At 35.9% G+C, this 144,179-nt stretch overlaps 2 protein-coding genes across 8 annotated transcripts; one reads left to right on the plus strand and one right to left on the minus strand.

Annotated features, from left to right (window-relative positions):
- Positions 1-15,041: 15,041 nt before the first annotated feature.
- On the plus strand, positions 15,042-21,629 carry LOC131048767 (protein neprosin). The gene is made up of 9 exons (XM_057982841.2): positions 15,042-15,361; positions 15,764-15,944; positions 16,571-16,823; positions 16,930-17,016; positions 17,686-17,886; positions 20,346-20,507; positions 20,591-20,644; positions 20,731-20,877; positions 21,076-21,629. The coding sequence occupies exons 2-9, from the start codon at positions 15,925-15,927 to the stop codon at positions 21,439-21,441; spliced, it is 1,290 nt and encodes a 429-aa protein (XP_057838824.2). The 5' UTR covers positions 15,042-15,361; positions 15,764-15,924; the 3' UTR covers positions 21,442-21,629.
- Positions 21,630-33,220: 11,591 nt separating this feature from the next.
- On the minus strand, positions 33,221-117,745 carry LOC131048765 (uncharacterized). Of its 7 annotated transcripts, none has more exons than XM_057982838.2 (10): positions 117,429-117,745; positions 117,097-117,159; positions 104,898-105,054; positions 104,709-104,800; positions 103,515-103,586; positions 88,340-88,446; positions 88,069-88,124; positions 49,122-49,275; positions 34,630-34,953; positions 33,221-34,536 (listed from the first exon to the last, which is right to left on the minus strand). In XM_057982838.2, exons 3-10 carry the CDS (start codon positions 105,036-105,038, stop codon positions 33,335-33,337), a joined length of 2,148 nt encoding a protein of 715 aa, XP_057838821.2. In that variant the 5' UTR covers positions 105,039-105,054; positions 117,097-117,159; positions 117,429-117,745; the 3' UTR covers positions 33,221-33,334. The 7 variants fall into 7 exon arrangements, with proteins under 7 accessions (XP_057838821.2, XP_057838820.2, XP_057838819.2 ...); XM_057982837.2 differs by having other exon boundaries at positions 117,097-117,234; XM_057982836.2 differs by having other exon boundaries at positions 117,097-117,238.
- Between the last annotated feature and the right edge of the window lie 26,434 nt (positions 117,746-144,179).

The following is a 144,179-nucleotide window of genomic DNA, read 5'->3' on the forward strand; positions in this document are numbered from 1 at the left end:
GCTTTCTTTAGTCTATCCGTGCACAATCCACAATAAAGAAGCATCTGCATCACAGATCCGCAACAAAGTTTCAACTTCTCCGCAATAAAGTATCAGTTTCATGGATTCAGTCGGTTTCAAATGAGACACAGCAGCAACAATGGGCTTCAACAAATCAAATCTTTCAACAGACTCAGACAACATTATGGTTCAATGCTATCTATCCTTTTTGTGAAAGTAAACATTGTGACCACAATCAAATAAGACTTATACAAGTGACAAGAGACACTAAACTTGAGGACTACAGTGGATGTTGGTGTCGAGTCTTGGTTTTCTTTTGATTTCATCTTTCTTTTGGTGACATGTCTTTTAGCTTTTCCAGGATGTCTCTGATTAGAGATTCTATCTCCAGGATGTCTTTGACTAGAAAGGCGAGGATGGGGTATCGTCACCTATTGGTATTTGTAGTCTGTGGATTGTCTCTTAGTAATGCTATGACTTGTCCAAGGATATGAGGACACTGAGAGTCTAGTATGAACTGGGGCATTCCTTGTTTGTGACTGTCTTATCTCCATTCAAATAGGTACAATGACTTTCTGGGTCGAATATATGCCTCAATTGTCAGAACCTATTTTGCCATAATAAAGCTCAATGAGGATAACGCACAAGAAGCTCTTTTCACTTCCATATCTTCTGTCTTCCATCCCCCTTTCTTGATTGACTTCCATCATCCTTCTCGAGTCCGCGTAGCCTACTATCACATGACTGAGTATAATGACACACCAAAAACATTTGCATTTCATGTAGTTGCACCTGCATTACCACATATAAGCATTTCATACATACATATAGATATCACAACTGCATCACATCCTGCACACAACACCTGTTAGCACAATTTACATTTGCATTGTCATATTCATCCACATTTCATACATTCACATTTGCATCATGCATACACATATAAAACATAAAAGAACAAAAAAAAATATATTGCATTGCATCATATACATATTTGCATCCATATCATAAGCATCACATAAGAACATCTCATCACATAGGTACACATGCATATAGCTGCCGCAAAGATGAATCATCTCATATATAATCATAAAGTGTCATGATACAATGATGTCAAAATCATATGGCTACAAAAGCACCTGCAGGTGTCTACAATACAAAAATGGTACAAAACTGATACATAGGGAGCCCTCTAAGGCTATGATGAACTCCCTCCCTTGGAGCTGCCTGGCCTCGATGGAATCTGAGCCCCTGAAGGACCTGCCCTAGGATCATCCCTCTTGTCTCGTCTATCTAGTGGTGGTGGAGGACCCATAACCCCACCACTCGATGCCTGTCTCCTCCGGCTCCCTCCCATAGCTGTCGCTGTACGCGATGGTCTCAGTCCCATCTCCTCAATAGCAGCTCGCTCCTCGGCTATCAACTCAGGTCGCAACCTCTGAGCTGATGGGAATCTCTCCCGTGACTCCAGCATAGGCAAATACTCCTGCAGTCAAACAAATCACTCATGTCAGTCATAGTGGCATTCACTGTTCATCACAAAATGCTACTTTTTATCCAAATGCATATGGCATTCTACCCTAGTGACACTCACTGTTCATCACAAAGTGTTGCTATTTATCCTAGTGGTACTCCCTGTTCATCACAAAGTACTACGTGTGTGACACTCCCTGTTCACCACAAAGTGTTACTCACATTTGCACTCCCTGTTCATCACAAAGTGTTGCTCATATTTTAGTACTCCTTGTTCATCACAAAGTACTCTATCTTGATACTCACTATTCATCACAAAGTGCCTTGATTTATCCTAGTCTTCCCTAGAGGACCTACTTGAGTGTATCCTCTCAGTAGCTTATCCAATCGACAGCGTATGTTCATCACAGAACTGCCGATTTGACCTAGAAGACGCAACTTCACACTTTTTAAACACAAACGCGCTCACCTGACATAAACGCGCTTTCAGACTGCACAGACGCGCCTGAAAAACACAGACGCGCCTGATCAACACAGATGTGCCTATGCTCTGCACAGACGCGCCTGGGCGACACAGACGTGCCTTCTTGGCACAGACGCAACTGACCATCACAGACGTGGCCGCATTTGGCACAGATGCGATTTTAAACGCAAACGCACCTGGCACAAACACAGACATGCCTGGCACCAACGCAAACGCGCCTGGACATTTTTGGACACTTTTTGGACCCTAGTCTAAGTGCATTTATTACCCTATCTATCATGCATTAATGACAAAATTAAATGCATCAAAGTACAAGGAGGTTTAGTGGTACTTACCGGCTCTCCTGCCTCTGCTGGCCTCTGAAATTGGCGAACGCGGTCGAATCTGTGAATGAAGGCCATCGCTGCTGACTGTTGTTGCTCTTTTCTCTCTCTGCAATCTGCTCTCGTGGATGTGTAGATGACAATGAGGATGTATTATCCCCCGTGGTCTATCTTATAGACTACCCCTAGCCCTCGTTTCCCGAGTCAGTCTTCATTATCCCGTGACTCTGTCACTTTATCCGGTTAGTCCATTCTAGCCTCTCTTTCTTATCGAGAGATTGTCTGCAATCTTTTCAGACATTTTCATCCAATCTCTCGAGGGGGCATATCATTCCCATCTTGGGGCAACTCTGTATCAGTTCATCTTATCTTCTTTGAAACAACGCAACAAGCCGCATTGTCTCAAAGAGGGGCAAAATGTAGACACCCAAAATTGTCATGTCTAATTAAATAAATATTTTATTTATTTAATTATCTAAGCTTAATTCTTCTATTAATTAAATAAATCTTTATCTATTTAATTAATTCATTTATCCTCTTCTAGCCTTATCTCTCATTTAAATAAATACATTTATATATTTAAATTATCCTTTTTCCTAAATTAAATAAATATCTTATTTATTTAATTGATCCCACTTCTTCTATTAATTAAATAAATCTTTATTTAATTAATTAATTAATTAACCTTTTCTACCCATGACACATGTCATTCATCTCTTAATTCATACACTACCTACCCCTTTCATTATTTTATTATTTCTTCTACCTACCCTCTAATCATAGCCGACCTCCTTTTACACCTCTCAATCTTATCCCTCCATTTCATATTGTGTCTTCTATATAAGGAGATGCTTCCTTCATTATCAAACCCTAATGATGCATCCAAATGACCTAAGTACTTGATCACTTGACTACACTACGATCCTACTTGCAACCACATTCCGTTCTTTGTTGAGCTCTTGTGCACATAAAATAGCAAGATCAATGGAGATAGGAAGAATGGAGATCCAAACCCTATTGGACATGTGATGGTATAATCTTTGTGATTTCATTTGATTTGTATTGTCTTAGGTAATTTTCATATGTTATGGTGGATCTTTGTTGATTGTTAGGCTAGGGTTTTGTGGTTGGATTCATTTAGCCTTTCAATATTGTTATTATTGTTATCCATTTTCACCATATACACTACCCACTTCCCTCCCCGAAAAACCCATTGAGGAACATGATCACCCTGTAATCCATAAGGATCTGAAGGAGGAAGGGGATCATCAAGGGCATCCTCGCCCCATGAATATTTTCGCAAGCGATCTGTATTCTACGAAAAATTGCCCATCGTGTTTTTTTCTTTTTAATAAAGTATTTTTGTCAAAGAAAATTTTAAAATTTGTATTTTTCTTTATTATTTGTTTCAATAAAGTTGTTTTTCATGGTTTTTAATAATTGTTTTTATTTAAACTTTTAATTAAGTTTTTTAAAAACAAATTTTCATTAAATAAGCAAAATTGGGAACACAACTTTTTATGTCCACCTACATACCTATCTTGCAGCATTCTCCAAATGACAACCAAGGGGGGGTCAGTTTGCTCCCACATTTTTCTTAGCGACATACCAATTGGAGGCATCTTCATTTGCAGTCTTCAACATGGCATCTTTTTGGTGGCATCATCTTCATGTTTCCATATTTGCATCATCATTTTGTATTCTCTTTCATGAGTTATGTTGTAATGCACTAATATAAAGTGTTACACCTCTTTGTACTTTCTCATTGGTGACATATTTGATGTAATCCTCTTGTACTCCATAGTTTACGAAATATTTTGTGAGACTTGGTGCATGGCTCCAACTGAGATAGATTGTACAAATTTATGCATGGCTCTAGTGAGACCTAGATTGTACCAATCTACCATTGATGAGTATCTAGTCAATGCTCAAGCATATTTCTCAATGCTTGATCTCTATCATGTTGCAATGAGTGATTCATCATGTATTCTTCACTGACAGCGATACCTGGTTTTATCACACTATGACATTCTTGGTGCAATATTGGCTCTATATCTTCCTAATGGGGAGGAATTTTGTTCAACATCTTGGATCATCCTTGTAGGAGATTCTACATTGAGGGGGGGATCTATGGTCTCTCTTCTTTTCTCTTATGGAGGGGGGGTGGGGGGTTTTTTTCTCACATGAGGTCTTTTTTTTCTCATTCATCATTGAGAGAATTGTGTGTGTTCATCTCTCTTTTGGGGGGGAGCTTTTTCCCATTGGGTTTTTCTCTCTTTCTATGTTTGTGGGATCTTTCATTGAATTTGTACATGGCTACCTAACATGACCTCATAGCCGAGACCCATCTTGCATTGTTATCTTGAGTCTTCATTCCCCTAAGTTGCACTTAAGGGGGGGTGTTGGTCTAATTTATGTCTCATGTAATTACACTTTACTTAACTTTACTTAGGATAATGTATCATTGTAGTTTACACATAAGACACTTAGGGAGTTGTGCATCTAGGGAAGATGGTTGTAGGAGAAATTCCACCTTTTGTGGTGTTATCTTGTTATCATATTCTACCTTTGGTGGGTGATCCATCTTTAGTGGAGTTATCTCTTGTTTCTCCTACCTACCTCTACCTATCCTTGTATCTCATTCGGCCACATGTCATGATTGTGTTCTCTCATTTCTCATAGCCTTGCCTTTATAAAAAAACTTGTTTACATTATATGTAATCCAATTGACAGTCCAATTGGGTATTTTGCATCTTGATGACAATACAGTTTGTTCTTGTCTATTTTGTTCTCTCTTTCTTTTGTGTTATTCATTGGCCTCCAGATCTTGGGTTGCTATAAGCAAATTCTTATAAAAGAAAAAGTGATAGTGGTGTGTATATTCTCAGTAAGTTCAATGGGCATAATTGTTTTTCCATACAAATAGAAGAGAGATGTATATGGAACATAATATTGGGACATATCAATTTCAATGATCTTGTGAGAATTGGTTCAAAGGGAATGGTAAAAGATATGTCAAAGATCAAGAAGCGCCCATCTACCAGTTGCAAGCCATGTCATGAGGGAAATCAAACAAAGACTAGATTTCCTATGAATGAGTATTTTACTACAAAACCTTTGTATTTTATTCATATATTTGTGTAGATCGATGAGGAGGAAGATATTACAAGGTGAAACTTATTTAATGATTCTTATTGATGATTATTCTAGAATGACTTGGATTACTTTTCTAAAAGAGAAATTGTACGCTTTTGATAAGTTTAATGCTTTTAAGGCAATGGTGGAGAGTGAAACGGCTAGAACAATCAAATTCTTAAGGTCCAATAGAGGTGGGGAGTTTACATCTGATAGGTAATCAAGATTTTTGTGGGCATGGGATTCAAAGATAATATTCTAATCCTAAAACTCCCTAGCAGAATGGAGTTTCAAAAGGAAAGAACCAAACTATTTAGGAGATGGCAAGAATAATGTTAAATCAAGCACAATTATCGTATATAAATTGGAGAGAAGTTGTTCAGACAACACTATATATTTTGAGCAGAGCTTAGATAAAGCCAAGGACTACTAAGACTCCATATGAATTATAGAAAGGAATAGCAACATCAGCTACACATCTCAAAATTTTCAGAAGTAAGTTCTATATCAAAAGGGATGAAGAACATTTGGGTAAGTTTGACTCTGGATTTGATGAAGCTATCTTTCTTTGTTATTATATGAAAAGAAAAGAATATAGACATTATAACAAAAGATTGAGAAGAAGAATAATGGAAAGTGTCAATGTGAGTGTTGATGAACCAATACAATCAACATCTTGGATGAATATGACAATGATGAAGCTTTCTGGAGTTCAAGATGAAGGAATGGAAATTGAATCGAAAATTACAAGTGCTAAGACTTTGGCTAAGTATGTGCAAAAGAATCACTCTGATGATAAAATTATAAGAGAAAGTTCAGACCTTGAAAATAATAAAGAAGAAAAATGAACAAGTTCACTTTGCCCTATTGTCAAATCATGACAAACGAAATCAATTCTAGCCTACCCTGCAACTTTGACAACTTTGACAACAACTTTGACAACATCTTTCAAATTTCTTAGCGTAAATTAAGGTCGGAAGAAAAGAGAAGAGACTTACTATTTCTTCAGAAGTGGATAAGCTAAATTTAAAATTGGTATTACGTCTGAGGAGAACAAAAGAAAAATCTTTCGCCATTTTCATCTCCATGTTTTTTGAATTTGCAAACAAGAAAGTAATGTTCAGCTTCTCACTTTCACAAATGAGTAAATTTTACATCTTTTATCCAAATGACCCCAAAGTTTCACAAATGACTTCAAATGACCATTAATGGTCCCAAATCACCTTATTTAGATAAAACAATGTAGAATAATACGAAAACCAAAATTTGACCATTGCGAGCATGAGGGTGCTATCGCACCACTCACATTGACAAATATAAATGGAAGGAATCAAAAGCATCTTGTGATCATTGCCATGGATCAAATATGACCATTGCCATTGAATTTCATTTTCATTGAGACGCGAAGTTTTGCAGGGTTAATTCAATATTTTAGAAAGTTTATCAAATCATATTCCACGATTGCAATGCTTTATATCATAGATTTTTGTTGTTTATATTCATATTTTTTATTGCATACGCAAATATTCATTTAACTTTATAAAAGGACAGCCACCAAATACAACGATCAACAATAATCTTTTAACCGCATCAATAATTATTTAATCATATATATATAATGCACAATAATCAACACAATGAACAAATTCTGTATGTATCAAAAATGCCTATCAATATCAATGGATTGCACAATAATGAACACAATACACATTTATTGGATCAAATATCAACATTTATATATATCAAAAAAGGCATGTATGCCAAATCAATACAAGTTTTACAAAAATGTGGCATATGCCATGTCCAAATCGATATACAATAAAAATGTAGAATATATCTACATGTATTGGTCATTTAGTAACCATAGCTAACACTATATGATCCTATACAGTTTGTGGTGGATCATCAAAATCGAGCCTCTTCGATGCACTACACGGCTCTGTAGATGGCTGAAAAACAACAATTCAAAAGCTAAGTTAGAATCCTTTTGTAGAAAATAGTTCACAATTATCAACATAACTATGCATTTAACTATAATTTCTTTGCAATAGAAATGTAGATTACCTAATCTGTTGATCTAGGATCTATTGTCTTCTCGGTCTTGTCCTTGTCAGCCTTAGGAGTTCTCTTGAATACCTTCTTCAAAAGCTCCAAGTTATGGCCGAACTACGAAGGGGGCTATCGTCGATTAAATACAATTAATACAATGTACTAACATATATACATCAAAAACACTAAAATTCTATGATATAGAGAACAAAACTATACCAAAGCCTAAGATACTTCTCCAATAGACTGAGGAGGGCTCACCATCCATGGAGCAGTTGTCGCTATTACCTGTACGAAAAAATGATCAAGATTAAATACAATTAATATAATGATAAGTATTATAGGTTAAAATCAATTAATGTAATATATAAAACAAAAGTGTACTGGAGCCTGAGATGCTTCTCCAGTACATGGAGGAGGGCTCGCCATTGATGAAATAGCTATGAATATTTCTTGTATGAAAAATGATAAGATTATAATTCATCACAAGTTCACATGTACACATGCATACAATCATCAAATCAAGAAAATAAAATAGAGATACATACGTCTTCCCTCTCTCGATCCTCGGACGTATTAGGTGCATTCAACATAACTACAAAGCTCAATGGCCGTTGTATATAAAATAGAGAAAAAACACTAATCAATCTACAAATTCCAACTACGACAATTTCAACCTTTTCAAACAATTGTACAATTAAAAATGTGTTCAATTACCTTCTTCCCACGTTTAGGCATCCTTGAGGATTTCTTTCGTTGAGGACTAGGCCTAGACATGGAGGGGGTACCCTAAAAAAAAAAATTAACACAAGATATATTAGTATAGATAATATTAAACATAATTTAACAAATCTAAAATTAAATGACTTGCATAAATTCCATCAAAAGAATACATAAAAGAAGGTGTACAAAATATGATACCACATAGCAATGTAGGCCAAAATCAATCATTGAGAGCGTGACATCATCAATCTAGTACATTTGGTCCCTTGACAATGCCTACAAAACAAAAAATTGTCAAGAATTAAAGAGAGTTAGTATATCTTATATTTTGTTTGAATTCAAAGTGTACTATTCTATTTTAACATGTTACAAAATTTATACCTCAGGCGTCAAAGTTGTGACTGCAATAACAGTGGGAAGAATATCAAATGTCATTGCTACCTACTGAAATTTATATTATTTGGATCAAATTAAATCGATCTATAAATGAAAATTCATTTACAATTACAAATTTTAAGTGACTGATAAATGAAATGTTATGAATTCAAATCAACACACCTATGTCTGTGGCTGACTATCAAACAACATAACCATTTCATCTGTCAGTGCCACATCCTCAGTCATGTTGGTTTGACATCTACTCCTGCAAATCGTGCATGAATGGGCTGTGTAGCCATCTGCAGTGGCCTCATCATCCATCCATGTGCATATGCCTGAGCAAGTGGGAGACACATGCTGAATGGGCTGACCAACCCCAACTGCCCCAGCTAATGGATCATCGTTCGATACAAGAGGGTGTTCTAACTATGTGCCATGTTGGATGATCGCATCAGTCAATGTTGTGGCCACCTGAAGAGTTTGTAGCTCCATCGACTCTTTCAGGGCTATTGGGACAGTCACATGCACCTTGGGTTTGGATGCTAGGGGGCAATGACTCTGCGGGTCTACTACCCTACGAGCTTCAAGTCTATCTTGGGCAGAGCCGCCACCTCTACCATGGAACCCTCTCATGTCAAAATAATTAGGGTTCTCATTAAGAACAAACTCACAATATACTTTCCTCAAAAAATACATTGGCACCTCATAATTATTACAAGGTGGTTTGTCAAAGACCTTCCACCACCTATTCCAAAACAGATTCCTCATCTGCACATTGGTACACCAATGTATGGGAAACCTCTTTGCATTAAGAGGTAAGGATTCACCAATTCTAGGATCAACAAAAAGAGCACATATTTGTGCTTTACTTATGTTTTTATTTTTCACTCCCTCATATGATAATCCATTCTCATAAAATGCAGGACACCTATCCCTATAGTTTCCTCATTTTGTAATTTGAGTGGAAACCGCAGTGGCACCACTAGCTAATGTTTCTAGGCTAGTGGCAAGGGATAAATGATGCTCAAGGTTAGATGTTTTCAATTTATTAATCAGTCTACTTATTTTAGCAGTGTTTTGCCCTAATTGATTAAGCAATTGCTCCTGTGTGGCTGGTGTACAGTCTAAAGGAGGAGTTGGAGGTGTATTTTGTGGGTTTTGTTGTGCATTTTCATCTTGTTGTGGATCTGGATTTTGAGAATCTGATATATTTATAACAAAACAAAAAAAAACCTACCTCTTTTCATGGCGTTGGGAAGTGGAAATTGGGAGTCTGTGCACGGTTTCGTAAGAAAATGTCCCTCCAAACTGCTTTTGGCCGTGGGTTGAAAATGAAACCCAGTCGACGTAAAAAAAATATATTGACAAGCAGCACGTACACGGTCTTAAGACAATAAGACCACGCACGGGGTCCTAATCTCTAAGGGACCGCATATGCGGTCTTATTTTTAAGGACCGTGTATGTGGTCCCTTCCCTTTAGGCTCAACATAAACGAACCAAAGCACATACGAGGTTATTCAAAATTCAAAAACCACGTACATGCTATCTATGTTTTCAACTTTTTTTTGGTGTGTCTCCACTTTTTTGGCACCATCTTGGTGCACACACCCTGATCACGATTTTGACACTATATACATGAGTCTATAGTTACCATAACTCGTATGGGTTACTGACACTATAGACAAAGTGAGGGGGAGTGTTGCAATGTTTGTAGTGCCAGTAACCCCATCACAGTTTTGACACTATAGACACGAGTCTATAGTGACCAAAACTCGTATGAGGTATTGACACTATAGACAAAGGGAGAGCATTGCAACATAAAGATAGAAAGGGAGTCTATAGTGACCAAAACCCAATTGAGGTTTTCATAGTAGAGAGAGAGAGAGAGAGAGAGAGGGAAGGGAGAGAGAAAGGGAGAGAGAGAGAAGGATAGAGAGGGGGGAGAGAGAGAGATTATAAAGAAATAAAAATTAAACAATTTACTTTTGCTCTATTCTTCTAAGAAACTTAGCCAACATCTTATATCTTTATTAACCTAGAACCTACCATGGTGGTACAACTTTAAAGACAGATTAGAATTGCAAGCTCTTTGAAACAAATTATGAAGATTGTCATAACCAAGCTCCTGAGAACATGCTTCACATATAAATCTAAAAACATTATGATAGTATTTTCATGAATTTAATATAGATTTTTTTAAATGAAAAAATATATATTTCATTAAAGCTATATTTAAACATCAAGCTATATATCTCATAGAAATTATCAAAAAGACCCAACATTATATGGTGTCGAAGTTACCCGATCAACCTAGAAGTTTTTCTGAGGTGGTTGCTTTGGAACCACAGGTTCCTGAGGCATCCCCTCTGGTTGTCTCTCTTAGTGGGCCAGTTGAAACTATGCATGTGTCTCTTGATATCTCCCATGTGAAGGAGACTCATGAGGCTTCTTCTAGTGATAATGATTTGAAGTACTCCTGTTTTTACCAAATCTGTTGACTTGCCTGCTGATGTTGGGGTTTTGTCGTTTGCTAGTTTTGGTGAGGTTGTGTCTGTCGGTCTGCGACAAACTGGTGGTGTCAGGGTTTTTCCTTTGTTGTCTATTGGTTCTGGTGAGGCTGAGACAACAACTATTGACTCTCTCTCTCAGGATTTTGGTGTGCTGGATTGGCATGTTAAGACAACACATGTGGAAGGATGGATTTCTGTTAAAAGCAAAAAAGCTAAGTCATTTAAGCCTTCTTTCGATATGACTCTCTGATCCCGTAAGAGCAATTCTAAATGTGAACCATGTTGTTCTTTCTGCAACTTTGATTGTTTTTTATTATGGGTGTCCTTTTTACCCATGGTTGTCTTGTGCTTTCTTGTTCCTTTTATTCAAACAACTTTCTAGTTGAGGATTCCAGATCCTATGTTTTTCTGGTTGTAAAGGGTTTTGAGTCCCTTCAAAACCTATTTTTCGCTTAATCAAAAACAAATAAATCATATTATGAGAGCATGTAATTATTAATAAATCATATTATGAATATTCTATTAGAATGATCCCTCACTTTATGGTGATAGCAACCCTAGAGTTTTTACTTATTGGACAGTTGATATTATTTTCTATTTAGCTAACATTTTTTCATGATTTGGAGTGTGAAGACACTTGGATAATATCATTGTTCAAGTATGTCTCTTTTGTTTCTTTTCTCTTTTTATTTAAGATGATTATCTTATTTTGGAAGGCCTATTTAACTCCTTTTATAGATCTATTCATTCTTTTCTTGTGGATCTTAGTAGAACCCATAAGCTCATTCAGTCACTACAACAAGATCAAATTGGGAGGAAGACGTCTTAGAATTTTTTTATTAGTTTTTTTTTTTTCATAAAATTTGATCTAGCTAACCAAAATCAACACACACGTAAAGAACTCCTACATAAGTTTGAAATCTCTTATGACTGTTTTCAAAATTTCTTATAAGCATCCAAAGTTTGATTATTTTTACTTCATTTTTTTCATAATATGCATTTTGTACAAATCCTAAGGTTTTCTTGATTTTGTAGTTGGAACTATTTTTTTTTATTGGTAATAATATATATACTTTATTAATATTCAACACAAAATCACAGTCATCATTGTTTCATCTATCAACCCATAAAAAGAAAAACCAAAATTGCTCCATTAATGAAGTCCATTGTCAAGTGTTCTACAACCTGAAACGCAACCTACAACTATCTAGTAAATACAACCCTTCACCACTACATAAATAGAAAATCAGTCTAAAACATAAATCAAACTACTTTTCCTTTAGACAAAATGCAGATTTTGAATAAAATCTACAAAATTCTATCTTTTATCATTTTTCCTCACTACTTTTATCAACCCATTCCACCCAGTGGTCATTCAACTTGAACCCTATCTTTGGTACATTCGTCGACTCCACCTTCCTTTTACCCTTTGCCTATTCTCGTTCTTTCGCCCATAAAAAATGCTTCAATGAATCCCACACAATGTATGCCTTGGTCCACCGCTCATCTTTGTATGTCTCTTTTGCCCACCACATGAATGATATCGATTGTTCTGGATTCTCCTTATGTGCATCCTTCGCCACCTCCGTGGGCATAAACCCTACACCTAAAATTGCTTGCTCCAGTATTGAATGTAGACCATACAACCATTCATTGTTTTTTTTTTGGTAACCCAGAGGTATCCCCGCGTCTCATCCCAGCGACCAGCCCCGCCTTACCTTGGACTTATGGGAGCCAAGTTGGGGTCAGAGGAGAGGCGAGACGAGGCGAGACTAGTCCTCTGGAGGCAGATGAGTCCGCCCGCAATCCCCAGCTGCCGGGATAACCTGGCAGGGAATCGAACCCGAGACCAATGGGGAGCAAACCCATGGTCCAAGCCAATTCATTGTTAATGCACCCCTTCAAGACCCACTCAATCTCTTCTTTTTGGCCAACTTCTAGACTCCATGCCACTACCATAGATACAGTGTCAATGTTGGTCCTATATCTGTGTTTTGTCAACAAATGATCCTCACCGAATAGTATCTCCATTATTTGTAGAAAGATATCTTCATCAAACTTGAAGAGATTTTTAATTCTCTTCTCATAAATTTTGGCCATAAATGCAAGTTGTTGCTTTGTTGTTAGCAATGTAAAGGTGGCCTCCATGTGTTTTTGCTATCACCATCCATCTTCCTCAATGACTTCTAAATGCTATCTCTGCATGCTTTATTTCCACTCCTTGATAACCCTTGTCAAATCACTTTGTGAAGCTCATTCTCTCATTAATACTATTGGTAATGATGGTGTACGTGCACTATCTCAAGGATAGAGCACAAGATCTCAAAAACTTCCATCGTACCATTAGACGACCCGCCATTTAATGTTAATGCCCATTTGGACAACTTGTCAACCACAGTGTTCCTTGACCCTAGCACATGCGAGATTTCAAATTCATCAAATGTTGCTAATAATTGCTTCACAATAGTAACATACTTGTTTAAATTCCATGCATGAATTTCACCTTTTTTTTATAGCATTTATTATTATCAAAGAGTCGCCTTCAAGCTGTATCTTTGAAAGGCCTATATTTTTGGCCATTTTTAAAGCTTGAATTGTGCCTATGCCTCCACTTCATTATTTGTTCCATCCGATAATATTGAGGCCCTAGTTGTTAAAAATAATGCCCTCCCAATCTCTTGCCACATATTCAGCACCCAAAAGGCTTGGGTTGCCCTTTCACGCTCCATCAAAATTGATTTTATACCATCTTTCTCTCAGTTAAAGACTTTAAACCACTCCACCAACTTCTCCTTGTAGGACTTTGAATCAATGCGAACAGACCCGTTGACACATCAGTAATTGGTTGTAGACACCTAAAATTGTCCCGTCTAATTATATAAATATTTATATTTATATTTATTTAATTATTTAAGCCTAATTTTTCTATTAATTATATAAATATTTATTTATTTAATTTATTTATTTATCCTCTTCTAGCCTTATTTCTCATTTAAATAAATTTATTTATTTAAATTATCATTTTCCTAGATTAAATAAATACCTTTATTTATTTAATTGATCCCATTTCTTTTATTAATCAAATAAATATTTATTTAATTAATTCATTCATTAACTTTTTCTACCCATGACACATGTCATTCATCTCTTAATTTCTACACTATTTAAGACTAATTCTTCTATTAATTATATAAATCTTTATTTATTTTATTTATTTATTTATCCTCTTCTAACCTTATTTCTCATTTAAATACATTTATTTATTTAAATTATCATTTTCCTAGATTAAATAAATACCTTTATTTATTTAATTGATCTCATTTCTTTTATTAATTAAATAAATGTTTATTTATTTAATTAATTCATTAACTTTTTCTACCCATGACACATATCATTCATCTTTTAATTCCTACACTACTCACCCTTTCATTATTTTATTATTTCCTCTACCTACCCTCTAATCCTAGCCGACCATTTATCTTTTACACCTCTCAATATTATCTCTTTATGTCTTCTATATAAGGAGATGCTTCTTTCATTATCAATCCTCTTACGCATTCTAAACCCTATTAGACATGTGATGGTATAATCTTAGGTAATCTTCATATATTATGGTAGATCTTTATTGTTGTTACGCTAGGGTTTTGTGGTTGAATTCATTTAGTCTTTCAATATTGTTGTTTCCATTTTTACCATAAACAGGAACTATTTGAAAAATAATTGATTGAAGTTGTTGAATAATCTTTTTTTCTATTTTTTCTTTAATAGTTCTCTTTATCTCTTAGTTAAGGTTGTTAGCTTGAGCATCTACAGGATCTATTTAACTATTTTCTATTTAACTCCCGCAAATCTTTTGACATAAATGGCAGACGAAACGCCTCTTAATTGGGATAAGGAAGTTAAATATTTGCAATAAAAGTGAAATGGCAGATGAAACGCCGCCTGGGAATGAAACGCCGCGTGGGAAGCCATGTGAAGGTAAAAAAGAAACAAAAGAGAGCTTAGCGTAGAAGTTGGAGAGACAAGAAACTTGCTGTGTTAGGAAAAAAGGCATAAAAACATGGTATAGAAAAAGAGCATGGCTGAGGAGCAAAGCCACAATGCGTGGAAAGTGAGAGGAGTTAAGTGAGGGAAGGAAATGAGACGGAATCAGATAAGGGAAGAATACGTTCTGAAAGAGGAAAATGATGATAGCTAAGAAGTTTTAGAATAGATCGAAGGGAAATAAGTTTGGAAATGCAAGCACACGGGAGTTGAGAATATGATGCAAGACTAAAATAATGAGGTAGCTATTGTGAACAGGGGTTGTTGATAGAAGATACTGGTTTCTTTTGTAAAAGAGTAGGATCTCTGTTATTAAGAATGCCATTTTATTTGTTGTAAAATGAATTTGGTTTTTATATTATTTTTATTTTGTTCATAAAGAGAGTTTGTTGTGAGATTTTATGATTGGTTCTTTAGTTGAATATTTATTGCTGCATGATTGGGCCTATTCCCAATTTGGACTTCATCACTCATCTTTCCAGGGAGCTGTAAACTTATTTTGATATTTTACCTATATACAATCTATACGATTATATTTCAATCTGTAGATGAGGGATCTATATCTAATTTTAGTGTATGATTTTATTACAAAATCTAGATGAGGGATTTTCTTATAAATGTAACTGTATACATGATTTGACAGGTAAGAGGATTTGATGCGTGAGAAACAATCTTATCTTCGACAAAAACTGCGTTCGCCATGTCTATTGCAGTATTGCGGCACATATATTATAGACGTCAAGGGATCGAATCTGCACAAGTGTCTTTGGGGTTTCTCATATGCTATTCTGAACTGTTGAGGAGATGAAACTATCCGCTACAAGGTATTTATAAATTTTAGAATTATGTTTCTATAAACAAATTTTATTAAAAAGATTTTTGGAGGGATGATTTTATATTATCTACAAATTTATTTTACTATCTGATACAGAAACATTGACGAAATAAATTTTAATTTAATTTTTTTTTTTAATTTTTAATATTTACAATATTTTATATTTAGAAGAATATTAAATATTAATAATTTATATTCATTTAGTTAGATTTAATTTTTGTTTATTATTGATTCTGATTAGAAGAAAAAACCAGGTTTTGAAGAGGTCTCAAAATCTTTTACAATAAGCTATTCAGTAAGATAAATTTGAGAGTGAAAAGAGAAATCTTTTATTCAAAGTTGATAAAAAAGATAAACAAGAGAGTGACAAGAGAGTTGATCATACTAAATATGTAAAAATTTGTAACAATTTTTAGATGAAAAAAAATATTATAAAATTTGTACTAAAGATTTTAATACATAATATTTATGTGCATTATAGAACATTTACATATTTGTTATAGAATTAGAATTAGTAACAATGTTAAAGAAAATCCTTCTTTCTGTGGCATATGAATGTAAACAAATGATGATCACCAAGTATTGTATGTAATTTTTTTATTTCTTGATATATAGGACAATGTTCCACCATCACACTATGGAGACAAACCTCGGAAGAGCATCTTCAAAGAGGATGTCATGGATGTGGAATGATTTAATTCTAGTTCTAGTATTTGTCACAGTGTTTGGTGTTGAAGCAAATTTAGTGGTAGAATCCTCTCAATTTGATGATAGATCTTCTAACATAGGAAACAATAATTCCACCAAAATGCTCAAAGTTTTGAAGCATTTAAGAAAAATTAACAAGCCTTCTATCAAAAGCATACAGGTGATGTGAGCTCAAGTTTTAGTTATAAATTTGATTTTTTTTCACAAAATGATAAAAGTTATTTTGTGTCGTCTAGTAATACAAGATTTTAATTTATTTCGTGCAGAGTTCAAATGGAGATATTATAGATTGCATTGATCGACACAAACAAATTGCATTTGATCACCCATTTCTTAAGAACCATAAAATCCAAGTACGTATCATGTAACACAATTTTGTTATGATTTCATTTCATCTATATAATGAAAGTAAACTACCTTTATAGGATTAACAAAATTGATTTGAACTCTTTTTTCTTAACTAATTTTATAAATTTATTGCATCAAAGCTATTAGATTTCCAAAATCCATTCTAATATTGTTTGTAGTTTCTAAATTTGATTGTGTGAGTAGTTTTTAACCATCAACGTTTTGGATTAGACTTCCATAACCAAGATGCAAAAGAGTTCAAGGAGAAGTAAGATCTCAATGATGGATCACAATGTGTGATCCGAAACGTTGATAGTTAAAAACTACTCACACAATCAATCCAGATGGATTATTCTAGGTGCTTCTTCACAATTAACATGAGCACCCACATGCGCGTAAAGAAGAATGACTATTCAAACTCATTAAAGAAGAGTTATAATAAACCATGATTTATGAAATACATGGGTTATGTTAATTGAGTGGTTAGATGTTTTTCAATAGTTTCATTAAACTTTTATAGTTCTTGGCTATAATATTTTTTAAATCTTTAGTTTACTTGTTTAATGAAACATATTTTGCAATAACATTTTTATTTCATCATATCTTATGTCTAATTTTTCTTATAATTTTTTTAAATGAGATATAGATTTTGTTGTTCCCTCAACTTTATGCAGGACCCTCCAAAGATGCCTTCAATACATATTGCAAGAGTGAATACAACAAATTTTACTATTGATAATGCTCAATCATGGCATGTCAATGGAGATTGTCCAGAAGGTACAATTCCTGTTAGGAGAACTTCTATAGAAGATTTAATGAGAGAAAAATCGCATCAACATTATGGAAAAAAAATTGCACTTCTTCCTCCGAATGAGGTAATTGTACTATAATTTTTTTTGTAGTCACACGCTATTAATGCATGTAGATCCTATTCCACAATTGAGACTAAACATTTTGAAGTAGCATATGAAATATATTATACCATGGAAAGAATACAACATCCAATTTCAAAAACAGGGACCTTTTAAGTATATATGTTTTATTGTATTTTTCAAATCATATTTATATCTTTTATTAGTTGTCTTCCTACAAATTGAAGATTGTATTGTGTGCATCTTATTATAGTGACATATACTTTAGCCTGAGTGCACTTATTTTAAAAGAAATTCTTAGAAGATGATAAATTAAAATTGACATAATGCACCCTTTCTTTGACCTACCTAGATGTGTGTGTGTGTCCCTTTATAACCTAAATCTTTAAAAAAAAAAAATGAAAGGCCTTTTTCTTAATTATTCTTCCTAATTTTTGATTTGGTACAATCAATCTCTTTAATATTGAAAAAGAGAAATTATTATTCATAAAATTTTCATAATAAACTAAATTAAGATTATTAAAATAAGAAAATTAACCAATTGACTTTTCTCTATTCCTCTAAAAAACTCGCACTTTTCTATTTTATAATTGTAACATCTTAAACATCCTTATTAACCTAGATTCATTGTACTTGGTCACATAGTGTTTATAATATTTAGAATTGCAAGCTCTTTAAAATAAATCAACATTTTACAGATTTACAATTTTCATCTAATTTAGAGAATGTCAAATAAATTATGAAGATTGTCATGATCAAGCTCATGAGAACATGCTTCACATATAAATCTATAATGTATAATAGTATTTTGATAAGTTTAATAAATCTTTAAATAAAATGAAAAAATATATATTTCATTAAAGATATATTTAAACAACAAGATTTCAACACATCTCAAAGTGACCAGTTCTTTCATTAATCACAATCAATCTATTTAAAACCCAAATCCTCACAAAAGTTCTTGAAAAAACTGTTTCGTGGACATCAAGGATATGAACAAATAATCTTTGCATATTTGTATATTCAGATGTTTAATTAATAGGATTTTTAAGGTGGGGAACACCCCACCAAAATGCCAGTAATATTTAGGCCGCATTAAGATTCCCTCCTTTCCAATTTTATGTCATACCCTGGCTCCTGCAAATCCTTTCAATTATCACCCTTAGTAATTACAATCATATGCATGCAACTAATAATAGATGAAACTAATAATAGATGAAAGGCCAGGTTTTTTAAATGCCATAAATAAAGATAAGTGATCAGGTTTTTAAATGCCTCCATAAATAAAGATAAGTGATCAGGTTTTTTAATGCCAAGTTATTCCTGTAAATTTACTATTGATTTGACTGTTGTTGTTTAATATCCGTGGAAAGGGCTGATGGAGGCAGAATCAAATATATATGCAAATGGTTTGGAAGAATCAGATGTATATGCAAATGGTTTGTCTCTCCTGGTTTGTCTTTCCTGTGTAGTTTTCAGGTAGGCCATTCAAATATTACATCTAATAGGCATGAGACGGGACATTAAACTCTTGAATGATTTACAAGCTCAACATTATATGCACTATAGCATTGCTTCTATTAATGGTAACCTTCAATGTGACTTAAATTTATCGTTAGATTTAATCATGTGGTGGTTGTCAAATTTGGTGGCTCTAATTTTTTTATAATATAAATATGTAGTTTTGGCATATTCTGTTATAAACATAAAAATAGATAAAAATATATATAGGTTATATAGATCGTCGATATTTCTTATAGATTAATTATTGTTTCAAAATATAGTCAATTTGATTAGATATGCCAATAAATTTATATCAAAAGAAGCATAGTTATGATTACAAATTGATGTAACAATTGTAGGTATTATAGACTTCATTGAAGGTTTAACTCTTCACCTTCCTACAATCTTGTATCACAAACTGGCATGAAATAATACAAACTACATATGCTAAGCTCAGTGTTTCTCTTTTTTATTTGAGATATTCAGAATCTTAAATTACAAATATGTAAAATTTTACCTTTAAACAGTTTTAGAGGCCTTTTCAAAATGGATGATCATATTTTTTAACGTGTCAGAAATTTTGTCCATCAACAACATCTTGAAATGAAAAACCCAAACATATTTGAGGATGATTAAGTCTACAAATTATTGAAGTCTATACTACAAAATATTGTATATTTTTCTAATTGTGACAATTATAAAGATAAAGGTTTGCATTTTAAAATAATTTTTCCATATAACTTAGTGTAATTATTCAAATAGATTGTAGCCTCCATTATATTATTCTTATATTTTACTATAGACATAACCTTCAAACCTCTAATATTAGTACATATAAGTTCTCTTTCAATTTATAACTATTATATTTTTTATACTCTTTTAACCGTTTCTTTTAATATCCCATTAAAAGTACACTGGTAAGTATTTCGCCTGTTCTATAAACATTCCTCATGTGGCAGTATGCAGTAGCATCTGTGGATGGAAATTACTATGGGGCAGAGGCTACAATAAATATATGGGCACCAAAGGTTGAAAATAATGAATTCAGCTCATCCCAGATTTGGGTTGTGTCTGGATCGTTCCAAAATCCAGGTCTCAACGCCATTGAAGCTGGCTGGCTAGTATGTCCCCTCCTCTACTACTTGTATTCATCTTACGAGAATATGTACTTCTTAATAACTCATATTATGATTGTTCTCATCAGGTTGATCCCTCACTATATGGTGATAGCAACCCTAGACTGTTTACTTATTGGACGGTTGGTATATTTTTCTATTAGTTAAACATTTTTTTCATGATTTGGAATGTAAAGACGATTGGACATCATTCTTCAAATTGTTGCAGGCTGACTCATATAAGAAAACTGGCTGCTACAATCTTCTGTGCTCTGGTTTTGTGCAATACAGCAAAAAGATAGCAGTTGGTGCTGCCATACGGCCAATTTCTCAGTACTCTGGGAAACAATTTGAGATCACCATTACCCTCTGGAAGGTGAGACTCCAGACACATATTTCTGTTTGATCAAGATAAAGCTGAAAAGGCTTACCATCTAAAATTGGAGTCCCACCAATTCGTCCTGATTAGGGTATCATCCCTTATTGTAGGATAAGATCTAATGTCTTGTTCAAACATTTAATTTGTATTCCAAGTTTTGTTCCATATTCTAACTTGGAACTAATCTGGTTGCAGGATCAACAATCGAAAAACTGGTGGATGGCATTTCAAGATGAATATGTGGGCTATTGGCCATCTCAAATTTTCACCAATCTTGATCATGCAACGCATATGGAATGGGGAGGGCAGATTTTAAATTCGAAGCCAAATGGGCAGCACACTACTACTGAAATGGGAAGTGGACATTTTGCGAAAGAAGGATCTCGGAAATCTAGTTACTTTCGCGCTCTAAGGACAGTGGATGATAAAAATGCTTATAGAGATGCTATCAACTTCACTACTTTTACATCTAATACTAACTGCTACAGCATAGAAAGGTCCAGAAACTCCAATAACTTTTTTTACTACGGTGGACCTGGCAGGAGCCCAAACTGTCGTTAGTATACAAATATGTTAGTCAATTTATTACAGGACATATTAATATACCATGCTGATCGAATGGGTTGCTAATAAACCATGTTGAATAAAAGGAGAGAGAAATTATCTCTTCATTTAATCAATAAAACATATTGTTACTGCATTTAAATATCAAATTATATAAATAGTATTAAAACAATCAATAAAATATTACATGCTCTATTAGTTTTCAATTTGTTGTAGAAGAGTTTTATTATGTGTGCAAGAAGGAATCTAATAGCAGCCATTAGTGTGTCCATTTTTTAATTCTCTTATTTCTGAATGAGTGGATTCTATTGAAAAGGTTGAATGGTGAAAGCAAAAATAATTGGGTCAATGTATTATTACATTTATTAAATTTGTTTTTCAAAATTATTATTATCATTGGTTTGGTTTGGTTTAGACATGAGGATTGTTGATGTTTTGAGAAGACTAAGATGCTAAATGTATATTGTGAGTACAAAATATTTTTAATAAACAGAACAAAATTTTATAGATTTTGAGGTTGATATTGATTAATAGGTAAGTGCAAAAAGATGGGGATCAAAAAGGGATTTTAAGATGTCGCTTTTTTTTAAGGGATTTTAAGATGTCACTTTTTTTTTTCTTTTGAAATCAGCAAAGCCTCAACAAGAAAATGAACATAGTTACACTCAAAATATGAAGATGTAGTAGGAACAAGAGTTGTAGTGCTTCAAGTCTACTTTCTAAACTACTAAGGGAGAGCACACAAAGTGGTGCTATTTTTTGTCAACTTTTTTTTGAAATTTTTAAAATTACTCTGGTGAGAAATTAGCTAACACCATGTAGTTTATGCTAGATTTTTCGGCTAATTTTTTAATGAATATATAATTTTTTACTAATTTTCGAAGTGGACACATCCTAAAAATAGAAATTTGAGTGTGCTCCCCCTAAATATTTGTGAAAACTAATCAAATAATATTTATTTTTTTAAATTATGTAGAATGGAGTCTAATTTCTAAAAAGAAGTTTTATTTCAAAATTCGATAAAAGAGTAAAAATCTATGGCCGAAATATTACATGTTGTTTTTTGACAAAAAACAAACACACTAACAAAAGAAATTATGGAGGAAGACCTTAACATTATCAAAACAAGAAAATAATTATATGGTTGGATTGCTAAGAGAGAGCTTGACGATTGTATGATGTTTTTTTTATTGCATTCAAACATGTGCAAACCTGACGGAGAGCACAAACAAAAAAGTAAGAAAATTTTCAATATTTTTTGGAAAACACATCTCAGGCCTAAAAAGGGTGTCCAAGCCTTTGGGTTAGATGCCCAAGGCAAATCCAAGCCTTTAGGTTGGATACCCAAGGCAAATCCAAGTCTTTGGCTTGGTGTTTTCCAAGGCAACACCTTTTGCACACGCCAAATGAAAAAAAAATCAAAAATCCATTTGGTGCATGCCTTATTTGGTGTGCGCCATATTTGGCACACACCAAATGTATTTCATAGCAATTTTTCATCTTAGAAAGCACAAAGTGTTCTCTCTTGGAATATATACATAAAATATAACATTTAAGTATAAGTCACATTTTTACCTCTCTCTCTCTTAGGTCTCTCCCTCTCTACTTCCTTCCCTCTCCCAAGTATCTCTCCCTCTCTTTCCCTCTTTCACTTGGGCTCTCTCTTTCTCTCCCTCTCTCAAGTATCTTTATCTATCACTCTCTCCCCCTCTCTTAGGTTTCTCTCTCTCCCATTCTCCCCCTCTATGACTGACCATGTTCCTTGGTAAGAAACCTCAACAAGTTTCCGAATGACCTATTGACAACCTCAATTTGCCCATTTGTTTGTAGATGATAGGCAAAACTAAATTTCAAATTGGTTCCCAACTTATTCCATAAGGTCCTCCAAAAATGACCTATGAATTTGGAATCTCTATTAGATACAATAGTCAAAGGAAGTCCATGAATCCTTACAATCTCTTTGAAAAAAAAGCCATCTATGTGAGATGCATCATTTGTAGTTCTACAAGGAATTAAATGTGTCATCTTACTAAATCTTTCAACAACATACATATTGTCATACCCTCTTTATGTCTTGGGCAGACCCAAAACAAAATCCATGCTGATTGACTCCCGTGGGCAGTTAGGTACTGGAAAAGGTTGATAAAGACTTGCATTAGAACTTGATCATTTGGCTCTTTGACACACTCCACAACTCTCCACAAACTTCTTCACATCAACATTCGTCATTGGCTAATGATAGAATCTCTTGACCTGCTCCTAGGTCTTATCATATCCAAAATGTCCACCTAGACTCCCACAATGTTTCTCTTTGATTAGATTTGCTCTCATAAAGAATTTTGGCACACACAACTAAGAACCCTTGAATAACAAACCATTTTGCAACACAAAATCAGAATACTCACTATGAAAATCACCTTGTTACTAATTGCAAACAACAAAAGCATCTCTAAAGTCATCATTATCTTGATACATAGATTTGAATGCATCCACCCTACACTTTGGAGTTGTATCTCTTGTACTAACATGGTTCTCCTACTCAAAGCATCAACAACCTTGTTTGCTTGACCCTTCTTATGCTTGATGGTGAAGGTATATGCCTGCAAATATTCCACTCATTTCATGTGTCTATGATTCAACTTTTCTTGACTGTTCAAGAAACTCAATGCATGATTATCAGAGAAGACAACAAACTCTTTGGGCGGGAGATAATGTTTCCATTTATTGAGGGTCTACATCATTATATAGAGCTCTAAATCATATGAGGAATACCTTCTTTTAGCTTCATTAAGCTTCTCACTTAAGAATGCTACCGATCTCCCTTCTTGACTCAAACCTGCTTGCATCACATTCAATGGTGAACATCTTATTGAAATCAGGCAAGGTAAGAATGGGTTGTTGGGCTACTTTGGTCTTCAAGATTTCAAAGATCTTCTCTGCCTCATTAGTCTGTTGAAACCTACTCCTTTTATCCCCTTTTATAGTATCAACAATAGGAGCACAAATATGACTGAAATTCTTTATAATCTTTGTATAAAGTCTAGCCAAACCATGGAAGCTTCTTACCTCTCCGACTTAGGAGTTGGCCAACTGAGTATGGCTTCTACCACTGTGGGATACATCTTCAAATTGCCCTTAGAGACCACAAAACCAAGGAAGACTAGTTCCTCTTTCATGAACTCACACTTCTTGAGGTTTATCATCAATTTCTCCTCATGCAACCTCCTCAAGACCATATCAAGGTGTTGCAAGTTTTCCTCCTTTTTTTTGCTAAATACAATGATATCATCTAGATACACCACTGCAAATTTTCCTATGAAAGGTTTCAACACTTCATTCATAAGCCTCATGAAGGTTCTTGGGGCATTTAATAACACAAAAGGCATCACCTTCCATTCATATAAGCCCTCATTGGTTTTAAAAATTGTTTTCCATTCATCTCCCTCTCTGATCCTAATCTGATGGTACCCACTTTTGAGGTCTCTTTTTGAAAAATAGCATGCCCCTCCAAGACAATCCATCAAGTCTTTAATTCTAGGCATAGGTAACGGGTAACTTATGGTGATTTTGTTGATTTCTCTTGAATCAATGCACATTCTCCATCCTCTATCATTTTTAGGTGCTAAGACAGTGGGGACAACACATGGAATCAAAATTTACCTTACGAGGCCCTTGTCCAACAATTCTTGGATCTGCTTACTGATTTCTTCATTTTGTTTCGGTGTCATCTTGTATGCGGCCTTATTGGGAAAAGTTGCACCAGGTATAAGATCTATGCGGTGGCTTACACTCCTTATAGGTGGTAGAGCATTGGAAATCTCATCAACCACTATGTCTTGATACTTATCCAACAAACATTGCACTTCCTTAGGCACATCATCAATGTATGCTATTGTTAGGACTGGTTGTGGTCTGATTAGGATGGCATATCCTTGTCCTCCTTCTTCCTTCATTGTCTTCAAGAACTCCTCCCCAACCACCATGACACTAGACCCAATTTGTTTGTCCATGCTTTCCTCTTGAAGTGGAGTCAATGTGAATGAAATTCCATCTTTCTCTATCATGTAGATGTTCTTGTGCCCATCATGTTTGGCCTTCATGTCATATTGCCAAGGTTTGCCTAGGAGTAGGTGACATACGTCCATAGGGATGATGTCACATAATATTTTGTCTTTGTACCCTCCCACACTTGTTCATTCACCAAAACTTGTTGTCCTTTATTCAACCATGACACCTTGTAGGGAGAGGGGTGAGGAATCTTTTTCAAATTTAGTTTCTCTACCATTTCTAAAGACACTAAATTATCAATGGAACCTGAATCAATAACCACTTTACATACCTTCTCGAGTGATTTGCAAGTAGTCCTAAACAATTGTTTTCTTTGTGGAGGCTCTTGGGCTGTTGGCACTTTGATCAACATTCTTATTAACATCAAAGACTCACCTACCTCAGGGGCAACATGCTGAGAAGGTGAATTAACACTTTCATTATCTTCTTCTTGTACAATTTGAGTTCTTCTTTCACCACCTTGGGAACTTGACCCTTGTTTTTCTAGGCACTTCCATGCATGTTGTCCAAACTGATTGCAATTGAAGCATCTGCCTGAGAAGGTGTTTGACCTTGTCTCTTGACCTCCAAACCTTCATCTACCATTAGGCCTCCTTCCTTTAGAGTTGCCTCTTCCACTTGATTCACCTTGTGACTTGGAGGGTTGTCCTCTTCTCCCAAAAAAGCCTCTAATTCTGAATTTTTTTCTTTTACCTCTATTTTGCTTGTCTTGCTTCTTTTTCAACTTGTCTTTAACCTTGATTTCTAGCTTGAAGCACTCCTCCACCGTCCTTGGTGTAGTAAGGCTTCTATGTTCATCTTGAATGTTATACCTCAAGCCATTGAGATATCTTGCCACCATTTCCTCTTCATCCTCTTCATGCCTTGTCCTTATACTCAGCTTATATAACTCCTATGTGTAGGTTTGCACATCCAACTCTTTTTTCTTGAGGTTTTGCAGCTTCTTAAACAACTGAATGTTGTAATCACTAGGGAGGAACTTCCCTTTCAGCTTTGCTACCATTTTGTCCCAAGAAGTTATCTTAGGCTTCCCTTTCTTTCTCTTCTCAACTTGTACAAAGTCCCACCAAAGTAAGGCATGCCCTTTCAATCTTGATTTTGTTACCTTCACTTTTTTATCCTCTTGCACATCTTTACAATAAAAATGATTGTCCATGGCCCCTATCCAATCTAGGAGCTCTTCTCCATCTAACTTACCTCCATACATGGGTAAATCTACCTTGGTCTTATGACCATCACTCTTGACTGCTTTCAAAATTTTGGCCATCCTCTCTTCTTCGAGGTCCATTTGCTCCACGTACCCTCCTTGGGGTTCTTCATCTTCCCCTCGGTCACTCACATCTCTTGTGACATCATCTCTTCTTTGGTTGGCTTATAAGGCTTCAATTCTTGCAGCCATCCTTTCTTCCAATTCTCTCATCTCCCTGACATGATTTTTCTTTAGTTCACTAACCTCTCTTGCAATAGCAATCTTTGGAGGCATCTTGTCCTTGTCTACAATAACCAACTTTTTCTTCAACCAACTTATTGTTCCCTATCAAAACTTGTTGCTCTGATACCACTTTGATGCAGCATAGGAGGAGTAAGGTTCAAAACAATCACAATCACCACTTTGTAGTGTCACCTCTTCATTGTCAAGGGAGATCTTTCTCCCAACTCACCTATTCAACCTTGGAACTAGATTAGACAATTATGAGTGCTTAAGGACTCATACTTCTCTCACCTCTCAAACAATCATGACACTTCCAATCTACCTTAAGGTCTGATCCTTTGTATGAGCAGCATCAACGGTGAATGAGTAACTATGCCTTCCAAGGGCACCTTCTGCCAAATGAACTTTCCATTGTTCCACAACTTTGTCAAAGGCCTAAACCTTATGAATATGGTGTATACAACCTGATTTTTCCACCCAAGAAGTTTGAAGACACCTCCTAAGGTCTAACCCCTATCTTGCTCCTAGGGGCCTAATAGTCCTTCAATTTAGGACTGGTGAAAAGAACATTTTTATCAAGCCTTTTCTTCACAAACTGAGGCCAGATTCAAATACCCTTTTGGGAGTTCTAAATAATATCTCAAAATGACTATGTGGTGTTTTGGAGCATGTCCAACAAAGATGAGGTTTTCTCGTTGCACTAGGACTCAATTAGCCCACTTTTACAAAGCAAGTATCAACAAATCAATTCCCAAGCTTAGGGTTGAACAAAGCCCCTCCTAACTCCATCCTCTACTGCAAATTCAAACAAAAACATGAAAAAAAAAACCAAAATCTTCCATTCCACTAAGTTTTTCCTAATTCTTGTATGGTGGAATGGAGTATTGTTTACATTTTGGCTACAAACCCTTGTCACCAAGGGTTTACAGGTGGTCTGCAAAGAAAATGATAGAACTTGTTTAATTCTTTATGGAATCAAACCAAATTTGTTGTAAACTAAAGAAGACTCAGAGCCCTTTTATTTACATTGGTCTCACCACACTATCTGCATGTACGGATCGTACAACACAATAAAGTACAAAATACTGTTAATTTTGCAGAAAAAACAGTGTATACTTTATTGCTTATTCCTCTAGAAGTATTCAACAACCATGCCTCAACCATCTTGAGGCTATTTAAAAACATTTTGGCCTAAATTCAATGGCTACAACTTATTTTTTAATAAAATGACCATTCACCTTCCAAAAGTTGTCAAGTTGCTAAGCAACTTTGACAATTTTAACAACATTAGCATTTTTGCACTAAATGATCGTACATGCACAAATGGTCTTAATATGACCTTATTACATCAAATGAACAATAACCATGATCCTAGACTCCTATATGCATACTTTGAGAAACTTTGACTTGGGTGCTCCTGCACCGCTCACCATTCCTCCCTCCACCTCTTAGGTATCTCTCTCTCTCTCTCTCTCTCTCTCTCTCTCTCTCTCTCTCTCCATTCTCTTCATTCTCTCCCTCTCCATCTCCCCATCATATGGTCCTAACGGATCATATGGTGTTCTAAGGGGTCATGTGGTGTCTTCAGGGCCCACACATGTATTAGAACACCATATGACCCCTTAGGACACCATTGTCCCCTTAGGACACCATATGACACCTTAGAACATCATATTGTCCTAATGGGTCACATGGTGTCATAAGGGGTGATATGGTGTCTTGAGGGGTCACATATTATCATTAGGGGCCATATGGAGTCCTAAGGGGCCACGCATGTGTTAGAACACCATATGAGCCCTTAAGACACCATATGGTCCTAAGGTGTCATATGGTGTCCTAAAGGGTTATATGGTGTACAAAGGGATCATATGGGGTTCTAAGGGCCGACACATGTGTTAGAACATCATATGACCCCTTCAAACACCATATGACCCATTAGGACATCATATTGTCCGAAGGGGTCATATGGTGTCCTAAGGGGTCACATGGTGTCATTAGGGGTCATATGGGGTCCTAAGGGGCCACACACATGTTAGAACATAGGTTGAATATGAAGGTTGTTTAATGACTTCACTCTAGATATGGTTGTGAATGTTAGCCCTTGCCTTTCCATTTTACCAAATTCAATTATAATTTTTTGTACAGTTGTCCATTAGGATTTGTGTATGATTATAGCCCATACCATTGTGAGAGGTATATGCCTTTGGTTTCCTAGAGATATAAGAATTATCAATATACATTTAGGGTCATCTTGATTCCATCGTGATCCACTGTAATCATCAATCCTTTCTATAACACACATTGGAACATCAAATGGTTTGGAACCAAGAATATAAATAATTTCAATTACTTTGCCAAGAGCTCCATTTACAAGGTTTGCTTGAGTCCATATGTTGGTTATGAGCATGATGTGTTGACCTCTACAAAGTACTACAATGTAATAATTAATTCTTATTATTTTTATTTTTTTAATACATAACCTCTAATACGTATAACTCAAATTCCTTTGCTTGAAAGAATATTGATTTCCATTTTACTTAAATGTGGAAGGCCAAGAAGACACAAAACAATCTAATACCTTGCTTGCAAAATAATTAAAATAAAAAATTAACAATAAAGTCATTTTTCAATAGAAATTATAAAAATAGTTCTTTTGCCCTATACAAAAGTCAAAGGAAGAAACAAGGCATGAACATATGATTGAGTCACGGGCTTTTTAGAAGTGACTTTGTTATCTGTTGATTGACAACATTTAACTGGATTATATGAATAAATGAATTAAGATGGTTTGTACTGAACTTTATAAAGACGGCCAATTCATATTCATATTTTAAAAGTTTGTGACAAATTATGAATCAAAGTGCTGTGAGTGTGGTGTATGGATGACTAAATATGTAAGCAGTTGTATTAGACGGAAGAAGGCTCAAATAATACGATGGATAAGGTTAAGCCAAAAATGACGGTTCATTCAAGGGATGATCGTTGAGTTCAGTATCATCAATCTTTTTTTGAATTGTTCCATTTTTACAAAATAAATAGTTATAAATACATTTAAAAAAGATTTTTTGAGCTTATCAGGTGTTAAAATATCAGATTGCGTCAGAACCAGTTCAAATAATAAAGAAATAATAAAAAGGTAATGAGATATTGATGAAATCTCATCTTTCAAAGAATTTTTGAAGCCTATCTGCTACAGCTCTATTAAATTGCTTAAAAAAAAATCCAGAAGTCATGTTACCGGAAAAATGATAGTATGCGCCAGCAACCAAAATGCCAAAAAAAAAGTATGCATTGGGCAAGCGATCAAAATACCAAAAATTAAAAATTAATTGCACATAAAATAAATTAACAATATTAAAGGTCAAAAACTCCCAGTGCGATAAACTCCATGAACCGTACAGAACTCTTTTAGCTGCTTCATCTATCAAGAAGGATTGCATTTTTCAGAGCCATTTAAGGTTTCTAACTTTGTTGATCATTATTTTTCCTTTCATATATTAGTATGAACATAATGGTTTTGTACTTCAATCACCTACAGTGTGCAGCTTACATATTATTTAACACCTAATAAGATTCGAACAAGAAGGGAAAAATCCTAACTCGAATGTATTTTTCTTCTAAAATGTTCCATGCAAAAATTCACGAAATATGTTTTGTACCTGTAACTCGATTGTATTTTTTTCCTTTCATATATTAGTAAGAACATAATGGTGTTGTACTTCAATCACCTACAGTGTGCAGCTTGCATATTATTTAACACCTAATAAGATTCGAACAAGAAGGGAAAAACCCTAACTCGATTGTAATTTTCTTCTAAAATGTTCCATACAATAATTCACGAAATATGTATTGTACCTGTACGACCAGGATTGTATAGTTCTTCAAGAACATCATTCATTTGTTTTCTTTTGCATTTTTAGCTCGTTTCACACTGTCAATGCTTATTAATACAATATTAACGTTGTTTTCCAGTCTCTAGAGTATATTGAATGTTTCAGGAAACTTATTAGAATCCACCCAAAACTCCTACAAAATCTTGGCTATATTTTGCTGTGAAAAATAAATGAATGTAAATGTGAACTTGGACAGTAAGCACACGTACATTACAGTGGACAATGTAAGTGAAGCAACAAAAAGCACAAAGATGATGTATGTATGAATATGTGGAATTTACAGTGACAAATGAATATATACAATATGCATTTATTACAAAATTGGAACTCATTTGCAGTAGAAAACCATACCTGATTAAAACTGCAGCTTCAAACCTGGTCAGCAATGAGTTTAATAGGTGTTTGAGGCAGTGTATGTGGAATTCTGGCCGCTGCATTAAATTTAACCGACTAAAGACAGATAATGTATGATTAAAAAACATTTAAGCGAGATTTAGCTTTCAAATCGAGGTTAGACACATTTAAATTTTTTTCAGGATTGTCCATTTCAAACAGTGCCCTAAAATTGTGCTTAATGCAGGTAAACATCAAATCCGTCCATATCTATAAATGTCGTAACTTACAAGAATCCAACTTTGATGGTTCATACAAGTAAAAAAATCATTCAAAGGGCAAAAAAGCATGTACAGATCGATTGTCTGACTGTAGACTATCTTAAACACGCATAATAATCAATTCGGTCATTCAATGTATAAAACTTACAACTTTATCATTGTTGGCACTGGTTCTCTACAAGGCGACCAAGGAATTGCCAAGATTTTCCCTGAATAGCCCTCAAATGTCACATGATTGAATGAAAAGCTACAAAACCCTTGAAAGAAAGCCAAATCATACAAAATTCTTCTGCAACAAAATGTTACAAAACCCTAAAGAAAAAGCCCATTCGTACAAAATTCATTATGCTACAAAATCAGATGCAACGCCAAAAGAGAATCGGCACTAAATTTCTACAAATTAAATGTACTAAACTCAAGGGTTAATTTCGCGGGCGCTGCAGGCACGTCCATTATATGAGCTGGAAAGTACTTGTAAGATGTGCTTTCATATATGTCAGCAATTCATCGAAAACCAAGTGACACATTTTTGGCTTAGTGCAGTGAAATTTGGGAATTTTTGTGACCACGTAACCAGAAAATTAGCCGAGATGGAAACAAACAGCATGAGACTTGATGTTTCCAGTGGAATTCTGAGGAAGAAAGCCTATCGGCTAATTAAAATGGGCCCTAGTATCTCATGTCAAGACCTAGTCTCTTTTTCTTGCGAGGAGAATGAATAGAAATCAACATAGGCCACATATCAATAAGTCCAGTGATAATAAAGATTGAATGACTTCACTACATTAGGGGGACACAGCATCGAATTATATCTCTTGGATGTTCTCGCATAGCAGTAAAATTGTAAGAAATTAGCAACGAATCAAGAAACTCTGTGACAGCATTCCATTAATCTCCAGGAAGCTTAATCTTGTTCCCCGCTCTTTTCAAAGCCCAACTTGACAAAAACAATATAGAACGAAACCATTTGATAACTATCTCAGTTAAATAACTGACATCTTAGTGAAATAAGATTTTTAACTAAACTATATTTTGGCCTCTATGTACTTAGTTTAGATCGGCATGGTAGAATTAAATTACCTTCTGGTTAGTTCTTCAGTTTAAACAAGAGAAACACCGTGAACCTTTAAGTTCTTATGCTGTTAACTACCTTGTGGGTTGCATCAAATCAAGGTTGGCATGCCATGCTGTGACTACCACCAGTTTGGCATGTTGATCTGGTCATCTCTGTTATTGTCTCTCCTTTCAGGCTCAGTTATATCTAGTTTATAACCTTACAAAAATTAAAACGTTTCAGGTGTAAAAATTACAAAATATTAAGCATATATCAAAGTTCTTGCTTACCGAAGATGTGTACAATTTAAGTTTTCAGCATTTTTAATGTGAACGGTTCTTTGTTTAAATTTATGGATTTTTTAACTATTTATGGGCTTCTGGATATCTGTGGCTTATTGTTCAGCCATTTATTTGGTGGGCATCGGCCCTTAGCATCCATAAAATTAGAAATGGCTGTTTCCCTGCATAGAACAATTGTAATTGCTAAATGCAATATACTTTTTGTATTGTTTCATGAACCATCTAATAACTTCTTTGGATGTTTCCGGATAAAAAGCTATTATATGTAGACTTAATATTGCTGTTTGCAACCAAAATGGACCCAAAAAATGAAGCTCAAGGCTTTTTCCTAACATGTAATTATTATAAAGATAATAAATAAATTTATTGGTTAAACTGCAAAGACAATAAATGAAATTAATCAAGATTGACCAGAAAGTAAAGTAAATACAATTTTTAAATCAAGCTATTAACGATGTTTCACCATCATCAAAATTGATACATGCATTGTGCCCCCATTTATAGGGGAAGAAGACCTTTCATTGCGGTTAATGCCGAAAGCTTTCAAAAATGTGCACAGCAGATTGGATGGTTTTAAGTTCCTCAAACCCAAAGTGCTTGAATGATCCATCAGCAAATAATTGCCCAAGAATTGCTGAATGTGGCTGGGATCTCACAAAATGAGAGGCATTTGGTGAATTACTTTCATCTGCAATTTCTTTTGGGTGTTCCTTTTTTAGTTTCTTTACATTCTGCTGGTTGGACACATCATAATAATTGTCTGCAATATCTTTATATTCACCTTGTCTGACATCAAACGCACGCTTATCATCACCTCTCACAAGCTTATCAGGAAATGTTACTTGGTCGGAGTGTTTACTATAATTCCTCAATTCATTTTCCTCCATCTTAGCATCAGGGCACATTGTTGGAGACATACATTTTGTTGCTTCATAACTTTGGTTGCATCTTTCATCATTTACATGTACTTCGCTGCCTTCCAGCTTAGTCCGGGTGCACTCAAGAACAGGCAAAACTCCTCTCAAATTTGAGAGAGATGGCAGCATACCAATGGCACAGGGCTTCCAATTTTCAACAATGCTCCAAGGTCCTTCCAGGAGAGAAGGTTCCTCATCCAACTTTCTTTCATGAATATTACTCTCAGAAATTGTTTTATCAATACATTTTGCCTGAAGCATTTTTAGAGACTCAAATTGCTGCTTTGCTTTCTCAAGGAAAACAGTCTGCCTTGCAAATGTAGCTTGAGTATCTGTTTCAACTAGAGAACTGTTACAGCCCCTAATTTCAACAATGTCTTTGTTATGAATCAACTCATGCACCACAATATTGTGTGTATTACCCTGGTCTAGAGAGTCTGAAGCACAATATTGTCTTTCCTGGTCAAACTTCTGGAGGTATACTAGATATTGTATTTTACACGTAAGAGACTTGCTACCAAGCAATTCAGTAATAATCAGTACCACTTCTGAAAGAGCACTGCTGTAAGCTAAGCTCTTTAAACACTCAAAAAGTAGCTCTTGCAAAAATCCCTTGCATACAGGTCCATACCAGAGAGAAATATGTGCATCTGTTGAATTACATTTCTTAGACTCCGCTTTCCAGAAAATTTCCAGATCCTTCAGAAGCCAGGTCACCCAAAAAACGAGTTCTTGAGTGTAGGGATGATTGATAGCAATTAAGTTTCTTGGTTCTAATGGTTCACCTAGATTGTTTGACAAGTCCAAATTTCCTGTAAACAAGAATAAGACACCATCAAGCTGCTTAGCATTTTTTATGATAAACAAAATCCATAAAAATGAAACAACCAACAGTATTCTAGTACCTTTTTTTTGCTCAAATGCATTGGCTTCAATAGCAGTAATTATTTCTACGGCAGCCTTAATTAGCATAGTTCGTATCTCCGGTTTCCTAAGGCATATTGCATCTATAACTGACTTCCAATTCTCCCTGCTAAGTTGGGATGAATTTGAATTATCTAAAAATACATCTTCCTGCATAGCATTTGAGAACACGGGCATAAACATGTTTCCTAGATCAACTTCCTTCAACAGACACTCTTCTAGCAGTACAGACACCACTTCTTCTGGATATGCTGTACAAAACTTCACAAGTCTCCTCAAATTTGCGTTGGCCTGTTTTGTAACACCTGAAGGTAGATATCAGTACCATTTTAAAAACAGGGCCAGTCTTAAAAATTGGAACTCTTAAAAAGTAAAACTCGCATAATGGAAGAATTCAAGAATCAATACAATTTTCTTTTGTAGAAGGTATAATATTTATATTATAAACAGAGTTGGCATAGAGATGTTAGCCATGAGGTAAATAAAACTGACAGAGCATTCTCAGAAGAGGTACAAATTTACAGAAAGAGCAGCAGGCATAAACATGATTCAAAAGAAGCAATTGCAAGTCACCATGGACCACAAACCACCGATTTTCTTGAACCATAGAATTGAGTGATCAAACCTAGGATTCACCTAGTCAAACACGGGAATTATTTCAGAAAATTCATGAGATCTGTTTTCTAACGCATGCAATAAAAAATGCAAATTTCTTCCAAAAAGCATGGTGATTTTCCACCTATAAAAGGCTTCCAAAAGAAATTATGATTAGCACTAGAAACTTTGATGGTATTTAAAAATGAAATGTTTTGAGCTTTTTGATCAATTTGATGACATTTTGTAGTTGGTATAATTTTGACATTTGAATACATGTCACGTTTATTTTCACATCTACCCACCATATTTAGCATGAATTATCAAAATAAATTCTTGAATTTTTTCAATTAAAAAAATATCTTGTATTTTTATGATTACAATGTGGTTTCTCTCATTTATTGTTTGTTGGTCATGTTTTTCTAGTTTGACCCATAAACATGTGAAAAAGGGTAGATAATTAAGAACATGGAGATGATCAAGGAGGGTCTTGAACTTCAATATCATAGTGATACTCCAAATCATGTCTTTTCCATTAGTTTCAATATCATCCCAAGCACATGTGGTCGAACCTAATTCAACATACTAGATACCATACAGCTTAACCTTGTTCAAAATAACTACACAATAGCATCTGCACAAACTAATGAACAATTGCATTTGATATAACTTGCGAGCAGTCTCTTTGTCTGCTTCTCTAAAATACACTTTTAGATTATTTAGTGAGGGTTGCTAACAGGGGGCTCCACAGCTTACATTTTGCAGTGACATTACCATCAAATGCTCTCCCAGTAGCAATATAAATCAGAGTTTTAAGCAAAATATATACTCAATGAATGAAATGCACTTGATTGTACTAGATGATGGGTACAAAGACCCAAACATCATAACAAATTATATTGAACAACATCATGGGAAAGCTAAATTATACCAGACTGAAAACAAACGATTAACATAAACAAACAATAACAAACCAAAAACAAACAAGATACGAATGATGGAATATTCCAACATTCCCCTGTTATTACATCATCATTTTATACTACTAATAAGAGAATCCTGAAAAGTTTCAAACTCCACGTCCAGGAGGCTTTGGTGAATATATTAGCACATTGTTCCCAAGTAGAGTAGAATTGGAGCTGAATATTGCTTTGTTGAACATTTCTCGTATGAAGTGGAAATCAACTTCAATATTCTTAGTTAGATCATGAAACACTATATTACAAACAAGCTTGAGAACACTCCAATTGTAACAATAGAGGATTTGTGGATTGATTTTGAGGTACCCCCAATCTTTCTGGTATGCAATGTAGCCAAACTGTTGCACTTGCTGTGCGATATTCTGCTTATGTTGAAGAACAAGCAATTGTGGCTTGCTTCTCACTTCCACAAGAAATAGGACTTGATCCTAAGAAGTAAACAAATCCTTATGTGGATTTCCTATCATCAACAAAACCTACATGATCTGCATTTGTATATCCTATCAAGAAGAATTGATTATTTGATTATTTTTTTTACCATGTATATAACTCAAGACTCATTTTGTTGCTTTCCATGACATATTTTTCATTCTTAATGTTTGTGTAAATTATGCCTCATAATTACACTTTACTTAAGTTGACTTAGGGTAATGCATTTCATAGTAGTTTGGATATGAGACACTTTGGGAAGTGTGCACATAGAGAAATTGCTTATTGGAGAAATTCCACCTTTTGTGGTCTTATCTTGTTGTTGCATTCCACCTTCGGTGGTTGACTCACCTCTTGTGGAATACTTTATTATTTCTCCTACCTACCTCACCTACCCTTGTTTCTTATTGAACCATATGTCATGATTGTGTGCTCACATATCCATATGGCCTTGCCATTATAAGCAAGCTCATCTTCATTGTATGTAATTTTGATAATCTAGTTGATGATATTTTGCATCTTGATTAGAATACATTTTATTCTTATCAATATTTTGTCTCTCTTATTGTGCTATTCGTAGATGAAAAACTTTGCGTGTCATAGCAAAACTCGCGAGTAATCGTGAGCCCTAATGGCGTGCTAGTGACTCGCTCCTAAACCCGGCTCCGAGTTTTCGTATTAACTGCCACGATTTTTGGGCATAAAAATCGCTAAAACTCGCCAAAACCCGGCGTGAAACACAAAAATAAATGACTTGAAAGGTGGAAAAACCTAAAAATTTCATTACATTGCGCGACCATGGGAGGTAAAAATAAGACGCAACGCGATTTTGCACACGCGGCTAGAGTATCGCGACTAGGATTTGAATCATTTGATCAGCAAAAAAAATGCACCTTTCAGATTTCCATTCGAATTTTGAACAGTGCTAAGTTTTTTAAATTATTTTTCCTTAACAAATGTCAAATATATTGGATAGTCATCTGTCATAGAATCATATTTGTTTAAATTTTTAATATCAATTTTTAGTATTGATTTCTTCCTTATTACTGTATATGAGGTAATGAGGTAACCGTAATATGTTACCTCATTACCTCTTACACAGTAATATATTATTATATATACATTATTGATTATACATATTAAGATTATTGTATTACAGACTACAGTCATATAATAAAAAAATCTTACTCTGTAATAATCAATAAAATATCAATAATCTTACTGTGTAATAATCTTATTGGATTACAGATTACAGTCATATAATTAATATATATATGATTGTAATACAATAATCTTACTATCAGATAATTGTATTAACTATTACAGTCATATTAACATATGACTGTAGTACAATAATCTTGATTCTTACTTTCATTAAAATATGACTGTATTATGAACTTAGGACTAATAACAAAAAAAAATGCAAAATATTCTTCAAAATATTAATATTAATATTTTGTAGAATATTTTGCATTTTATTACTAATAGATGACTGTATTTTATTATTAATATATGACTGTCATAATAAATTAATAATGACCGTAATATATGACAGTGACTGTAAATAGATAGATATCTTATTTTATTTAAATTTTAGATAGTCATCTATTAATAAATGACTGTAAATAAAGTACAGTAATACAGTCATCTATTATTAACTGTTATTTTAATTGTTTTTAACTTATTAACAGTATCACTGTTATTCACTGTAAATTGTAATTAATAATTACTATGATATAGATAGAATTAGGAATGTAATAAGTTAATAACGGTGTTATTGTTTTCTAAATGTCATCTCTCTCTTTTGCTAGGTTCTCTTCGAATTTTTTTGAAAGGAAATGGCTTTTAGTTCTACAGGTAAAGGTGGTGGCAGAAAGAGAGACCTTTGTTGGAAACATGGGACACTGGGTCCAAAATGAGGAGACGTCCTTTGTAACCATTGCACCAAGATTATAAAAGGTGGCATTAATAGGTTCAAATATCACCTTGCAAAGATTGAATGCCAAGATACCAAAAAATGTTTGTTATGTCCTGAAGAGGCTACGAGGGATATGCAATAGCAACGCTTGAAGCATATAATCAAAGGAAGGCAACAAAAAAGAGAATAGCAGAGGCAATGGCAGCCCCAAGGGCAGATTTGAGTTCTTTAGGGTCACATGCAGATGTGGGGGCATCTAGTTCTTCCCTTGGGCCACGGATACGAGGAACGAGAAGTTTGGGCAGCCATATGGTAAGCTACTTTGTTCCACGTAACACTCCTAGTGCACAACCTAGATTGCAAGGCACTGCATGGAATAAAGAGGCTCGCCAACAAGCAAAGGTTGCATGTGCTATATTTTGGATCTACAACGATATTCCGCTCAATGTTGTTTCTAGTCCATATTGGGACCATTTGGTTACCGCATTGATTGTGGTAGGTAAGAGGTTCAAGTCCCCAAGTCGTTATGAGATGAGTAGGCCGTTATTGCAGGATGAGGTCCAAAACATTCACGCATTAGTGGAAGAGCAAAGGAGTATTTGGGAAAAGAACGGTTGCACCATTCTTTCTGATGGGTGCACAGATGATAGGAATAGGACACTCATCAACTTTCTAGCTACTTCAGGGGGACAGTTAGTATTTTTAAAATCAATTGATGCCTCCAATGAAGTGAAAAATGTAGAGACCTTGTGCAACATATTGGATTAGATGGTGATGGACGTGGGAGTGTGGAATGTCGTCTAGGTTGTGACTGATAATGCAGCTACATATGTGGCAGCCGGCAAACTTCTAATGGCTAGGCATCCGACATTATTTTGGAGCCCTTGTGCTGCCCATTGTCTTGACTTGCAAGTTATAAATGACATTTTTTATCCTTGCAGATTTGTGGTGGGAAGATTATGGTGCCACAACGCCTAATCTTCAAAAGCTTGCCATCTACATATTATCGCAGCCTTGTAGTGCTTCTGGTTGTGGGTGCAACTAGAGTGTTTTTGAGGCCATCCACACAAAAAAGCGCAATAGGTTGACTCAACAACGCTTGAATGATCTTGTCTATATGCGGTACAACCTTCGATTGCATGAGAAAAAGGTGCAAGGGCAAGATTCACATGAGGCATTTGACTTGGATGACATTGATCCATATTCAATAGAATGGATTGTTGCTCCTTTGATAATGATTTGGATCCATTCCTTACTGATGAGCAGCTAAGTGAGTTGGAGAGGGCAGGAGAGGAATGGGATGTGGAAGTGGAAGCACGTGAGGAGCGCAAGGTTGATCATACAACAGAGGCACCTAATGAGGATGTTGCCACTACTTCAGCACCACCCCCCAACGGCAACAATTTGTTTTGAGCTTTAGTCATAGGCGCAATTTATGATTTCTCATTTTCATTGATACCAAAACTTGAACTTCATATGTAATCAGAATTTCAAAGGTTGTAATTGTTTTGTGGTCTATGTCACTATGATACATTGATATATATTGAACTCTAATTCACATGTTGCACTTGTTTTTTGGTTTATGCTATGTATTTAACTCAAACTTTGATTTATATATCATGGAAATCAGTATATGTTATACAAATTTGGTGTAAATGTGTGTTTTTGAAAAATATTTTTAAAAAAATGTATTTTCAAATGTTTGATAAAGTTGTCGAGTATTGCCAAGTTTTTCCCTGAGTTTTTGCGAGTCTCGAGTTTTTAAAATAATTTGGGCTTGCCAAGTCTGAGTTTTTCAACTATGGTGCTATTCATTGAGCTCTTGATCTTGGCTATTTTTTACAAATTCTTACATGGTATCAGAGCCATTGGGGCTTCATTGAGTAGTCAATTTGGAGACATTTTGGAGCATTCATTTTTTGGATCTGGGGTGCAACACATTTTGGGAGTGTCCTAAGCCAATTTTTATCTCACCATTGCATCCGGGAGGTCATTTTCATGAATTTTTAGTATAAATTTGCCTATTTTTGGTGAAAGTGCATTTTGGGGCTTTGGAGGAAAAATTACCCTATTGGGTCGTATGGTACGATATTTTTTAAAAACACATTTTTTTCTACAAATATATTTTAATATATTTCCACATCTTTTTAAGAATTCGCAATTTTTTTAATAATATTTGAAAATGTTTTATTATTAAAAAAAATATATATATATATTTTTATGAGGGGGTTTATACCCACCTCAACACCGTACCGTAGTATTATATTTTGCAGGGGTTGTAGGTTGTTCGGCCAACCCATATTGCGCTACCTACTCTGTTGCAGTCGCTAGCAGGAGCTTTATTTCCCAATACCTACCTCTCGTCGACCTATCGGCCACTGCTACCACCATTTGTCTCGACAACCCTATTCCGACAATTTCACGGTGGTCTTCTCCTCTATCGGCATTCTCAACAATTGGGCTCCACCCGGTCTTTGCCCGTGCACTAACCCCATCGTGGCTCCACCAAGCTCAATAGTCTCCTCCTTCGACAACCCCTGCTCGAGCCACCACCACATCACCGTTTCCGCTTCAACCACCTCGAGCTGCCTTGACCCGTCACCATCAGCCCCACAACACCACGTGGCAGGCTATCATTCACTAGAAGTGAGCGCCGTTGAAAGATCCCTGATGGATCTCTTTTACTAATCTGCTGTAATTTTTATTATTTTAAATTGATTTTTCCTACTTATTAATATTTTCTTTCAGAAATAGACAGAAGTTGCAGAAGGGTTTGGATTCTTTTTGTATTTTGATGATTTTTCAACAAGTAAATAATGAAGCACAAGTACATGAACAAAGTACTGAAAATGAAGTTCATATACAACCAAAACAAATTTTATTCGAGGCAGATTTCTGAATATAAAATCAAATATTTGACCAGATGAAGATTTCCAATAATTTCAGGAAGATTACAATCAGGAATAATCCCAACCTGGATGCTGAAAGAGTAACATAACCAGGAATGAAGCTGCGGCAAGATTCCAGCCCTCCAAGTGTTGCACGTGGGAAGGAAAGTGGCTGCCAGGTACAGCCGTACGGCTGCCAAGTACACCCAACTGGTTAGAAACCCCAAACCCCACGCTGAACTCTGTCAAAATCGCTGAACCTCCAAAAAGAATGTTGTACAATCTCCAAGATGCTAATAGCTGCAAAATAAATCCAAACCACTATATTGGGGGCTACATCCCAAACAGGCAAGGCATTGGGGTTGGGTCCCCAGATGCTGAAAAGCTCTTCCAGAGCCAAATCTCAAATCCAAGATGTAAAATGTGTAAAAGATAATAAGAATTAGGTCTCAACTTCCTTATAACACCTTCCCACTTAGCTCGAACCCTAAAAGTGACTCAATGGGGCGTTTAGGGTTAAAATGTTATATTTCTCATTTTAAGATGCCAAGTGCATAGAAAATGACCTTTTTTCAAATATAAAGAAATCCGTTCACCGAAAGGATCTAAGTCAAAAGAGAAATATTTAGAAAAGTCCAAGACCTTTCCAACGAGCTATTACACTAAGGGATACACATCCAGATGAGGCCAAAAAACCCTTATTACTCCAAAATGGCTATAAACATAGCCTTATTTAAATAATTAAACGCTAACTTAGGAAATATTTAAATATATTAAAAATATATCCCAAATAGCTGTAGAAGGCTCAAATGACTTCAAAAGCTTGAAACGGAACCTACCACCTGTCTGTGACTGAAGTCGGAAATCATGGATCAACTGGCAATCTCATCCCTAAAATCTAGGGATGCTCCTAGAAACTAGGAAACACACCCAAATCTCCTAAAACTGAAACCATCTAAAAGGTCATGAATAACCTCACGACTGGCAACTATCACAACCTCCTAAAATTTAGGGATACCCCCTAAAATCTAAGAACTGCTCCAAACTGGCTCCAAACTGCCTGTAAAGCCAAAATCCAATCACTATATGCACTGAATGAGTCCCAATCAACCTCTGCTAGCCTACGAGACTCCAATGATAGGCCAACTCCTCTGTCTCTGATGTCCACTCTAGAAAGGGGACATGACAGCCACTAGCTCCAAACATTGTGGGCGTCGCCTCCTCTTTGTTGCTCGGGCTCCACTATTGGGCTACAGCTCGGACCACTTCCATTGCTATCACCTGACATGTGGCATTCACAGATTTGACAGCACAGGTCACATGGTACACTCGGATTTCCTGACTCTACACTACATTACCTAAGCCAGCTTGCCAGTCAGCTAACCACACAAGTGTACAACCCGCCAACTCAGCAATCCACGTCCGTGCCACGACAAATCATACTAACATGTGGCAAATTACTATTGGACCATACAGTTCCACATCAGCATACGAAAATCATAGTCAGTAGGCCATGTCATCATTTTGTACAATGACAAGAAGGATTTCATACGACACGTGTCATTATCACTGGGACACATCAACAGTTCGTACGGTACGGACTGCCACAAAAGCGGGGGGTTTTGGCCATGACGGCCAGACAACCGTCAAATTTAATCACGTGAAATGTTGATATCAACACTGCATAGCATATTTTTGAAAATTTTTTGACCCCTCTCCAATGAGCTTTTTGATTTTGCAGTCCAACTTTGGAGGCTCATAACTTGGTCATTTTGAGGCCTTTTTAGTGCAATTTTTTTTTATTTGGGCTAATTTTCTGTGCTCTCCGCAATGGTGTGGTTATTTTCTGAATTTGGTGGACATATTTTACAAAATTTTCAGTTTTTCACAACTGTACCTATCCAGTCCTCCTTTTTGCAACTTCAAAAGCTTCGTTTGGGCTCATACAACCTCTTTTTCAAGTGCCTTTTTTTGAAAGTGCATAATTTTTCATCTACTTTCACGTGGCGCTATCAAATTTTCACCATTTTGAATAAAAATTGTGCTTTCAAAATTTGGTCTTTTTTGTCCTATTTGGTACTTGTAATTTGCTTGGATCTTGGTTTAGATCTCTTGCATTATTGGTTTGAGTCTTGTATAGCCTAATTGAGGTAGTTGTATCTTCAAATCAGAAGTCCACTTTGCCCTTCTTTGCAAGTGGCCTATTGTACACGCACTAAACATAAAGTACCAAATCATCATTTTGGGGGGGTAGGCTCTTTGATTGAGTGAATTAGGTATCTTGAGTGATTGTTCCTCTCTCTATCTTGTGCTCTTTCATTTTGTTGCTATGGTTTCACCTAAATTTCCACTTTTAACTCCACATAATTATGCATCATGGAAAATTAAAGCATGGAGTAAGCTAATAGAAAAAGGACTCATTCATTAGATAAATGGAACAATTACTGCACTGGTAGATCCTAAAGTTGATCCTAATGCTTAATTGGAATGGCTCACTAAAAATTCTATGGCTCTTGGAACTTTGAGAAAGTATGTATCGGATGACCCCATTTTTCACATTGAGAAATGTATTACAATCAAGGATGCTTGGGATATCTATGAGAAATTGTATGGTCAAGCTGATGAGATTAGGGGCTACAAGCTTGACAACAAACTCACATTGTTGGATCCCAAGGATTTTGATACAATCCAAGATTATGTCATGAAATAAAATGAGCTAAGACCAAAGCTTAAGGATTGTGGTATTGACAAGAAGGATGCTCAATTGGTTTACAACTTGTTGGACAAACTTCCATCAGAGTATGCAACCTTTGTTTCTAGCTTTCACACCCATCGGTTGACTCAAGGTGCCTCATACACTCCACCATCATTCGAAGCATTCACGGAGATGTTGATACATGAGCAATCGAAGTTGAACAAGATGCAGATTCTCAAGTCTTCAAAGTCCCAAGCTTTGGTGGCTAATAAAGGGAATCAAAGCAATGGACAAACTTCCATCAGAGTATGCAACCTTTGTTTCTAGCTTTCACACCCATCGGTTGACTCAAGGTGCCTCATACACTCCACCATCATTCGAAGCATTCACGGAGATGTTGATACATGAGCAATCGAAGTTGAACAAGATGCAGATTCTCAAGTCTTCAAAGTCCCAAGCTTTGGTGGCTAATAAAGGGAATCAAAGCAATCAAGGAAAAGGCAAGAACCAAAAGCAATCTAATCCTCACCTAAGGGGAAATCATATAAGAAGTTTTTTTGTGCATATTGCAAGAAGTCAGGACATGGTGAACACCATTGTTACAAGAAGGATATTGATGGAATGAAACATCTTCTTGAGAAGAATAGAATCAGTTTGCCTTCTAGAATGTCTACTTCAGCTTCTTCTTCCAAAGAAAAAGAATTTGATAAAGGAAAGGATCACACTTTTCGGACAAGTAAAGGAAAAGCTCTTTGTGCTACTACAAGTCATGGTTTAGGGAGATGGCTTCTTGATTCAAGAGCTTCTCATCATATGGAATCTTCGCGGTCTATGTTCTCTTCATTTGAGCCTTGCAGTATGCCACTGATTTTGATAGGCAAACATGCATATATGAATGTGATTGGGAAAGGATCTATTGCCATTGGGGATAACTCCTTCAATGATGTGTTGTGTACCTTATTTGACAAACAATCTTCTTTCCATCTACCAGATTACTCATGGGACAACAAGGAAGACTGTGGAGTTCACACCTAATTCAGTTATCATTAGAGACTTGGAGAGTAGAGCTATCATTGCAACTGGGGGGGTGGATCATGCATCTCGGTTGTACTTCTTTTCAGATTTTGGTCCTATTGATGAGGTTGATTCTTCACATGATTATCACACTTCTTGTGTGGATTCCGATCTCGAGAACTTTGGTTACTTGAACTTGGGTGTTCTCACATGTGACCTCGTTCTTGAGACTAGCATTTCATCTCCTCCCATTGATATCACATCTACTATTGCACCTGATGATGAAGATGTTGCTACAGTTTTACCTTCTTGTGATTCAGTGCAGTAGGATATACCTTGTCTTCCAATTATAGTTCCTTGGGATGACTACTTGACAAACATTGCAAGTCTGTTTGTGGAGTCCTACATTGCAAATTTGGGAGACATCATTGATGATATTCATCTTCTCTTTGATGGAGATGATCCTTCTTCAGTTATTGCAAGGGAACACTCTAACCCTCTTGTTCATTCTCTACATGATCATTCTTTCGAGGTTGACATGATTGTGGATACTTATGCAAAACATTTGGAGGAGGTCTCTTTATCCTTAGAGGAGACGTGAGTCTTTGGATCATGTTCTACATTCATCTTCACTAGATCTTGGAGTGTCCTTTTCAACAGTGTGGACCAGTTCACCTGATTTGGAGGGGGCAACTTTCAGCATGAACATGGAGACACTTGAGCAATTTTTAGAGACTCCATACATCTTGAGTTTTTTTCCTACATCTTCCCTTCATGATTGGGGAGACTTCATGGATACATCTTTGGTTTTGTTTCTTCCCAAGGGGAGGAACATAGTTCAACGATCATGGAGCGATTTCTTCGTTCAATTTTGAGCTTCTACTTTGAGGGGGGGCTACTTGGTCTCTCTTCTTCTCTCTTATGGGGGGGGACTTTTCCTCACATGGGGTTTTCTCCTTCTCATACTTCTCCATTGAGTTCTTTTGTATACTTTCTTCTCTTTTTGGGGGGGGAGTTTTTTCCCACGTGGTTTTCTCCCTTTCTCCGTTTGTGAGAAATTGCATTTGTACATGGGTACCTAACATGGCCTCGTAGCCGGGACCCATCTTGCATTGTTAGCTTGAGTCTACATTCCCCTAAGTTGCACTTAAGGGGGGGTGTTGATGTAAATTATGCCTCACACTTTACTTAAGTTGACTTAGGATATTGCATTTCATAGTAGTTTGGATATGAGACACTTCAGGAAGTGTGCACATAGGGAAGTTGCTTGTAGGAGAAATTCCACCTTTTGTGGTCTTATCTTGTTATTGCATTCCACCTTCGGTGGTAGGTGGCTGATCCACCTTCTTGTGGAATACTTTATTATTTCTCCTACCTACCCTCACCTACCCTTGTTTCTCATTGAGCCACATGTCATGATTGTGTGCTCACATATCCATAAGGCCTTGCCTTTATAAGCAGGCTCATCTTCATTGTATGTAATTTTGATAATCTAGTTGATGGTATTTTGCATCTTGAAAAGAATAAATTTATTCCTATCAATATTTTGTCTCTCTTATTGTGTTATTCATCGAGCTCTTGATCTTGGCTATTTTTGACAAATTCTTACACTTAGTCGTGAAAGATAATTATCAACAAAACTAATATCCGGTCCAATGTAGGTCAATTAAATCAAACCTCCAATAATTTGTCAATAGAGAGTTGCGTTTACTTGAGGAGATGGATCAGAAACAAATAACTACAAACCTAATTCCATGGTTGTAGACATGGATTTGGAATTCATCATTTGAAACTTCTCAAGTTGTATTTGCAAATTTTCTTTGAGATACAAAGATATGGTGACGAGTTTGCCATACTTCTAAGCCAAGACAATAGTGTAAACTTGAGACCTGTCATATCAAATGCCTTCTTGAGATCATTTTTGGTTGTCTCAACCAATGTTTCTGATCTACCTGTGATAACTAGGTCATCAACATATACATTGATAATCACAATCTCCCCCCTCTTGTTCCTTAAGGTAGAGATTTGGATATGGATGCCTACTAAATTCAAACCATACAATGAACATTTTAACTTGCAAATCAAATTAATCCCTCAAGTCGTCACATGTAAATTTCCTATTGCAAAAAAAATAAAAATTTACATCCATTTTATTTACTTCAAAACCCTGAATAGCATGAGAAAGCAAGAATTTACTGGTAGATAATTTAGCAACAAGAGAGAAAATTTCACCAATATAATCTCCCTCCCAAGTGTTGAATCTGTCCAAGGCCACCATCCCCTTTATCCAAGATCCATTGTCCTTTGAAGAGAGAGCCACTCTAAAAAATCTCGGTTGATGATCAATGCATAACAAAGAAAATACACAACAAAAATCTAGGGGGCCATACTTGTCAACTGAATTTCATTTTTATGGATCATCTCAAGGGTGGAGTAAGAGATTCTATCTATTTCTCTACATGCGCAAATTGCTCAAGACTTTCATTGGACTCCTTTTCTTCCTCTCTATCCTCAAATACATCATTTTGTCCTTCAACATGTACATTGTCTTCTTGACCTTAGCCTTAAAATCCACTATTTTCTTTCCTTCTTTTTCCTTTGGTTGTTTTAGGTCAGAAAATACTCTAAGTTCCCTAAAGATCACATCCTTAGAATACTAATTTTCAATGTTAGATTAAAGGATTTCAAAGCTTTTTAACACTCGACATTTTCACCATATCCTAACAAATATACATTGCTACGCTTAGAGGTTCAACTTAGAACACTTACTCTAAGCATATGAATAAAAGCCTCATAGGCAAATACTTGTAAATATGGAACAAGAGTTGAACAAGAAGATTTCCTAATCAAATAGTAGGCAATACTCATAGCCTCAGCCCAAAAGCACCAATCCAATAAAATACTACTCATGATACTTCTAGCTCTTTCCATTAAGGTTCAATTTATATTCTTTGCAACCCCATTGTGTTGTGGAGTATAAGGGTTGGTTTTCTATACCATACCTACATGCCTACATAAATCATTGAATTCCTTAAAGCATCTTCACCTCAATCTAACAAGTTATCTTCCTATCTAATTGTTTCTCAACCAAAGCCTTAAAATCCATAAACTTAAAAAAACTTTAGATTTAGATCTAAGAAAATAAACACGAGTGTCCCTTGAATAATCATCTATAAATAAAACATAATAGAATGATTTATCAATAGAACACACATCCATTAAACCAAAAATATCCGAGTGAATGACTTCTAAAACTAATTTTGCTCTAGTACCTCCAATAGGAGAAGAAACTCTATTGTGCTTTTCAATCACATCGTGCTTATAGAAATCAAATTCATCAAAATAACGAGAAAAACTGTTAACCATCATTTTATTAATAATGATCGAAATACCTTTGGCCCAAACATTGGTGCCACAACGTACATGCATTTTTAGAAATGCTAGTTATATTGGTAGAATTACATAATGTGGAAGTGTCAAGCCTAAACAAAGTCCCACAAACTTTTAAAAACTTTAGATTTAGATCTAAGAAAATAAACACAAGTGTCCCTTGAATAATCATCTATAAATAAAACATAATAGAATGATTTATCAATAGAACACACATCCATAGAACTAAACTACCTTTTCACTGAAAACGGCTGATGAATTTACACATCATTGTGTATCACTTTTATAGTTTTGCACCTAATGCTTAACAATTTGCAGGGCAGTCACACATTCTCATAAATGTTTGTCATATTGCTCATAAAGTTACAAAACTATAAAAATAGTCTAGATTATTTTCATTAGATATGGATTATAATACAACCTTACTTAAAAAGGAACATACAAGGAAGCATATTTTCAAGAAGCTTACCTCTTAGGTCACTGTTGAATACAACATCAAATACAAATTCAAAAGTCAAACAGAATTCCTTTATGTTTGGCAAATTCTAGATACAAATGTACTTACTGTGCATTTCTTCTTGTAGACCAGCTGTTCTTGCTGATTGCTTTCTTTGGATATTTAGTGCAAGCACATGAAGCCTTGATTTTATTTCAGGTCGAATATTAGGGAAAATATCTTTCTGAGGTTCCCAGTAATTGGAGTTCAACCAGTTAAGAGCCTGCAAACAAAGAAGGGAGTTCCAGCACAAATTTGACAATGGAAAACAGCTCTTCAATTGCTCATGTAGATTCTAGGTACTAATTCTTCTAAGAACAGAGCTTCCAAAGCCCTAGTATGTTTAAATCATGCAATTATTTATATCTTTTTATTACATGAAATATTCATGTGATATCAGAATCACATTATTTACTGCAGTTATAAAAGAACGAAAAAAATGAAATTTCAACATAACGCCACTTAATTTAATGCAACACAATATAAAGTAACAACCCAATAATATTAAAAAGTAGCATGGCTCTAGAGTTAGAAAACATACATCTTTTTGTTGAAAATGTAGCTAGGTCGTATCCCTTGATTGGGCCAACCTAGCTTGGTAAATTTTAGATGTGGCCTTCAAATTTATTGTGTAATTTGTAAATTCAATAGGTCAGATCCCATTCATATGTAACTTGTAAAGGGTTATTGGTTAGGTCCTAACCTATGTAACTTGTGGTTATAAATGGGTCTGACCCCATAATGTAACTTGTGACCATTGGAGATTGGTCCCGCCTAGGCACATAAAACACTCAAAGGGCAAACACAAATGTAACATGTGGAAGCATGGACCTATTCATGTAACTTAAACTAAAAGCATTATATTTTGGTGTCAAAGTCCTTAGCCGACTAAGACAAGATATAATGCTTGTACCTCCTATATAATCAATGGATTGTAATCCATTTCATAGACAATAATGTGCACTTGATCAGCGAATACCACTCTGCCAGCGAATTCAATGTTGAAGTCAGCGAATATCCTCCAAGAGTCAGCTAACACATTCTGAGTGACAGCGAATTCACATTCTTGTAAATCAGCAGACTTCTGATCCAAGAAGCTATCCTCCTGCTGTGCGAACTATATCAGACTGATCTGCCCTAAGATCTGCCCTACATCTCATATTTTCCTAGTTTGTTCCTTTGATGCGAGTTTACATATATATAGGAAAATAAATACATATTTATTGCCACAAATATTATTATGGCATTACCATATCGAATAGTATCCTGATCACACATTTAAAAAAAGTTATGACCTTGCACCAAGGTTGCAAGAGACCAGTACTGGTAATGGTACAGGAGAATAGTACTGGTACCAGTACATCTATTTTTGAAAATAAGTCACAGAAATTGGTGAATTTCAAGCATGAAGCTCGATTTTTATCGAATTTCAAACTTTTATGAAAAATTCGTTCAAATTCAACCATAAATTTGTACGGCCAGGACGTCATATTTTTTTATTAAAAAAATTAAAAAAGTGTTTTTCTAGGGTTTCTGAAAAGCGTTTAGATTTTTTTTTTAATTTTCGGCGGATTTTCTCTATAAAGTGCTGCTATCCGCCTCTAAACACACAACTCAGCTGGTCGTGGGTATCTACTGGGTCGCGGTTATTCTCAGTGTCTGCAACTGCTGGGTTGCGGGTATTCACTTTCGTAGCTGCAAAGGTCACCGTGGCTGTCGGATTTTCTCCAACAAGGGTCGTTGTCGCCGTCGCATTTTCTCCTGCCCATTGCTGCCATCGCATTTTCTCCTGCCCGAGCCACTGCCGTCGCATTTTCTCCTACCCGAGCTGCTGCCGTGTTCAAATTGAGGTAGGCGCCCGAGCTCATTTAGTTTTTTTTTTGTGTGCTTTCATATATTTTAAAGAAAATGGTTTTATTTTTTTGTATGCTTTCATATATTTTGTTATTACCCATGTTATAATACTGTACAGTGATTTTATTCATTTATTTATTTGTGTACTTTCATATTTTTAAGAAAACGGTTTTATTTATTTGTATGCTTTCATATATTTTATTATTACCCATTTTATAATACTACAGTGATTTTATATTTTACTAATGATCATTTGTAGCTTATTTTACTACAGTGATTTTATAATAGTAATTTTATTACCATTCGTAGCTTATTGAACTCCAATATATTAAAAGTTTGAGGCTGATTTTACTACAGTGATTTTAATTTTTAGCTACGAATGGTCATGAACTGTAGTGCAATATATAAGTTTGAGGCCGATTTTACTAAAATGATTTTATTATAAATATTAAACATATTATAATATATATTTCAAGACACCATTATATTTTAAAACATATAAGTTATTTTATTACAGTGATTTTATTATATATTTTGCTTTTTAGAGTTAAATATATATTTAAATAAAGTTTTAAACTTATTGAATTATTTTGCTTTTTAGAGTTAAAAATTAACATATTATGTATTTTTTGTTTTAATGTTTTCAAATAAAATTTAATCCATGTTTTAAATATTAAAAATCATTTTTCTTCTAAATTGTACAGATTGTAATGGCTCCCGACAAATCAACTTCAGAGGGATGGAAACATGTGACCCGCAATGGTACTTATCTTCATTGTAACTTGTGCCCAAAAGTTTATACCGGAACTTTAACAAAGATAAAGGACCACTTGCTTGGTATTTCAGGGGGTAAAGGTGGAGGTGTTACTACATGTCCAAATGTGTCCAAATAAATTAGGGCTATTTTAGAGAAAGAGCAAGCCTCTTCGATTGCAAAAAAGATGCAGGCGACACAAAAGAAACAAAGAATTGAAGAGGATGTGTCTAGATTCACATCTATTATGTCTTCCTCTTCGAGTCTACCTGAGGCCACAATGGAATCCAAAGACAATGGAACTTTGAAGAGTCTTTGGAAACCGGTAGAGAAACAACAGGTGGATGATGCACTAGCAGATTTGTTTTACACAAGTGCTATTCCATTTAATGTAGCTAGAAATCCGCATTTTTCGCAATGCAATTCAAAAAGTTGCAGAGTTTGGCAAAAGGTACACACCTCCCACTTCTGAGGCTTTCAGGACAAGTCTTTTGGAGAGGTCAAAAAAAAGCGTGACTGAGAAACTAGCTAAGGTCAAAGCCTCTTGGAAGGCAACAGGTTGCACCATATTGAGTGATGGGTTGTCAGATATATGTCAAAGGCCATCGATCAATGTTTTGGTGGCTTGTCCTGAAGGTGTTGCATTCTTAAAAGTGATTGACACCATGAACCATAAGAAAACTTTTGAATACATATTTCAAATATTAGAGGAAGCCATTCTTGAAGTAGGGGTGGAAAATGTTGTTCAAGTGGTAACTGATAGTGCAGCAAATTGTGTGGGAGTTGGAAAACTGATTGTTGAGAAATACCCACAAATATATTGGAGTCCATGTGCAGCACATTGTTTGGATTTGTTGCTCCATGATTTGGCTAAGTTTCCATGGATACATGAAGCAATTCATAGAGGGAGAGCAATTGCAAACTTCATAAGAAATCATCGTCTCACATTGAGTCTTTAAAGGCAACATGCATCTAGGGAGTTGTTGAGGCCTTGTGACACAAGATTTGCTTCATTTTATATCACTTTGAAAAGAGTTGTTGAAGAGAAAGCAGCTTTGAGATCTGTTGTTTGTTCCAATGAGTGGGAAAATTCAGCGCTTTCTAAAAGTGCTAAGGGCAAGAACATAGAGCAAATTGTTTTAACTAGTAGCTTTTGGGAAAGTGGAACAAAGGTTCTGAGTATATGTGAGCCAATTGTTGATGTGCTTCGTATGGTTGATGGTGATAAACCTTGCCTTGGCATGCTTTATGAAAGCATGGATCGTTGTAAGGAAGCTATTCAGAGAGCACTAAATAATGTAGATGCAGAGTACATGGAGATATGGGCAGCAGTTGATTCCAAATGGAAAATGATGCACACACCTTTACATGCAGCAACTTGCTATTTGGAGCCTAAGCTATTTCATATTGATAGACAAGCTGATTTTGAAATTATGGCAAGGTTTCATGAAGCCATTAGCAAATTTGAACCAGATCCAATAATTGCATCTCTAATCAGAGACCAAGATTGGGTATGCAAGAGAGCAAAAGGGTTGTTTGGAATAGCAGAAGCCAAATATGATATGACACAAGATGCGGTACCTGGTTATAGACGGTGGATGAGCTATGGAGCACAAACCCCTGAACTTCAGCGCTTTGCCATTAGAATACTGAGTCAAGGAGCAAGTTCATCAACTTCTGAGAGGAATTGGAGTTGCTTTGACCACATCCATTCCAAGAAGAGGAACAAATTGTTGTTTGGACAGTTGGGAGATCTTGTCTACATTCACAACAATTTGAAATTGTTCGTGAACAAATCAGCAAGCGACTCCATATCTTCTTCACAACAATGCATTCCACAAGACATAGAAGTGCTAGTTGCAGATGAGCCTGACTTTCTTGATGAGGAATTGGATAGTGATACAGATGATGATGCTAGACCATCTGAGCCAAGTGCTCTTGATGACTTAGAGCTTTTTTGAAGTTCTAAAGTCTTAACTTTTTATTGTAACTTTTTGAAAAGAAAAAATCTTCGCAATCGTGATTTCACATGTTTCTTATGGTTTCTATTTTGTAAATGTGCCAACTTTTTATAATGACTTCAAATCTATTTTGCAATGTAAATCTATTTTGCAATGTTAATCTATTTTGATAATTTATTAGAAGCATACCTATATTTAAAAATAAATAAAATTATATAAGGCGAATTTTATCCGATTTTTTTTTTCGAATTTTTTTCCTTGTCGAATTTCATCCGAATTTCATGGTCGTCGAATTGGAATTTGAATTTGAACCTTGTGACTTAGGGCAAAAGGGTACTTGGAGACGCCCTTTTTTAAACATAATTTAATAATTTATAGAGAATATCATGATAAACTTTCAAAAAATGAACAATGGTAAAGTTCAACATTAACTTTAAAGTTTAAATACACAAATGACAAATGTCATTGTGTCAAAAAGTCAAAGAGTTCACTGTTCACAATACATATTTGATATTAGATTACATATTGAAATTCAGAAATCTTGATAGCTTGATAGTCTGGTATGCAAACAAAAATCCCAAAATCAGAAATCTATTTTCCAGCTTCCCAGCACATTTAACTTTTAAGTCTTAGGTTTTTTTGTTTTATTTGTGTGGGAAACAGTGCCTTCCACGTGGGAGATGGTGGAAGTCTTCAGGACACCATGGCTGAAAGTCTCTTGTAACCAAAGACGTCTCAAACAAGGTCTCCAATTCCAGAGATGCGTCTCAGTCTCCCGACAACACTGCCTTTCACCTATTTGAATGTTATTTCTTAATGTTGGGGCTGTAACTAGGGTTCTGAAGGACTACCTAGATTGTCTGAGAATTTGGGGAGTAGGGCTGGGTACAAAATATCCCACAAAAAGCCCTCATTGGCTATCATGCATTTCCCACTTTAAGACTACATCCCCACGGTGGTGGTTGTTTTTCTAAATTTCTGTCTGCATAAACTAGTATAGATATCTTAAATACATCTATCTAAAAAAATGCTGAGAGATATCAATTTGAGGCTATTTTATTTAGTTAAAAGTTATTTTTTATTAATATTTTGATGTGCAAACACTGTCAAAATTAAGGTAAAAGGTAAGATTTTTTGTTATAACACACGCGAAATTACACTCCATCCCTTGCTACCATTGTAAAATGTTTCTTGGCATTAAAGAACAAAATTGCTCTTTTCTAGTTCTGTTCTCTAATTTTTGTATATATATTATTATATACTATTTTTAATTGTCAGCCCTCATTGTCCCCTAAATCTGGTCAAAAAAATTGCCATTCTAAAAACTCATGTCAGTGTTTCCCAGTTTCCCACCATCCCTGTCCTGAACCTCTATTTAACATAGCAAAAAAAGAGTCAGTATAATAAAAAGTTTCAATCATTTTTACATACATTAATTTGGACCAAAATTATCCTCCATCATGTCTCCAGTTTAGTCTTCACTTTATTACCAGCTTTAAAGCTGCACAAAGCTGTATTCAAACAGGCTGCCATTGCCAACCAACGTGGTAGAGGTGAAGTCCTCTCCCACTAAGTCCTCTGACACCCTCTAGTGCTCCATCAGTTACCATCACTTATATAGAGGTAGAATCTTACTAACGTAGACAACCATCAATGTTAAGCCAACCAATCAATCTTTGGTAAAATTTGCAAAGACAAATCTTCCATACCTTGGCAAACTGCATATCCGAATATTACACTGTCATTTCTAAATTATTATTATCTTCCTCAGCTCATCCAATGGAGATTCTCTCTACTCAAATTTTTAGCAGCAAGATATTTCTTTTTGTGTCATTATCTTAAGGAAAAGAAGCAGCATTAACTTGAAAAAAGGCACATTAGTGCACCAACACTATCCACAATGATATATATATATATATATATATATATATGTCTTCTAAATGTGGGTCAAATTTGGGCCCTTTCTCCATCTCAATCATTAACCTATCTTCTAATATTCCCATATTTCTGAGCTACTCTAGAGTCTTAATTTACCTAATTAAATATATCATGAAACATCAAATTTTCCTTTACATGACAAACATTTAAAAAAACTGAAATAGTTCCCTGAGATCATGTAGGTTTTGAACAGTCTATCATGGTGTAGAGAATAACCCTTTATGCAGATGATCAAAATCCTGCAGCCACACTGTTGGGATCCAAAAAAATAAGATTTGCCTGATTCAAAAACTGCATGCTCCCAATATTTAGGTGTTCAGTATTTCCCTGTCTAAGGTGAGTACGTCCTGTAAATTATTGTATCTGTAAAGCCCTTCTGTTCTCTGTTGACATCACCACTTGTCTTAGCAGACTATGAAACCCCCCACACAGACATCTCCTACTGGCATCTTTTTGCTTCTATTCACTATAAAATGAACCGTCAGTTTTCATTTTGGTTCTGCTTGTTGATACAGCCAATGTATGTGTAAGTTTCTGCCCTCCATCTTGTCATAAAGCAAAAACGAAACATATGCTCATTTACCTCTTCCCCCTTGCCATGATGGTACATAAAACGTACCTTGAAGAGAAATATTTATTAATGAGCCAGAGGATTCTAACTTGCAAGAAACCAAAACAGCCTATCCAACATAACGTTAGTGAACAGAAAACAAAAATTGTTTTGACAATTTCAATGGCTATTTTTCACAATTGTAAGCATAATATTTTATACTGCACCTCTTTTATTTTTAAGTTACTCAGGCAAATACGCTTTATCCTAGGTAGCTAATAAACATCTGTGTGCTTCCTTGATTGAAGACGATCAATTGCCACCTATGCCTCTAGTTGTTAAGTTAGCAGCTCTCTTCGTTCAGTTAACTCAACGTCTCTTGGATGCTTGTCCACATAACTGATGTGTCATGTATGTGTTTTCTTTTGAAAGAGGAATAAGGAATGATTGAACCAACTTGTATTCACATGCAATTATCAATATTTTAAGATTAACCTATAATTTGTGCAAAATATGCAAAATTAAATAAAGAAGGCAATTGATAATTGACAATTAAATGCCAAATGTTGAAGTTAAATAAAAATGATTTATATATGTTCAAAATATAGCATTAGTCAGTGGTCAAACATGCAACTCACATGGAAATAAATACAAATCATTATATTGCTTTTTTTTATGAGAGCATCAACACCAACAATCGCTTCATTAGAACCACAATCAGTGCCAATGAACTCCCACTAGTTGCACAAGACATGTCAACTATAAAAGCCTGTTGCTGTTATCATTAATAAAGACTCGTGAAAGTTATGTAGCAAAAACATCCAAGTTGAATGACTTTGGCACTACATCCCTATGTCTCACATCCCCTTGTTGTACTTGGCTTGCTTGTGTAAGCGAGACGCAGAATGGAATTCACATACACCAACACCTCTCCCTTTTTGCTGCCAAAAAGTTGCAATAAACTAAGTTCATAAAGAAGTATGTTCTACAATTCTACCCAGCTAAAGAGAAACAACACATTGAGAGTTGATACAAAATCAATATAAAATTATAGTTTTTATACGAATTTACAAAATAATAAACTCATAAATTATCAAAGTAAAGGTTTTCAAAAAACCTAAGCAAGTTAAGAAATCAAAACTACAGACCTGTAAAAGAACTTTGATGGTAACAAGCTGTAGGTAAATAGATCATTTCTATGGAGTTACCACCACATATGAGTATCCTTGTGCTTGCCTCAAAGAACACAAAGAATGTGATCAATTGGAGCTATGAGCTTGTCTTTGTATGATGACGGCCTCTTGGGCAAAAAAGGGTCTCACTTATTAGATACTCCTATACCCATTATTTATTTTTATTATGGAGTCAATGCCATGGTACATTCTACCTAAAAATGGCTGATCTATAAAGGCATCCAGAGTGGCTGCAAAAACATGTCATGGCCATTGTTCTGTGTTTCTTAATGCTTTCAAAAACTCAAGGTTTCAGATTTAAAAGAATTCTGTGTCCTATGTAGCATTAAGGTTTTCTTTCATATTGTGCTGTTCTAGATCAAGAATTACAAAAAATTGTCTGCTGATTACCGTAGGTCACTAAATTCATCCAATTCATCCACAGTTCAAAGAAACGAAACACTGGTCTAATTCATGCAGTCAGCAACAAAATCAGAAAGTGAATAAATCACTGGAGCCTTTATTTCAATCCTTCAAAAGTTTAAATAGACACCTTATACAATTTCAGTTTGTTGTCTTATACAGAAGATAAACACACTGCACAGGTTGGAAGAAGTAGATCTGGGAAATCTCCTATGTTGTTTGCACCAAATTGAGAGGTAACCTGATGTAAAATGAAAGCAATGCAGCACATATGAAATGACTGATTGCAGCACCCAGATTGTGTGATCAAACTTATAGCAGCAGTCTGGAATGATACTCCCTGCAATAAAATTGTATGATTCCAAGTGCATCACTGGAAATACTCACAGATCCGCTGGTGCAAGGGTTTATCAGCCTTATAGCAGTAGTCTGGATAGGATTCCCTGTGACCAAATTTGTGAGATCCAAGGTGCAGTGTTGAGGATACTGACAGATCCGCCTGGTGCAAAGGTTTGGACTGCTGTCTGGAAACAACCTCGCTATAGGGCAGCAAATGTTCACTGTATAGCCCTTTCTTCAATGCAGATATCCCCCTTAACCGAGTACTCCAATTCCAGCTGCAAGTGTGAAAGTGAAAATGGTGGATGATCTGAATATGATGACCCGGGTAACTTTTAAATTTCCACCTACAAATACCACAGATCTCTGAGGCATCTAAACCAGCAATCTGGAAAGAATTTAACAGGAGGGGGTTTTGTCCTAACTGAAGCCTTCAAGGATTTTCCTCCCTGCTAGCCTGAATTTGAAATTTTGAAATATTAACAGGAAAATGTCTAGATGAGAGTTCCCAAAGGGAATCCGAACCTGCTTTTATATCTCCCTTGCAGTTGGGCAAAATTAATATTAACCTAGCACTCCAAAATTATTTAATTTCATTTTATTAATATTAATTATTAATTGTATTAGGAAAAAAGGGATGACATCGAATGAATGTTATTCAACATGGTGCAGAGCTAAGTATTTGTAGTGACATAAATTGCGACCCTTGCAATTCTCGACCACATTAGGGTCTTCACATTGGCGAATCGAATCCCCAAGCCTGATCGGAGACCCGAGACTTGCTCATCCCTGAAAACTGCACCTTTTTCTGCCCTCCGCATGTCCTGAACCTGCTTCATGTCCTGAGTTGAGGGCGAGACAGGAGCGTGGCACCCTTGTCCCTGCCCTATTTCAAGGCCCTTTCATTCAAACAGTGCATTGAACTTTCAATTAAAGCGGGAAAACTTCCCTTGTGTCGGCCTATGACGAAAAATCAGCCTATTAACCCTAATTGACGAATATATATGTCGCATTGGCCCTCCCATTTACATAAGTGAAAATTGGTCATAAGTTCAAGCAATCAAGCGTCTAAGCATTCAAGAGCATTCAAGCATCCCTTTCAAGCATTGAGCATTCTCAAGTCTCCTTTCAAGGCTAGGTGTTGCATTCAAGTCAAGGATTCAACCATTGAAGAGATCTTTTTCATCATTCAATTTCACACAAGCAATTCTATCTACATTCCTATTGCATCCTCCCGTGAGGTGATTTACATTTCAGTCTTTCATTTGCATTTACTTGCAAGTACTATTTTTCATCATTTGGTTAATTCCAAAACTGGGGTTTGACCTGAAGGCAAACCCCCAATCCCAACCCCTTTTCCTCTCTTTTATGTGTGTAGGTTGCAGGTGCGCAACTGTATTTGCAGATTTCGACTCCATTTATAGAGGCGGAAACCCCTTTTCATTTCGAGGATTTTTTCGGAGGACCGTGTGCACTTTCAACACAATCCCGACGACTTTTCCTCAAATTCACAGGGCAGCTTCGTCTCGACATATCATAGCCAGATCCAGTGCACAACTTCATCCCATGCTTCTATCTCACGTTATAACCAGTTCTTTGCTACTTTTACACTTAGTCTCAAAACACATAATTCAATCATTTTCCATTCTAAAAGAGGGGTTATAGCTTGTCATTTTCACACCATTATCAATTCATTTAGTATTCAATCTCTTTCCTAAGAGATTGGATCTAGTGAATTTTCCCCCAATCTTTTAAATGTGATGTGCGTGAGATGATTGAAGGGAAATCCTAAGTGAAATTTTCATCTCTCCTTGGAGGGAAGAAAAGCTTTCCTCTTGATCTCCCCATCATCCACCTTTTTCACCACATCACATTTTGGTGAACCCAACGTCTTGCATGCTTTCCTTTGAAAATCATTGCATATTATTCATTTACAAGTTTAATTTTTCTGCAAACTTATTGGTTAATTCATTCAAAACCCTAGTTTTTAAAATTCAAATTGAACTCGTGTTTTGTAAAAAAAAATTTCTTAAATCTGAAAATTGCTTTGTTTGTCAAATTCAATTTCTTCATTGTCTTGTTCAATTTGCAAATCAAATTCACAAAATTAAAAGGTTAAGTGTCAAAACTCTAATTTTTAAAAATCATCTTGAAACTGTGCAAAAATTGAATTTTCATTTAATTTTCAGATTTGTGTTTGTTTTCAGACTTATCCTCTCTCCTAAAATTCAAATTTTCAATTTCCCTTCTTCAAAATTCAAAATTTTCAAAAATTCAGTGGTTAGGTCCTAAAACCTTAATTTTCAAATTTAATTGGATCTTGTATAAATTTCAATCAATTTCAGTCAATTTCAGTTTTCTAATAGGGTCCTATTTTCACATTCAAACCTTAATTTCACCTATCTACAAATCATAAAATCCACCAATTTTTGGGGGTTAGCTTTAAAATCATCGTAACTTTCATCCCTGAAATTTCCGAAAAAGTTGGGAGGACCGTGTGCACTTTCAACACGGTCCCCGACTTTTTTCCCGAAATTTCAGGAGATTGTTATGACAGTATTTAATAGCTTAAATCCAGAAAATTGGCTGATTTGTCAATTTTTGATCCCTCTAAAATAAAAAATACCTTCAAAATTCAACATTTCAAATTTCAAAAAAAATTTTAAAATTAAGTGGTTAATTATAATCTGCCCTAATCTTAAGAATTCTGATTTTGTCAATTTTAAAATTAAGTGGTATCCCATTGACCCTAATTTTAAATTCCAATTTCCCTTCATTCATCATAAAATTATTTTTGGAAATTGTGTCATTTTCCCCTTTCAACAAAGATCAAATTGTTTAATCATTATTTTCACAAATTTTGCATTATTCAATTTTTGTACACTTTGTTCCTATAATTCAAAATTTCAAATTTTCCCTCTAGTGCATGAGTTTTACCACTATTAGTCCTACCTATACTATCCCCGTTAGATGAAGCATTAGAATTAAGGCTTCCCAAGGTTTAATTACCGAGGAGATGGAGCATAATTTGAGTGACTTCTTTAATGAGGATAATGCTAATTCTTCCCATCCTAATCATGTCCTTATCTATCCAATTGATGAATCCCATGATGAAGAAGAAGCTTTGATTAGAGTTTCCATAGATCAACTTCCAAAATTGGACAATCAATTTGATAACTTTTTTTTTATATTAAAATAGTTCAAAACATATACATCATAACCATTCCGAAGATGTCATTAGACTGGTGTCCTACATTTTACATGTATTTTACTATCTAAAGTATCATTTTAACATGTATATCAGAAAGGCCATAGCCCTATGTCAGATCACTTGGTTTTACATCATGAACAATATATAAGAGGATTTGTACTGAAAAATTGCCTCATATGTCAATATACATATAGCAAAAAGAACCAAACTGTTCAATGAGCTCCTAAAACTTTCTCCCCAGTCCTAGGAGAAGGATCATCTGGATCTTCAATCTTGAGTCTCTGTATATATTGTGCCAATGCTTCAATCTCCTTCGGGTGTAGCATATCCATATGTTTCTTGAAGTATTGAACAAACTGGATATCTTCCTTGCAAATCCGAAGAACACCTTCCTGGACCAGAATCATGAACCTGTCTTTAGAGATCTCCAAAACAGCAGAAGCCTGAGACATAATGTAAAAATGTGTGAGTTTACTATTAAACCCAGTAAGCCTCCTCTTGTTTTGAAAAACCTCTCCATTTCTTTCTTTCCAGATAAACCACAAGACTTCACGAGACAAGACAGACCAGAACCGATTCAACCTAAGATCAAAAGATTCTACAAACCCAACAAGGATTTCACTCCAAGAAGGACCAGGCCGATGGTTTCATACAAAAGGAGAGCCAAGGAAGATGGACCACACACCATGGGCAAAATCACATTCAAAAAACAAATGTTCAAAAAACTCCTAGACATTACACACTCCACACCTAATAAGTTTAGGACCCTTAGCAGATAAAAAAAAACCAACAACTAACTTTTTCAGAAGAAGAAGCCATCTAAAACAAGATTTCTTAGGATCAATGGGGGAATGCCAAAAAAAATCAAAAACAAATTGCCACCTGGACTTAGGCCAATCAAGACCCCAACACTGATTAACCCGAGTGAAGATTGAGTAGTCATCCTTCAACATCATGTAAATTTGCTTAGTAGAAATGTCCAAAAAAGAAGAGCCATCCAAGCATTTTAGTTGCTTCAAAAAGGAGTCAGTATCCAGAATCTTACCAGGGAAGAAACAACTGGTAGCCTTACCAATAAGAGAGTATGTTTTCTTTTGTGAGGGAGGAATCCTATATTTAGAGCTGATCTCAGTCCAAGACCCAAGTCGGTTGTCAAACAATACATTGCTAATTAGAGAAATACCTTTTTCATTCCAGATCTTAGTAGAGCAGCTTTGAGTCAGAGCAAGAGGTTTGTTATTTTAGTTCACCCTCCACCAGATAGATCTATCCATAACAGCATATGAAAGAGATTTGCCTACAGCATCCTTAGAAGGGAGTAAACTCCTTAACCGTGACCATGCCTTCCATAATGAAGCAAATACATTAGAACCAAACACCTTCATGTTATAATCCCCCAATACAATATCACATAAAGGAATATTCTTCCACTTTTTGCCTTTTTTTATAACCGACCTTTCAATATTATTTCTTATCAGCACCTTCCATGGTTCATTACCATACAGAGCTTTGACAATTCATATGGAGGCTAAGGCAATGCCATGGGCCCTGATATCTTTGATACCCAATCCACCCATAATCCTTGGTCTACAGCACCAATTCCAATTCACACAATGTCTCTTATTATGACCCATCCCATCAGACCATAGAAAGTCCCTCATGATCTTCTCAAGCTTGTTGGTTTGATAGTTAGCAAACACCCATGCAGAGGCACAATAGATATGATGAAAGGAAAGAACCTTTTGCACAGTTTGCACTCTTCCAGCCAAGGAGAGAAGGTGGATCTGCCATTTTAAATGCTTCCTCTCAATTTTAGAATATAACCAATGCCACAAATCTTGAGTAGAAGGGTTAATAGCAAAGGGAATACCAAGATACCTTACAATAGAATTGGGACCAGCCCACTGCCAACCTTTACAGGAGACCCAACTTGGAGGAACATCAGACCAACCAAGCACTGTAGATTTGTGAGGAGCTACCTTTGCTCCAAAGGCCAGGCAGAAAAACCGTAGTCTATTCGTAGCATTATCAAAGTTTTCCTCATTCAAAACCAAAAATAAAGCAGTATCATCAGCAAATTGGGCATTGATCAGATCATCAGCATTAGGTAAAGTAAGCCCTCTGATAGAAGGACCAAGTGCAAGAGCCCTCAGAATGTAGAAAAGAGCATCAGCAGCAATGACAAACAAGGTCGGGGCAATGGGGCAACCTTGCCTGATAGACCTCCTTAAAGATAGGTTCAGAGAATTCACCATTAACCTCAACAACTGTGGAGGGGTCCTTAAAAAGAATATCAATCCATCTACAAAAATAGGAAGGAAACCCAAAAGCTTGCAACATTCCTCTAATGAAGGGCCACTCAATTCTATGATATGCTTTCTCAAAGTCCAAAAGAATCATTGCAACATTCTGGTTATCAGTTTTAGCCCAATGCATTGCCTCCCAACTAGTAACCAAGTTTTCCAGAATATATCAACCTTTAATGAATCCAGTTTGAGTGGCAGAGATGAAGTTGTTCAATAACCCAGCAATCCTCCTTGCTAATACTTTTGCAACAATTTTGTAGGAGGTATTTAGTAGGGTAATAGGTCTCCAGTTTTTAACTAGTCTTATCCCCACCTTTAGGTAACAATTTGATGACACCTCTATTGATGTTTTCTCCAAGAGATCCCTGATTAAATACATCTTCATACAGGGCAAATAGTTCCAAGCTTATCCATTCCAAATGCATCTAATAGAATGCAGCAATTAACCCATCTAACCCTGGGGACTTACCATTGGCCAGTGAACCGATAGCACCCTTAATCTCCTCCAATGAGATCTTATGGCCCAGAGCCTTAGCCTCCTCACAGGAAATTTTCTTAGGGATTAACAGCAAGCATTTCTCAAGAGCCTCCTGATTCATAACACCATGTTCAGAAGAAAAGAGGCCACTGTAGAAACTGAAGAAAGCCTCCTTAATGGACACCAGATCATTGGTGATAGAGTTGTTGACTTGAATATCTTCAATAAGTTCCCTTCTATTCTTGGCTCTAATAAGTTTGAAGAAGTAGTTGGTTCCCTTGTCACCACCTTTAAGCCAGTTCATTTTAGCTCTTACCTTTTGCCCTTGGATCTTGAAGTGTTGCGATTTCCTTAGGAGATTTTTGACCAAAGATAACTCTCCCTCTAGGGTCAGGTCATGCCCCTTACTCTAAAGCTCCTTCTCAATACCATTGAGCCTAATCTGAAGATAAGATTCCTCCCTAGACCTGTCCGTAGCATATTTATTACCAATGATCGGGAACATTTTCCTCCAAGTAACAATAAGAGCCTCCCATTGCTCCCTAGTTCTGAGATCAAGAATACAAAACTTGGTCAATTGAGAGACCATCTTAATAGCATCACCAGTGTCCTCATCATTAAGCAAAGAGACATTAAGTTTAAAACCATTCTCCCTTTTAGGCCGGATCACAGAGGAGGGATCAAGGACCAAATTAACAACGACAGAGATAGGAGAATGATAGGAGATACTAGCAGGAGAAACACAAATAGGGGTCTGCCCCCCCTGAGAGGGGAAAGAAAAAAGTGAAGCATTTGCATAGCATCTATCCAATCTATAGTACATTCTCTGCTTACCACTTTGATTATTGCACCATGTGAACCAAATACCAGAAAAGGAGCCCTTTTTCTTTTCCAGGGGATCTACCAGATTAAATCTCCTCTTGAACTTAGCCCAAAAGAAATGTTCATTACCCTTCCAACAATGCTTATTTCCACCACTTTTGCCCTCGCCATGTTCTATCATGTTAAAATCACCCACAAAACTCCAATGGGCATTCGGGAGACCAGTTGTCAACCAATCCCAAAAACTGGCTCTATCTCTGTAATCGTTAGCAACATATATATTGCAAATACCAAAAACATAGTCTTTCTCTTTAAAAGTTACCCATAGAGCCCTTTGGCAAGGGGAGACACCATTAGCAATGATCTTATCTGCCCTCTTAGGACCAACCAAAATGGCAGTACCACCTTTACCCCTATCATGATTGGAGTGGAACCCTATGGCCTGAGCCCACAAAAATTTCAACATAGTATAGGCATGGAACTCTACCACTCTGATTTCTTGGAGGCAAATAATGTCTTTTTCCTTGATACTGTTACACCATTTCCTAACCACATATTTTCTATCAGACATCTCCAAGCCCCTAACATTCCAGCTATGTATGTGCATCATCATAAATTTATTTGGAGGGTTTTTTATTCTTGTACAACCTATTAAAACATTATGGCACTTCATTGCCTTTTTTACTATTGTCATTAGAGAGAGATTGTCTATCAGATGTTTTCCTTTTCTTTCTAACCTTTTTACTAACAACCTCTATAAACTACTTAGTATTACTAATAGCCATACCATCAGCACCAAAGGGCACAATCTGTTTATCAGAAGATACATCTGCCATGGAGTTCATGATACCAAGTAAGGAGTTACTCATATTCAATTCAGATGGGACTTGGAAGGCATTCCTTATTAAACCAGCTTTCTCCTTAATACTTGCAAGGGCAAGTTGTTGAGCATTCAATCTGGAATGGGGGGAGAGATTAACAACCTTCACTTGATCACAATTAGGAAGATTAGCCTGTACTGAGTGACACCCGACAAGGATGTTGGAGGGAGCATTCATGACAGAGGTTTGGACAACCTCATACTCATCCTCAAACAAAGGATTGGAGAGACTAACAAATTTGTTGCCATTACTATCATCAGTCGGGCAATCAAGGCCCGAATTGACCTTCTCAATGCCACTGTCAGATGGGATGTCCACTAGTAAATTATTACCTTCTTTAGTTTTATTAACAAAATTATGCATTTTACTAATATCACTTCTCAAATTGCCTTTAGAAGAAATGTTAAAATTAGTATTGTGAGAATTTTTCAGATAAGGGCAATCTTTCCTCGTATGCCCATTAATTTTGCAGAAGAAACAGGTCCCCAAATTGCCCAACATGGACAATTCCCAAGCAAAGCTCTCATCTTCAAAATCAAGAGCGATAATGTCGGGAAAGACAACCTCGGGATCAAGCGCTACAAGAGCCCTAGCATTCAAGTGAGGGAGAGTGGTTCTCGATTCCTCAACTTGCAGAAAGACAACCTCGGGATCAAGCACTACAAGAGCCCTAGCATTCAGGTGAGGGAGAGTGGTTCTCGATTCCTCAACTTGCAGAACCGAACCCAACGGTTTCAGAATTTGAGGAATGAATGGCCAAAATTTGGGCTGAAGGTTCTTAATTTCAACCCAATTAGGGGAGGAACGGGCAATAACCTGCTCGACATTCCCTTTAGGGGACCAAGGAAATGCCCTAAACAAGGAGTGCCCAACATTCCAAAAAAAATTCTTCAAAACCCTATCTTGCATATTACGAGATTTCAAAAAAATCACAAATAAACCCTTCAGAATCATTCTGCAAAAATTAACATGAATACCTAACTTCTTGCCCCAAACATTTGCAATCCAGTCATCAAAAAATTTCCACGAAGGCAAAGACTCTCTATCCATGCATACAAAGAAAATTGCAATGTTTCTTAAACGTGACTGCTCAGATATAATGGCTTTAATCATATCTTCATTTGGCGACAAGGAAAGAGTCTTCAACCCGAGAGGACGAGACTTACCATTTCCTCCTCCTCTGGGATCGTCAGCCACGCTGCCTCCACCAGTTCCGAGTCTATCTCCATCGATTGAGGACCCTCCCGGACCGTTCTTTGTATCCATGTGCTCCTGCCTGCAAAATGTTCCATCGAAGTTAGTAGGAGGGCAAACCGTAGCCGATTGCTCCAAGACCACTGCTTTGTATGAGAGCTTTTCATGCCTGCCCTTCTGCGAAATAACAGCCTCATTCTCCAAACCCCCACTATTATTAATGATATGCTCCTCATCATTCTTGCAATTGGGCTCGCCATCATTCACACTACCCATCCACCTTCGCACGAGCGACCTCAGGGAAGGGGCACGACCGTCTACCTAAGCCCAGGAGCAATCTATTAAAAAAAACATGCAGAGGGAAAAAAGACCATAGAAACAAGGAAGCGAAGAGAAAGAAACACAAGGCAACCACAAACAAATCAATCAAACACCAAGGAGGCGACACGAGGAAGACATCAATCACACACAAATATGACGCAGGACACCAAGGGAAGCACACGAGCGCCAGCAAGCCAGGTTCGAAAACCAAGGAGGGTCAATAGACAGCCTTCCTGGATTCGTACTAGTTGTAGAGCACTCGCAATCATTCAAAACCAACAACCCTTAAAGTCAATTTGATAACTTTCAACAACGGATGTCCCAAGAATACCCTAATAGTGAAGCTCTTCCATTAATTGAAGGCCTTAAATGCATGATTCAAAGTGATAAGAATGGAATTGATATATTGCATGGCATTGCTCATATTGTTGATTCCAACGTCATGCCTATAAAGAGTTGTGTCGAAACCCTTCTTGGTTTTCGAACTTTGACTACTCCTATGACTAGTGTTCCTACTTTTACCTCAAACATCATGACTACTTTAACTCAAAATGTCATTCCTACAACAATTAGTCATGGGGGCAATCCCTCTTCTTCATTTAATCCTCCATCTTTACCTATGTCTTCAATAAGCATTCCTATTATCCCTCAACCAATCAATATGACACAAGGGGGCAATTCATTCAACAATTTTATTCTTTCTTTAAGTGTCCCTCTTCCTACTCAATCATCACCTATGCCTACTTATCATAATGTCCCACCACCTTATTCAATGCCTTCTTTCAATAACATCACACCACCTTCTCAATCAACCATGTCTAACATCAATTCTTCTACTAAAGCGACCATTAACAATCTTGCTCAAACTTTGTCTTCCTTACAACAACAAATTGCTTCCATGAGTCAATCCAAGTTTAGTGTGCCCACATTTGATGTTGCGGGCCCACTTTCTCTTGATATTGTTAAAGTTGTGCCACCTAAACATATTGAGGTCCCTCAATTGGAACTCTATAATGGAAAAGGTGATCCTCTAATGCATGTCAAAACATTTCAAATCTTATGTACTGACTTTGCTTATGATCAAAGATTGCTTGCAAAACTGTTTACAAGAACACTAAGAGATAAGGCTTTACAATGGTATTGCTCTTTGTCTTCTTATTCTATCACTTCTTTTCAACAATTAGAAAATGCTTTCAGTCAACAATTTCAAAACAACATTGGTCCTAAAATCACTTTGACTAATTTAATGCATTGTAAACAAGGTGTTAAAGAAAAAGTGACTGATTTCATTGGTAGATATAAGCATTTGTGTGCTCAAATTTCTTTTCTTGTACCTGATAATGATATTCAAAGAATTTTTTTCATTTCTAATTTGCAAAAAGATATTAGGGAAAAGCTTCTTTTGTCTGAGTTTACTTCCTTTCCGCAGTTGTGCACAACACTCCACAATTATCAACTGGTTGTGAGTCAAATGGAGCAATCTTCTCCTATGGCTCCGAGTGATAAGGGGAGAGTGTTCAACAACCGTTTATGAAGTTCAAACCAAAAAAAGGCTTCATCAAGTTCAATGATACAATCAACATCAACAATGTGAATGTTACAACAAGTGTGCCTCCTATTTCTAAATTTTTCAAAAGAGAAAGATAATTTACTCCTTTGAATGAGTCTTTACATAGTATTATGTCTCAATTGTTACAAAGAAATGTTATCAAACTTCCTTCTATAAAATTAGTTGATCCATCTAAGCTTGCATCCCCTTATTTTGATAACAATTCCTTTTGTCAATTTCATCGTCAACCTGGTCATGATACTAAGAAATGTTTTGCATTGAAAAATAAGATTCAAGATTTGATTGATAATAATACTATATCTGTGGCAGGTGTGAATGATAAGGGAAACAAATCAGTAGCTCCTCCTAATCAAAATCTTAAGATTTTTACTAATCCTTTGCCTTTTCATACCTCTAACGTGATTGAGACTGAACATACCTCTTTCTCACCTTTTGATCTTACTACCACAGGTCCGAATTTAGTGAATATGGTAGAGAAACAAGAGACACCTAAGGATCCTTGTATTACATTTGACACTAGTGAAACCATTAGGGCACCCGATGGCCCTTTATACATAGTTGCGAAGGTTAAGGAAATACCTTGCCATGGTGCTCTTGTTGATCCCTCTTGCATGGTTAATGTCATCACTAAGGAGTGTCTTTTCACTTTACGATTGCATAAACCGATTTATGATGACACTAATGTGTTTGTGAAGTTATTTGATGGATTCTCTTGTCCTACCATCGGTTCTATCACCCTTCCTGTTGAAGTTCACACTAAATCTATGGATGTCAACTTTGTTATCATTTCTTCTTTTGAGCAATTCCATGTGATGTTGGGCTACCCTTGGCTATCTTCCATGAAGGCTATTGCTTCTCCAATTCATGAGTGTTTGAAATTTCCCCACAACGGAGAAATCATAACTGTTAACCATAGCTTATTTCGACCATCCGAAAGAAGCCCAAGTGTTCCTATTGATTTCTTTTGGCCTAAGCAATTTCAATCTCTTCCACAAAGGAGCAATGCTTTTTTCCAATCTTATCAAAAATGGAAGAAAGATATGATCTTATCCTTAAGTCAACCTAGATCTCCAACAATTGGCATTCCTATCATTCTTGAAGATGAAGTTCTTCCCCTAATGGATAGGACTAATCTTCCTCCTAAGGAAGATCATCAACCTATTCCTATGGATGTAACTATGCCTTCTCCTAAGAAGAAGAACAATATTCCTTCTAAGGTTAGACTTGTACCACCTCCCCATGATGGACCTGGTCTTCTTCCTACACCTAATATTCCTCCTTTATACGGCACAGTTCCACCTCCTTCCTCTTATAGAGAAATGAGGCCTACCTCTCCTCTTGTTCAACCTAAAAGACCTCAACCTAAACCTTCAACTATCAAAGAGGAGAATATTCCTCCTTCAACAAATGTCCCTCCTCCTTCTCAGCCTTCCGCTAAGACTCGACGAAATCGTTGTGCGAGAGACCACCAACGAAGACGTCGTGCTCGAGCTCGTGAAGTTGTTCCTCAAAACATTCAATCTCCGAAGACTCCAACAGTTGATATGATTTCCTTTTCTCCTAAGCAAGATGTTGAACCTAAATCTCCAAATCGTAAGTTGCAAAAAACATGTGATGGTTTTACTTCTATTCATGTGAGAGCTCCTCTTTCTATAAATCTTGATGAAGAAATAGGTGAAAATGTTATTCATGATGGCAATACAACTCCTAATGCTTCTGATAGTGACTATGAATATGTTGATGTTGACAAGCATTTATCAGCTGAATTTTCAAAAGCCCTAATCCTAGCTCCTAGAATCAAACAAAGTGACTTACCACATAAGCATAGTCCTTGCTTGGATCTTGTGATAGCTCGATCTATTATGCTCGATTTCGCTCCTCTAGCGTGTTGCCTGCCTTCCCAAAATAGTGATCAACAAGATTGGGAGGTGGATGTCGTGCTAGATTAGCAACATTAGCACCGTAGATCTTCTCCCTCTCTCCTTTCTTGCTCTTTTGTGATAATTCTTCTATGTGTATCCCTGTTCTTCTATGAGGACGATGCAAAGCATTGAGATCTCTTTTGGTCTCTTTCATGTTGACTCAAAAGACATCTTCTATTCCCTTTCTTCCAAGGTAGTTTCCTTTCTTTGGGGAGTGACGATTATTATATGCATATACATATATGATATACATGAGTTATCATACAGCATACTGACCCGAGGAAAGCGAAACTACCTCGTATTTTGTGTGCATTATCCTTGGGTTTATTCCTCGACTGGGGGCTAAATCCTTGCGATAACATGCTCCCTCTCTCTCTATTCTCTCGTGGATGTATCCTACCTTAAAGCTAAGTTACCGGTACTTCCCAGTTTGCCCCCAAATCCGGATACGATACGTATCGGATTCAGATTCGCCATGGAATCCCTGTGGATTCGGACAGGGTACTGTTTTTTTTCACCTGAAACGTATCCGCGTTTTTAGACACAAATCCCGACGCATCCAGTGTAGACGTGGCGATTATGTAGGGTTTCTTTGCCGAATCTGCATCGTGCACAAATCTCAAAGGTTTTTTCACATCGTTTTAAACCCTAAAGTTAAAAAAAAAAAGAAAACATTCCACGAAAGCACAGGAGGAGGGCACGGGAGCCACGAAAGCACAGAAGGAGGGCACGGGAGCCACGAAAACACAGGAGGAGGCGGCCGCCACGGGAGCCACGAAAGCACAGGTTAGGAGGCAACAAGAGGCACGAAAGCACAGCAAGCGCGACAGGAGGTGAGAAGGAGCCACGGCAGAGGACGCGCGAAGGAGCCACGACAGGAGGCACAGAGATTCCTTCCCGCTTCCGCCATTTCGAGCTTGCAGGTAGGCTATTAAATTTTGAAATTTTTATAATAGTTTGTTAAATTTTTAATTTTTATTATAGTTTGTTAAATTTTTAATTTTTATTATAGTTTGAATTTGTTTATTTTAAATCACTTAATAGTTTGTTAAATTAAAAGTTTAAAAAAAAAAAACTATTAAAAATTAAAAATTACAATTTTCCATTTTTAATTTTAAATAATAGAAGTTATAAAACTATTTTGCTAGGTTAATAATTTATTAATTATTATTATTTTAAATATGAATTACAATTTTCCATTTTAATTTTAAATAATAGAAGTTATAAAACTATTTTGCTAGGTTAATAATTTATTAATTATTATTATTTTAAATATGAATTATTTAATTCATATTTAAAATAATAATAATTAATAAATTATTAACCTAGCAAAATAGTTTTATAACTTCTATTATTTAAAATTAAAATGGAAAATTGTAATTTTTAATTTTTAATAGTTTTTTTTTTTTTAACTTTTAATTTAACAAACTATTAAGTGATTTAAAATAAACAAATTCAAACTATAATAATAAATTATAAAACTATTTTGCTAAATGTTAAATATATAAAATTAAATTTAATAATTTATTTAAAATGAAAGTAAAATTATTATATTATTAATTATGAAAGTAATAACAACATTTAAATTTTTACAAACTTCTAAATAGTTTTATTATTTAATTTATTTTAAAATTTTAAATAGGTATATTTAATTACTTATTGTGTAATTTAGAAGTTTGTAAAAATTTAAATGTTGTTATTACTTTCATAATTAATAATATAATAATTTCACTTTCATTTTAAATAAATTATTAAATTTAATTTTATATATTTAACATTTATAATCTATTGTTTAATATTAAATATTAATAATTTTTTTTTTAATTTGTTGTAGAAATCATAATGGCAACGACTACTAGCTCTACTCCTCAAAGCTCTACTCCTCAACGGACTTTCAAAACTGACCCAAATTCACCTTTATGGAAATATGTCAAAATAATAGACCAAGTAAAAGGTGGTGGAACATTTTTATGGATATGCAACTTCTGTAGTGTGAAAAAAACTAGCTCCTACAGTCGTGTCAAAGCCCATTTTTGTGCCATTCCCCAACAAGGAATCAAACCATGTCTAGGAAAGGATGGAAATGGGATGTCACCTCAAGAAATAGCAGGATATATTAGAGAGCAAGAGGAAGCAAATGCAAGAGTTGGTCATGCCTCAAACCATCCTTTGTTGACAGGAAGAGGAAGTAGATCAAAGAGGCCCCCTACTTCTCCATCTTATAGCGATTTTCCTGATATCGTGGTAGAGAGCCACCCATTCTTGGACCCAATTAGTGAAGAACCTGTTATTGTGAAGAGAAGCAGGGGACCATTAGAGAGAGCATTTAAGAATGATGCTAGAGAGATTGCAGATCAATCTGTTGGAAGATGTTTATATGCAAACGGTTTGTCATTTAATGTGGTACGATCACCATATTGGCAGGATATGTTGAGAAAGGTAAATGAGGCTCCACAAGGGTACACAGGGCCAGGTTATGAGAAGGTGCGTAGCACCTTACTAGCAAAGGAGGTAAAAAACATAGACAATGCATTGGCTCCCATTAGAAATTCATGGAAACAAACAGGGGTGTCCATCATTTCAGATGGATGGAAGGATACCAAAAATCGGCCATTAATTAATGTAATTGCAGTGTGCCCTAAAGGGGCAATGTTTCTGAAAGCTGTAGATTGTGAGGGACAGGTGAAGGATGCACAATTTATTGCTAACATCCTTATACAATGCATTCAGGATGTGGGACCTCAAAATGTTGTCCAAGTAGTAACGGACAATGCAAAGAATTGTAGAGTTGCAGGTATGTTGATTGAGACACGGTTTGAACACATATTTTGGACACCTTGTGCTGTCCACTCTCTCAACCTCATGCTACAAAAGATAGGCAGGAAAATACATTGGATCAAACAAATTTATGTTGAGGCTGAAGAGATCCAAATGTTCATCACAAACCATAACATGTCACAGGCCATTTTCAGATCATTTTCACAGTTGGAGTTGCTAAAGGTAATTGAAACACTTCAATTTTTAAAATCTACATTTCACTTTGATGGTTACTTAATTTTTATTTTTTTATCATGTCTTCTTTGTATTCTAATTTTTATTTTTAATTTTTGAATAGGTTGCCGAGACCCGATTTGTATCCAACACAATCGTCTTGACGCGACTTGTGAAGGTGCGACAGCCACTTGCTAGCATGGTAATTAGTCAAAGTTGGTCCCTATGGAGGCAATCCAATACTGAAAGGGCAGCAAATGTAAAGCGCATGATCCTATATGACACTTGGTGGGATCGAGTGGAATATCTTTTGAGTTTCACTGAGCCCATCATGAGTATGATCCGTTATACTGACATGGATCACCCATGTTTGGGAGAGGTATATGATGGCATTGACTCGATGATTGAGAAAATGAAAGCCATCATCAATGCAAAAGAGCAAGATCCCGAAGAAACTTTCTTCAAAGAGGTTCAATCAATTTGTGTTGAGCGGTGGAACAAAATGACCACCCCACTACATCTTCTTGCATTTGCATTGACTCCCAAATTTTATAGTGATGAAATGCTTGCTAAGCCATCAAGGGTACCACCATATAGAGATTCAGAAGTCAGTGAAGGGTGTAGGACAGCACTTACTAAACTCTTCCCAGATTCTGAAATGGAGGATTTAATGACAAGTGAGTTTGCTGATTTTGTAGCCTCCAATGGTCAAAGTGTTTCCGCTCTCCGTGACAAGTATAAAAAGGATTCTCATGCTTGGTGGTACCTCCATGGCCATACATCACCAAACCTTCAAACTCTTGCAATCAAAGTTTTATCGCAAGTAAGTTTCTTAATTTTTATTGCTCTCTAAATTTAGATTTTTTACTATTTTATAATTGTCACCCTCTCACTTTGTGTCAATTATTCAATAGGTTGCTAGTTCCTCTTCATCTGAGCGAAATTGGAGCACATACTCCTTTATCCACTCAGTGAAACGCAACCGACTGGCAGCAAATAAGGCGGAAGAGCTCGTTTATGTGCATTCAAACTTGCGCCTTCTTACTCATAAACAAAATGAGTATAAGGATGGGAGCACAAAGTTTTGGGATGTAGATCCAGAGCGAACTGATTTGGATTTTTCAGCTGCCACACAATCTTTACTTTCTGGGGAGTCTGATAGCCAATGTGCTGCTAGTGCAAGTGGCAGTGAGGCTGCATGTGGTTCCAGTACTCTACCTACATAATCTATTGTCAATGACGATGTTGATCTTGATCTTCCTAGTGACCCATATGATGCTATTGCTGATTATTAGTTGTGTTATTTTATTGTTGAACGGTTGAGCCAGTGAACAATGAATTCGATATCTATCATAACATTCAAAGTTTGACAAATGGATATTTCATATTAGATTAGACTTATAGTAAATTTGTAATTTTGTTATAGACTTATAGTTATATCAATATGAATCATATATGATAGTTCCAAGTTTTGTTTAGCATATGGATGATATGTGGGATTCTAAATTTAATTTTTGTTTCTACTTATTAGAGTGTATATATGTATATATTTATGATTTTTACATTTTTTTGTACGAACGTACCCAGCCCCCCCTTAAAAAAATTGTCGTACCAGCGTACCGTACCCACGTACCCGTACCCGTGCTCGTGCCCGTACCCGTACCGGCAACTTAGCCTTAAAGCAATCGCTCCCGATAAGGTGTGAGCGATCGCTTTAACATGAGGGTATACACTCCGCTCATATTTTCCTTCTTGATACTTAAAATTACTTAGTGAATTGGGCTTTGCTTTATAATTTTTAGTATCCTTGCTTTTCATGACTCATAGTGAGGGGAACCTTGCTACTTGCAGTCATGGTCCTCTCTCTCGATCTTCCCTTTTGCTTTGTCAATCGAAGTCGTAAGATCCTAAGTCCACTGGGGGCTTGGTACATCTTGCCTCATTGACGTGGTAGAAGTCTTTCAATCTTGTTTCCTTGTACTTTACCGCCAGTATTGGTGTACGCTTATAATCCCGCTAAAGTGGGGGCTAAATGTAGTGTGATAAAATTGCGACCCTTGCAGTTCTCAACCATATTAGGGTCTTCACATTGGCGAATAGAATCCCCAAGCTTGATCGGAGACCCGAGACTTGCTCATCCCTGAAAACTGTACCTTTTTCTGCCCTCTACATGTCCTAAACCTGCTTCTTGTCCTGAGTTAAGGGCAGGACAGGGGCGTGGCGCCCCTGTCCGTGCAATATTTCAGGGCCTCTTCATTCAAACAGTGCATTGAACTTTGCAATTAAAGCAGGAAAACTACCCCTGTCTCGGCCTATGACTAAAAATCAACCTATTAACCTTAATTGACGAATATATATGTTGCATTTGCCCTCCCATTTGCATAAGTGGAAATTGATCATAAGTTCAAGCAATCAAGCGTCCGAGCATTCAAGAGCATTCAAGCATTCAAGCATCCCTTTCAAGCATTGAGCATTCTCAAGTCTCCTTTCAAGGCTAGGTGTTGCATTCAAGTCAAGGATTCAACCATTGAAGAGGAGATCTCTTTCATCATTCAATTTCACATAAGCAATTCTATCTACATTCCTATTGCATCCTCCCATGAGGTGATTTATATTTCAGTCTTTCATTTGCATTTACTTGCAAGTACTATTTTTCATCATTTGGTTAATTCCAAAATTGGGGTTTGACCTGAAGGCAAACCCCCAATCCCAACCCATTTTCCTCTCTTTTTTGTGTGTAGGTTGCAGGTGCACAGCTGTATTTGCAGATTTGGACTCCATTTACAGAGGCGGAAAACCCCTTTTCATTTCGCAGATTTTTTCGGAGGACCGTGTGCACTTTCAACACGGTCCAGACGACTTTTCCTCAAATTCACAGGGCAGCTTCATCTCGACATATCATAGCCAGATCCAGGTGCACAGCTTCATCCCACGCTTCTATCTCAAGTTATAACCAATTCTTTGCTACTTTTACAATTAGTCTCAAAACACATAATTCAATCATTTTTCAATCTAAAAGAGGGGTTAGCTTGTCATTTTCACACCATTATCAATTCATTTAGTATTCAATCTTTTTCCTAAGAGATTGGATCTAGTGTGATGGGTCACACAAGAAGTAGCGTTGGGCTTTTCTCTATTTTTTAAATAAAGTATATAACATTTGAATTACATACTTTTTATTGGGCTTTTTATTGGGCTTTTTATTTGAATTTTATTATTTTTACATTCAATATCCCCATTCATGGAGTTCTGATTCTACACATCCTATGGTTGATCATTCACATATCAAAAGGACCCCACCTCATGTAAGCACATGGAAATTGAACTTTGACGATGTGTCACAAGGTAATCCAAGCCAATTTGGTGATGGTTGTGTTCTCTAAGGCTCTTTAGGTAAGGTGATTAGAGCAACTATGAAATATTGAAGCCAAGGACAAATAATGAAATGGAAGTGGGAGCATTCCTATTTCGCCTTCAATTAGTCAAATCTTGTAATATAGAAAACATAACTATAGAGGGTGACTCAATGGTGGTTATCTTGAACTAAGAAATAGAAATTCGAAGAATTGGAAAATGATGAATACCTTAAGAGAGGCTTTGGTTATTTTGGATAACATCCCAAATTTTTCAATAAGGTATAATTTCAAGGAAGGAAATAGGGTGGTTGACTATCCATCAAACCAAGGGCTTGAGCAAATTGAAAAGGAAATATCAAAGCAAGTATCACATGCTAGGCAAAACTTCGAACTCTATTAAACACTGCTTTTAATGCTACCGAAAATTGATTTCGACTGGAATGGCAATGAGCATCGATTAGTGATTAATGGATAGAGTACTTTGCCTCCATCATTGCTTGGAGGGTTTTAATTATACAATAGTAAATCTATCATAACACCCCACCTTTATATCAACATCTCTTGCTTTCTATATCTGGTTATTATGGGGCCAACCCTACAATTGGGTGCCACCACAAGGCAAATGGCATTTAAAGTAAAGATAACTACAACTTGAATGAAGAAAGTATTTTTTTTACCAAGAGGGGGAGGTTTTAAAGGCCATAGTGGGCATCGTAGGGAAAGATTTTCTAGAGAGTCCAATAATGCATAGGGTAAACTCGAAACTTCTTCAATGTTTGTTGAGAATCTACTAGTCTTGACAAGGGAAAAGAAGTTAATTGGGGCTTTGGGAAAGTATTTTCTGTGGAATAAATTCACAGCAAGCGTAGATGAGACAATTGATAGCACCGAGATTGAACTACTCACCTCTCTTCCAATAACGAGGGTTTTCGTTTAGAGCACTAGCTTCAATCTAAATGGTGAGGAGCATTGAGAAACGACTAAAGGAAATAATCAAGAAGGTGGCTGCTATCTAGAAACATCTTTCTGTTGAGGTTGGTAAGTCTTCATATCATCTTGAAAGCAAAATCTTGGAGCTTTTGCACCCAAAAAATTTTCACCATTGCAAGAACGCTTAAACATAGAAAAAATGGAGAAAGCCAATTTCTAGCATGGAGGGCTGAATTGGTAAAATGGAGGACATGCCGTATGGTCCTGGCTAGTTGCTCTAGTCTCTCTAGTATATTTTTTCAATGTAATGTTTTTGAACTAGTCACTATTGAGTTTATAAGCTTTCATAATATGTAGCATTTGTTTGAAGATATCTATTTTCTCAAAGAATGTCTAGATATGGGTGGGCTATAGTTTGTATGAAATTTGTTACCCGCTTGATTGGAATATGTATAGGTGGATGGTATAGGGTGTGAAGAGAGTAATGTATGCATGAATCTACAGTTATCATGCATATTTAAAGAAACAATGCATCCTCTTCATTGTTTTAAAGGATATCAGATGTAATCACTTTAATTTTTTGAATTAATATGAAGGGAGAGAGCCCTAACCCTCACATGATCAATCTTAAAAATATATTTTTACATTCAATATGAAGTGGAACATTGAACAACTTACGGAAACTAGTAGGGAAATATATTGATGATGCATTAGCTGATTTGAATTATTCCACTGTCACTCCATTCAATCCAATTAGGAATCCAAACTTTAAAATGCAATTCAAAATGTAGCAAAATTTGGCAAGGGTATACAACTCCCAGTTTAGAGGGTCTTTGAAAAAATTATTTTAAAGTGGTCATTAAAAAGGGTGATTGAGAAATTAGGTAAGTTCAAAGACTCTTGGAGAGAGAAAGGTAGTATTAGATTGAGTAATGGATGGTTGGATATGTGTCAAAGGCTATCGATTAATGTTTTTGTGGCTTTCCCTCAAGGTGTGTTCTTAAAGATAGAAATGCCATAATACTTCGAAAAGAAACTTGAGTCTACTTTCCAAATACTAGAAAACTATAGAAACTATATCTCCCTCCAACTATAGTGGGGGGGTGGGGGGCCACTGATTAATTGCCGTGGGAAGATATAATTCGAACAAACATTTGCAACCATAGAATAGTAGGGGGGCCTCGCGCCCATTATCCTTCCACATGGCGGGTGATCACAGGTCCGCTGATCCAAGTTCGGGAGATGGAAGCAAACGAGAGAGACCTTATCTCAAATATGGGGAGAAAGGAATGAGATTGATCAAGTTGACCGACGCGACTTCTTTCTTCATTGTCCCATCAATCGATATCAGTACGCGTCTCGCCCCTCCATCTCACTCGGGCCTCGCGCTACCGAACGTATGTGTTGGCTTCGAATCCATATCCATCGGTAGTGGACGGCCAGTGCAGGTGGGGAGCAACCCGACCGGATGAGTTAATCTATCAATGGGGAATTGGAGCCCTATATATCTATGGGGGGGTGGATGAATCGACTTAGTTGCAAAGCACCTGATCAAAACGATACCAGCACCTGATCGAAACGACACCACCCAGAAGAATGTTGGCCTACTATTCGCCTAGGCGGATCGACACCCCAAATAAACTATAGGGCGCCCTTCTTTTCCATTATTCTAGTGAATCGCTAAGAGATATCTTGTTGATGCTGATGGGTGACCCAGGAATCAAAGCAACTGGTCCGGGCTGATCTCGCCCCCAATTGTGTCCTTGGAATATGGTGGATCGGTCGCCCATTGACTCGACCGGTGAGTAAGAAGGAGAAAGAGCCAGGTCGACAAAGGATTCATTGATGGCAGAGCCCGGTGAAAGAAAATAAAGCATGCTCAGGATGGTAAGACCGGGAGAATTCAATTACTGAACTGTAGGAGGGAGAGACCGTCATGTTTTCTCCTTGTTGAACTACAACTATAACACTTACAACCAGCCGGAAATGAGATCCTTGTTCTTGAACAACCAACCATAAGTGAGGACGAGCTTCCATAAAAACATCTAGCTTGCCTTTTTTTATCGCCGAAACCTTCCTTCCTAATTGTATACCAAACATCCAGCCCACACCACAGGACAGAAACAAAGTGAATTAGGTTCTTAGAGAATATAAGTCTTTCCAACCGGTAGCCAGTTAGTTATTCTTTCCGGAGGGTTAACCCTCAGTCTCCTTGCCTCTCACCCAATATTGGACAGGTGTTAACTTCTCTCCAACTCCCATCCTAGCCCACACCCCCGGTGAAGGATGGTCCTTCCGGTTGTCCACTCGTTACTTCCTGACTTCCGAATGAAAGCATGCTCCGGTAACAACAGTATAAAACTTTAGCTATAGCCCGAGGAAATAAAGAATGTTAGGCCAGAGCAGGAAAGAATGTTTCTGGTGCCGGTGCTTCTGTGATCAAGTGCGCGGGCCTTAGAATAGTAGGGCGGCGATAAATGGTGAGCTAGATGCTTAAGAAAGTTCAGCCGCATCATGCCATAGTCTAACTAACCGAATTCAGTCTATTTCTCTGATTACCTCACCAACTATATCCCCGGGGAGGGGGAGTATAGTAGTGGGAAGAAGTAGTTGTCCAAGTTCCCGACTGATTGATAGGAGCACTTCAATAGTTAGTGTGATGAGAGCGAACCAGGTCGGGCTCCCAGTACTAACTGATTCAGTAGTGGGGAAGCCAGAGAATCTACGGGAATTGAACTGGGCATAAGTATCGAAACCTCACCTTCACGCCCGGGGCAGATTACGGGCCTATAGTTTTTTATGGCTCCTAAATTAAAATATATTTGGGGGCCTGGGGTGAAGGATTCTTTCTTGCCTGGGGGTGAAGCCCATTACCCGTCGGGGGTGAAGGATGGCTGGCCTAAGGTGAGGAGGGCCCCCTACAATTCTATGGGGAACTTGTAGTTATCTAGAGGGCTACTCCAGTTCAGCCCCTTATAATAGTAGGGTAGGAAACCCAGCACGCACCACTACAGGATGGAGGGCCAGTAAGATAGCACCATCCTCCTTTGTTTCCGGAAGGAAGTATCAACCGGCCATTATTATTTAAGAGCTAGCTATTATTTAGACTACTTTTATTCCTCTAACTGCCAGCACTCCTCGATCACGGATTAGAGCGTCGATAAAAATAGGCCGTACTATCTATAGTTCCCCCCCCACTACCATTATTCTGCAGGCACAACATCCGTGTGTCCCTACCCCTCATTTATATATATAGCGTTAAGCGAAGATTCGTCTCTTTATCAGAATGCCCATATAGTTCAACCTTGGTTATTCATGTTACGTATAGAATCGAGCCCTATTATTCTATTATTCAACTATAGTGGGGTGTCCTTCCATCCGCCTTAGCCTTATTCGATTCGAATCAAACTTGCCCGGCCAGAAACTTACTAGAAATCCCACCCACCCCTACTCAACAAATTAGTCGTAGGTGCTCCCCTTCGACATAGTAGGGCTCCCTCTGCATCCCTCTGTATCGGAAGGGAGGGCCCTTTAAATAGGCCGGGGGAGGTAGGGTATGTTACGTACAGAATTTGCCCCCCAACAGAATCTCTGACCCCCAACAACCCTCCCATACCCCCCCGGTGGAGGGCCCTTTAAATAGGTCGGGGGAGGTAGGGTATGTTACGTATGGAATTTCGTCAATTAATCCCCCCCCCCTATCAGTATATTGGGTGGGTGGCCCCTACTATTCTATGGCGGGTCATGTTACGTATAGAATCGAGCCCCCCCAATAATAGAGATGGGTTAATCAACTGGTGGATGAATAAATTCAACAACGGGATCCCCATAGAATAGTAGGGCTTCCTTTTTATTTTTTGCCACCCCCTATCTCTTCAATTAGAAGTCTTGAAGTGGGTGTAGAGAATGTGATTTGAGTGGAAACTGATGATGTTGAAAATTGTATGGGAGCTGGAAAGCTAGTTGCAAACAAGTACCCACAAATCATTTGAGCCCATGTGCAATCTATGTCTAGATTGTTGCTTCATGACTTGGCTAAATTCCAGTGGATGAATGAAGCAATTCATAAAGGAAGAGCAAATGCAAATTTCATAAGATGTCATCACATATACATTGAATGTTTACATGCAATGTACATCTAGGTTCTCGTGGCATTGTGAAACAAATGAAACAAGAACAAACAAATGAAATAAGAATAACTAATTTTATATCACTTTGAAAAGAATGGTTTAAGAACGCAGCTCTAAGATCTATAATTTGTTTTGGTGAGTAAAAAGATTTTTTCTACAGTTCCTCGAGGAAAAATCATAGAGAAAATTATTCTAGAAAACGATTTTTAAGAAAGTGCAATAAGGTTTTAAATGTGTGTGAATCAATTGTTAAGTGCTTTGCATGGTTGATGTTGATGCCCTTGTCTCTACATGCTTTATGAAAGCATGGACCATTGTAAGGAAGCCATTCAAAATACACTCAAAAATGTGGAAGCAAACTATAGTAAGGTATGGGATAGAATTGATTCCAAATATTAAATGATGCACACACCATTAAACATGACAGCTTGCTATTTGGAGACTAAACTAATTCAAATAGATAGAGGGAAAGCTAAATTGTAGCTAGGCTTTATGAACCCATTCGGAGGCTTGACACAAATCCAGCTATTGCAAGTCAAATTAGAGACCAAACATAAGGCAAAAAAAGAGATGTTTGGAATTCCATAGCCAAATATGACATGTCATGTTTTACATGAATGAACACAAATGGTGGATTTCCTATAGAGTAGATACTCTAAAACTACAACTCTTTGCTATTTGATATTAGACTATTTAATTATATTTTAGTCAGTTATATTTAGCTCTTTATTAATGGTCATTTAGATTTTTAGTTCGTTTAGTGCTTTGAGTTCAACTATTGCTTCTTTTATTAGAACACGTAGCTTTTTAATTTTCAGCGTTTTAGCGTTTTAGAAGCTTTAGTTTAACGATTCGTTCTTTTTAGAACACTGTCTTGTAATTCCTTTATATATGTTGTATATTCATGAATAAATCATTCAATTATTTTTCATGGTATCAAAGCATGGATAAAAAATTTTAAAAATTTATAATTCTAAAAAATTTCTTATAGAACTTTTTTAGTGAATTTTTTCCAAAGTTTTTTTTCTGGGTAATTTTTCATGGTTTGAGGGTTTTGTTCAGACATTTTTAAGCACAGATTTTTTTTTGGAAAATCGCACGACTAGAGCATGCGATTTTTTTTGTAGGGTTCTGTTAGTGCAGAGTTTGTTTTGCAAGCAACACAACCTTCGCGTTTTTTTTCCAACGCCTGTTTCTGGTGTTGCAGCCCCATCTGTGCAAGTTATCTACGCGCCTATTTCATCCACGACCCACAATTTGTTTTGACCCATGTCTACTTCGCCTGCTTGCGATTTTTGGCAGTGTGAACAGCAACGGATTTTTCTGATTTTATTTTGCCCACAAAAAATCGTGTTTTTGGGCGCCATGATTTTGCCCATGTTTTTTGCAATTCTCAGTAGGGACGATATTGATTTTTCTGGAACCTATGGGTGGTTTTGGCGTAATGGCGACAATTTTTTGTTTGCTTTTTGTGAATTTCACGCTTTCATTTGCCCACAATCTTCCATAGATGGTGTTGTTTGTTCTAGTCTATTACTCCTGCGACTAGGGTTTTTAGCAAGACTTTTTAGGTGTCCGAAAAAAATTTGGGTTTGCAGAAAAAAATTTGAGTTTTTCAAATTTCAGCGCTTTGGGTTTTGTGCCATAATTTTGCACCTTGGGATTCATGTATTGACTTTCGTACCAATCTTTTTTGGAGTTTGTACCAGCTACTGCTGAAGGTTTTTGACTGATTTTTGATAGAAATATCAGATTTTTTTTAAGTTGGAGTTTGACCTCATTTTTCGTGCATAAGAAAATGCGAGGGATGGCATTGTTGACCAACGTCATGTTGGAGAGCAATCAAAAGTTCAACGGCCAGAACTATAATACCTAGAAGCAAAGGATGCTCTCATTTTTTGAATATTGTTGCCTTGATCAGATTGTTTTGGGCACGGCTTCTTGTCCTACAGCGACAGGTGAAGACTAGGACAAACATGATGCACGAAATCGGGAGGCTGTCATGCTCATCAAGTTGTCTGTCATAGATGATCAACTCCCTCAGGTGCCTTCAGGGAAAACAGCTAAAGAGATCTAGGATCTGTTGAAGGGTCTACATGAAACATCCGACAAGAGTCAAGCTTTCTTCCTAAAGAATATGTTGTGTTCTATCATGATGGATGAGAAGACATCTATCCAGGCACATCTTACGAAGATCAAGGACATTCATGACCAGTTGGAGGCTATTGGCCGAACCATGGACGAAGAGGATATGGTAGTAATCACGCTAAAAGGCCTGCCACAATCTTACGAGCATTTCATTGACACGCTCAATATCTCTTATACTAGTGTTGATCTTAAGTTTCCTAATCTCTGCAATAAGGTTTTGCAGCAACATAGATGGAAGCAGCAATGTAGTAGTAACAGTGTCAGTGTGGGACAAGTGTTTACTGCTAAGGACAAAGGCAAAGGCGAGTCCACTCAGCAGAAAGGACAACGCAACTCTGAGAAAGGGTTCATGAAGAAATTCACATGTCACTATTGTGGTGGACCTAGGCATATCCAGAAATTCTATAGAAAGAGGTTGGCTGCCAACCAGGGAGGGTGTTAGGAGCAAGAGCAAGCTCATGTTGCAGTGTGTTCTGAAAAGGAGTCCGCCTTCTATTCTTTTTGATAAGCAATTTTGTCATTGGATGGGTTTTCTGATTTTTCTCCACAAAAAATCATGGGAGGGTTTTGCTTGTTTTTTCCTCAAAAATAAGGGAGTAATGGTTTTTCATGTGATATCTAGTGTTTTGCCACGTACTGTCTAGTGTTTTGCCACGTGATGTTTGGGGTTTTGTTGCACAACGTTTCAGGGTTTTGTTTGATTTTTTTTCCTCAAAAACCGTTTCAAGGTTTTGTTCCTCTTTAGCGTTTTTTACCATTTTTTTCCACAAAAAATGATGATTTGTAACTTCAATTTTGGAGGGTTTGTCGATTTTTACTCAAAATCATGGTTTCGGGTTTCAATTTGGTTACCCAACATTAGGTTGGATGGATTCTGGTAATCTTAGTCATTAACACTTTGCAAATCTTGGGAGGGTCTCCGCTGCAGCAAAGTGTTCTTTATGTTTGTGATCAAAAGCCCTGCAGAGTCTTCTGTAGGGTAGTTAGTAGATAGAATGACCATTAACGGAGGGTATTAGAATATTTAATTATATTTAGTTCTTTATTAATGGCCATTTAGCTTTTTAGTTTGTTTCATGCTTTGAGTTCAACTATTGCTTCTTTTATTAGAATGCATAGTTATCCTTTAATTTTTAGAGTTTTAGCTTTTTTTAAGTGTTTTAGCTTTTTAGAAGCTTTAGTTTAACGGTTCATTCTTTTTCGAACACTGTCTTGTAATTCCTTTATATACGTTGTATATTCATGAATAAATCATTCAATTATTTTTCATTTCAATATTGAGTCAAGGAACAAGTTCATCAACATGTGAGAGCAGCTAATGCTGCTTTGATTACATTCAATTCTGAAAAAGAAACAAATTGTCTTGAATGTTGAAAGAAAATGCTTATATTTACACTAGTTTACACTTGTGTATGAACAAAGTAACCAGAGAATCCATCCATTCTTCACAATTCCAACATGTTACAAAAGACACATCCAATGCAAGTGATGCAAACATATTTGGTGTTGAATTGAGTAAAATGCATCCGGTGATGATGTTCTGTGAACTCAACCAAATGCTTTTGATTACTTGGATGTTTGATGAATCTTTAAAGACTTTGACTTCTGATTGGCACTTCTTGACAAGAACACTACCTTTAAAATCATGATTTCATATGTTTCTTATAGCCTTAATTTAATAATCATATCATTGTTTATAAGTTCAAGCATTTTTTTTTATGTAGATTTCAAATCTATTCAGAGCAATTAACCTATTTTGACAATCTTGTGGATTTATTTCTTAAAGTTAAAATAAAATCTGCACATTTGTATTAATTGAATTTAATCATGATTTTTTTCCTGAATTTTTTTTCTTTGCCAAACTCAAACACAAACACAAACCTTGTGACTTAGTCATCTATTGAAGGTTAGATCAGTCAACCTTTCTGCAACTCTAATAACAGTCCTTCACAGCCCTTAGTTAAAATGAGACAAGCTAATGTATGGCATTTACAATTCCATGACCCCAGTTTCAAATATTTGTGTACAGGACATCTGGGAGTCTGCCTCCACAATTAGGTGTCCAAGTACCTTGGCAACATTATTTGATGCCAAACCAATTTATTTTAAAAAGCTACTACCACACATTCACACCAAAATTGTGGATCATGCACCCATATCTTGAAGGTTAGATCAGTCAACCTTTCTGCAACTCTAATAACAGTCCTTCACAGCCCTTAGTTAAAATGAGACAAGCTAATGTATGGCATTTACAATTCCATGAGCCCAGTTTCAAATATTTGTCTACAGGACATCTGGGAGTCTGCCTCCACAATTAGGTGTCCAAGTACCTTGGCAACATTATTTGATGCCGAACCAATTTATTTTAAAAAGCTACTACCACACATTCACACCAAAATTGTGGATCATGCACCCATATCTTGCCCATCTTTAGGTTGTCTTTAGGAATGTCAACACGTTGAGATTAACCTAAGTTACCGGTACGTCCATTTTTCCTGCAGATTCCAGGTACGATTCGTTTCTGAATCTGAATCGTCCTGGAATCCTTGTGGAATCCAATAGGGTTCCTTCATTTAGCCCTGGAAACACATCCAGTTTTCCAACCATGAATCCTGACGAATTTGGAATGATGTGGCGATTTCGTCACGTTTTCGAGGGTTCTTTTTTTTGCTTTTAGTTTGAAAAACGGGTTTAATACAAACCTTAAGGCGAAAAGCAAAACAACAATTAATACGCGTGTTTCTCTTTGGCGGCGGAAAAGAATGCAAGAGAAGCACGAAGCCGCCACAAAGAAGGATGATGAACGCGGGAGAAGCCACGAACAAAGAGCGACGACCAAGCACAGCCCAACACGACCCAGGCAGAGCTCAACGCCGGTAGAGAGACAGGTCACAACAATGTAGGAGTTAATTTGTTTTGCTATAGTTTTACGATTTATATTTATTTTTTTATTTGTTTGTTTGTTTAAATTATTTTATTTATTTATTATAATTTTAATTTTTGAAATATAATTTTATTATTTTTATTTAATGATTTATATTTATATAAATTTAAAATTTTAAAATATTAAATATTTAATTTTAAAATTAATTCATAAATGTTAATGATTTATTTAAAATGTTAAATTATTAATTATTATGTAAGTAAAATTTGACAAATGGATATTTAAAATTTCCAAATATATTTGTATAAATTTTTTCCCAAGTTTTGTTTAGCATATGGATGATATTTGGGATTCTAAAATTTATTTTTATTTCTGCTCTTTACGCTGCATATATGTATATATTTATGATTTTAACCTTTTTTTGTACGGACGTACCCAAACGTACCCAAACCCGCCCCCAAAAAAATTGCCGTACCAGCGTACTGTACCCACGTACCCGTACCCGTACCCGCACCCGTACCCGTACCGGCAACTTAGAGATTAACAAAGGGAGTGTTAGGAGAGTCTTTCAACTTATACTCTTCTTAGCCTAACCCATCATTGGGGTACAGTTGTATCATACTTCAATATATTAAAGTCACTACTGGTGAGGAAAAAGATGCTAGAATGTCATTAGCAGCATCCGCACAACACAAGCTCCATGCTGCTTAAATTTTCAATGAATGAATATGATCTACAGAAACCTTGAATTTCTGGCCACCAAATGTTCACAAGAAAAGACTATAAAAAATTTTACTAAACTAAAGATATGCTCAGAAGCCAAGATAAAAAAGATTCAGTTAAGAACAACTGCTAATGAAAATATATCTCAAAGAAATCACCTTCTTACTTGCAAGACGAAGTAATGGTAGCGCAGGAAGCCGATTATGTGCAGACTCTACACAAGATAAAACACAAATAATCAACAGGGAGCAACAAAAAAACCTGTTGAAACATGTATTCTCAACAAGATAAACTACTGGGGAACGGTAGGGGATATAGCCAGGTTTTTAACAAGCCAAAAGATTACAAACAACAATTACAGGTTTAAGAAATGGCTTTACCACCAAAAATTAGTTAAAGTAAAAAATTAGGAGAGTAAAATGTCAGTACCATGACGAATATCAACCAACAACCGAGGAAGACCAATTTCTTCAGCAGAGTCATTAATAGATCGTTTTTGCTTCTTATCGGATTGATCCACTACACCATTGAGTAGCCTACATATCCAGGGTTCAGATAAGTGCAACTGCCTAAACTTCATCAGATGCAATGTCTGTAGTTCTTTGTTTACATAAATGAAGAAGAACATAAGCATGCCTTTATTGGGAACATAGAAGAACACATGCAAAACAGATAATAGGAAATTGCACCTAAGTTCACATGAAATATCAATTATGGTAAGTTCTAAATCCTTTTTGAAAAAACAAACAAGTCATATTCAGGTAGAAAGATATCTAAAGCAATTAAAAAATAGGTCAAATACATTATAGAATTCTTATATTGTTTCCAAGTACAGAGGAAACACATTAAAATGGAGAATTAAGTGTTATCACATTTTATAATTGGCTGATAGAAAGTGTCACTAGTACTGAAAAACAATTACTTGTAATAGAAACTAAACCCAGTAAAAATATTGTCACTGCTGTCCTAAATTTCATTCTTCTAATTAACAAAGAAAATGGATCAGCATGATCCTATCACTACAAAACAGATAATAAGAAATTGCACCTAAGTTCACATGAAACATTAATCATGGTAAGTTTTAAATGCTTTTCGAAAAAAAGAAACAAGTCATATTTAGCCTTTTAGGTAGAAAGGTATCTAAAGCAATTATAAATAGGTCAAATACATTATAGAATTATTGTATTGTTTCCAAGGTAAGTACAGAGGAAACACATTAAAATGGAGAATTAAGTGTTCTCACATTTTATAATTGGCTGATAGAAAGTGTCAGTAGTACTGACAAACAATTACCTGTAATAGCAACTAAACCCAGTAAAAATATTGTCATTGCTGTCGTAAATTCATTCTTCTATTTAATAGATAAAATGGATCAGCATGATCCTATCAGTCATAGTTGTATGTTCTTTTCACTTAAATTACAATATAAATAGACAAGAAGTAAAAGCTTGAAAAGAAAAACGAGTGTCCTACTTCCAATACTGGAGTGTGATAATGACTTATAAGGTGGTCTATGTGGCAAGAAAGAAAGATTACCACCCATGTTATTATTATATCTCTTCTAAAGATAAATTTAGTGGGTGTTGATGTAATAGTCATAATTCACATACGATAACACCTTATCCTATGTATGATATTACAACTATTTAATAAGTTAAATTAGAGAAACAAGAATTTTTTATCCTCGCCTAGGTAGCCAATAATGACGTGTGTGCCTCGATGTGAGGTTCACAAGTGCCACAACCTCCTCATCAATTCTTGATTGATGGAATTTAACTGCTAGCTTTGTCTAATCAAGGCTACCTCTATTGTAGTTGACTAAGTTAACTCATCTCCTGATCGGGAGTGATTGAAAGGTAACTCATGACCTCTTGGATATGTCACATCATTGATTCATGCATCCAAGAGGCCTATACGTTTGTGATCCATCTATTGTATCACATCTTTTCTGCATTCTTGATATTGGAATAACTGTTTTATTTCCATTCTGTAATCTATTGTCTGTGTGCTTATAGCTAGTGTAACTTGTCTCTTCTCATCTAGATCTAGGTTCCAGTGTTTGCATTACATCAAAGCTTACATGATATCAAAGCCACTGTGGTCTGGAACTTGTTTGTGTCCACTAAGGGTCAAGGGTTTCATTTAGGGGCATTGAGTGAAAACTCTGTTTTGGTGGTTCTTGGATCAAATTAGAGCCAATAATTGCATTCAAAGCTGCTGCAACACTAAAAGTTGTCAATCATTTTGTTCATTTTGGCCACCTGAATGTTCATTTTTTCAGTTTTTGATTGCTTGTATTTTTGGTGATTCTTGCATATTGCTCAGTTTTTGGAGCACTTCGGCACAAATCTGAGTGTGCCATTGTGTCTAGAAGGAATCAAAGCACTAGGGACAACTATCAAAACATCCAATTCTAGATAGTTGACTAAAAAGGCAAAAAGAAATTGGTCCCAGGCATGCGGCCTAAAGCCATAAAATTGCCTACAAAAGCATGTAATATGAATCAAGGTTTTTTTTTTCAAAAGTTCAAATAAATAAATATTTTAATTTTAAAAAATTCGAAATAAGTGCTTCACAATGCACTTAGCTGCCTTATTCAATAGGGTTCAAGGAGGGTACCTTGTACCCTATAGCAACTCTTGTGACAATAGGGGGTTTTAATGTCCCCATTTTTTGTGAGCATCAGTTTTCAGAATGATTAGCCTATTATTTTGACCCTTGTAGGCTAATGAGTGTGGACAGAGGGTCTTCTGAGGCAAAGGCTTGGTTAATGGAGGTTCTTGTCTTCTCCATAATTCAGTATGTTCCAGTTTGGTCTTCGTTTGGCTCAGATTAGACTTCGTTTGGGCTCAGTTTCATCTACTTACTATTTATAGTAAGTCAGGAGACGATCAAGAAGGACCCTTTCTATTTTTAACAAGAGCATCTGGTCATATGGTGATTAGCAGTGTTGACTCCCATTTCAAATGGTGTGGCTAAATAATAAGTATTTTGGGAGTTATTAATATTTTAGTGGCCAAATTAATATTAAATCATTAAATGGTTTATTATAAAGTTATAATTTAACTTTAATATTTCACTTAAAGTTGAGGGTCAAATCATCATCGAAAGGGGGGGATTATTACAATTAATTATGGGGTCCAATATTAATGAGAAATTAAAATGATTTCCTAAGTTTAAATGTAATACTGTAAGAACCCTGCTGGTTCATGGTATTATTTTTGTTTGGGTTTTTGATGTTTTGTAATTTTTTTGTGTTTTTGATACAAAAAGCAATGCATATAATAACAATGTAAACTTCTGAAATTGAAACTAAATCGATCACATAAGAATAAGGGCAGGAATCATTATTAATTTTCTTATTTATAAATTTTCATAATATCATCATTCACATGCATACCCGATTTTATGATCAGTTTTCTTCTCTTCAAACTCCTGGCAAAAAGCAATAACTAAATGCTCAAAATCTCCAAGAATCAATAGAATTTATTTGTGCCCTTGATATTGATGCCTTTCCCAATGCTGGTTGTACCCTTCCTTGGTGAGTTCAAAATTTATTGCAGCTTCCTTCATGGAAATCGAACCCTCTTCATGTGGCAGCCCTTTGCTGAAACCCTTACTGTTATTTGCTGCTGTATATGCTGACAAAATGCTAGTAATCATTGATTTTTAAATATTTCCAATCACTACAATGATATGATCACCAAATCTGATAAATAACCTTGTGAACAGTCCTTCAATCAGCACAAACTTGACTCCTGGATGAAGCCAACTGTAGAGCAACTTCAGATGAATATTTCACACCCTTAGATTGCTGTTACAATGAAGTAGCTACGCACTCCAATGCCAAAAGCTCTGAAAACCTGCAGAAACCCTTGGTCTCTCCAAATCCCAATGCTCTCCAAAATCACGTTGAAAGAAATCCAATAACATAATGAGTTCAATTTCTTTTGCAAAGCCTTATATTCCCTCACAAAGTTCAATTTCCTGCAAAAAGCATTTTTAAATAACATTTAAAATGTTATTACATTTAAACTTAGGAAATCATTTTAATTTCTCATTAATATTGGACCCCATAACTAATTGTAATAATGGCCCCCTTTCGATGATGACTTGACCCTCAACTTTAAGTGAAATTATAAAGTTAAAATATAACTTTATAATAAGCCATTTAATGATTTAATATTAATTTGGCCACTAAAATATTAATAACTCCCAAAATACTTATTATTTAGCCATACCGTCTGAAATGGGAGTCAACACTTCTAATCACCATATGACCAGATGCTCTTGCTAAAAATAGAAAGGGTCCTTCTCGATCGTCTCCCAACTTACTATAAATAGTAAGCAGATGAAACTGAGCCCAAACGAAGTCCAATCTAAGCCAAACGAAGACCAAACTGGAACATACTGAATTCTGGAGAAGACAAGAACCTCCATTAACCAAGCCTCTACCTCAGAAGACCCTTTGTCCACACTCATTAGCCTACGAGGGTCAAAATAATAGGCTAATCATTCTGAAAACTAATGCTCACAAAAAATGGGGACATTACATGGGTGGCAATGTCAATACCAAGTGGCAGCCCCTTATTATCTCAAGCACCACCCTATTTTATATGCTTACCAATAAAACCAAAAACTTGACACCTAATTAACAATTATGAGCTAGCAACAACAAAATTTGATGGTCTTCTCTTAAAGTAGCTGCAACTCCTCCAACCGCCTAATGGGGAGGCTGAAATGTACACTACTAGATATAGGCCTGTTAATTAATAATTAATCTTATATTAGATAGAAATTGGTTTATAAGACATGAAAGGGGTTGCACGGGTCCACTGTCTACCAAGCCCAAGGAATGGTTGCTTCTAACCTCCTTGCTTCTTCTTTGAAGGGTGAAGAGGCACAATAGCATCATCTAGGAATAGCTAGGTATCAGGTTATCAATATAACTCCCAAATGTGAGTCCAAAGAGCATGAGGACACTCAAAATCAACAATAGACTCCAAAATGTCATCATCTACATGCATAACAATGACTATGAACACAAGATCCCTATTACATTTCCGAGAAATATTTTGATGAGGGTGCTTGGGAGGGAACAAGATTGTACAAATATGGCAATAAATGAAGACCTATAAGATGGGTAGTGATGCCATCACTCCAAGTATCACAATTCTTGAAACAAAACTCAAAGATACAACTATTACAAGAACACAAAACCTCAAAATATGATGTGCAATTGAATAATGAAGCCCCCCCACAAGTTGTACCTCTCCAAGTATCAAGATTTCCAATTTATCAAACAAATGCCAAAAAATGCAAAAACTCAATAGATAGTACCTAGGGCTAAATTTGGAAAAAGTGCACAGACAAAATGATAGAGCTCCTCAATACCTTTCCCAAAGTTGCAAGAATGATAGAAATCAAAGATTATGGCAAAAAATTATGAGCTGGCGAGTCCAAATAGAAAGGTTGACTTCAAGCTACAATAGGTGTTGACAAACAGCGAAATCAGGTGGATCCACCTGCACCACTATAGAGTTGGTAGAACTAGCTTTCCAACAATATATGGATTGCGAAATTCTAACTTCGTATGCCCAAGATATGCCTATATGCAGCCCAATAAAAATGATGGGGCCAAATTGAGCCCTAGGCAGATTAACCTTTGGTCACAAACGTGACCACCTACAAACAAAGGGCAAAAAGAAAAATAGCACATGGGGCTAAAAAGCAAGCGAAAAAATCTGATTGGTTGATGATGGTAGCAGGATCCACTGATTGGGCAAGTGATCCATGTGGAGGGGGCCAAATAGGCCTAGTGAATTGGCATCAGGCCCACTATAGTTGCTTGGACCGTCGGTGTTTGGAAAAGGTGCTGGTGGACATGGAGAATAGAACTTGACAGTATAACTACAACGAAACCAACATACATGTATTGTCAAGCGAAGGTACACTCTGCCATGTCACTACAAAGTACTCCTAAAATAAAGTGCTCCATTGGTGATGAGATAGGCACTTGGACAAAATCCATAGCACTACCAAAAAACTTTGAGCACATCGCCACAAAATAATTACAGCCTAATGCAAAGCGAAAGAGTCGACACACGATAAGAATACTCGAAACCACCAAACGTCAATGCCTCGAACCCAATAAAAGCACTCTTGGCCTGAAATATAGTATACGGTCCAAGTATGACCTCAGCCTTCGCAAATATGATATGGTTAAGAAGAAATACGACTCAGCCCCAAATAAAATTTCACTCCACACAATGTAAATAACTTCAATAAAATTGCCTTGATCACAATATATGATGCCCAGCCCGTAAGCAAAGTATGAGTTGACTGCCAATAAAAATGCTGCTAAAAACAAATAAACAAGGTTTCACCGCCTGGTTCGCTCCACCAACAGTTACGGCTACTGAGAATGAAAGGAAGCATGCAATCAAAAAACCAGTCACCCCAATTTAATATCAACCAATATCTACCAACCAATGAAAGAGGAGCTCGGGCTCCAAAGCAAAAAACAAACCGACCAAAATAAAGTCTGCTCCAAAACAGAGGTCAACCTGGCAAAGTAAAGAACCCGATTGCAAGATGAAAAGACAACAGACTAGCAAGATGGGTATGAAGAGGCCCAGATCAGGCTGACAAAGGCCTGGGGTTAAAACGTGGGCCAGAGAGAGCTAATGGAAGGGTTGGCGAACACAAAACCACAGACAAAGCTGTCCAAACAAGAATGACATTGCAACCAAGAAGATTGCATCCCCAAAAAGACATACGCCCAGCCAATAAAAATCACAGCCAAGCAAAGATGAAATTGACCACTACACCTTCACCAAATATAAACGGCTCGAGCCAATATATAAACCGCAATGAATGATAGCCTCGAACATGATGATATACACTCCAAGGACAATGACGGCCTGAAGATAGGCGAAATTTAAATTTGATAAAATTTAAAAACATCGAAAAAAACTTAAATCATACCTCCTGCAAAGACATACTAGTGCAACAGTGAGCTTCAAACAGACTAATATGTGCTCGAATAGAGCCAAAAAAAAATTTGCCAAATAAGCCCAGATAGGGGGAATGTTGGAGAGGATTTTTTTAACCTCTTATCCGTATGGATCGTACCTGAGAATGAAAAAACCTTTGTGGCCTTCAAAATGTAATATGCTGCCCGTTGTTCTTTTTAGATTGAAATACTATATTATTATTTTTGTGTGTGGTCTTTCAAACTAGACAGAAGGTGCAGAGGGGTTTGTTGTTTTTTTTGTCTTTTGATGATTCAGCTGAGTACAATAATAAATAACAGCAAATATTGAATTCTGAAGCTAAAAATTCCAGATCTAAACACTGATCAAAATACTGAATATTCCAATGGTGTAACAGCAACCCAGTTCATAATAAACCCTTACAAATCCAAATCAAACATACCCAGAATGGGTGGCTGGCTAGAAACTACTGTAGTCATAAAATAAAACCTCCAATTCTTCAGATTTGGATGCCACACCTTCACTTATGAGTGCTAAATACTAGTGAATTCATTGAAGGTTGCCTGCAGCCCTATCACCCAATTTGGTCTGTTAAAACCCTTCCAAAACCTGCATAATCAGCCTCCGCAAATCTGCAACAGCCATGTAAGATGATTCGATTATTTGTTCTGATGGATCCACCTGTTGCCTATAGGATAGTAGTCACGGATCTCCCAGACTGTATCTTCCAACAGCATAGAAGATGTCATTAATGAGGGGTTTCATCCTCATTAACCAGAAGATTGCCTCCAAAAGAAGCTGCAGCCAAATATCCAAAAGACAATAACTTGAATGAATTGATTCTAATCTTTCATTGACCTCAAATAGGCGTCCTTTTTTTGCCCTAATTCCCATGCACCTTTTGGAGGCAAAATACTTTTATTTTTTATTAATGTTTTGAAACCCTTATAACTCCCTCTTGGGCACCCACTAAGCCCTTTTATTTTTTAATTTAATAAATCCCCTTAAGACTACCTAGGCGTCCCATTTTTAACAATATGAGGGCAAGACCCTCAATAAACATAATTTATAATAATTACATGAACAAAATATATTTAATTTTCACTTAAGATTTTATGTTATTTGACTTTATAATATAAAATTATGCCCAAGCCCAATAGACGCCTTCAGAGTTCCTTATTCACTTACCCATTAGCCTATGGGAACTCAACTAACTAGGCTATTGGTTTTGTTGATGTGTTTTTTAGGCACATGCGAACACAAAATAAAATACCATAAGTATCTTATCCTCTCTTGAACAAAATCTCTTGGATGCTGAAGATTTGCTTAAGGATCATTCGAGACGACTCCAAGGTTCATGAATGTAGGGTCCCTACGTGTGGATAAGCTCATTGGTTTGATGTGATTATGCTGGAATCACAAGGGGACTTACATTCGAATGCCTGAATGCTCGATTTGCTGGAACTTAGGTCCTATCTACTTGATTGGAAGATAAAAAAGAGCAAAAGAGGTAGGGTTTGAGAGAATCTATTCTAAGACCTAGAATGTAAGAAGATCGATGAATGACTAGGTGGAATCCTACCAAGTGTGATGAACCCTTGCTGGTTCAACTCTTCAACTACTGTAATTTGTAGATCTTCTTTGTAATTTTTAATTATTAAGATGGTCTTTCAGAAATAGACAGAAGTTGCAGAAGAGGGTTTCTTTAATTTGCAACCATATTGAAATAATACATGAATTTAATCAACTAAAACAATGAATTAGAGAATTCAGAAGCATACCCGTAGGTCCTTAGGCAATTTATTGAAAAAGAAAGAATAAATCAGCAACTTACAAAGTTTTGATTTTTATTCTGAAACAATTCAGATCTGCTCTTATTTAATACTAAGACACCCAAACAGTGGAAGATGGTGCCAATAAATGAGCAAGCTGTATGTTTGGGAAAGAAGCCTCCAAACCACAGAAGAATTAACAACAAAACAGTAAATAGGGAAACCTCCAACAAATCTGCCTTGTAAGAAGCCAAATCTGCCCCAATTCAATTCAATTTGACTTCTAAATGAAGCCAACCAAGCTGCAACAATTCGATTGATCTTTCACAATCTCAAAGCTACTGAATTCTGAAGAATGCACGCTCTCCAAAACAAGTCCAAACCCTAGCCGCCATAGCCAAGTGATCAGAAGAAAATGTCAAATGCTCAATATCAAAGAATGAGGTTAAATTTCCATCTTGGCTGCCTAAATACCCAAAAGGTGCGATTTTTGGCAATTAGGGATTTAAAAATTATAACTTGCTTTTAGGGTTTCCAACTTAACCCTAAAAGCAACGCCTAGCTTAGGAGATAATAAATTTTCACTTAAATAAATTTAAGTGATGCACTTTATGATTTTATATTAATATTTCATTAAAATATTAATTGCCTGTGGAACCACTTAAAAATTCATCTCTCTCATTATTGCTCAGAAACTAAATTTGTCAGAAGCTAGGGCCACAGTTCACCATGCCAATGAAAATAGGACCATGTCTATTTTTAGCAATTTTTCCCTAAAAATAGGAAATCCTCATAAAGTGTCAGAAACTGATGAAACGAAGACCAGAACTAAACTCAACACTGAACTAGAACAAATAGACAGACCACTCGTCAAGATACTGCATTACTGACCCCTTTATCCATACCCTGTTAGCCTACAAGGGTCCAAAAATAGGCTAACTCCTCAAACCCAAGTCCCTGACTAGGATGGGGACATTACACCAAGCTAGGTCTCACCATCAACTTGAACAATTCGACACAAGCTCAGTGCAATCTTCTAAGGACATTTCAAAGATGTTCAAACCAATACTGCCAAACATTGATCATCATTCAAGTTAATGCATAAACGACGAGTGTAGGACAATTCGAGGTTAAGCTCATGTTATTCCAATTGACCACACAAGGCATGCTCACAATCAGTAAGAGGCTAGTGGTATGGACTAGGCGGATTCCACATAAATACATTCAACAACTTCTTCCATTCAATCTAATCAACATGAAAATAAATTGAGAAGTAGAACCATGAGGCTTGTTGAAATAACAAATTTCACCATAACTTCAATGAAAAGAGTATCTCATTTACAAGTCATACCAAAAATTCTTCCTTCTCTTAATCCACTCTAATTGCTATTCTATTCACTTTTCACTACTCTATTCGCTATTAGCTAACTATCCACTATTAACCAACTATTCACTAATAGCTATTAGCCTTTACAAATGAAAAGTCTGAGCTTTTATAGAGAGCTCATTTACAATGAATGGCCAGGATTGAATCTCCATCAATGGCCAAGATTTTACAATGAAAACCCTAATTAGGGTTTGTTACAACAAACTTTTCCTTAGCCAATGAGAAAATTACATTCACAAAGTGTGGACCAATAGATATCAAGGGTAGGTGCCTTGGAGTTTGTGCCATTACTGGCGAGTCAGGTACGTTGCATCTAGACATGTTGATGTGGACTTCATTGACTAGAGGAATGATGACTGGGACGCCATCTGGGATGCCACTTCAACTCATACCTTTGAGAATCGAGATTCCTCTTTAGGTATTTTGTGCTTGTAAATGAAGCCTTCCCTTTGCATGCTAATGTAGATCTTGCTCTTGCATTAGCAAATGTTTCTTGTGTAGTCATCTATTTGTGCTCGTTCATGAAATCTCCTTGAGGATATCTATCTTGCAACTTGATCTTGATATTGGCATTCTTTCCTTGAGGTCTTTTATCCAATCTTCCTCCAACTTGATCCTTTTGATTTCTTTCCTTGTTTCCTACAAAACAAACAAATGGACATCAAATTCCCATGATATATCAAAGTACATGCAATTTGATCGAATTGGAAGGTACTATACATATCTTCAAGGAATTTCGCTCTAGACCCTACTATAAGGTACATAACTCAAAATTTGCTCTCAAACCTTTGGAAGGTACATGCATAATGAAATTCGCTCTAGAAGGTCAGCAAGGGACATGTTCTTTGCTTGATGTAGTGACCTCGCTCTATGTCCTTGCTAGGAACAAGACCTAAATGACCAATTCGCTCACTGTCCTTCCCAAGGACAGGACCTAAATGAAACTTATTGGCCTTTGCAAGGTAAGTTCTCTTCAAGTCGCTTCATGTCTTTTGGGAGGACAAAGTCATAACAAGTGTTTTGCTCCATGTCCTTTCTAAGGACAAGCCTTATATGATTTTTCGCTCTTTGCCCTTGGTAAGGACAAGACTTAAAGTGAGGTTCGCTCAACATCCTTGGCAAGGACAGGACATATTTAATAGTTCGCTCTCTGTCCTCTCTAAGGACAAGCTCAAAAATGATCAAGTTCGCTCTATGATCGGCCTAAGGATAGGCCCTATAATGCATAGTTTGCTCCAGGATCAATGTAAGGACATGAATCAAGTTTGTGGATTCGCTCTATGACCTTCGGAGGGACGAGTTTAAGAGATGATTTTCGCTCAAAGACCTTGCTAAGGACAAAAATCAAATCGCTCTTGGACCCTAAAACTCAATTGATCAATTTCACTCAAGGCATGATTAAGGTTTTTGCTCTTTGTCCTTGATGAGGACTAGGACTCATAATAAAATTCGCTCTTGGACCAAGGTAAGGACATGAATCAAGTGGTGGATCCGCTCCAAGACCATAGTAAGGACAAGACATATCACACATTTCGCTCTGTGTCCTTCCTAAGGACAAGACCTAAAACAAATACTTCGCTCATCGACCTTCCCAAAGACAAGCTCAAATCGCTCTATGACCAGCCCAAGGACAAGATGACATTTCGCTCTATGACCAGCCCAAGGACAAGCTTCAAATGAGGAACTCACTCTATGTCCTTCGAGAGGACAAGCTTCAAAACATAGTTCGCTCAAGGTCCTTGATGAGGATAGGATCAATCCTTCATGAGGACAAGATCAAGATAAGCAAAATTCGTTCTATGACCCCTCTAGGGACAGGACCTAAATGACAAGATTTGGCAGCTTGCCTTATGACCTTTACAAAGACATGACTTGAAACTTGCTACTTCATCAATTTGAAAGCAACATCAATTCAGCCCTCTAAGAACACCTCTATAAGAAATTCGCTCTAGGACCTTCGAAAGGACGGGACCTAAAATAAAACTTCGCTCTATCTCCTATCCAAGGACAGGCCCTAAAATGCAATTTTTGCTATGTGACCAGCCTAAGGACAAGCTCAAAAACGAAATTTGCTCTTGACCCTTGCAAGGTACGAGAGCGAAAATGATAAATTCGTTGTATGACCAGCCTAAGGACAAGATTCACAAGGTAGTTCGCTCTGTGTCCTTCGTCAAGATTTATATATGGAATATAACATTTAAGTATAAGTTTTCTCTTTCTTATACTTCAAGTTATATTCCATATATATTGTCAGGATGTTTGAGAATGGTTTCGGACCTCCAGGAGTTATAATGCAAAATCTAGTTTTTTAGAAGATCCCTCAAATTTCCAGACTTATTCAAATTTTAGGGCATTTCAGGAACAGGATGACATTCCAGACTTTTAAAGGCGAGTTCGCTCTGACCTTGCTGTAAGGGACGAGACCTAGGAAGACACTATGCATTCAACTAAGGTTTGATTTAGCAACTTGAAGCCTGACCTGATAGTACACAAAAACCCTAGGAATGATCTAAATAACCCCTAATCACTCAATTGACTTGACCTCCTGGCCATTTGAGGAGATCCACCTGACTTGATGACCTTTGAGAAACTCAATCCCTTCAATGCAAAGGCTAAGACACTAAAACGACTAACAACAAAAGAGCTAACCCTAGAAAGCAAAAAGTGGGGGTCCCCATTTGCAATGGGGCGATGTGTGAATACCTCACAACAGGTTCCCCTGTCAACTGGTTAGGAAGGGGGCATTACAAGAACTAAAGTTGTCAAAAATCGATGATTTGACAAACGTTCTTAGGGTTTGCAAGCCTTTTGGATGCAATGGCGAGGTCAGATTGGACTCAAAGCGCACCAAACGATCAACTACCTCCTAAAGCCGATAGGGAGCCGATAGCTAGCTCACTTCAAACCTTGAAAAACCTGCAATTAATCTCTATCCAAAAGCTCAATTCCCCGATATGGGAAGGGGTTTACAAAGGCCATAGTTTTGATACCTTGTTAAAATAATCAATAACACATAAAGAAGTTGTGCACACTTCAAAGGATCAACCAAGAAACATACCTTCCACAAGAGAATGTTGCAACATGAGCTTACATGAACATGAGATTGAATTACTCAATGAGATATGGAAATGATTCAATTGATATGATACAATGTACAAATGGGCCTTGCTTATATAGGCAAGGTAATGAGGTCGGATTACAACTACCCTTGATACAAACATTAAATGCATGATACATAATGATAAATGCCTAAAGCAAGTATTAAATAATGAGACATGACTCGTATCTTCTAGAATGCCATCTAGGATAACTAACATGATCCTATGAACATTATTAAATGACAAGTTACATAAAGCAACTTTATGACAACTAACTTAAATGCAAGCTAGGTCCTAAGTAAACTTAACATATGAATAGGTTCTCACTATGAACTAGTTAGGATATAACCACATTCACACCAACAAAGAAAGCTGTAAGGAACTCCTATTAACAAAACAAAAGCACCTAAGCTTAAATTTTGGAGGCAGTAATTCAACATTACTAATTCTAGATAACCATTAATATCTTCACCTACAGCTTATTAGCCAAAACTCTACTTTCTTTTAATCTGTTATCTCATATGCAAAGAGCAAGTTTGGATTAAGGCTTGGCACATGCTACTAAGCATTAATCTTACCATTCTCAACAATGTTATTGGCACTAAAAACAAATAGTACAAGATTATCCCCATTATAATTTTTCTCACCACAATTTTTATCATGATCTAGAAGGAAATTAATGATGCATCTCTTACTCCCTCCAAATGAGTAGCACCAAATGCCTAGTCATATCATGTTTAGTAGAATGCTTCTTTCCTTCTTGCTTGAGGGGTGCTGACACTTATTGTCTACTTTGGGACCGTGATGAGGTCACTATTGCAGCTATTACTACCCTCAATGACATGAGATTTTAATTTGAAACCCATTAAAAGAAACCCACAACCAATTTGAGTAGACCATCATCCCCATAATATATCAAGACAAAAATTGCTCCACAAGATATTGTGTTGTCCCCGATCATTTGAGTGGGCCATTTATCATTTTGAATGCAGATTAAATATTTGTAATAAGAGTTGGCACATGATGAACAACATACAACTCGCTGTTCTTAATGACAATGTTTCTAGTATCAACACCTAACAATATAACCATCCACAACATAAATCTTCTCATCACAACTTTTTAAATGACCTTGGGGGAATAGTAATGATAAATCTCTAGTCATGATGAGCAGGCACCAAAAACCATAATCAATTCATATTTATGAGTGTGCAAAGCAATAGATGTCACATTAAATGCATTACCCTTATAATCATTCTCCAATTAAAACTGGTAGTGTTGCTACTGTTGATGTTGTGAATCTTTTATTCATTTTGCTTGGTAAATTCATCACACATCTTGAAGCATATATATTCAAGATGCCATGGCTTGCCACAAGAACCAAAATGATATTTTGTAACTTCATTCAGCTTCTTATTACCCTTCTGAGCTTTAAAGATTATTATTTTGTTGGGAACTATCTTGAGGCCTCTACTGTAACTACATACCACCCTTGGCGACATAAGCAGTAAATTCAAAACCTTTAGAAGATGCCTCCAACTAGTTATGTGGCCCTTTGTCCTTGTGATATATCCAGAATCTCAATAGGTCCAGAATACTTTTTGCTACATCTGCATATCTTAGTCTTGCTGTGCCTTATTTATGAGCTCCACACTGCTTAGCTTCCTTACAATAATACAAACGTAGCCCTCCTTACCAATCTTTCCTCCCATTATATAACATGTATGTCAATCTAAAAATCCAGGGCGATACTAAATGCACTAGAGATCAGCTTATTTGTTCTCTAAAGCATACATTTTTAAAATTTAGATATATGTCTCGGGCTTGATCGTTTGGTCTTGAAAGTTCTACAACACAAACATGATATTCTACAATTAAACAGTTACTAGAATCCCATTCCTATAGAAGGCCTAGGATTTGGAAACTTTTTTACCTATTAAATATTAATAAGTCATTGAGTTTGCTTAAGAATGGATTTGCCTAGAAACGAATAGGTACTTAGCTATAAATGAAGAATTGAAGATATCTTCTAGAGAGATCATATAGAGAATATTGCAGCCAAAATTTACATACTGCTATAGAGCAATTGGAATTCCATATATATCATGCGGGCAATAACTTCTAAATTGATTGAGAACATGTACAGAGAGGTGAAGGAATCTGGGCATATACAATCTTTATAAAAGATACCTAATTTACATAGTTGACATGATGGCAAGCATCAGATCAAAATAATGTAAAATGAGTAAACTCTGAAATTTCTAAAAAGTAAAAATAACAACAAAAAACTTATATCCCATTCATAGTCCTGCTAAAACAACAGAGTCGAAGCTTTTAAGTAGTATATCTCACCTTGTAATTGCCATAGAGTAAGCCATGCGAAGAACCTCCTCAGACAGGGCACACTCTGCTAGAAGGTCATTCCTAAAGCATCACAAATAATAAAAAGATAAGTTCCCTCCAATAATGAATCAATCTAGAATGAAGGTGTAACTAAGTAGCATGAAGAAAAGAACAAACATCTTTTAATTACATGATTGACAGAATTTCTTAAGACCATAAGATGATTTATGAATAGTAATCAATTTCAAAAACCTGTTTTTTCTTTTATATGATAAAATTGTAATTAAAAAAGGAAAAGATCTCCAAAATAAACTATTTCTCTCAGTACTGCTTATCAGCTGGCACTGCTGCATTTTCTTTCTCAAAAGTTTGATTGCCAAGAATCAATTTAAGTGAATACAAAATTACATGGAACTGAGAAAAATATGGCAGGAAAGCTTGTAAGAGTCCCACTGTGAAATCACAATTATGCCCAATTCCAATGACCAAGCTATTCACAACATGATCTTTGTACGATTGAGCAATAATATAAAGTAATTAAGCTTTCCTTTCATTATGACAAATGCGAGGAAGATAGGCAAGCTTGATAAGCAAGAAATATAAGCTCCTCTAAAACAAGTGTATAGCATTTTCCTAACATTCAACTCACTCACTGCCCAATGACAACTAAGATTATTGAAGGTCTTTCCATCCAAAGCCAATAAGTGCAATTTGGATTTGGTCTGTAAGAATGATTCTGTTGTCATTAGAATCTTATATATTAGAAAGCTTTAACTCCACAACCTGAGGGAAGATCATGGTTCGTTACTTCTAAAAAATAACAAACATTTCAGAAGGCATGAATGTCATTTATGAGCAATATTGCATCCCCTTGTATGTTACAGTCTGGTCAGAAATATTCTTAGATGAGCATCTATAGTTAGAAGATGTGAAAACAAAAAAATAAAAAAAGCTATAATTTTGATGAAGATAAATGCTATGTCAAAGTCATGAAAAGTTCATAAAAGCAAGCTTAACATTTGTCTTCCAATTTCAACCTGCGCTTTTTGGGGAAAACCCAGTGAATCAATATGAAAATTGCAGCCTGGTTTTTTCCTCAATCTGAAATATTATTTACTATAGAAAAGATTTGCAGTTTTAAGATGCACTAGACAGTATAAGACTATCTTATACATATAGTCAACATAAAGAAAAAGAACATACCTAAAATAAGTATCCCTCTGTTGAATATCCTTGATTGCTGCTGTAATTTCCACAGACACGGGGAGGCAACCTCTGCTTTGCCATGCTATTATCTTAACATCAATAAACCATTAGTTGTAAGTTGGTAACAATATGATCAAGCTAAGGACAAGTTCCTATACTAAAGTCATGTGTAAAAATAGCTCTTACCCTGTTTAACCCCATGGAAATGGATTCTGAGGAAGAAGAGAATATAGCTTCACGCACAAAATTCCATTCCTCCCAGCTCAACCAAGGCACCAACCGGTAACCCAATAAGCTAAAATGGTCTTTGCAATCATTAAGCTCCATTTCTATTCTTTAACACCTGTACAAGATAGAGTAAAGAACCATAGACTATTATATCATTCTTTTATTGGAATATATTCCCGGGATCTACACAAAACAAAAACAAAAAAAGAATTGGTATAACAAGACAAATTATATGTTGACTTCGCATGCAACATCAAGTAAAACTAAGACCTTCACAAAACATTAAAATTAGACATGAAATAGAGATTTTTAATAAAATCATATTTATTGACAGAAAATATTTAAAATTATCATATACTTTAATGCTTACAGAGACAATGTAATGTCCCCTTTTGGAATTTGTTGTCATTTAGTCCTGACAATAATTCCAACTAATATGAAAGTTGTAATACATTAATATATATAATTTTATCATGTGCAGAGACATTTCATTATAATGTTTAATTTAAAATTCTAAGAATAGCTCACAGGGTAAAACTTATCTTGATGACTTCCTCTGACTTGTAAATAGATTTTGTTGATCATAAGTCTTCCATCAAACTGATTACTATCTCTCTGCAAATCTGCTATAAAACTTCTTATAAATCTTCAATATTCTTATTTATCCACCTACTCACGTTCCCTTCATATATTATATCTTCCATGTATCTTTCCATAGCAAAGTTGTGATATCTCAATAATCAATAGTTGTGTCTTTTGCTTATGAACTGAGATTGTATTTGTTGATTTCTTATTTAACAAAATACAACTGCTGCCTTATGAATGCACCTTTAAAAAACAAATGTATCTCATAGACAAAACACATTTAACTATAATTTCTTAGCCATGGATCGCACCCTTCCTTTTATTGGCTTGAATTGATAGAACTTTAATTGAGTTGTACATAAAACAGATAGCTGCATTCCTATTTTCCTTACCGCTGCCATAAACTTGTTACCTTGTTGAATAATTATTATTTCTGATGAAATCACTGCCTGCTTATCTAGCCCTTGCTGTCTTCGTATTTAAATTAGTCACAGCTTATTTCATAGACAATGATCGCTGTCTTTTCTCTTTAGTAAAAGCCCTCATTTTGCTGCATATTTAATCATTGTTTTACATGTATTGGAGGTCACATTAGTTCCCATCCTTGATCCAAATCTTTTATCTTTCTTCCTTCCTTTGATGTAATATGCTAATCCCGAAAGAAGTCAGTTCTTACAATCTAATGTAGATTCTAATACACAATAAGGCTGATAGACATATATGCCGAACGTACTATGAGGGTTGTACTTCAGCTATTTGAAATCGATATAAGCTATAACTTTTGATTTCTCACAAGTAAGATTGCTGTGCCTGGAAGATGTCTTTATAATCATGCAACGGAGGAAAGGGAAGCTATGCTTTGATTGACACTGTATCTGATTTTAATCTTCAAATTCCTGCGATGATGTGGACACCATTTTTCATTTGTTTGTTCCTTCTTAACACATGTCGATGGTTATGTTAAAATTGTGGAATTACCACCCTCGTTTGACTGCCTGAGCAACTTGTTATGAATCAATAGAACAGTCATCCAATTCGATGCCTCTAACATATTATGTTCTGATCAATATACTTGGTTGTGCGAAGGCTTTTGTGAGTGCTGCTGTATGAAACCCGCAGATAAAATCCTCTCCTTTGCTGGAAAATATATGTCCCATATATGCTTTGGCAAGTTGAAGGGTTACACCCCCTGAGACGTTAAGATATAAATCTTTTCCTTGATCGTATCCTTTCATCATTTCCGTAACTAATGGTTATATATGCTTAATTATTAGTTATCTTCCTTGTTCAGTCACCGTTAGTTATTATCCCAGTCACACTCTTCAATACTAACCAATATTGTCGATTTAATGTTGTAGCATCTGTTACAATGTCATCTAGTTTGACATTTGTGGCTTACTATAAGATTAGCCATCTTCCTTGGTACAAACAGTTGTTTTTCTTTTAATGCATGTATTAATAATTAATGGTTGCAAAGGCAGACAAATCTGACATGCATCAGATCTGGTCTGCCAATAATAATGTGTTTGCTAATGGTTTAATAGATAAGATGTAGCCAAGAGGAATTACCTTCAGGTATGATAAGTCTTCACTGTCATGCCAATAAGGTATATATTAATTAAATCTTCTTTATTATTATTATTAAGATTTTATTTAGTTCATTCTATTCATTTATTGGGTTATATATATATATATATATATATATATATATACTTTTATATTTTAATTGTATTATTATTTATTATTAAATTCTATTTTAAAGTGGCATTATCATGTTTCGATTGTTTTAGATGGGGACATCACAGAAAAACTTAGTAATTATTATAGTGAATAGATAACCATCTGAGTTTTAAGATCAACATATAATCAACATTGGCCAAGAGATTTCAAAGTGAGCATGTATTGGCCATTATACAATACAACAATTAATGTTCTAATGGTCTACTAATCTTATTTCAAATGGTAGGATCCCAAGGGCACTGAACTCTTAAGATGTCAACACTCAAATTGCAAATATTTAAACCTGTCTACATTGACAAATTAATTTTTCCGTTTATTTATTCTTATTCAGAGTTTACTATCCAACTTTGTTTTTGATTAGGGGAAAAACAGGTTTTGAGGGGACCCAAAACCCCATATAACAGGTTTTGGAGGGACCCGAAACCCAATAGATTTTACCGGGATCTAGAACCCAACAAAGTAGGCTGCTAAAAGAAATAAACTATGAAAAACCACAGCCAAAATCCAGTAAAGATGACTAAAACCAGCAACAACCAACATAGTCACGCCACACCCAACAAAGCTACAGCTCCAAACTATAGCACGAAACAGTAATAATCGAGGGTATACCAAGCACCCTCAGCCAACTATCAGGGTTTTGAAAGGTACCCCTAACCTTCAATAACAACACCAGATTACATCGGATATTCATACAATTTGAATCTGGCCAGAAGGGGTTTTGAAAGGCTCCCTCAACCTTCAAACTGGGTTTTAAAATGGAACCCAAAACCAGCAACCAGGGTTTTTCCAGGCACCCTCAACCTTAAATGATGAGCTCAGAACTCCAAACACGGGATTTTCCCCAAACCAAAGACAGCAGAAATAAAGACTATGCCCTTTAAAACTATTAGCAACCGTCCTACCTATAGGATAAACCAGGAACCCACAACTAGAAGAAGGGGGAACAAAGACCCCAAAAACCTGAAGGAAGGAGGCCAAACCAAGAAACAACAAAAAGGAACCAGTCCAGGAGACAAGCTGGGAGTCTGGAAAAAAGAACTTCCAGCCCCACCCAAGGAGACTCCCAAGAGAGAAGAAACCGGCAACCATAGCCAGCAGCAAGAGGAGTACCAAAAGTTGAAAATCCCCAACATTCCATCTCTCCACCTCAATAGGAAAGAGCTCCACCTCTACAGGACGAAGAATGAAACAGAAAGACAAGAGCCAGCACTCTCCAGCAGCAAGCAAAAACCAGCCCTTTCCCCTCCACCAAATATCCACCTCCATAGGAAATATGGTCACCTCTAACAGACAAGGAGGGGAAGAGAGCAAGAGCCAAGAAACCCCTCTCAAAGGTTCACACCAAGGACAACTCTGCAAGAGGAGAACCAAAAGTTGAAAATCCCCAACATTCCATCTCTCCACCTCAATAGGAAAGAGCTCCATCTCCACAGGACGAAGAATGAAGCAGAAAGACAACAACCAGCACTCTCTAGCAGCAAGCAAAAACCAGCCCTTTCCCCTCCACCAAAAATCCACCTCCATAGGAAATATGGTCACCTCTAACAGACAAGGAGGGGAAGAGAGCAAGAGCCAAGAAACCCCTCTCAAAGGTTCATACCAAAGACAACTCTCCACCTCCATAGGAGAGTAGCCTAATAGAGAAGAACCGAAAAAGGAAGCTCCTTTGAAGAACCAGAGCGCCAAAGGCGAGAACAGCAACAAATCCTCAACACAAAGGAGAGGAGAGAATACATAGAGCCTCTCCACAAGAGATCCGCCAGGGTCCCAGATCTGCCCAAACACCAACAGGAAAACACCCCCCACCAAAGAAAGAGCAGAAAATAGGCCATTGACAAGAACCACCGCACACCCCTAATGACCAAAAACAAAGGCCACAAAAAACCCTTGCCAAAACGCCTCCATCGCTGTCGCAGCCTCCACTCCTTCCTCAGTGCCTACTATCAACTTTGTTCCTTTCTATTGTATATACAGTTTGGTACTGGGGCCTGAATTTTATATACTCATTCAAAATGTAGGTCAGAGATAAGACCCAGATATTTAAATCAATTTTTACCTCTGATCAACTTAGCTGATGTTTGCATAAAGAGCACCTGCTAACATTGAGAAATGAATTGCAACAATTGGAATTGTTCCCATGATTGGGAAAGAGTTGCAGGTGAAATACTAATTTGTTTCAGGATTGTCCACAACCCAGACCTATTTATCCAAGAGTAATACTGTCAATGACTCAAGACGATTGGAATAAACTCCTCAATATCTTTAGACTATGACCCTTGGTATAGTCAAACGAAAACCTCAGTAAGCTTTTAGAATGGCGCAGCAGTTATGATTGATGAAAATTCCTTTGAGTGTAATGATGATAAAATCTTCAGTGAAAACAGATAAGCATGCAGAATTAACAGATTAAAACTCAGTAAGCTTTCCAGGTTCCATGGTACCATAAAAATTTCTTTATAAGTATAGCTCACAAATATGATTCAATAGCTCATGTTATCCTTACAAGAAACCCATATTTGAGTCTCATAAAACAAAACATGAGAATTTGTCCAACAGTCTGTGCTCTAGCAGTAAAGTAGAGCACTAACCATTTGATTACCATGGTTCAAATCTGGAGAGCTTGCCGATAATTTAGGTACAGTTCAGTTCAGTGCACCATATTTCTATGTATTCCCAAGTCTGGAAAAGGTTAAAGCATGCTGCATGTCCCTACGATGTCATGTTAGCAACCTCCTCTTCCCCAGTACTGCCAGAGGTTAGAGACACACACAGTGATATACAAGCTAGTGATTGTTATCATTGTGATGCATTCTTGATTACAAGCCAGTGATCTACATGTTACATATTCCTATCATGGGATTTCCTGTTCAAGACCCACTGGGCACAACCCCCATAATGAAGGATTGTTTGCTGTATCCCTTCTTATTTCAAGAAGGCAATGGTCTAGTTGCAAGCGGGGGCACTTATCATGGTCACAAACCATGATCAAGACCTGCAAGTACATCCCCTATGCTAAGTGTTTATCCCTTCCCATTTCCACAAGGCAATGATCTATTTGTAAGTAGTGGCACTTATCATGGTCACGGACCATGTTCAAGACAGACCATGTTCAAGACCTGCCAGGTACATCCCCCATGCCAAGTGGCCTGTGTGTTACAGCAGATTGGTGTATTTAGTAAAAAAATTGAATATCAAGAATTCTTGTATCCCAGGGTGACAGATTTATAAGCTAAAGTGGGAAGCCATATTCTGTGAAAGACTCTAAACAACCCCAAATCATACCTTGCCACCTTTAAATAATGAAGAATATCACCTTTTCCTATACATTCGGCCCTACTAAAACATTATTGTCATTACATGCGGCGGTGTGCTCCCACCCTTCCACATCATCAATCATGGGACCACAAAAATCTTCTACACGTACTTCATTTTCATCATCAAAAGATAACGCCCACTTTGAGAGGATGTCCACCACCTCATTCCCTTCCCTCCGTACATGGGTGATGCAAAAATTATTATATGATTTTAGTCCATTTAATATGGCAAAAATGTATTTATTGAGGTGTCATGCTTGAGCCTCACCTTTCACAATTGCTTTTATTATTATTAGAGAATCTCCTTCTGAATGTAAATTTTGAATACCCAATTTGTTTCCCCATTGTATGTATTGCTAGCATAGCCACTTGTGCCTCTGCAACATTTTTCGTTCCTACTGGCAATTTTTTTGCTCCCGTCACCAAAACATTACCCATCCAATCCCTTATTACAAACCCTGCCCCCGATATTTCTGGGTTGCCTTTGGAGGCTCCATCAAAATTTACTTTGTACCAACCCTGTTGAGGGGCAATCCATTTCACACAAGAATTCTGAATCTCACCCGGATTGACCCAGCTAGGCCCATTAACGGGCAAAATTCTTTGCAATTTTAAAAGAGAGAAAATATTAATAATATGAGAAGAAATATATCTTTTCCCATTCTTGTCCTTTTTCAATTACACATGTTTAATTTGCAGTTTTTACAACTACACAGCATTTTTGTTTCAATGTACACAGGTTAAGCCAAGTAAATATGTCTGGTTTGATTACCAAATCTTAACACAGTTTCAATGTGAGGCAAGTTTACAGGAACTGATCTGCTAAAAACTTAAGTATGCTGGTCTCTCAATACTTTAAGCCCCAAATTGGCCATCTCAAATTAACATTTTTCCTTATGCATTTACCACTAAACTAGTTTCAGATCATTTTGGATAGGTTGAAACATGATTATAAACCATTAGCTGCATGCAATTGGGTTGGACAGGTCTGCAATTAATGGAAGACAGAATTATGCATGGGCTGGTAACGTAAGGGTTGCAGGTTAAATTGGGCTGCCTAAAGCCTGTTTTCATTCTTTGATAGCTGCCAAGGAAAAATTTCAAAAGTAACCCAAGAAAAATTACTTAAAAGCTGCTGCAAGGACATTTTGATATGTATCACATGCAAGAAAGCAATGAAAGCTTCATCTCACAAGGTTGGGCCGGTCCCAGGTTTATCCTAATAACCCGTTTGAGTTATTTTTCTTTGTGGGGATCCCTGGTATGACCAACGTACCAGATTGTGTGGAGAGCTTCCCCAAGCAATTTGATTATGCGAACTGTGGAAAGAGCAGTAATATAGTATTTTCAGAAAAAGAGTCTGTGCCTCTCAATTAATAAACAAAATTGAAGTGGTCATCTCACAACTTGCAAATACTCAAATTAACTCTTGTTAGAAAAAGCTCTGTTGGGAAAGGTCTCTCATTGCTAAAATAATGGGGGAAATAAAGATGAGACTGAAAGGCCTTGGGTCAAGTGGTTAGCTGTGTCTCAACGATAATGAAAATGAATTATTGTGGGGCCTCTAAGGAAATTATTATGGGGCTTCTAAGATGAACACTGGCAGGGCCGGTGCTGGAGGCCTCATTTGGAATGCTTGTGGATGCTATAACACTAAACATTCCTTTTGGAACTAACAATGAGGTCAAAACCATGGTGTTGGTTGACAGCCTGAAATTGCCCTTGTCTCTTGGCATCATCAAACTAATAGTAAATGGAGACTCCCTGATTAAGAGTTAAGCTAAAAAGAATAGTGCTTTCTCTATCTGATAACCATGTTTGCAAATTAAATATGGATGAAGAAGAGGCATACAAATTGTTTGACAAAATTCCTCAATGAAATAGGGCTCCATTGACTGCAATAAAGATTGGATATGACCAAAAAATATTATCAATGCTGCTTGCATGATCAAGCAAATGCAAGTAGAGTTATACATTTAGATCTTGAACATATGGCTGTATTTTTTGAAAAATCCATCTGTGATTGAATTTAAATGCACCTGTCAATGCTTCAAAAACTTATTCAAATGTCTCTACATTGGCAAGGTTAATTAACCACACAAGTTTGATCATAAGGTCAAAACCCAAGATACAAATATTGAAAAATTTATTGGGTGAATGGAATAAAATACCTTGTGGGTCTATACAAGAGACAACACGTATGCCAAATTGCCACCTTGCTTAGACCTAAAAAGTAGTATGGCAACATTCTGACAGCTGATGATTTATTTGACAATGAGTTGCCTTTTGGCATAAAATAAGAGCAGATTTTGTAATAATATCAAATATACTTCAGCAAGTATGGATCGTGACATCATTGACTTGGGGATGGTAGCACCAGGGACAGGGGTTCCAGTTCAAAAGCCCTCGAAACATCATGGACCACCTCTTTACATTACTTCATCCAGACATTTTGTTATACATTTAGCAAAGCACTTTGTATAATAATACAGTGTATCCATAATCAAAAAACTAAAATATGGCGGACCATTCTTATAATCTTACTCATTGTTTCATTTGAATATTTAGTCAAATGCTTGCCATGCACTGTTGGTGGTACACACACCAGGACATCAGAAAATAAAATGAAAAGTGTTCACACATACAACTTAGATTATTAAAAGACAAAAGGCTCAGGCCAGCTTTCTTCTCATTACTCCAATCAGACATTTTGTCCAACACTTCGTGTGCATCGTTCCTTATACAAACTATCCTTGATTTATATCGGAAAAAAAAGGAGTTTGCATAGCCTGTACAAACAAATGAAAGCAAACTGCAGATAATAGAATACCCCAAAAAAGGAGTCATGGAGTGTCTGAGTTCCTACTTAACATTTGCAATTTGAAAATTTGGAAGTTATTTATAAGGCAAATATAGTTGATTGTTTGGTGCAAAATAAAGAGAAGTGCTATTTGAAGGACTGTTTGGTTCAAAATAAAGAGGAGTGCTATTTGAAGGCGCTAGGCCCACTGTAGACAAACATGGCCTAAGCATTTTTACTTCAGAAAGAATGTACAATACAAAGGACTGCTGACAATGGCTATCAGAGTCATCAATTTTTCCTAAATCTTGGTCCTACAAAATCTTTTAAAACTAGCATCTGCACTATCAATGAGTGCGGTGGGATTGGATTTGCCAATAAGCAAATGCAAGTGAGTTTTTTAGCATAATTTTTCTACTCCTCTTAAATTCTTGTCTGGAAACTATATCACAGCCTGTAAAATACATAGCTTGACAGAATAATGCACAAGTTAATATCTAAAGCAGGTGGCAGGCTGAAGGTCGGAAGTTAACCCTCCAATTTCAAAGTCTGTATATAGCTTGAACTAAAACCTAGCTCGACCCAATCTCCACAGTGAAACAATGAAACTGATAATTAGTTCTGAGAGCAACTGAGAGATCCCAGTGTTAAGGCTGGCAAATTGTAGAGTCTATCCACATTGATGTTTTCCCTAAGAAGCAGGTTGTTGGGTAAAATTTTGGTTGCCAATACTGCAATAAAAGACCTGGACTCTCCATCATACCAGGACCCCTTTCAGAATAGCATACTTTATTTGTGCGTCCAGGCAGATGACCATGAAAAAAAATAATTCTCAAGGATATTAGGTCAATGTTAGCCCCACAATTTTCTAAAATCCATCTTTCAAGAACTGGTAGCACCAACCAATCTGTCAAGAAGAGCCCTTTTTTTATATCAAAGATCTTAGATCAGCACAACTAAAATTTTACATCCAAACAGAGAAACTAATATTCATGTGTTCCACCATCTCTCCTTACATTGAATGCTGCTCATTAAAAGCAAAGTAAGTGTAAAGCTAGAGTTTTGTTTTTAGACATTGACTCATGCTTCAAATTTTTCAAAAATCTGCTAGTAACTTACTATTTGGCAATGCTTATACAGCAGGTAGGGGAAACAATATACAAATGACAATAATGAAAAGAAAAGCTCAATTTCTTAGACCAGAAAATAATTTCTTGACAGGATGTTAGAACAGACAATGAGTTTGACGCTCTCCAACTTCAACAAGTGGCATCTCCACATCTCACATCATTTAGGCATGTTAAATAGTTGCTGAAATGAGAATGTTAAATTTCATGGGCATCAGCTGGGTAAGATGTGCCCATGCAATGAAATTTCCACTCCACATTACATTTCCTTGACTTGACTATCATTTTATCGTTTTCTTAGTACAGATGCATGTCACTCCATTACATGATATATTTGCTTAAACCTGCCCTTAGCAATTTTAGACACGTGAACTAGTCTAGCATGTTCCATTAAAATTTTCAGCCCAAATGGAGACAATTAGAAAGAATCCAAAAGCATCTAATTATTAGCAATCTCAAAGTCAAGTCAATAGTTCCTTATGAGATTCTTCTAGCAGAAGCAAGAATGTTCCCAATGGAGGCCTCGGCAATTGTTCGTTTGCTAAGTTATTTAAAAAAAGTTGAAAACATGGACAATCAATGCTGCCCCAAAATGGTTGTTAAGGAGGAATTAAAATGTAGAAACAAGACTTGGATGAAGCAAAACAACAAATGGATCAGCCAGTGGGGCATTGATTTGCAAGATTGTCCCAACAATAATGAAGAGATCAAAAAAGTGTGTATTTGAAAAATTTAGAACTGCCATGTGGACAAAGCAAGTCGGTCGAAAAAAGGCGCACTATATCAAAGAGTTTACCCCTTTGGGTGAATACGATGAAAAAGAATACTTAAGGGCAGCAATCAACGCAAAAGGCTAGACTTCTAGTTGCTCAAATTAGAATTGGGTCCCACCATCTTAGATGCGAGAAGGGTAGATGAACAGTCCCTAAGGAGGAATGGGAGGAAAGAACTTGTCTTTTCTGCAAGAGTGGTAGAAACTGAATGGCACTTCATCTTTGAGTGTGCTGCATATGAGGATATCCGTACACAATATGAGGACAATCTGAAGGCGAGCAGCCTAAATGAGCTATTTGAGGAGGCAAGACTTCACAAAACCGTGGGCTTCTTGATCAAGATCCACAACAGAAGAGATGATAATGAAAAGAATCTGAAAATTGTCACTGATGCTGCTCTTAGTCATTGATGTCATTAAAACTCATTCATTCATTCATTCAATCTAAAATAATATGAAGTGCCATTATTTGAGGCCCTTGGCATGGATGGATACAAAGGTCAAATGTTGAGTACCAATAGAATCTATTTTGGCCACATGATGAAGTTAAAGGAATGCTCAACTAGTGATGAAATTGGCTTCTGAAACCAAAAACTTAGACTCTCCTTAAAACAAGTTCAAATCCCTTTAAGATTCAATAGCCTCTTTGTTATCATTTTTACTTTCATAGTTTAGCTTTGTTCCAAGGATCAAAAATGGGCATAGAATTTGCAATATTTTGCATTTGAGAGCCAACAAAGAGCTGATATATAATATATTTCTACTGAAAACTGAATTCAATCAGAGTCTAAAAAAGGAAATAGGGTGAGCTGCTAAAGCTGAGGGCCAACATGACAATAAATAAGGGCTAAGATTCCTCGCCTTCATTGGATTCTTCATCACCATCAGTGTTTTCTGAATGCAGTACAATGTATTGGAGGACATTACAGTGAGTACTCCAGTTTGCATATTTCATTAAATAGCTCTTGCTATTGGTTTTTTTGTTATTCTTAATATTGCATTATCGTATCGATTAGAAATAAGAGATTTATAAACACAAGTGCATGGAGATTATATAGATCAATGATGCTGACGTTTGTTTGTTCAATGTGGCGGCCTATGATCAGGGAGGAGACTAGGAACGTTGAACGTTTCTAGATGAGAGTTTCTTATAGAGATTCTATTATTTAGGCCATCTCTATCATCAGACATGTCTTTCACTCTGTTGCAGAGGTACCTCTATAACCAGCTCATCAGATGTTGAAAACATTTGCCTTAAGATTTTACAAGATGCACAGTAGCGTTCAAGTTTTTTAAATTTATTTTAGGGCTGTCACTTTGACAGAATGGCTTAGGCTAAAAACATTGATAAGGTTGAAGGTATTTGCTGCTGGTTGTTTGTGTTAATTGAATATTCAAATAAACAAAACCTTAATGAATAAACCAGACAGCTGAAATAGTCATTCTTATATTTTTACCTTCATATTTGTTCTCATACATCCATAGCAAAAAATCGTTTTCCTATTTATAAAAGTTTATGTGTTTTTATTGAAAGAGAGGAAAGAACAGTTCTTCACATTGTACGGTTGCAAAGTATAGAAGTAGGGCAAATTTTTAAAAAGGAAAAACAAATCCTTTTGAAAAGCAGGAAAATAAATATGTTTAGGCAATTTAATAAAGACTATATCAAGTGAAGTTGACGCCGGAATGCACACGTATTGATGCCTAATATTTGAACCAGATTTACAGAAATAATTTTACAAGAATAATATTAATCAATACAGACGAAAAGGACAAGATATCTGGCAGACTAAGCAATAAATTTACTATGCCCATTTACCTAGCGGTGAATTCGGTCCATCTACCGCAGAAATGATCACATTAAAATAAGCTATATCATTGTCTGTGTAAAGGAAAGTAATGCCTGGTATGAGCGACTGGGAAGCGGCGGCAGGTGGCGTGGGTTTATCTAACACGCCTATCTTTACAATGGTGAAATATTGAACATTGTTTGCGTAAATGTCATTGTTCTTTAGTGTTATATTTATTGGGCTCAATCGGCAATATTGAAAATTAGATCAAACAAAAATAATGAGCATCATTGAACGGCAGGTGATCGCCGGTTAATTAGAAAGCGAGAACTAGAAACTATACAACAATCTGGTAATGTACCTTGAGTCTTTAGCTTCGAATCTCCTACGATGAAAACATTCAGCCCGGCTTACAACAGGAAATTGAACAAGAATTCTCAATCAGATTTCATTGTATTTTCATTTAAAGCATAAAGTTAAAGGGCCTGATGAACAATTGCATAAATAACGGAAGCAACGTGAAAGTCCAGAGTAGAATATATCCAAGCTTCGGATGTTTAGCAGTTAAACCCTAAAACCCTGACCTTATTAGTCGGAACAGTATTCTTAACGGGTATTTTTATGCTTTAATTTGGCTATCCTCTCTTGAGAGACTAACTATCTAAAGATTCAATTGTATTATTTTTCTGAGAACGCGGTCGAGGCTTTAGGATCTATTATTATCAGTTGCAAAGAAATGTCATGGGCATGTCGATAGGACTTCATCTTTTGAAGGTTTTAAGTATTTTCGAATAAAATAAAAAATTAGACATGTTTTGTAAGACGAGAAGACGTTAAGTGTGTCTAAAGCAGAGATTAGAAAATCGCCTGAAACTCGCCAAACTCGGCGAGTCTGAGTCCGAGACATGCTCGTCGAGTCTTTGGAGCTCGGACTCGAACTCGGCCGAGTCTAGCGAGCAGACTCGCCGAGTCTATACTAGATTCGGTCGGCGTCAAGGCCCAAAAAAAGCCAAAAAAAATGCATTTTTAAAAGTTTTTTAAAAGTGAATAATCTTGTCTTTGTTCACTACAACCTCCGCCTGAGAATGAGAAAAATTAGGGTTACAACATGTCAGCCAATAGAAAAATAACACCTGATGCCTTTACTAAGTAATAAAAGTCTTTTTGGCCTCGTGGGGCGCTGCCCCTCGACCCCGCTCTGTATCGCGACAGGGAGCACACAAGGGGCGCTGCCCCCAAACCCCCGTTGAAAAATATGGGGGGAAATTGTGTCGATAGAAGTAGGGAAAATTTAACCTCCGAGTCTAACACTGATTGGATCGACCAGGTAGATATAGAGGCTGAGGTTGTAGCCATGGTAGAGGAGGAGCAGAGAGCACGAGCAGAGACAGGAGATACTGATAGTGAAATAGATGTTCCTGATGTTGGTGAGCATGGCATGGTGTCACGGGGAGCGACTATGGCTGCTGAATCATCCAGGACCTACCTTAAACGCCTTCGCAGGGGGGTAGGGTGAGAGGGTGCACACTCCTCTGAGCCATAGGCTTGTAGTTGTATTTACCTTTGGTATTTGTGTGGAACATTTGATGATGATCATATGATGACATGGATTTTTTAATCCATGAGTTTTGTAATATTGTATACATTTGACAATATTTATATATTTATGTTTGTTATTTCCTTCAGCTACAATTTGTGTTTATGCTAATGTGATTGATGTATACTTGTGTATATAATCAAATGAGCCGAGTGTGATGATGTTATTATGTCTTTAAGATGTATTCAATAAAGGGTGCATGAAACAAGTTTTAAATCTTTAAAAATCTCTAAATTTTTTGAGTTTTTCACTTTCCCGAGTCTAGCCGAGTTTGACTCCGAGTCCCGAGTCCGAGTCCGATTCGGCCTTGTCGAGTCTGAACCGAGTCTGAGTCCTGTTTCTTTGTTCTAAAGGGTATCTAGCGGTTAATTTCACGCACACATTTTAAATGGTCCATTAGATTTTGACAAGAAAATTTGGTTGTCTTTGTATGCAACTTATCTACTTATAACTAGTGTTTTGGCTTCTGGGTAGTAACGATGCATGTTGTGGGATCTGTTATGCGTGCAAGGGTAAAAAAATACACATTGTAAAGTGTTGTCCAATACCTACTTAAAGATGCACTAAGCAATTAAAATTGTCAATACTTATATACAAATGCCCAAGTAGTGCCAATAAAGGTGCACAAATGAATCAATTATGATCCAAAATGCTAAAAAATGGGAGGCTATAGGTACATGTGAAATTTATTAATGATTTTTTTATTTTTTTTGGTATCTTTAAAGTCAGTAATTGGGAGGTTGGGTGTGCAAGGAGTGAACAGTTATTGGAAGATGGATGATAACCGGTGCTCTTCCCTCATATCTAGCTAGTCTATAGATAATCTCATCAATATCTTCACCTTTGTATCTAGTATTGTTCATGAGGAGCTTTGATGCATATACAAAGAATATAATAGTTTGGTTAAAAAACTATAAAATAAAGGAAGTTTGTTGGTCCAAGAACCGTTGCTCCAAAATCCTAAAACATAGTTTACCTTTAGGATGGGGGGTGTCTTCAAGAAAGTAAAATAATTATCATCAACAAATTAAGGAGGATTTAGAACCAATAAAAAAGAGTGGATATTCTCTCATATACTTCAAACTTAAACCTAAGAGGGTATCCTTATTTAGTTATCTTTAAAAAAAGATTGAAAATGTTGAAAGATGAATCAAAGTTTGATCTTCATAGTTATTTCTAATATAAGTTTAACCCTAAGGGTTGTCATTGGGTTAAAGCTAACCAATTGCCCAATAATCTCTTATATAACTAACATGGGTGTCATTGCAAGGAGTGCAATGTGCAAGTTAACATAGTTAGTGGAGTTAGATGAACTAGTGGGATTCACAAATGATGTTTACCTAGCTAATCACTAAATCGAAATAAAAATAAATGTACTTATAATCCTAAAATAATGGTGAATAGTTACAATATGGGTGATTAAGCCATTAGTTCCCAAGACTAATGCCTATCTATTGGGAATCAAAGTCATAACTTATCACAAAAAAAGCAAGTGAAACCATAAAGATTAATGATCTTCTCATTCACATGCATCAAAAAAGTGGAATCAAGAACAAAGCATATTTAAAAATCTATCATAAAATTGCATTGATCCATGTATAACATTGAAAGAGACCATTACAAGACATTTGTAATGCTTTAGGATGTTGATGCATTGGCAAAGAAGAAGCCCTAGTTGTGAACAAAACACTCAACTACACCAATATAAAATACTATCAGATACTCTTACAAAAATCCTTATTGGTTTAGTAGATTTGTTGTCTTCTAAATAAGCTAAAACTAATGTGAATTAAAATGTTGGCTTGATTTAGGCAATTGTGTGGTTTTAGAATAATAAATGAATGAACCACTTGAATGATTTACAAACTAATATCTATAAAGTCCATTATTCATCATCTAATGGCTTGCAAATCTTAGGGAAGAAGATGAAATTAAGACCAAGCATTTGAGAAACAACCAAAACTTGTGGATGTAGCATATAAGATTCTTCCAAGTATAAAGGACCTACAAAATATGTTGTGGAAGTCCATGTGAATGAACTCCTAGTTAGTCAAAACCACATCAAATATATTTATGGCAACATGGTCACCGCTACTTGTTTGTAATTTAAACTTCTTATTTGAAATCTGAAAAGGGAGTGGAATTGGATCCTAGCCAATGGACGCAAACTAAGATCTCAATGGTCCACATTAATCATTTGGGAACAATTAATAAGGTTCAACTATAATAATAATAAGAGAGATAAACACTTTGATTAATTTTTCCCTTTTTGTTTTGATTTGATTGGAATTGAAGTTATAAAATGAGTATGCAAGATCTAGGTTTAATGCTAGGAAAATGATAACTATTAGCAATAGTAGTGAATTAACAAAAAACCAACATAGTAGTTGAGATCTATTAAGAGGACATAGAAAGGAACCTTTAGTTGCAAAATAGGCCTAAAAATGCCAAATTGGTGTGTTGGGTGCACTAGATTGAAGGTGCATGTGCAAATACAATGAAATAGTTTCATAGTTAAGATGTCTTAGTAAATTTGTTTCTCTAAATTTCAACCAAAAAGTTTCAGATACATGTGCTAGGTGCCCTAGTCTAGAAACATTTTCCTATTCAAAATATGGGAATATTTGTCATTGTCTACTCTACACACTTGGAATACTCTCTATAGTCAAATTTGCAACTACAAACATAAAAAATGGAAAAGAATGGTTGTGTTGTATAGAGGTTTGCCTAAGTCAAACCCTGTGTTGGTGTTCCCACCTCCACTACAACAATAACTGATGAAAAAGAGAGCTTGTCCTCAAAAGGACAAAGGCTAAAACAATAATAGTCTAAGTAGTTTGGCTCCAAAATTTTAATTAGAAATGTTGGCTTTGCAAATAGTAGGAAAATACCCTCCAATGTTGGTCTTCCTAAAAAATCGAATCTAAAAAGGTGTAAGTTATGTATAAACACAACTCCCTCTCTCATTCAACATCTAAGGTCTTATTATAAGCATTTGATCAAGCATATTCAAGGCAATTAAGCACATATCTACAATCAAGGAGCAATGAGCATTCAAGTACACATCTTTTTTTTTAAAATCATGGTCAATTTTAATGTGTTCATCCATTGTAAAGGCATGCATTAACATTTCTCAAGCAATATCAATTCTTATGTGAGACTTCATGCTAAGGGTTTCGCACTTGAGCATGCTAATTTATTCAAAAATCTTCAAGAGACAATCATTTAACAATGTTCTTGCAGGGTATAACTTTTAATCACGTTTCCCATCACCAAGTTAGTATCCATAAATAAAAAATCACAGTTTCCCACACTTTTCAAGCATGACGACACTTCTTAACATCTATATATACACAATAAAGAAGAAAAATATACATTTTACACAACATTTTACACACTCACACTCCCCTATATTACTAAATAAGTCACATCATACGTCTATATAAGTGGAATGTTTTTTCAGAACAAATTTTATCAAAGCCAAATGTAATTAAGACATCATACAATATCCAAATTCCATAGTCCATACTCATAATAGAAAACAAGATTCATGGCCTACAAAACATCTCAATCTCCACACCAAAAGCACTAAGTATGTAGCACAACACAATCTTAACTAAAGAGAAGGAGTGAACCTTGCTACATGTTAAAACACTCACACTCTTCACTCAGTAAATTATTCGTAGGCATCCCTATTAAATAGTTATGTGTGAAACATACATAAGAAGTCATTGAAGACATGGAATCTGTAGCTCACTAACATTTAATTGTTTTCAAATAATACAAACTTCTTTAATCAAAGCACAATTCTACCTAACATTTCACATAATCTATAAAATTGCATATGCATTCCAACCAAGAAACATATTTCATTACCTTCAACCAACGTTAGTATTATCTAATTTCCCACTATGCCTTGTGCACTTCTTTGTGGAGTCCTCCCTTAAACACACTATCAGAGGTTCAATGTGAACATGATAGAGGAAACACTTAACACATAACCAGGGCCAACTATACTAAACATTTGGAATGACCACCATAAACATCAAAAGAGAAAGCCCAAATGGGAAAATTATCAAATTCAATGTTAAATCATGGAAAATGCCAGCAAAATCAACAATAAATAAAGTGTGACAAGTGCCACAAAATAGATAAAAAGAAGAATATAATGGCTAGTCCTAGCATAAGGAAATCCAAAAATTAGATTAACTCCAATGATACTAAATACAAATCACAAATAACTCATGACAAATTAACCAACACATCCAAATCCACATCAAGAGATGACTAATATCAGCCACACCAGAGGGAGTAATCGTTGCACGACACCCAAGGACACAATGTCCTGAATGCATTAGAGAGTGTACACCAGACACATTAGACCATTGAGTTATTTATATACATATTTCTTGAGAAAATTTTATGCAACAATAAAAGTAATCATGGTTCCTACTTACTTGCAACCCTTTACCATCTTTAATGCAATGCAATCTTTTACAGGAATCTATGCAATTAACCTTTGTGAAAGAAGACATATGCAAGGAAGAGATATAGTGTCTCCTACACGCATACAAGGAATACACCCAATACATGACCAATATTCTTTTAAGATATCCCATCACACTGATAATCACATTCACCAAATTATGACTGACATAGAAATAGATATCAAAATCTCAATTAATCACTCAATGATTTACTGCAACATACACCATTTCTCACAAATGCATAATAAATAGCATGCAAGTGATTAGAATACCCTTCATGCTGCCGCTAGACAATTTAGTCATTTAAATACTCACACATAACATAACAACATTTCTTTTAAGGGACACATCTCATTACTTATTGATAAACAAAATTTAATATTAGATTTCAATTACATCTACTCCTATCATCTATGATAATTTTCCTAACATATCACTAACCAGTCAATTTGCCTATTTAAGTATGGAACTAAATACCATAGCCTTACTTGTGACAATTTTATTTTTCTTTACATATAATGTCACACTAATGCAAACATATACACATTGTTATCAAACTCATCTCCTATCAGTGCTTAAATATTATCCTTTAGAAACTTAATGTTTTCAGCAACTCAAGAAGAATTGTCAGTTATTAACAGGTTATAACCTCATTCAATTCATTATCAATCTATTCTACTAGAATTCATTGGGAAAGTACATTATTTGAAATTCAAATAAGGTAAGGAGATAACATCATTGATTAACCTATTTGTTTGATCAAACATGACTTTTCATCAAAACCATGCAAATCTATCATGAGGTTAAAGACTTTTATCTTTCCAAATCAAATAGAGACACGAAAGAATGATTTAAAATTTCCTATACACACTATTCATGCAATGCACCAACTTTACCTTAATCAACACATATTCTACAATATGATCTATTAATCTAATATTTCATTAGACTTCCTATATTATTCATGCAAAAGATATTCTATCTAAATTATTCATTTTTTAGAAAAATGGGATCATAGATGCAATACATGAATTTTAGACCTTCAATACAAAATTTATTCTAACCAAACTTTTCTTTTAATCTACACAAAATCATATTCATCAATAAGCGTTTAATAGTTTTATTTGATATCAAATAAATGCCTAAGTATTATGAATCCTATATCTAGAAAGAGGTACAAGGGAGAGAGAGTGTTTCCAATCAATCAATATTGTATGCAAGATCATGCATGGATGATTAAATTTCTAGACATATCATATTTATTATATAATGCAACTACTTACAACATGCTCTAAGATGTATGCATATCCAACCTTACATGAGGTCTCCTAATATTATAATTGCAACTAGAAGTCTTAAATACATACTGAAAGATAAGATCAATACAAACAATATTTCCTTACATACAAGATCACATAAATAAACACTCAATAGTTATATTTGGTACAAATGTACCATTGGTTAGCATCCTTATATTTTATATCAAGGTAGGAGAACGGAGAAAAAAAGATATCATTCAACTACTATTTATATATCCATGCATTCCATGTAAGTTCTTCACATACACATCATGATCTATACTAAATTATATTCTTATGAAAAATGCAAAAACTTCATCTCACTATCCATAAGAAAATAAATGTATCACTCCAACGTAATAAGCTAATCCTATAAACATAACATAAGTTAAGAGAATATACACAATTTCCTCCTAACTATATTATGATCATTTATATACCTAAAAACACCTTTAACATTCAAGTAAGCACTAGAAATAACAAGGCAAACCAAGGCCACATAGAATCATATAAACATTGCTTTCATCAAGGAGATATGCACAAGAAATGAATACACATGTTGCACACAAATAGGATTTTCTGAAAGAAAGAGATAGATAGAAAGAGAAATCACAAAGCATAAACATCTAAAACCTCTAAGGACCTAATGACCTTTTCCAAACATAAATATCGAAGGACAAGCATAAGACAAAGAGAACACTATAGCACAACACACAAGACTAAGGACAACAAACTTAACTAGAGATCCCAGTGTTTGCAACATGGGCTCCGATACCAGAAGAAATGTCTGCCAAGAAACCCTAGAGAATTCAGCCAACTAACAACCTATCTAAACATCATAGAGATGTTTTTTTTAAAGGAAAGAAGTAACAATACATTTAACTAAAAGGATCACACCATCGTAAGTGTACAAGCGGAAATTAAAGATACAACATCATATTATTCTTTAAGGAATTACATACATTTAAACTTACATGATCAAATAATACTAAAGCACAAACCAAAAAAAACTCTAACGTCTAATTTACATCTTCTAAGGTTCTTAACATCATTACCACTAAAGCATCAACTAAAAGATATATGAGTTATTTCCCTACTCAAACTATTATCCACAACATAGTAAAGTTACCATCTAGACCATAGAATTATAATCATGGGACATAACTTATCTAACACTTCTAAGTTGTTACCTTCATTTTATCTCACCAATTTCTAATTGATTTAAAGCTACTAAATATTCAACATGATAAAATTTATAAATTTCTATAATATAGTCAACACCAATTCCACAAAGAATGAACATATGAAAACATCATTATGTCACATAATAACTCTCATACATGGAATACATTACAGACATAGGTCAACCATTACAAATAGAATGTCATGTTACAATGATCAAATGAATCTTTACATATAATAGAGATTACATTCACATCACAAATCCATAGCACTGGAAACTGAAGAGAAGAAGTAATATCCATCTCGCACGCGAACATCCAACAAGGAATCCCAATGGAAGAAGGCGTCAACCACTTGACCATGTGGAACTAAAAAGGTCCACCCCCTGTGCTCTAGAGAATGACATGAGGCCCCACACACACACTTGACCTAGGCTAACACATAAACATCCAAGGGAATATAAATATACACAAGGAACAAACACATACAAGAACCAAAACACAACAAGGCATAGGATCAATCACAAAATAAAAAATCACTAGAGGCTTCTACACAAAACATAGGTTAAGGTCCTAGGAAACACATAGGGAAGAGTATCATCATATGCCATCAACATGAGTTTTCCTAGTAGTCCAACCCTCTCCAAACTCTAGACCTTGGTGCCCATTTGATGCACATGTAGAACCAAACAATCCTTCCATGAAGGCAAAGATGTCGATCTACCATATAGGCCTTCCCAATCTCATCCTAAGTGTAAACAAGCACTCTAGGCCATGAGATCGCATCCTCTGTCTATACGAGCACACGAGGCATGTCTGGGGTACCAACAATTATCTTATTAATGTGTGTAAAACCCAACCCAATAAATTATATTAATGTTATCACTTGATTAACCATCTCTCAATGAGATCTCCTAGCAGCCACTTGAAGGCCCCGACACCCACTTGAGAGCCACTCCCCCTTATATGCTCCTAAAACCCAGGGTATAACAAAAGGACCACAACAATATCATAACATCCATGGTTTGCATAATGAATCATCGCAACCACATCCCATAAGAAAGGACCTCATATTTCCACATGAAACTTGATATGTTGGATCCATATCGGAATCTGATCCACATTAGCAAATCTAATCCATAACACTTAACTCAGCAAATAGATATCATGCAACATCAGGTTGTCCAACCAATATACCAAAATGTTCAAATACATATGAAGGAAGGAAATATCACATAAAAATACTTATAATCAATCAAATTAGCCTCTAAAAAATTACCATAGAAAATCACAAACTCCAAAATAAGCCTCTGGTATAACCCAAACCAACATAGACTTCACAAATTAACTAGAAACATGAAAACAGTGAAATAGCGCTTTTACAATTTCTTTTAGGGCTTTTGACTCTTCTTATGACACATTTACAAATTCTTTGTGCACATTTACAACTTATTTTAGTGCATATGTAACATAGATTAGAGCTTTTTAAAAATAGTCTAGCACATACATGAAGCAGACTAGCACATATACCAAACAAAATGACATATTTACTAAACAGTTTAGCGCATATGTAAATTATTTCAGCCCATATGAAATAGAGAGCAATACATGACTCAAAATATGACTTAAGCCCACAAATAGACTTCAAAATGATTCTGAACACAAGATCCATCTCATACCCAATAACAATAAGAGTAATTTCCTACCCAAAACATAATTAACAATTCTACGACTAGAACCAAATTTCTGAAGGCACATACATCGACCAGCTCAAGCAAAATGAAACATGCTTATATCAAATTAATCAAACGAAAAAACCAGAATCTTTCTAGAGATTCAAAGGCAACATGCAAACACTCAACAAATAATCTTTTCTCTTTTGAAAGCAAAATACACAAACAAACAAATAAATAAAAGAGATCAAAATACCACCAACCTAGTAAAAAGATGAATTGGACAATGAATAGAGAGGAGGGACGTCTCCACATGCACAGACCTCACATGAAGAACAATCCACAACAAAACAATCAACTTCCTCCATCGCAAACACAACAATAGTGAAGAATTCAAGAAGCAATTCACAATCACCCCAAACATGTGCTGAAAACTTCATCAAAATACAAGATCATAACTCCCCTTTCGAAAACCCAAATTCCCAAACTCTCCAAATTTCTACAACTTTCTTATTTTTCTAGCAAATGAACACAAAACCATCTCCTTGTTGAAATCAGGGATCATTGAGAGGGGGACTGAATCAGTGATCTACTGGTTATCAAATTTTCAAGCTTATCTTTAAACCATCGGAAACAAAGACTTGAAACTGAAATGTAGAAACATAAAACAATCAACCACAAAAGCAAAACATCGGATTTTTACGTAGAAACCCAAATGGGAAAAACCACAGTGGGATTTGAACCCACAATATTATTCCACTATGGCCAGTAGAAAAACAATATTACAATATGGGAATGCACAGGCATTCAGGCACACTACCTAGAGCTCACTACTCAATTACAATAACCCAGAAGGCTACAACCCTCAGGGAAGGCTCACTGCCTTACAAATTAGTTATAGTGACGAATTACAACAAAATTAACTCTAAGATAGCATCTACAATTCTTGGATGAGTTCTGGTTGAGTGCTAAATTTACTGACTGGATCACCTTCTTTGTTCTACTCTGTTCTGCCATGTTCACGGTCTCAGTCAGCTACAGGATCAAGAATGCACATGTGAAACTGTGCTATAAAGGATTCTTGATCACCACTTTCTCTCATACAATTTCATCATCCACCAAAAATATCATCCACACCAACCTTATATACCAACAATCACAAAATAGGTCGTTTACCATGTCGTCCTGCTAGTGTAGCATGTAGTCTCATGTCGACTCTGATCGGATCCCAAAGGATGAATGTGGATCACCAAAATAATAATAAAATGATGTGTCTATGTCGGCCCAATCAATCCAAACACGATTCAATGCACCGCAATCACCGAAAATCTTCCAGACCAAAAATGCTTTGTTCTTCTTGAAATGTCGATTAACAGGCTACCAGTTAACACTTGCTTCTGGATAAGAAGAATTACAACCACCAGATCGAATCTCTATGAAGAGTTTCCATCAATGACAACCCTAAACTAATAATCAACCACTAGAAACTACCAGAAACCATCGGATGAGTGTCAATTACCAACAATCTCCCCCTTTGGCATTGATGGCAACACTCATGAAAAATGACTAAGTGTTGGGCACTGTATACCGGTTCAAATAATTAAAGAATTTCTAAGGCTCCCCCTTAGACAAAGAATTCCACTCTTATATACTAAACATTTTTCACCTTGTCTCTCCCCCTTTGATAGCAATGCCAAAGATGGGGTGTTGTCCAAAACTTATATACAGAGATATTTGTTGGAGAATTTACAAATACTTGAAGATGTTAGCATAAATAGTCTTCAAAAATCCTAAGTGAGTATCCCACCCACTCTTCAAGTTATCCAAAATTGTGATGAATGCACTAAATATAGTGGTATGAATTTCTAATTCCTTTAGATCAGATGGCATAGGCTGGGCCAATTCCTTCATACAATCTACCTTATTACTCAACATGATGTCCAACTGGGGGCAATTAGGTTCCAGAGTTCACCAACTTTTCTTAAAATTTTGTCCTTGTCCGCTTGGAAACTTGAGTTCTGATCATTTAGAGCTATAATTTACCCTTCGACACTACTAGTTAGAGATACATTTGGGTCAAAGGACCGTGAAATACTAGCAAGCTTGCCCTAGAAAACACCTATCTGCTTGTCTATATCTACAGTGAATTTAGGCAAAATTAGACAAGACTTGTACAATTTACCGCCTTCTGATAATGCATCAGAAATAATTTGCAGTCTCTTATTTAGTCTCACTCTATCATCCTCAATCATCTTCCGGAATTCCTACATCCTAACATCCTTAAATCTATCCAAAACTTTTCTTAGTAGTAGACTTCTCCAAAGAATCAAAATTTGTATTTACATTGTTAATCAATTACAACAATTTATCGGAGGGGCTTTTATTAGAATCTAACTATATATTTGAGCCACCTTCTACAAAACATCAATTGACATCAGAATGAGCTTCTTATCTTCAGATTCAAACTTCACCAAATCTTGGCTAGCGTGAGCTTGCACAACAGTTGTAAGCATGAGATTTTCTGCAGGAGACATCTATCCAAGATTCAGTGGACCATCTAGATTTATAGGGATATGAGGTGGGGTCCCTATAACCGGAGGAGTGACAATTTCTAGATTAGCTACTCCTTTTCTTCTCCACTCTTAGCATCCTTCTTCTCTAGCTCATCTCCTTTATCTTTTGCACCGGTGTTGCCACTTGGTGCAGTATCATCCTTTTGGATCTCAGGAGCTATTGATTTGTCTACCACCAGAGGATTATCACCGGTCTCAGCATCAAGTGATGTGTTACCTTGACCTTCCGGATATCCCTCAATATGATTTTCATCCTTCTGACCACTGGAAACACCTTGCTTTTCTTCTGACTGAGAGGACTTAAATGCATCTTTGTATAAGAGATCATTTATAATTATTTTTCTCCATATGTTCTTTGTCTCCTTTCTTACTTATTCCACTTGGCCAATCATTAATTTGTTTACCTTGTTTTTTCTTCTGAACTCTTTCTTGTTGGCTTCTTCAATAAGTCTTTTAACTTCACCATGAGTAACACAAGTGCAAACATTTATTAACTTTATTTCTTTCATTTCTCTGTCAATCTTGCTAGTTGTTAGCCTCCTTGCATCGATAATGTTATACATATCCTTAGGGATACTATACCCTAATTCAATCAAAGTCTTGCTAAACTTATGCAAGTATAAAACTAAAGCTACTTCAACCTTTCTTTGATCTCCCTCATCTAGATGTTCATAATTGGCTCCAAGATTCTTCAAGTTCCCATCAACAATTATTTCATTTATCAGTTGGTCTGTTGACAATGGAGGAACAAATATGTACTTGCCTTGTAGGTTGCCAGATTCAAGGTCTTTGTCAAGTTGACTTCTGACCTATCTTCCTCTTTTGGGTCTACCGATAGGGGCAGGTTTTGATTTAGTTTTCTTGCTTTATTAGGCTCCACCGAGCTATAGCTTCCTCACCACTCTAACAAATTCACCTTTCTTCTTCGCCTTTCCTACTTCCTCATCAGATTTTGTTTCAGAAGCCACTAGAGACACAACAACATAAGTCCTCTTGGGCTTTTGCTTCCTCTTCAATACACCTTTCTCGAATGGGTTAGGCCATGCAGATTGTGCCACCGAAGCAGGAGAAAACTTGGTTTCTTTAGGTTTGACCTTGGAGGGAACTGGATCAACCTTAGGCTTCTTGGTTTCCTCTTTGGCCTCTTTCTGTGTATGTCTGTCTCTTTCTTTTTTTTATCTCCTGCCGGGTGAATCCCATCTGAGCTGCCACCTCCTCAGCCATCTTTGTAACTTTCCTTTTTCTGGCAGGTGCAGTGAATTGCACGTGCAAACTAAGATCCTTCTCCTTGAATGTTCCAAATCTCCCTTCCTTAGGATCCATCGATTAACTCAATAAATGTTGAGCATATGCCTCAAGTGTGATGGAGTCAAATTCATACCCCATGGGCATGATCCATGTTGTTATGGGCTCCATAGATTCCATCAGACATTGATCTTTGTCAACCATGAAGCAAATGGTTTGCTCATACTTATCCACAATTTCCTTAGAGATTCTCTCTTTGATTTTCATTGTTGCTTAGAAAGTTTTGAAGTATCCCCAGAGAGTAGATATTCTCATTGTAGCATCTCCAATTCCCCACAATCCTTCTTTAATCTGCATTGCCACTGGTCTATCATAGGCCCATTGGACCTTTCCTTTCACACCAGGTATCTCGTTCAAGAAGTATAAGGCCAAGCAAATAAAAAGAGTTCCATATTTGAAGGTGTGCTTCTTATCTTGCTCAATTTTCTTCAAATTGCTTAATAACTCATTCAGGAGAACTATGCATAGGTCATACCTCTTGTCATCTGTCAACATCTTATAGGCAGAGTATATGGCAGTTTCAAAAATAGAGTTGTACCTGCTTGACTAGTAAACTTTGTAACCGACTACATCGATGCAAACTTCACATCATTCTCTAGAACATCACTGATAGTCATTGCTTTGTTGTCGAATTTGGAACCAGTGGTCACTATCATCGTGTCATTCGACTCTTTCCTTAGGCTAGGTACATCATCGGTTTCATTGAGGCATGTCACGACTTGGATCGCCTGTTTGGTAATCTTGTGAGACCTGTCAAGCCATATAAACTCATCATGAACTTGACTGAGAATGTACCAGATCTATTCTACTTCATCGAACAATGAAAAATGAATGAACTGCGAAAAACCCTTGTCCTGAAGAACTTTGTACTCAGGTTTGAGATTTCCCAAACTGTCTGCCAAGTGTTTGTTATACAGGTCCAGCATATCTGCATTACCAAGCTCCTCAAGATCATAATGGAGGTATGTCCTAATATCTTCATTATGAAGCACATCATAGGGTACTGATGAAAATGCACCTTCTGGATCGTCTTCAACAGACTTGAAAGGGTGTTTCTTGAATATAGGTCTGGCTCTGTCCTTAATCTCGACCACCAAAGGGGTAGCAATACCAAAAGCTGAAGACATTTCAAATTTAGGGTTTGCAGAAACAGATAGTCTGAATAGATAAATACCTTGATTTGCAACCGAGAGCTAAGATTCACTTTAGGATCACTGAAATCACTGAGGAAATCACCAAATCACTTCACTCTGCTTCTCTGCACTATTCACTTGATCGCATTGTGACAAATGAAGCTGTCAAATGCCCTTTTATCCTTCGAAAACCTAATTCTTCACTATAATAAATGTTGCAACCGGTTACCATGATTTTCATAGAGTTGCTTATCAGAGCATCAAATATTCTCTGAAACTTCCGGATAACATTTGCATATCTGATCTAAGCCTTCTACAACCTTTTGTAATTGATTCCAGATCACCAAAGAGGGGATTCTTAGAATCTGCATGAAAACCCCCCCCTAAGGCATAAATCCTTATTATCGGATGAAGATCCTGCACCGGATTTGGGTGCAAATCCACTTTCTACTTTAGATTCATATTTTTTGACCCACATCTTCTCATGCTTGTCTCTGATCTCTTCTACCTTCAACTTTCTCTTCTCATTTGATTTGCCCTTGTCTGCCGAAACACTGTTCTTGCTTCTGTAGTACTTTGCAATGTGACCGGTTTTGTTGCATGCACAACAAACAACATTCCTATGCATAGGTTTGAAGTTCATCTGATTTGGTCTCATCCTGCACTAGTTAGAGATATGTCCAAACATCCCACACGCATAACATCTCTTGTTTTGGAGGTTATTCATTACTACTCTACACATATTTGACTCGTGTCCAAAATTATTGCTTAGGAAACACTGACCGATAAAGGTAGGAACAATATTCATGTTGTTCATTCCATTATTCATCCTACTTCTACATTGATTTGCCATATGACCGAATTTATTGCAAGTAAAGCATTTACAATTGAATTTATGAGCATTAGGTTGTCTTACCAGAGGATTCTTATTCTTCTTTTGATCACGTTTTGCATTGCCTTGTCCAAATTTGGAGGATTCTCCTTTCTCAAATCCAAGTCCTCGCATGTCCTTTCCATGTCTCTGACTTTCCAACATCTCATCAAGCCTTGCTGAGATAGCTTTGAATTTGTTTTTGTAGTCATTAGCAGTAGAAAGTTCATCTCTTAAGGTAGCAATCTGTTTTTTAAGTTCTTGACCATTATTCCTTGACTGTGTCAACTCAAGCTTCAACTGATCATTCTCATAGGTGAGCCTGAAGCATTCATCGACTCTTTCCTTCAATGATTGTGCCAAATTCTCTTCATTTTTCTTGCAGTCCTCAATCTCCTTAGTCAACCTCATCACAATGGATTGCATATCATTCTTCAAAGCACCATTCTCTCTTTAAAGCTTGTTAACTTCATCAACTTTACCCTAATATTCCATGATCTAATCTTCTTTCTCCTTCAGCTTGTCCATCAATTCTTTCCTCTTGTCTCTTGAAGTGTTCACTTGATCCTTCAAGTCATTAATGAAATCATCAGTAGTATTCAAGTTCATCTTCAAGGTATAGATCTCATTTATAGTTGCATCAAGATCCTCAAGTGCCACATTGAGCTATCTCTGAAAATCCAAATCCATTGATTCAATCTTCTGAACCTTTCTCAAGCGGTTAAGCTTCCTTAGAGGAACTAGGCTCTGATACCAATTGTTGAAATTAAGGATCACAGAGAGGGGGGGTGCATCAATGATCTACCAGTTATCAAATTTTCAAGCTTATCTTTAAACCACCAGAAGTAAACACTTGAAACTGAAATGCAGAAACCTGAAACAATCAACCACAAAAGCATAACACCGAATTTTTACGTGGAAACCCAAATGGTAAAAACTACGGTGGATTTGATCACACAATATTATTCCACTATGGCCAATAGCAAAACAATATTACAATGTGGGAATGCGCAGGCATTTAGGCACACTGCCTAGAGCTCACTGCTCAATTATAATAACCTGGAAGGCTACAACCCTTAGGGAAGGCTCATTGCCTTACACATTAGTTACATTGATGAATTACAACAAAATGAACTCTAATATAGCATCTACAATGCTTGGATGAGTTCCGGTTGAGTGCTAAATATACCAACTGGATCACCTTCTTTGTTCTGCTCCATTTTGCCATGTTCATAGTCTCAATCAGCTACCAGATCAAGAATGCGCACGTGAAAATATGCTATAAAAGATTATTGATCACCACTCACTCGCATACTATTGCATCGTCCACAAAAAGGATCATCCATGCCAAACTTATATGTCATCAATCACAAAATAGGTCATTTGCCATGTTGGCCTACTAGTGTAGCGTGTAGTCTCACATCTGCTCTAACCGAATCCCAAAGGATGAATGCAGATCACCAAAACAATAATAAAATGATGTGTCTACGTTTGCCCAATCAATTGAAACATGATTCAATGCATTGCAATTACCAGAAATCTTCCAAACCAAAAATGCTCTATTCTTCCTGAAACGTCTATTAATAGGATATTGGTTAACACTTGCTTTTGGATAAGAAGAATTGCGACCACTGGATCAAATTTTTATGAAGAGTTGCCATCAATGACAACCCTAAACCAATAATCAGCCACCGAAAACTACCAGAAACCACCAGATGAGTGCCAATTGCCAACACTCCCTATTAAAAATCCTCAAAACCATCCAAAACACAAGCAAAACCCCAAAAAGCAAACCTCTTTTTCCTCTTGCATGAGAATTCAATTAACAACTTCCCATGCACACACAAAAATCACTCCACACCCACATTCGAAAGAAAAGGGAAATAAATAATATTTACCAATTCCAACTCCAAATAACTAATAAAATAAAAATTAATTATTAAATTCATAAATAATCATAAATGCTCAAATAATATAATTTAAACTCAATTACTAATAATATCTCCCACAATACATATAAAATATAATATATATAAATAATTTCCCACATATGATTATAAATGCTAAATATTATTTTCCACAAAATAATATTAATACAATAATATGGGACTTACAATATCCTCACAAGAATAATTAATTACTTACACACAAGGGTATACATAATAATATATTCATCAATCACCACAACATCAAATCAACAATTAAAAAAATTAAATAAAACACATCAAACTAAGGCCACATAGAACCCAACAAGACAACTAAGGCTTAAACACTAAAATTGATGAGATATCGACTAGGTTTAGAATGTGGTAAGGCCACATGTCACCTCCGATCTACTGCCATTGGGATTGAAGACACACTCAAACCCGTGAGACCAAGTGAAGTTGATGCCTAGTACCTACTTCCTGCATAACACCAAATGTTTTTACACAACATATACATAAGCATAAGATATACAAGTAGGTGAAAGAGAATTACAACATCACACCTTGTTCATATATGAGTGATGTGACATTGTTCCTTTCACATCCACAATAGTAAGACATCATAGAAATATATAACATCATAAATAGCACCAATATCAAATATCATCCACATCTAATGTAGACACCAAATTAGGGTTAACACAAGTTAAATCGTCATAAGAAATAAACATGAGCCACATTTCCTAATTAGTGATTAATCACGAAGCTAATCATAAACGTAACTTTAGTAATCAATCTGGATCGTAGAATCAACATAATCATAGTAATCAAAATGAATCCACTATTATCAAAGAGAATATCAATACAAGAAGAGAAACAGGAAACAAGGAGTATCAGGAACACAAACAAGTCCATAAGTATCTATCATAACCCTTCATAAAGGATGAATTAGGGAAGGGCACTACAATGTGTATGCTATCAAATTTTAATACATGGACAATGTTGATGGCTTGTTACAATATTTTTCACAAATATTTCACAACTTTTATGTAGGGTAGGGTTTCAAATTCAGCTAAAGAAAAATGGATATAACATGTTTTTTCCTTAAAAATAGTTTTTCTTAAATTAAAAATTAAATGCCTAAATTAGATTTTTTTATTCTATTTCACTAAAATTATAATATAAGTTAAGCAACCCACTTGTTTTATTATTATTATATCACACGATTGAAACACATTTAATTATTTATTCTCTTATTTTACATTTTTAGAGCAATGGTGTTAAGAATAAATTGATCTTTATATCATCTCTATTCTTTGTTGTGGACGTGACTACTAAAAAGTGGTAGTGAAAATATCATAGAGATGCTTTGAGTATTGAGTATAATTTATTAATTTAAAACAACAACAAAAAAGTATTTCTAAGTGTAATGGTACACATTAAAAAAAAATACTTAAGTAAATGATAAAGATAAATAGAAAAATAATATTTATTAAGATGCAATGAAAAATAAGATTTTGTGTTTTGATATCACTCACTTTTCAAAACTTACTATCCATAAAACACTAAATAGTTAAACAAGAGACACATTGCGTCAAGTTCCCGTCTATAAGTGTTACATATATATTTGTTATTGTTAGGTAGAGTTGTTGATGATTGCAGTTAAATTAATGAAAACACAGAGCATTAATGTACATCATTAGTCATGATCTAGTTATTGCTCTTTGTGATGCTTTATATTAGTCACATGGCTTATTGGTAGCTACTTTAATGATACAATAAATGAATTTCTCTACACATTCTAGCTCCCCTTTTATGGTGATGTGTGGGAAGGCAAATGTTTGTAGCAATAAGGAATCAAGCATAGAATTCTTGTCCATCTTATTTTCAATGATTTGGTCTACTTGAATGTTTTTTTTTTGCAACCGCATTTGGATAGGTTTAGAATTGCGTTTAAGTAGTCATGTCAGAAATTAAAAAACACAGATTATTTGTATTTACAATTCATAACCATAGATTTCAATAAACAACTTGTTCATTTCATATATGTAACATCTTCAACGTAAAAAAATATTAAAGTAAATTAAGTACAATTAGTAAAAAATGTTATTACTAAGAGCTATTATACATAGATTTTAAATATTTATATCTATATATTTTTATACAATAATAACATATTATATTATACCAATAATAGATACATCAAAATTGAAAAAAATATAAAAAAATAATAAAAAATAAAATATGATGAATTATTAGATAGACAATACATAAGGTAGGTAGGTATTTTTTAAATTACATAGTGTCTAAGATTTATTTTTGTAAATTGTATATTTAATTGGATAGGTATGAATGACATCACAAATGTCATTCAAGGAGACAACATAATGTTTTTTATTATGGAAAAAATAGGTTTTGAAGGGACCCTGAAACCCTTTACATCAGATTACATAAGATAGATCAAATAAAGTCCATTCATAACAAAACCAACAGACAAAACCCCACTGAGACACAACATAAATAAAGCAAAAAGACTACTCAGCCCACAAAAACAACAAAAAACCAACAAACTAACAACACAAACCCAACAACATAAACAGATCAACCCAAAATTTTAAGATTCTTCGCAACATCAACACTAAGCTGATGCATCTTCTTGGCAACATTCTTCAAATCCAAGATGTCCTGGGGCACTTTAGAAGCTTTCTTCTTCATGCTAGCTCGAGTACGCTTTCCTGGAGGACTCAAATCTTCCGCACCAGCAGCCATCTCCTTATCCACGTCCACCACGGTCCTATCCATACGAGCATTCTCCAACTTGCTAACCATGGTAGACATAGTATCAACAAAAGCCTTGACAATATTTTGACTAGTTTCCATAATACCCTGGAGGGTAGCTTCGCATTTAGCAATTTGGCCTCCATATCCACAATTTTTTTTGTCAAATATCTCCTTCACTCTTTGGGTGGCTTCCATGTTCTTAGCCGGACAATCAGTCATAACCTGTTTTTCACTTTCTGTCCACAAAACACCCGCCGAAGCCCCCTCAATCACCTCCTTGCCAATATCAAAAGGGTAAACACTAACAACAACATGTGGCATATCTCCAACATTTGCCTGCATAACTTCCATCTTGGAAGATAAAGACTGCTTCTTGAGATTGATGTTCTTAATCTCATAAAACATCCACCTACAAAGACGTAAAACCTCTAGAGAGATGTTCTTGGCAATGTTGAGCACATCAAATGGGATCTCCTGTTTACGATGAAAATCCTATGGGGTAAAATCCACCAATTCCTGGGAATTCTGTTCAAAGCCATGGGAGGAAGAGTATGCCTCGACATTATGAGTTTAGTCCAGGGAATCCTGATTATCAAAGCTTTCTGAAATCCTCAAAGTGGTCTTTCGAGTTTTACTCAAGTAGGACGTTTGCTCGAACCCTCACCACCAGCAGTAAGGGACCCCTCACTAACACCCGAAGCAACCACCTTAACCCTAGTTTTGGCCTTTTTGCTAGGGTGAGGGACAAAATCCCCATCATTACTATCAGTTTCCCATCCTTTCGACTCTGAATCCTCACTATCATCAATCTCTTCAGCAGTAATAGGAGAGGGCTTGCTAGGGTTTTCAGAAGCCCTAGCTTTCAAATGCTCAAAGATAAGAGCGATTAAACCTTGGTATAAAACACGATTAACATGGGGATTCTCCATAAAATTAGCAATGCTAGCGTTCAACGAAGACAACAAATAAAACGGAAATGACATTTTCTCATTGTGACAAAAATGATTAAGGAACACAAAATGATACCCATAGATTTTAGTGAACCTACCATCCAGAGAAAAAAAACTCGATAATCACCTTCAAAAACCCCCTCCATATGGCCTTAATCTACTTCGGCTCAAAGTGGGTCTTGTTAGCTTTCACCAGGCGCTCACGCTCCTTCTCTTTCTTGGGGAATCTCTTCACAACAAAATCATAGATTTTTCTCTCTCTATAAAATTTAATCCCCTCTGTACGCATTCCCGTCACTTCAACAATAAGGTCTTCATTGATCTCAGTCACCCTACCAAACAGATGCACCTTACCATCCTCCCATCCCTTCATGAATTGCCTAGTAACACTCTAGTTATGCCCATGCAGTTTCTCCAGGAATGTCGTCACTCCCCCTTTTTGCAATTTGTGCCAAATGGTAGGGTTCTTCTTCTAGTTAGCACAATTTGGAGGTTTCACCCTGCATCACTGACCCCCCATAGTCTTAAAACTCGGCTCAGAAACAACAATCTTCAAAAGAACAAAGTCTGCAACAAAAAAACTAGCAACAACTTCCAAAACAAGTAATACCCACAAAGCATGCAAAGTCTGGCAGTAATAATTATAACTTAAGGAGACAACATAATGTTAAAATCAATAGTGTACTTTTATTATGATGTATGTAATGTTGTTTGTGTCATTCAAGTCGTTAATTGAGCTGACAAAATTTATCCAAAGGATACACAATAATTTGATTTTTACAATGACCATTCCAAACATGAACAAATAGACTATATAATTGTTGTTCAATTTTTTTAATTCTATATAATGATTAGTCGAACTAATATAAAAGAATATAATGCAATACATATATTACTTTCTTGCAAAATAGAAACTAATGAAAAAAACACTACAAAATAGTAAATTTAAAATAAAGAATAAATAAAATGTTGTAACGTAATAATGTGGGAAACAATAAGGCAAAAGGTTGTGTAACCACCGAACTCAACCATTTTAAACATATGAATTTTAAAAAATTGAAGAGAAGTATGACGTCCAACTTTCATGTGCACCAAATCCTCGTCAACATATGTGTATTAGTCTTATTTAGCAAGGGGTTCACGCCCAATTTTAACAGGTGGAAAGTGTTGTATGTATAGTATGATCTCTGCAACAATTCAAGTGAAAATCAATAAGAATCCTTCAAAACTGGAGCATTTCAGCTTGAGATGTCTTATTGAGGGGATGGGTCTAATCTAGTGTCAAAATTGTACTATTGTACAACTGATAATTGTGTTATATGGACAAAATAACTGCAAAATAGGCACAAAAAGACTATGGGACTCGACAGAAGCGTTGCGGCCATTGTCCCCCACTGTCGTATAACATGAAAGTTATCAATGAACGACAGTACATTTTTTGAACCAGAATAACTACAATCTATTGAAAGTAAAATAGGAATTAAAAAATCCCAACATTACAACACCAATTATATCATTTTAAAGATCACATCCAACTCAAGCTCTTGCTCTTATTAACAATAACTTTTATGGAGCTTGATGAAATCTTGTACTTCTTTTTGTTTTCTTTAAAATATTTTTTCTTATCAATTTTGGCTCTTGTACTCAGACAAGACTTCACTCTATTGTCATCAGAAATATATGATCCTTTTGTAACTCCTTCAATTAATCGTTCAGAATTTCTATATCAATAGGGTTGTTCTGAATAACATATTTGCTAATAGCTGATAAATGAAAGAGCCCCATAATCAAATGATCTCATATTTGTTTAGCTAAACTAGAAAATTGTGTGAAAGAAAAAGCGATAGTTAATGGGTCTCCTGCTTCTAATGACATATTGTAAAAGCTCGAAACTATTGAGACATAAAAATGCAGCACATGCTGATGAAACTGTGGCTTGAGACAAAAATGATGAGGAATAATTGTGTTAGAGAAAGTCAAGTATTGTGGGTGGATGTTCACACGGAACTTGGATGTTTCCATTGATTGAGTTCCCACAGAAGTTGGATGTTGTTCAATTTGGCCCTCCTTCCTCCAAATTTCAAGGCAACATCATCATATACTCTCAATGTTAAATTATAGGGCAACATCATCATATACTTTTAATATCAATAGAAGCTAGCAAGGGTCCTTTTTTCCTTGTATTCATCACTAAAGTCGTTTTAGGAAAGATAGTGAGAGGTTCTTAGTACAATAAATTGGAGACGACTAGTATCAACAATAAATTGGAGACCAGAATTGTTCTTGGTATACTAGTATCAACAATAAATCGGAGACAAGAATTGTATTTAGTACACTAGTATCAACATTAAATTGGAGACAAGAATTGTCCTTACACTAGTATCAACAACAAATTGGAGACAAGAATTGTCATATTGTCAATACATTTTGCTTAAAAAGAAAATAAAATGATATGACTATTTGATTATTAAATGAGTGATATTAGTATAATAAAATATGTGATTATGTAAAAATTAAATATAGAACATTTATATAAAAATAAAGAAGAGTGTTTTTGGATTCAATTATGTGTTCTTCGTTAATATTTTGAATCACGCAAACAATAATACAAAAACATTAAAAATTGAATCCAAAAGAACTCTTACTTATTTTCATAGATTATGGAAAACTCATGGCTACTATTTATATTAAAAGATAAAGTAGCTCAAAAAATTTATAATGAAGAGTTTTGCATACCCATATCATTTTCTATTTAGTATTGTTTTCATTTGAAGAGAATAACTTAATATAATTATATATAGTAAAATGATATAATTATGTTTGAAGTTGTGTTCCTTTTGTTAGCTTTTACCTATCTCTATACATCTAGATTCACATATATTTGTCTACTTCTTATGCATTTCTACACATTTCTCTATATTAATTATATTCATTATGATTCTTTGAGGATTCTACTAATGTTTGAAGCTCCCTTTTATTATGTTTGATTTTTCCTAAAATATTTTCTTGAGCATCACAACAACTAGAGGATTTTAAGGAGGGAAATTTTGTCCATGCTCTTCATTGGAATTTTTTATCACGTGTTTCATTGAGTGGATAAGTGTTTGGAGGTTTTGAGGGGTTCAAATTTGTTGGACATTTAAAAATCAACATAAATGAAAACCAATTTTTTCATTTTAATACAAAATGTTGATTTTTTTTTAATGAATTCAAGTCTTGCATGCCATTGTTTCATTAAAATTACTTCAAATTTTCATGTAATATACATTTTATTTTTATTTTGCTTCTACAATTATTTCAAAGATCTAATTTTTTTCGTAACCCTCTTCTTAATATTAGTGTAAGAATTTAATTTATTACTTTGTCTTTCTTACAAGCGGTATTAATCTTGGTAACCTTTGGTTTCAATTGTGGGTTGTTGGGCTTTCTTGAACTATTCCAATTTTGAGGGGGCAATTTTGCAAACGATACATTTTGATCTTGTTGCAAGACTTTTTAGATGGAGATCACACCAAGGAGAGTAGATGTAGATAAGTTTATTAATAATAATATTGATATATGGAAGCTAAAGATAGAGAATTTGTTAATTGATCAAAGATATATGGGATGGTATTGATGAAAATGCTTTAAGAATTATAGATGCTAATTTGGCTATTCATTATGATATTATGGACTGTAAAACTAAAAGTCTAATCAAATTATGCTTATCGAACTCTATTTTAATCAATGTCCATGAAGAGATCTCTACAAACAAATTGTGAAAGAAAAAACGAGATAACAATCCAAATTCTTAGCTAAGTAGGCTTTCTTAAACAAGAAATTATATTCTTTGAGAATGGAAGTGTAGTGTCCACCCTTAATTTGACTTATTTTGACTAGAGTTGACTTTTATATAATACTTGATAGACTTATCTAGACTATATTTTGATGATTTGGATGATGATTACTCATGTGCTTCAGTGACTTATGATTGATGTTAGACACTATTGGACATATGCTATTTTGATTATCTATATGGATGTTGGTACTATCATGACTGATCATGTGATTTGATGATATATGTACTCGATGGATTTTATATGCTCACTATGTGATGGATTATTGATAGATTAGATTTATCATGGTTTTGATGATGATTATGATTACACTAACCCTACTTTATGATTACATATGATGAGATGTTTATGAGATGTGTTTGACTATTGTTTGATTGTCTTCGTGATAGAGACGATTCCACATCGCTCATTGCGAGCGGGATGTGTCATCACGATTCCCTATCACTTGCTTGTTCTATATGTGTATATGTATATGTGGTATTGTCGTTTTGTGGTTGTAGATGTGGACACCCAAAATTGTCATGTCTAATTAAATAAATATTATTTATTTAATTATCTAAGCTTAATTCTTCTATTAATTAAATAAATCTATATTTATTTAATTAATTCATTTATCCTCTTCTAGCCTTATTTCTCATTTAAATAAATAGATTTATTTATTTAAATTATCCTTTTCCTAAATTAAATAAATATCTTATTTATTTAATTGATCCCACTTCTTCTATTAATTAAATAAATCTTTATTTATTTAATTAATTCATTAACCTTTTCTACCTATGACACATGTCATTCATCTCTTAATTCATACACTACCTACCCCTTTCATTATTTTATTATTTCTTTTACCTACCCTCTAATCATAGCCGACCTCCTTTTACACCTCTCAATTTTATCCCTCCATTTCATATTGTGTCTTCTATATAAGGAGATGCTTCCTTCATTATCAAACCCTAATGATGCATCCTAATGAATTTTATGCAATTGACTACACTACGATCCTACTAGCAACCACATTCCGTTCTTTGTTGAACTCTTGTGCATATAAAATCTGAGAGCAAATATATCAAGCAAGATCAATGGAGATAGGAAGAATGGAGATCAAAACCCTATTGGACATGTGATGGTATAATCTTTGTGATTTCATGTGATTTGCATTGTCTTAGGTAATCTTCATATGTTATGGTGGATCTTTGTTGTTGTTAGGCTAGGGTTTTGTGGTTGAATTCATTTAGCTTTTCAATATTGTTATTATTGTTATCCATTTTCACCATATACATTTTGACACGCCCCGTGGGACATGGATTTTTCTTAGATCTATGTTTTTTGCAGATTTTTCTAACCTTATATTGCTATTTTGTAAAACAATTTGGCGAATAACCTTGTGCAGCTAGGGTTTTGGACACAAAATCAAGATCTTGGAAAGATTCGATCATATCTCACAAACGGCTAGGAAATTTTGCACCAAATTTTTTTTGCAGGTTGAAGAAAGTATCAGGAGCTCT

Source organism: Cryptomeria japonica, chromosome 3 (assembly GCF_030272615.1).
Source record: "Cryptomeria japonica chromosome 3, Sugi_1.0, whole genome shotgun sequence".
NCBI classification, from domain to species: domain Eukaryota; kingdom Viridiplantae; phylum Streptophyta; class Pinopsida; order Cupressales; family Cupressaceae; genus Cryptomeria; species Cryptomeria japonica.

What these genes read in the sequence shown, in the direction of transcription:
- LOC131048767 (XM_057982841.2), top strand. Translation starts at nt 15,925, where the DNA reads ATGAAACTATCCGCTACAAG. An exon ending in TTAAGAACCATAAAATCCAA is followed by an intron (nt 17,017 to 17,685) that starts GTACGTATCATG and finishes AACTTTATGCAG; the next exon opens with GACCCTCCAAAGATGCCTTC. An exon ending in TCACCATTACCCTCTGGAAG is followed by an intron (nt 20,878 to 21,075) that starts GTGAGACTCCAG and finishes ATCTGGTTGCAG; the next exon opens with GATCAACAATCGAAAAACTG.
- LOC131048765 (XM_057982838.2), bottom strand. Translation starts at nt 105,038, where the DNA reads ATGGAGCTTAATGATTGCAAAGACCATTTTAGCTTATTGGGTTACCGG. An exon ending in CAGAGGGATACTTATTTTAG is followed by an intron (nt 103,587 to 104,708) that starts GTATGTTCTTTT and finishes GTGATGCTTTAG; the next exon opens with GAATGACCTTCTAGCAGAGT. An exon ending in TGCATTTGAGCAAAAAAAAG is followed by an intron (nt 34,537 to 34,629) that starts GTACTAGAATAC and finishes TCTTGTTTACAG; the next exon opens with GAAATTTGGACTTGTCAAAC.